Source organism: Peromyscus maniculatus, chromosome 18, assembly GCF_049852395.1.
Source record: "Peromyscus maniculatus bairdii isolate BWxNUB_F1_BW_parent chromosome 18, HU_Pman_BW_mat_3.1, whole genome shotgun sequence".
Classification (NCBI taxonomy): domain Eukaryota; kingdom Metazoa; phylum Chordata; class Mammalia; order Rodentia; family Cricetidae; genus Peromyscus; species Peromyscus maniculatus.
The window spans coordinates 52793520-52936915 of NC_134869.1; the positions used below are offsets into that span (position 1 = coordinate 52793520).

The 143396-nt window shown below is 45.3% G+C and overlaps 2 protein-coding genes and 2 pseudogenes across 15 annotated transcripts; 2 read left to right on the top strand and 2 right to left on the bottom strand.

The window, feature by feature from the left end:
* The first annotated feature begins 10247 nt into the window (after positions 1 to 10247).
* Mdm2 (MDM2 proto-oncogene) lies at positions 10248 to 33985 on the top strand. 12 transcript variants are annotated; one of them, XM_076554199.1, is made up of 12 exons: positions 10248 to 10263; positions 11246 to 11327; positions 11508 to 11592; positions 15942 to 16016; positions 19423 to 19556; positions 19927 to 19976; positions 22198 to 22265; positions 22573 to 22669; positions 23989 to 24137; positions 30607 to 30762; positions 31498 to 31575; positions 32985 to 33985. In XM_076554199.1, the coding sequence occupies exons 3-12, from the start codon at positions 11512 to 11514 to the stop codon at positions 33552 to 33554; spliced, it is 1458 nt and encodes a 485-aa protein (XP_076410314.1). In that variant the 5' UTR covers positions 10248 to 10263; positions 11246 to 11327; positions 11508 to 11511; the 3' UTR covers positions 33555 to 33985. The 12 variants fall into 12 exon arrangements, with proteins under 12 accessions (XP_076410314.1, XP_076410316.1, XP_076410317.1 ...); XM_076554201.1 differs by lacking the exon at positions 10248 to 10263 and adding an exon at positions 10626 to 10763 and having other exon boundaries at positions 33009 to 33985; XM_076554198.1 differs by lacking the exon at positions 10248 to 10263 and adding an exon at positions 10706 to 10763.
* Positions 13161 to 13261, top strand: LOC121823856 (U6 spliceosomal RNA; annotated as a pseudogene).
* Positions 33986 to 40322: 6337 nt separating the features above from the next.
* Positions 40323 to 119641, bottom strand: Cpm (carboxypeptidase M). 3 transcript variants are annotated; one of them, XM_076554194.1, is made up of 9 exons: positions 119151 to 119641; positions 102817 to 102983; positions 66574 to 66667; positions 57654 to 57826; positions 55703 to 55887; positions 53900 to 54070; positions 49768 to 49920; positions 45549 to 45697; positions 40323 to 42044 (listed from the first exon to the last, which is right to left on the bottom strand). In XM_076554194.1, exons 1-9 carry the CDS (start codon positions 119436 to 119438, stop codon positions 41802 to 41804), a joined length of 1623 nt encoding a protein of 540 aa, XP_076410309.1. In that variant the 5' UTR covers positions 119439 to 119641; the 3' UTR covers positions 40323 to 41801. The 3 variants fall into 3 exon arrangements, with proteins under 3 accessions (XP_076410309.1, XP_076410310.1, XP_076410311.1); XM_076554195.1 differs by lacking the exon at positions 119151 to 119641 and adding an exon at positions 103204 to 104058; XM_076554196.1 differs by lacking the exon at positions 119151 to 119641 and adding an exon at positions 103089 to 103195.
* An 18281-nt stretch (positions 119642 to 137922) lies between these two features.
* Positions 137923 to 138338, bottom strand: LOC102928875 (NADH dehydrogenase [ubiquinone] 1 alpha subcomplex assembly factor 3 pseudogene; annotated as a pseudogene).
* Positions 138339 to 143396: the final 5058 nt, after the last annotated feature.

Here is a 143396-nt window from a genome sequence, read left to right on the forward strand (position 1 = left end):
AGAAACCATATAATATCATTTATGTACATAAAAAGAAAACCAACTTACACACATTTTGTAAGGACCACCATTCTGAAATGGCAGTGTGCCAAAAAGACGCGTAATGGGAAATGTATTATTAGACTTTCTGCTTCATGACCCGGAGTAGTTAAAATCCTCAGAAATCCCAGAGTGCTGGAAGTGTCTTCCCCAGTCATAATGAGCCCTCTTTGATCACACTTGATTTTTTTTTTTTTTTTTTTTGCAAGATTTCTCTATGTAACAGCCCTAACTATCCTGGAACTAGCTCTGTAGACCAGGCTGGCCTCAAACTCACAGAGATCCACTGCATCCCAAGTGCTGGGATTAAAGACGTTTGCCACCACCGCCTGGCACACTTTTGAGTTCATGGTAACAAAGGGACATAGCTTGGGACCCCAAAATAGCTCAGGATGGGTCCTGTCTCTTGAAAGACAAATAAATTAGAGATTAGAGTTCAGCCCCAGCCTCCAGGAAAGGGAATCAGGAGATTAAGCTCTACAACACTTCAGCAGGAGTGGGTCATACACCTCAGATTGTAGAGTGTTGGCATGCACAAGGCCCTGGGTTCAATTCTCAATCCCAACGAAACAAAATCCTTCTGAAAGTAAGATTTGAGGAGCTTCTATCCTGGGACTGTGGATCACCCAAAGAGAGCATGGAAGTCTACCCACAAATCCTGCCATCTGGCTACTCTCCTATGCCCTTTATCATATCGTTACAGTAGAACAGAAAGCATAAATTGTTTCCCTGAGTTCTCTGGTCATCCTAGAAAATGATTAAGCCCAACAGAGAGCACTGTGGGAACTCCAGTTTACAGGTAGCTGATGGGAAGCAAGGTCTGAGTGATCTGGGATCTCTGGTGAGCTTTTGAAGTCCTCAGGAACAGCCTTTGGGATCTGATTCTAATTCAGGTGGGCTTTTTTTCTTTACACACATTTTGTAAGGACCACATGCAAATGTGTGAGAGCAGGGAGGAGAGCCAGCTTAGTTGGTAAACCTGTGTTGCTTCCGGAATGACCAGAGATAGTGATTTGAATAGTGTGAAAGGGCTTTTATCCTTATCCACGGTACTCTCCTGTTTTTGTTTTTATTTCAAAGCATTACTTATTAGTTGTTTATATTTTATTTAAAGATTTTAAATAATCTTTTTTCTGGTCAAATATACATACACCCCATAAACAAATAGAACTGTCATATAAACCAAATAGATAATTGTCATATATGTAGAGACAGAGGGACAACACAATTTGAAATCAAGAGAGATACTTTCAGGTTGGGAATTTAGCTCAGTGGTAGAGCACTTGCCTAGCAAGCACAAGGCCCTGGGTTCAATCCTCAGCTCAGAAAAAAGGGGAAGAAAAAAAGAGAGATACTTTCTTTTATATGCAAAATGAAAAAGAGAGGTCTAAAGTCTAAATAATGAGGATGTCTGAAGCTATGAGTCTCCAGAGCAAGCAATCTGAGAGGAGACCTCCTTCCTGGGGATAAGGTTGGGACCTCTAGGCTTGTAGCATCAGAAGCTATCAGGATGTGGAAAGCCGTGATTATGAGCCCCATAGCAGAGCATATGGCTAGAATTCCTATCAGCCAGCCCCCTTGTCCTGAAGATTAAACCTAGGCCCTCACACATGCTAGACAACAGTTCTGCTACTGAGCTATAACCTCGGCTCACTTTATCCTTTTTTTGCTTTGAGGTATAGGCTCACTAAATTGTTAAGGCTGGCTTTGAACTTATGAACCATGTTCCTCAGGCTCCTCACTAACTGGGATTATAGGTCTGTGCTATTAGGCAGGGCTATGGTTAGAGATTTCTAAATCTCTTAGCAATCAGCCACTGGCTTTGAGCCTAATGCTCTCTAGGGAAGAAATTCTAGACACGCACTGAGCATGGCCAGAAGTATTTCAAACTCGCCTTGGGAGGAGAACTTTTATGTAACCCAAGGTTGCCAGGCAGTCCCGAGAGGCAGTGCTGCTTTTGAGAGATTTTAATTTAAAGCCCATGCAAACCTATCTTTCAAAAATACTGTAATTGAGGCTGGGCGGTGGTGGCGCATGCCTTTAATTGAAGCACTCGGGAGGCAGAGGCAAGTGGATCTCTGTGAATTCGAGGCCAGTGAGAGTTACACAGAGAAACCCTGTCTGTCTTTAAAAAAACAAAACAAAACAATACAAAGCAAAACAAAAATGCTATAAGTGCCTAGACTGTCAGACGTTCTAAGTTTTGGGTTGTGCTATCTCTAATTCCCTCAATGAAAAATAGCGTCAGGCCAAATAGACAGGTCAGCAGTTAACAGCACTTGTTACTCTTGCAAAGGACCTGGATTCAGTTCCCAGGAGTCACATGGTGGTTCATAACCATCTGCAAACTCCAGTTCCAGGGGATTCAGTACCCTCTTCTCTGAGAACACCAAACATGCATGTGGTGCACATCCATACATGCAGACAAAATACCCATAAAATAAAATGAATAGGGCTGGAGAGATGGCTCAGTGGTTAAGAGCACTGGCTGCTCTTCCAGAGGACCCAGGTTCAATTCCTAGCTGCCCACTTGGCAGCTCACAACTGTCTGTAACTCTAGTTCCAAGGCATCTGACACCCTCATACCAATGTACATAAAATAAAATAATTTAAAAAAGAATATAAGATGAATAAATCTAAACAAGAAGCAAAAGTAAAAGAAACATTGTATCAGTCATGATCCTTAGTTGTAAGCCGCAGAAAAGCAGCACTAACCTTGAGTGATGCAGGAGAGAAAATATGTTTAAAAAATTAACTCAATGAATCATGGATTCATCCAAGAAATAGTTTGGGAAATGAGCAGGTTGAAAAAAGTCAGGGATGGCCAGAACCCCATCCAAAGGCATGACCCAAACCGTCCCAGAGAGAACATCCTACTGTCCGGGGGACACTGGCCAGTAGCCTGTGCTGCTCCAGAATCTCTTGTGAGATCTTGGCTTTTCCATTCTTAGCACCTGATCTGGGTCTAGGTAACTTGCGCTTCCTTGTCTAGCTGCCCTGGAGCTGGGAAAGCAAGTATGTGGACTTAGCGGTGGGAGGAGACAGTGCTACCTCCCACCGATACATGGAAAGAGAATGCTTTAAGCACAGAGAAGAGGGTTAGAGGTTGAGCAGTCTAAATAATGAACGTCCACGCCAAAGTACATTTGCAATTGCTACCCTTGTTCACACAGCTGCTAGAAACACAATATCTGGGCCAGAATTCTGAGCTGCCCTGGAACTCCTAGGGTCAAGTAATCCTCTGCCTTCATGCCGTGTTACCTTTCTCTAGGGAGATGAGTGACCAGATGGGGTACCAGGTGACAGACCAAAGCACAATTCCACCGATTAGGATTTAGGCCTGCACCTTTAGGCCAGACCCCATAACCTGAATTAGGCCACACTTCCCTGCGGCTCCCCCTGGGACAGAAGGTTAAGAAGCTGTCTGGGCTGTGTTCTAAGAGCAGACCCTGATTTATGGTCCTAACCAGCACCAGGCTTCCTCAGGCTCTTTGTCATATCCGCAGTGTTGAACTAAATCATGTGATGTGAAACCTCCTGCCATCCCTAAAAGGTTATGAAAAATCAGATCTTGCCCTTGTCCTGGGGATGGGGCTGAGACTCCTGGGTGGGGGTGGGGGCTGCTGGAGAGGTTCTTGCTCTCTCTTTCTCCCTTCCCCCCCACTCTGAATGAACATCCTCTCCAAGCTTTAAAGGGAAACCTCTCAGTCTCTTTTTCTTTTTCAGGCTCTATCATATTTAGATCTCCAAATATTGTATTGTCTCTGTCTAACGTGTTCCACTCTTAGAGGCCCAATCATGACCTTGAGGTCCTTCTAATAAACCTCATTGAAGAGAAATGGACCAGCTTCCTTTCAGAACCAGCAGACTGCAGCTTTTACCTCTTTATATTTAAAACCACAACATCCAACTTTGTAGCTGGAGGGCTTCTCTCCAGGTTCCCCAAGCCCCGCAGTCCCACAATCCACTTATAAAATAATCACTCAGACGCTTATATCACTTATAAACTGTATGGCCGTGGCAGGCTTCTTGCTAACTGTTCTTTTATCTTAAATTAACCCATTTTTATAAATCTATACCTTGCCACGTGGCTGGTGGCTTCCCAGCGTCTTCACAAGCTGCTTCTCCTCGCGGTGGCTGCAGTGTCTCTCCCCTCAGCCTTCCACTTCCCAGAATTCTCCTCTCTCCTTGTCCCACCTACTTCCTGCCTCGTCACTGGCCACCAGTGTTTTATTTATATAGAACAATATCCACAGCACTTGCCCTTTTTTCTTTTTTTTTTTTTTTAAAAGGAAGGTTTTAACTTTAACATGGTAAAATTATATATAACAAAACAATTACCGAGGAAGAATTATAGTTACAATATTAAAGAAGATGTCCTATCTATCTTATATTTGTGAGTTTAAGGTTTTATATCTAACTTATCTTTTATCATAACTGAGGAAATTACAACTATCTAGTTTTCAACCACATCAAAGACCTGATCTTCATAAAAAGGAGTTATAATATATATCTATCTATAAAGGTTAGCACGTACAGGCATTCATCACTGCCTGCTTCCTGACTGGATGCAGTTGACCAGTAGCCTCATGCTCCGGCTGCCATGCCTTCTCCTCCATGATGGACCTTCTTCAAATGCAAGCTAAAATAAACCTTTCTTTCCTTAAATTGCTTTAGACAGATACTTTGTTGCAGCAATGAGAAAACTAATAAAGACATACAGTGGAATTTTATTCAGCCATGAAAAAGAAGGAAATCAAGACTCCTGTACCTGCTGCTAGTCCTGATGACCTGATGTGGGTCCAGGACCCACGAATTAGAGGCAGAAAGCTGACCTGTGACCTCCACATGTAAACCACATTGTCCCTCTCCTCCCCACAGTGCCCATGTTCCTATACAAAAATAAATTTTGATATTTTCTTTCCTTTAAAAAAAAAAAAAAAAAAAAAAAAAAAAAAAGCCCCACGTTGGGCGCCAGATATTGGGGAAAATTATAAAGGCCACTCCACGTAGTTAAAAGTAAGATTTATTTAGTGGATGACTCACAAATGAAAGAATAGATAGGTCGCGGGGGTCTGGGGAAGGCGTATAGCAATCCAGCGGTGTTCTCTGGAGCTCTGCACAATCAATCTCCACCGTCCAGGGTCCAGGCGCAGAGAGCGAGCCCCGAGCGAGCGCTTGCCCATCCAGCTCTCAGGTTTCCAGCACCTCCCCTTGCCCCGCCTCGTAGGCGTGACAGTTGCCAGAGTCTCAATGGGGGTTGGAGCTTCCAGATCCAAGCTGGAATGACTACCCACTACACAACTTGGCCACACAATGAGTTTATTGGGTTCGCTTACAGAACTTGGGTGAGGGGTTATTATAGGAGAATGAGTGCCCCCCCCCAAACAGCTGCATTTTGTACAGCCTCACCTCATCATGGATAATGACCTGGTAAAATTGCATCATGGAGTTCTCTTAGTTAACCTACCTCTTTGTATATGCTGAATAGGATTCTTATATCTATTATATTCTATATCTATTATCTAATATATATATGTGTGTGTGTGTGTGTGTGTGTGTGTGTGTGTGTGTATGTATATATATTCTAGTCTCTCACCAAATCACTTGCAAGTTGAGGGGGGGGGTAATGGTTGGAACCCAAGGTGAAGATCTTAAGACCCTTCTGTCTGTCTGTCCTTCTACTAAGGAGTGCTGATAGGTTCACTGGCATCCTTATAGACCTCACTGCTTCTGTACTGTTCCGTTTAATTAGTTACCATGGTTACCAGGCCACGGTGACCTCTAGTCCAAGATGGTGATTGGATGAGCATGTTATTTCTGGAGGAAAAATGCCATACGGCAACACTCAGTCTCCCTAGCAACTGGGACTACAGGTGTATGCACCAAGCCCAGTAGAAAAATCACATTTTTCTGTATTCAACCACCTTCTTCTCCAGGGCCTGCTTGGCCTAGGGGAAACTCCAATAGCTTCTCCATCTCAGGAGTGAGGATGGTGCCCACCTTCAGCAGACTTCTGCTCCTTCAGCTTCTTTCTCTTGAGATCTGCTCTCAAGGCTTGGATTTTATGGGGCATACAGGAGATTATCAGTGTTGTTCCTCTAAAAGATGACTTCTGTTATCCCTGTTCCTCTCTGTGGTGATTTGAATGAGAATGGCCCCACAGGCTCACATATTTAGTGTTTGGTCTCCAGTTAGCGAGTAGATCTCAACCTTCCTAAAGCTGTGACCCTTTGATACAGTTCCTCATGTTGTGATGACTCCCAACCATCAAATTATTTTGTTGCTACTTCATGACTGTGAGTTTGCTGCTGTTAGGAATCGTAATGTAAACACCTGTGTTTTCAGATGGTCTTTCACCCCTGTGAAAAAGCTGTTTGACCCCTCAAAGGGGTTGCGACCCATGGATTGAAAACCATTGAGTTAGTGGGACTGTTTAGAAAGGATTAGGAGGTGAGCTTGTTGGAGAAGGTGTGTCACTGGGGGTGGGCTTTGAGGTTTCAAAAGCCCATGCCAGACCCAGACTCTCTCTCTGCCTCCAAATTATAGACAAGGATGTAAATTCCCAGCTACTGCTCTGGTGCCATGCCTGCCTGCCTGCCTGCCTGCCGCCACGCTCCCCACAAAACTGCTCATGCTTTTACCCTCTGAGAGCGTCAGCAAGCCCCAGTGAGATGCTTTCTTTTATAAGTTGCCTTGGTCATAGTGTCTCTTGACAGCAATAAAAGGTAACTAAGACACCTCCTTAAGTTAGTTACTATGGAAAATGCTATCAAATGAATTTGTATTGCTCCCACAATCCAGAATCTCAGGCCAAAAATTGGGCCTTAGGGCCCTGAATGTAGGTCAGTGCTAATACACACACACACACACACACACACACACACACACACACACACACACACACACACCACGCACACACTGTAAAGACACTCAAATTATCTTTATCTCTCAGTAGGGATGTGGCACTAAGGACGACGTTACTATCCAGGTGTGTCACTCCCAGAGGTAGGTGGAGCTTTCTGAGTTCGAGGCCAGCTTGGTTTACATAGTGAAATCCTTTCTCAAATAAGCCAAAACCTCCAAACCAAAAGAACAACATTTTAAAAATAAGCATCAACTTGTCCCCAGAAAAGTCTCAAGCTAAGTGGCAAAGGTAACCCTGGGTGGTAGGCAAACAGCAGCCGTGGGCCTGCTTCCCTCCATCTTCCTTTGCGTGCCTGGAGACTGAACCCAGGTGAAATGAAATGTTTACCTGGGTTTGGGGTGCAAGTGGGGGGACACTGGCAGATTTCCTTTTGGGTAAGAGATTTATTAATGCACCGGGCAGGCAGATAGAATGGCTAGGGATGGAGGTGATTTCTGATGAGAGTTTGGACCCACAAGACACAGTAGAGGGGTCCCTTTTTGTAAACCTCAGAGGAAGGGAAAGGTTTCACATGGTCAGGCTGTCTGATTCTCCTGTGGGTGGCAGGAGAACGGGAAGGAGGGTCTTGCCAGGGAGGAATGTGTGACTTCAAGGGTAAGGGGGGAAACTGAGGAAAAGGAGCGGGCACACCCGGCTGAAGTGTTCCTATTATACAGGTTAGGGGGATGTGTTACCACCCGTAGTCCTCGGGTGTCCTGGAGTCCGGTAGTGGAGCCTGCAAACTTGGTTGGGGAAGTGAGAATGGCCTCTGACCTCTTCTATAATCCGCTGCACCCTAGAAGTCTGTTAAATAGGGGATTAGAGATCCACAGACAGGGAGTTTAGCATTTCCTCCTCCACAGCAGCCGGAAGAAAGAGGCTGCGGCAGGTGGGCGTGGCCTGCGACGCAGTCTGGTCTGGAGTCATGGCCCTGCTCAGACCAGGCACGCTCTGTCTCCAGTTCTGTAGCAATTGCTTTAGAGAGAGCAGATCTGGTTTGATTTCTCATTCGTCAGGGTCCTTCACCTGGGCAGTATTGATCCTGTGACTCTCTGGCTGGCCCCATGTGGGTTGGCTTCCTAACTGTGCCTCTTAGTTCTTCTTTTGCTGTTTGAAGCGCCGCCTCCAATTCCAGCTTCACTCCCAGGTTCTCTACTCCTGAGTGTTCGGGATGTTTTCCCCCTCCACACTTAACAACTCAACTTCTTGCTCCTTCTAGTCTTACCGATGTCAAGAGTGTCATCATTTTCTTTGGCTGGAAAGAGAGTTTGGCCGGGATCCATTACAGCAAGGGCTATGCGTCTTTGATCACTACTCAGCCTACGGTACTGGTACTTGGTACTTTGGTGTGTGGCAGTTCTGGGGAGTTAAATGTTTTTTCCTCTTTGAAGATTCAGCAAATGGTGGGCAGACCGGAATCTGAAGTGGCAAATCAATGTCTTGTGTGTGTAAGCATGGGAACCTCACAGAATATAAGATTCAAAGGGCCCAGGAACTTGTGGAATATCCTGAACTCCAGAGAGTTGGGGCTTCTAGAAGCAGGTGGCCAACGGGGGAGGGGGGAGGGAGAGAAGCACAGTTAAAAGGTTGTTTATGCTGTGCAGACTCTGGAATGTTAGCACTGCCCTCCGAAGAGTGGTGACAGCCTGTGGCAATCTAAATGACCTCATGTGGATTGTCTTTAGGCCGACATGTCTCAGCAAATGCCCCTGCCTGTTGCCTGCCGTACACTAATGGAGATAGATGGACATTTGTTACAAGGGGGATGGTTTTCAGAGGGATACTTGTGTCTGCCCTTCCTGTAAGAAGCCATCTCAAAATAGGACATGAAGCCTATTTTGGGGAGGCACGTATTGGTATGTTCTTGTACACACCATAAACATCGAGTACTAAATCCTTGAAAGACTGAAGATTAAACCCAGGGATGTGAACATGCTAAAGGAGCGCTCTCACCATAACTGGTTATTACCAGCAGGCCTTTGACGGGGATTAACCGCCCCCCTCCCAGTCTTTTGTTTTGGGATGTAATTTTGATTACATAGCCCAGGCCAGTCTTTGTTCTTTATTCAGCCTGAGCTGACTCTGAACTTTATATCCTCTTACCTCAGTCTCTTGAATGCTGGGATTACAAGTGTGTACTAATATATATATATATATATATATATATATATATATATACACACACATATATATATATATGTGTGTGTGTGTGTGTATAATTTATGCTTATATATTTATTTTCTATTACTTGAGGTTTCCTTCTTATTCTCTCTTCCTCCCTCCCATCCATCATTTATTAAATAACCTGGGATGGCCTCATAAAACTCCTCTCTCAGACTCCTGAGTGCTGACATTACAGGCATGTGCCACCACACCCAGCTTGAGGTTTTCTTTCTTTTCTTTTCTTTTTCTTTTTTCTTTTCTTTCTTTCTTTCTTTCTTTCTTTTTTTTTTTTTTTTTTTTTTTTTTTTTTGAGACAGGTTTTCTCTGTGTAGTCCTGGCTGTCCTGGAACTCTATATAAACTAGGCCGGCCTTGAATTTAAGAAATCCACCTGCCTCTTCCTCCCAAGTGCTGGGTTTAAAGACATGCGCCACCACCGCCCGGCTACACCCTACATTCTTAAATGTATCTTAAAAGCAGATCCAGCCGGGCGGTGGTGGCGCACGCCTTTAATCCCAGCACTCGGGAGGCAGAGGCAGGCGGATCTCTGTGAGTTCGAGGCCAGCCTGGGCTACCAAGTGAGTTCCAGGAAAGGTGCAAAAAAGCTACACAGAGAAACCCTGTCTTGAAAAAAACCAAAAAAAAAAAAAAAAAAAAAAAAAAAAGCAGATCCAGCCAGCCGTGTTGCTCCCGGTCTGGGATTACAAACACCTAGTTTCAGCCTCAAGGCCCAATCCCTTCTACAACTTGAGCCCCCACGATAACCACCAACCAGGAAGTTTGTAAACACTGGAGTGTACGTCTATGGCTTTTTTTTTTTCATTTAAATTTTAATTATGTATATGTGTCTGTGCACGGAGTGCAGTTGCCGGTGGAGACCAGAAGGTTGACGGGAGCTGCAGTTACGGGTTTGTGCGGCGTGGGTGAGGAGAACCGGAAAAGGAGCAGGATGCACTCTTTTCACCACTGAGCCGACTAACTCCCCAGCCCGATTTTTATTTTCAAGACTGAAAATAAACTCACTGGAGTCTACAACTCCAGCTGCTGGCGGGGGCGGGTTTAAAATATCACACAGCTGTTATTTTTGCTTCCGTTTTGGTAGCAGCAGCAGCAGCACCTGGATACGAATCTGCCACGTTACCATTGCGGCCAGAGGTATGTAAACAAATCAACAACAACCACAACCGGAAAACAACTCATTAAAAGGACTGCGCGCCTGCGACCGGGACCTCCCCCCTCCCCTGCGCGTGCGCGCACTGCGCGGCCGCCGAGCCCCGCCCAGGCCCGCCTCCTATTGGTCCAGGAGGCGTGCGCGTGCGTACGCGCTCGCTCGTTCGCTCAGGTGCCCGGATGGGCCGTGGCTTCCGGCGCTCTACCCGCGGACGGTAGGGGGCGCGCGCGCCGCCGGGCTCCAGCTCCGGCGCCAGCTCCGCTTTGTCGCGGCGGCGGAGGAGAGGCGGGGTGGGGCCCTCCGCGGCCCCCGGAGGGAAGCCGAGGGACGGCCGCGCTCTGAGTCAAGGGCCGCCGTCGCTCGAGCTCCGGAGCGAAATGGTCGCCCGGGCCCAGGCCCAGGTCCAGGCCGCGGGGCCGCCGCGTGTCCCGTGAAGGGTCGGGCCGGGCCGGGCGGGAGCCACGCGGGGGAGAAGCAGCAGCAGGTACGCGCCGGAAGCGAGGCTCCGTCCCGGGCTGGGCGGCGGAGTGTGTCCGTGTCCGTGTGTCCGGGTCCCCACCGCTCCAGCGTCCTCCGTGGCCTGTTCTCAGCCCGGCCGCGGCCGCGGCGCCCCGGGGCCCCGGGTGTCCTCGGGCCCGGTGGGAGGGCGGGGTCTGGACGGCGCGCGGCGGGGTGGGGGCGGGGGAAGGGGGAGGAGACGAGCCGGGGTCCACCCGGCGGTGGTAGCGGGGGGTCTCCGGGGTCGCTGCTCTCTGCACCCTGCAGGGGTCCGTCCGGTCCCTAACAGGTGCCGGTCGCCTGGCCCTCTGGGCAGGGCGAGCCCCCCACCCGGGGCCGCCCCCGGGGGTTGACTCAGCGTTTCCTGCTGGGCCGGTCAAGTTGGGACACGTTCGGCGGCGCCCGTTGGAGGAGCTAAGTCCTGACTTGCCTCCAGCAGGGGTTATTTAAACCCGGTCCTCTCCGCAGCTGGGGTGCCGGCGAGCCGGAGACGGGGACACCTGTGGCCTCTCCCACCCTGACGACGGCCCCTCTCCGGTCTGCAATCCAGGTAAGGAACAGCTCGCCTCGGGTCGTTTTTTTTTTTTTTTTTTTTTGATTTTCGAAAGCCACTGTGAAAGACGTTTTCTGTCCTCTTTTTTAAAAAAAAAAAGTGTCTTTTTATTTTCGCAGATATTTTACCATTTCAAGTTTTTATCGTATGTGTGTTTTTTTTTCTTCCTACTTGTAGGCCAATGTGCAATACCAACATGTCTGTGTCTACTGACGGTGCTGTAAGCACCTCACAGATTCCAGCTTCGGAACAAGAGACTCTGGTTGGTATTTTTGTCTTGAGTGTGTAGAAATAACTTATTTTACCAGGTAAACCCAAACTATAGCAAAGCCCTTAAAATTAACTGTGCGTTTTAACTAAAGACTGTTTCTCAGTTGTAATTGTATTAGAGAATTAACAGCAAGAATCCGTATTTTCATAGCCTTACACCTGATACAGGCTTTAGAAATGAGTTCTATTACGTCAAGGGTGGATGCTGACGCTTATGACATGCATTTTCTAGTTTGTTCTACCACTGTTTAACTTTTTCAATGATAATCTAAAAGTCACAGAAGTAATGCAGGCTTTTTGTGAAGGTTTTAGTCAGTACAGAAATGCATAAAATAAAAATGGAAAGTTCCAGTCTTTGCTCTGTCTTTTAAATTTCCTATTCTATATTCACGTCAGGAAACTACAGAAGTACTTTTAATGGCAGCATAGTAGTTGATCACATGAGTCCACCATTTCAACATTTTCCTTAAGTCTGCATAGCTTTTTTTGTTTGCTTTGGTGTTAGGGATTGACCCCAGCCTTTGGGGTGTGGGTGCATAAGTACTCTCCCACTGAGCTGAGCTACATTCTTAACCCTATGACCTACTGGTAGATGTAAAAGTTGCCTCCTGTTCTTGAGTAAAATACGTGATTTTTCTTTAAGAACGATAGGGAAATAGAAATCCTAAGACTGAGTAAACAGCTGACTGCCGACTGGTTCAGCAAAGGGGACAACTGTCTTCACTTCTGCCCGCTCTCTTTCCCTTTTCCCTTTGATGTAATCTTGTACATGTTTGTGAAGAACAGTGTGATGATTTGGTGTATGCGTGTAAATCAAGGTGATTAGCTTTTCATTCCCTTCATTTCTCATTTCTTTGTTGGAAATCTCCGAACTCCTCCTGTAGTTCTTTATAGAATGTGTCATGTTACTGTGCGCCAGTTACCATTGCTGGACTGTTGTTTCAGTATACATGCCCCAGATCTCCGGTGAGGCAACTCAGCTTTTCATGTGTTAAGTAACTTGTTTATCCTGAGCTTTGCCCAGTCTCCACCTCTCTTTAACCCCTCTTCCTAGCCTCTCCCTTTCCCCTCTTCCCCTCAGTTCCTTTTGCATTTTCTTAGTGGTTTGCATAATTCTGTAGTTCTGCGCAGTTTGAGTATAGTTAATTTCTTAATAGTACCGTGTGCAACTTGATGCTGTCTTTCCCACTGAGAATATTTTTATAAAGTCAGATTTGTCTGTTTGGATGGCTTTTGAGTATGTATGTATGTATTTATGATTTTTCAAGATAGGGTTTCTCTGTGTAGTTTAGTGTCTGTCCTGGATCTCGCTCTGTAGACCAGGCTGGCCTCGAACTCAGAGATCCGCCTGGCTCTGCCTCCTCCCGAGTGCTGGGATTAAGGTGTGTGCCCCCACTGCCTGGCGAGTTTTCTTTTATTCTTAAGTATAAGATTATGAAGAATGTTATCTTTTATAGTAGTTTGTTTTGAAGTCAGCTCTTACCTTGTAAGCCTTAATAAGAAACTGGCTTTCCATTGTAGAGTTTTGATTTAATTTAATATGTCAAAAACTTAGGAGGTGTTTGCTTGGGCAGTACATATGCTAAAACTGACACACTACAGAGAAGATTAACATGACTTCTGCATAAGTGACTGAGCATTAAGGATTAAAAAGTAATTTTCAAATTTTACTAAGTGAAAAAATTTTTTTTCAAGTTTTGGAGACGGTTTCTCTGTGAAACAGACTTGGCTGTCCTGGAACTTGCTCTGTAGATCAGACTAGCCTTGAACCCACAGAGATCTGCCAGGCTTTGCCTTCTGAATGCTGGGATTAAAGGCATGCGCCACCGTACCCAGCTGGTTCCCATTTCATTTTTAAAGCTTTTTCTTTGTTTTTGAGATTATAATTATACCATTTCTGCCTACTTTTTCCATCCTTCAATATACTTCCAATATACTTTATCTGATTCATGACCTTTTTTTCATTAATTTTTGTTACATGCATACACACATCTTGGTCTGTGTGACTAATGCCATTTCTATGTATGTTTTCAGGGCTGACCATTTGGTATTTGATAACCTATTTGTGTGCTCTTCAGGAATAAATGCACTTTTAAAAGAGCATTTTAAAACTCTGCTAAAAAGTCTTTAAAACAAAAAGTGAGGCTGGAGAGAGGGCTCAGCAGTTAAGTGCACTTGCTGCTCTTCCAAAGGACCTAGGTTGGATTCCCAGCACCAACCCTCTTGAATGTAATTCTGGTTCCAGAGGATCTACTGGCTCTTTTGGCCTCCAGGGGCACTGTATGCACATGGTGTACAGAAATACATCAGTACATATAAAATACAAATAAATAAAAGTCTTTAAAAAAATACCAGAAATAAATAAGCAAAGATAATGGTCTGTGTGGCAGTGTCAAATAAAAAGTTGAGTTTTGCAGATAAAAAGCATCATCACGTTCCATGCCTTCTCCATCCCGGTTTTTCAAACTTTGTTTCAACTTTAGTTGACTCAGTGTACTTACTATCCTAGAAGCATTTAACGGTATTTAAAAAGAGATTAAATACTGTCTAAAGGTAGTATACAACATGAGGTTGCATTCTAGGCCATGTAGACCAGGAGGGCCAGCACAGTGTGATCTGCAACAGTGGAGCCAGGCCAAAAAATAGCTGTCTTGTTAGAGAAAGACAGCTAAGTGGCAAGGGGTACTGGCTGCTACTCAGTGGACCTGGCCGCTATTCCCAGCACCCAGGTGATGGCTCACAGCCATCTGTAACTCCAGTTCTAGGGGCTTGGACACTTTTCTGGCCTCCCTGGGGACCAAGAGCACAAGTGGTGCACAGAAGTACATGCAGATAAGACATCCAATGCATGAAACGGAATGAAAGAGAAGGCTGTCCTTATTGGCACCCAGCAGTTCCAGACCACAAGCTGAGAGGAACCATGACCACTAAAGCTGTGAAGGACAGGAACATCTTCAGAGTAGTGCATGACTGGTGGTGAGAAACTGAGTTCAGTGCCACTCTATCATGGTGCTCCTTGCTGGTGCTCCACTGGTGGGTGCTGGCTGCCAGGCTGGGCTCATGAGCAGCTCTGTGGCTCACAGCTTGCTAGTCAGGTGGTAGTTGTCGTTTTTTTAAGGATTTTTATTTTATGTGTTTGATGTTTTTTGCCTGCATTTGTGTCTGTGTACCATGTGGATGCCTGGTGCCCACAGAAGCCAGAAGAGGGTGTCAGATCCTTACAACTCAAGTAACAGATAGTAACTTGATCTATCATGTGGGTGTTGGGAACCAAGCCCAAGGCCTCTGTAAGAGCAGCAAGTGCTCTTAACCTCTAAGCTATCTCTTTAGCTCCACCAATTATCATCTTACCACTGGGAAAGCTAGATTAAAGATGGACAAACTGTAGCTTCTGGTAAAATTTGACCTGTCTTTGTAAATAAAGTTTATTATATATTCACTCCTGTAGTTCATATAGTACTTTGCTTTAAATTGGCTAGGTATGGAGAAAAATTCCTTATGGCTCTTCTGGTCTTATTGGCATGCTCTTTAAATAAAGGTCATATGTCTTTTTTGGTGTCAATGTCTAGCCTTTTTGAGTGCATTGTAAAAGATTGTAAGTGGGTGCTTGAGGTATAAACCACATAGGAAGAAAATACTGAGCTGTAGTTGAGGGACGTGAATTGTAGTCTCTGAATTGCTCCTTACCTCTTTGACTTGCATTTGTTGTATAGCAGTCAGGAATCTGGTGTGTAATAGGTTGGTGATGGGTTTAGTCCTAGAGATGTAGTCTCTTCTCCTTCATTCTGTACGTTTCCTTACAGCAGACCTTTGGGTTCGTACAGTACACTAGGCATACTGGATCTCCACTAGATTTTGTGGTAGTAAACATGATAGAGCTAGAGAAGAAAATAGCATCACACTCTTGTGTATGTGCAGGCCCTGCAGAAGCCAGCAGAAGATGTGATCACCTGGAACGAACTGGAGTTTAGACAGTTGTGAGGTGCCTGATAATGGGTGCTAGGAACTGACCTTGGATCCTCTGCAAAAACAGCCAATGCCTTTAATCTCTGATCCTCTTGATACTGTTTTTTGATCACAACTAATAGTATTTAATGATTTCATGATCATTGCATAATAGCTTTTTCCAAAGCATTTTTCCTCCTTTTTGGTGATGTGTGCTATTCTGTTTATGAAGTCTATTGCACTTGTTGTAAAACCCAACTTTTTGAGGTCTAACTTTGTACCAATTTTCAAACACAGTATTTGCTGCCTTTATTGAGCTTCTTTCTGGACAGACTTGCAGGACTTATGCTGTAGACTGCTTTCATGGGTGTTAACAGCAGCTCATTTCTTTCACAGGTGAGACCGAAACCATTGCTTTTGAAGTTGTTACAGTCTGTCGGTGCCCAAAAGGATATTTATACTATGAAAGAGGTAAGCAGAGCTGAGAGATGGAGAACTGGTGTGGTAATAACCTTCAGCGCTTTTCAAGTTCATTGAAAGAAGAAAGATTTTGTAATAAGCAGGAACATTGTTTTGTGGCCATTTGAACTATGTTTTGAAGCTAAAAATACTTATTTGTGGACTTTCTTTTTTAGAGACAAAGTCTCTCTATGTAGCTCTTGATTGTCCTGGAAATTGCTATGTAGACCAGACTGGCCTCGAACTCCCAGAGATCCGCCTGCCTCTGCCTCTGCGTGCTGGGATTAAAGGTGTGTGTCACCACACTCAGCGGTGTGTTTCATTTTTTAAGTAGAAACCCAAACTGAAAGAGGTACTATAGAATTCTTGGCATTTTTGTGCTGTGAACTCATTTGGCAAACTGGTTAAAGTCTCAGATCTGTAACTTCTCAGAATTATTTAAATACATATTAGTAAGCAAATTTGTGATGATATACTTTTTACTTAGTTTTGAAATTTTTTTGGTTTTTCAAGACAGGGTTTCTCTGGAGTTTTGGTGCTTTTCCTGGATCTCGCTCTGTAGACCAGGCTGGCCTCAAACTCACAGAGATCCGCCTGCCTCTGCCTCCTGAGTGCTGGGGTTAAAGGCGTGCGCCACCACCGCCCGGCTAGTTTTGAATTCTTAAAGCTGCATTTATTTTGTGTGTATGCCTGGTGGAGATTAAAGGATGTTGTGAGGGAATCACTTCTCTCCTGCCCTGCCAGTCCTGTGTAATGAAACAAGGGTCATCTGACTTGGTACCTGCCCAGTGTAATGCCTTCTAGATTAATAAAACACTGGTAGGAAGTTTAATAAATTTGATTTTAATGTAATGAGGAATAAAAGAATACATTGATGGGTACAAAAGCATTTTGATGTTTATTGGTGACAAGAATCACTTAGAAATATTATAACTTGTTGCCTATATTCAAATGGAGGGGAAACCTAAATTTCAGTTCAAATTTAGTGAAAATGAAGATCTCCCCACATGCTGCATCCAAATTGTTGGATTCTTTAAATTTTTATCCAAGGACTTTTTGGGCATCCCTGGATCCCAGATTGGAACTTGTACTCTAAAGATACATGAGTACAGCATATTGTACTGAAATTCTTAGGTGAGCTGAATCATGAAGCTGTGTTCTGTTTTATGGATACAACATTGTATTGTTCTTTAGTTTGAAGTTTGTTCATAAAAGTATGGTCTTCAGTTGAGTGGCTGGGCAGTTGTAGACAGAATTTCAGTGTGAGTGACATACAAGTATTTCTTACCTTGTTTACTTAAAAGACTGAAGTTCTGTTCTTGTGACAGGCTAGTGGGACAGGAAGAGACTCCCAAATTTGTCTTCAGCTATACTGTTAGAAATGTGTCAGGGGATACTTTGTAGAAGGAACCTATTCTTTTTGTCCCACTGCCTATCAGCAGTGCTCGTGACCCATGGACATGGAGGAACATTCCTTTAAGATTGATTGACTCCTGCTTCACTAAGTCTCTTAAGTGTTAAGTGATGTTTTTAGGGACATTAACTTTGGATTGACCTTTATAAAATTAGTTAAGGAAACAAACAAAGTATGGCTTTAGTAGCAGATAGACTAGAAAATAGATCAAGGCCATCAGAAAGATGTAGGGTGCTTGTACTGAGCTGTATGCCACGGCTCAGTGGTCTTCCTCTGCTCTGCGCAGGGCATTGGCTTTAGGACCCTGCCTTCCAAGTCCCTTACTTAAAAAATGAAACTTACTGGGCGGTGGTGTTGCACACCTATAATCCCAGCACTTGGGAGGCAGAAGCAGGTAGATCCTCGTGAGTTGAGGCCATCTTGGTCTACAAAGTGAGTTCCAGGACAGCCATGGCAGTTACATAGAGAAATGTCTCCAGAAACTTTAAAAACTAAACTTTTTTTTGTTTTGTTTTTCGAGACAGGGTTTCTCTGTGTAGTTTTGGTGCTTGTCCTGGATCTTGCTCTGTAGACCAGGCTGGCCTCAAACTCACAGAGATCCCGCCTGGCTCTGCCTCCTGAGTGCTGGGATTAAAGGTGTGCACCACCACCGCCCGGGTACGAAAAGAAACTTTTTATGTAATGTATGCACAGCCTCCCTTATACTTTAAGTTGTCTCTAGATTACCTATAACACATGATAATACAAAGTTATTAATACTGTATTATTTGAGGAGTATTGACAAGAAAAAGCATTTCCATGTTTAGGACAGACCCCTGGAGTATTTTAGACCCAGACTTGGATGGACTATGGAGGTGGGACTTAGGGCTGTTTATATTGTCTGTACCAGTTTTCAGTTTCAAGCTCTTTATCCTGGGGCTCTTGAAAAAGTAGTGGACACCTGTATGGGATAGTCGAAAGTGCACTGGAGTAGGTGTTCGTCCCAGGTGGTTTCCTCAGGTGTCAGACCAAGGGGCACCCTCTTGGTTTCCGTACAGTGCTCTCAGTTCTGTGGGGTGTCAGGATGACGAGACTGCTGGCAGAACTCGCTGTGCCCCGCAGGACGCTCACAGATGTTGTGACGGGCTGCTTTATGGTAACAAAGTGTGTGGCTGGAGCTGACTTAATGGCACACGTGGAATATAACTTAATAGTAATGGTTGGGGCCATGGACTGTGAGAAAGATTCATAACGTTGAGAATACTCCATTGGGAGATGTCATTGAGGATTTTCCTGATCCTCTTGATGACTTTAGAGCTGTTGAAGAATATATTTGTGACATTTGTCATTGCTCTAATTCACCGCTGTGTGTTTTAGTTGATTTTTTTTTGCCTTCAATTTTTTTTTTTTTTTTGCCTCTTTTTCCTTTCTTTCCTAGTATGTTAGTATCTAGATTTCTGGGAAGAATTAAAGTTTATGAAAAAAAAGAAAAGAAAAGCAAGAAACACATTCAAGTAATGCGGAGAAACAGTTACTTCTATTTTCATCAACTTAAAGGAAAAGTGTTTTGGTTTTTTGAGACAGGGTTTCTCTGTGTAATTTTGGAGCCTGTCCTGGATCTCGATCTATAGACCAAGCTGGCCTCGAACTCACAGAGATCGGCCTGGATCTGCCTCCTGAGTGCTAGTATCATAGGAGTGTGCAACCACCACCCGGCAAAAGGAAAGTGTTTTAAACGGGGTGGTGGCACATGCTTTTAATCCCAGCTCTTAAGAGGCAGAGGCAGGCGGATCTCCATGAGTTTGAAGCCAGCCTGGACTACAAAGAGAGATACAGGACAGTCAGGACTACACAGAGAAACCCTGTCTCAAAACAAAAAAGTGTTTAAAAGAGGTTCTAAATACAAAATGTTGGTCTTATACATGATTGTGGATATGGTGGTTGTTTGGATAAATGGGGTATTACTCAATGTATGTAAAACTGATATTTAGTTTTAATACTTAGAAACTGTTATTTCTATTTCAGATTATATTTTATCTTGGCCAGTATATTATGACTAAACGATTATATGATGAGAAGCAGCAACATATTGTGTATTGTTCAAATGATCTTCTAGGAGATTTGTTTGGAGTGCCGAGCTTCTCTGTGAAAGAGCACAGGTAAATCATTCCGTAAAGCTGCAGCTCCTCTCCATCTCTGCCCCTCTGTCAGACAAACTGTATGTAGCGTGCATTCAAAATGCTCTGCTGTGGTAACACTCCTGGCCCTGACCTTTGTTTTTTGGTGGGGCCGGGTATATTGTTTGGGAACCTGAACTCTGGAATCTTAAAAACTTGTTTGTTTTTTAATTGTGCATGTGCCACTCACTGTGATTGGGGGGTTCCAGAGACAGCATTGAGGAGTCAAACTCGGGTCACCAGGTCTGACTTATTTTTGAGACCAGTCCAGTCAAGTTGTGTGGGTGTATAAGTGGATCTAACTTTTTCCAGCCATAGGTTCTCTATTTATAATTTTTCTTTTTCTTACAAGGAAAATATATACAATGATCTACAGAAACTTGGTGGTTGTAAGTCAGCAAGGTAAGTTAATGAAAATACTGTAATTTTAAAGACAATTCTCTTTGATTCAGGGTCTCGTGTATCCTAGCCTAACCTCAAACTCACTATGTAGCTGAGAACCCTGGAGCTTTTAAATGTGTGTATTTGTGCTGTGTGTCTGGGGTGGGACACAGGAGTTCTCTTTATGTGGATTTTAGAGATCCAGCTCATATCTTGAGGCTTCCATGCACGCCCTTTGACCTTGTGAACCGCCTTGCCAGTTCTTACAGCAGTTGGAGGACTTGAGGTACACTTAGTGATAGAGTGCTTTGCTGGCCTGTGTGCGGTTCTAGCTCCAGTCCTTAGCACTGTAAAGTAAAGATGCAAAGCAAAACATCAGAGACAGTGTTACTGTGTATGTGGATTTTGTGTTTCGTGTTTCTGGTTCTCTGATTTCTTTAGTCAGCTCTTTCAGTGCCCACTAATTTTTTTTGTAAATTATTGCTTATTTTCATGTGTGTAAGTGTTTTGTATGTCTGTGTACCATCTGTGTGCAGTGTCTCTGAGGACAGAAGGAACCATCAGATCTCCTGGAACTGGATTAGATATGGTTGTGAGCTGCTGTGTCAGTGCTGGGAATTGGATCCAGATTCTCTGGAATAGTAGCCAGTGCTCTTAACCAGAGCCATATTTCCAGCCTCTATTTACTTTTTTGTTTTGAGATTGGATTTCCCTGTAAATTATCCAGGCTGGTTTGGAACTCAGTCTTCCTGCTTCCCTCCAAATAGCTGGGATTACAGCCCCTATGGCATTCATTTATTTATTCAGCACTGCTGGGAACTGAACGCAGGGACTCATCTGTGCTTGGAAAGTGTTGTACTAGTTAGCTGCCTCAGCAGCCCTGTGGTTCATTCTCATTCTTTTTTAAAAAATTAAAAACACGCTGGGCAGTCATGGCACCTGTCTTTAATCTCAGCACTTGGGAGGCAGAGGCAGGTGGATCTCTTGTGAGTTCATGGCCAGCCTGGTCTGCAGAGTGAGATCCAGGACAGCCAGAGCTGTTACACAGAGAAACCCTCTCTTGAAAAAACCAAAACCAAACAAGTAAATTGAAAATGGCTCTTTGCATGTTAGTGTGGGGTGTTTTCATGTTATGTGTAGGGTGTTTTGCCTGTGTGTATGTCTGTGCGTCCCTTGTGTGCAGTGCCCAGAGGCCAGAAGAAGGGCATTGATCTCCTAGGACTGGAGTTAGACTATTGTGAATGAGCTGCTACCTCCTGGGAGAGCGTCCAGTGCTCTTAACCTCCAGAGCCATCACTCCAACCCTCTTTTGAAAAAAATTTAATTATGGAGCCTGGTATGGTGACTCATACCTTCAATCTCAGCACTTGGGAGGCAGAGGCAGATGGACCTGTCCAGCCAAGTCTACATAATGAGAACCTATCTCAAGAGAAAAAAAAAAAAAAAGAAAGAAAAATTATGTGTGTGTCCTTGTATGTGCTTATGTGCCCATAAGTGCAGGTGTCCACAGAGGCCAGAGGTGTTAGATTCCACGTGACGTGAGTGCTGAGCAAGCGAACTTAGGTCTGCTCCAGAGCCATCTCTCCAGTCCCATGACAATAACTGCTCAGAAGAAGGACATCTTGTGCTGTTTGGAGGAGCACACATGGCTCTTTGCACAATGACCCTGCTTCCGTTCCAATAAAAACGAATTAGTTTTTAATTTTGTGCCACAGAACTGTTTGTGTGTCTGGATTCCTTTCCACATAGTACTTTTTCTGTCTGGAATGTCTTATATACACTAGCTTCAGCACAGGCTATTAAAAATCTGTCCTGATAGTTCTTTAGTCTCTTTCCCCCACATCTATCAAACAATGCTTTGTTTCCTCTGCTAGTTCAGCCTCCCCTCACCCTTCCCCAAGACAGGGTTTCAGTGTATAGCCCTGGCTGTCCTGGAACTCACTCTGTAGATCAGGCTGGCCTCCAACTCAGATCTGCCTACCTCTGCTTACCCCTGCCTCCCAAGTGCTGGGATAAAGGTGCGTGCTACCATGCCCAGCATCTGCTAGTATATTTTAAAAATGTGCTCATTTTACTTTATGATTCTTGTTTTAAAGTTTCATCTCCAGGTTTTAGCATGCAAATGACACTCGGGACATACATGGTTAATGTTTGTTGAAAGGTTAAATTTTGTACAGGCTGTGTTAGACTGGTGATGTTGAACTCTTGTTCTTGTGTTGAGTCAGTTTTTACTTTCTCTTAGAGCCTGCAGACTCCGGCACATCCATGAGTGAGAGCAGGTGTCAACCTGAAGGTGGCAGTGATCGGAAGGTAATGGTTAATTAAATAAGTTTCCTTTTTAAAATTTCTGTTTGTGTGTATTGTCTGTGAGTGTGGGAGCGTGCGTGCGTGCGTGCCCTCGGGCCAGAGGAGGATGTCAGGTCACCTGGAGCTGCCCCAGACATGAGTGGTGGAAACCGAAAGTCATCCAGGCAAGAGCAGCCCAGGTCTCAATCTCTGAGCCGTCTTTCCTCTTCGTGACAAGCAGTTGTTGACAACTGGAGGGTTGTATCAAACAGGACTTGGATCAGCCTGGGCTGTGTGTTTACTTCATGTTCTGTGTTTCCCTGTGTGTTAGGACCCTGTGCAGGAGCCACCAGAAGAGAAGCCTTCCTCTTCAGATCCAGTTTCCAGACCGTCTACCTCATCCAGAAGGAGAGCAGTTAGTGAGACAGGTATAGATGGGGAATGTTGGACATATTTAACAGTTGTTGGGGGTGTGTGTGTGTGTGTGTGTCTGTCTGTCTTCCTCCAATGCAGTGCTTTTCAACCTATGGGTCGAGACCCCCTGGGGGGGGGTCAGACGACCCTTTCACAGTCATCTAAGACCATCGGAAAACACAGATGTGTACATGATGATTCCTAACGGTAGTAAAATTATGGTTATGAAGTAGCTACAAAAATAATTTTATGGTTGGGGGTCAGCACAGCATGAGGAAACATGTTAAAGGGTCGCAGCATCAGGAAGGTGAGAACTGCTGCTCTAGACCCCTAATTTTGGTTCTTTTAATAAAAAAGGAGATGAAGTCTTATTTTCTATTTACTTTAATTATTTTTGGGAACAGCATCTCTGTATAGACCAGGTTGGCCTCAAACTCAGATTCACCTGCCTCTGCCTCCCAGGTGTTAGAATTAAAGGCATGTGCCACCATACCTATCATAGTCATATTTTTAAAGCTTAGTGTTGACAGAAAAAGCTCTAGATGGATTAAATTTATTGTAACTTGTGAAGGTAAAGTTCAGAAAAAAAGATTGGAAGCTTTTTTTTAGATTTATTTATTTATTATGTATACAGTGTTCTGTCTGCATGTATGCTTTTAGGCCAGAAGAGGGCACCAGATCTCATTACAGATGGCTATGAGCCACCCAGTGGTTGCTGGGAATTGAACTCAGGACCTCTGGAAGAATAGCCAATGCTCTTAACCTCTGAGCCATCTCTCCAGCCTGCCTTTTTTTTTTTTTTTTTTTTTTTTTTTTAACTTTATTGGTGTTTTGCCTGTATGTATGACTGTGTGAAGATGTTGGATCTTACAGTTACAGGCAGTTGTGAGCTGCCATGTGGGTGTTGGGGATTGAACCCAGGTTCTCTGGAAGAGCAGTCAGTGCTCTCAACCACTGAGCCATCTCTCCAGCCCCAAAGATTTGAAGCTTTGAAGTGTACTTAGTTGGACAGATCCAGTGGAACATTTGACTTTTGGAATATAAATGGTTGACTTTCTGTTTAAATTAACTGAAATTAAATTTTGTAGCCAGGCGGCAGTGGCGCATGCCTTTAATCCCAGCACTCGGGAGGCAGAGCCAGGTGGATCTTTGTGAGTTTGAGGCCATCCTGGTCTACAGAGTGAGATCCAATACAGGCACCAAAGCTACACAGAGAAACCCTGTCTTGAAAAAACAAGCAAATGTTACAAATAGGTAAATAGGTACTGAAGACATTTCAGTTTCTAAATCAGCACAGTGCAAGGATTTAACTACCCATTTTCCCTTAACATAGAAGAAAACGCAGATGAACTACCTGGTGAGCGACAGAGGAAGCGCCACAGGTCCCTCTCCTTTGATGAAAGCCTGGCTCTGTGTGTGTTACGGGAGATATGCTGTGAAAGAAGCAGCAGCAGTGAGTCCACAGAGACCCCCTCAAACCAGGTAGGCCTCTGGTGCTGATGATTTAGAATTTATCTCATTTGTTTTATTTATTTACTTATGTATGTATGTTTTTGGGAGACAGTTTCTCTGCAACAGCTCTGGCTGTCCTGGAACTTGGTTTGTAGAGCAGGCTGGCCTTGAACTTAGAGATCTGCCTGTCTCTGCTTCCCAAGTGCTGGGGTTAAGGCGTGCACCACCACCACCACCACCAGGCTTATTTTTTTTATGTAAGGGTTTTGTCAGCCAGAATGTTTCATGTGCATGCAGTGTCCTGAAGGCCAGAAGAGGGTGTTGAATTCCCTGGACTGTTGTATGGATGGTTGTGAGCCTGTCTGGGTGCAGGGAATGGAACCTGGGTCATCTGCAAGAGCAACGAATGCCCTAAACCCCTGAGTCATCTCTCCAGTCCTGTGTTTTGGTTTTATTTTATTTTATTTTTAGACTTATTTATTTATTATGTACACAGAAGAGGGTGCCATATCTCATTACAGATGGTTGTGAGGCACCATGTGGTTGCTGGGAATTGAACTCAGGACCTCTGGAAGAGCAGTCAGTGTTCTTAACCTCTGAGCCATCTCTCCAGCCCCGTGTTTTGGTTTTAAATTAGGGGAAAAAAAAGGTTTTTTAAAAATGTAGTCCTTAAAGTCCTAATAAGCTTATAAATAGAATGCCTGTTGCAGGAATTTTGTCACTGGTCCACTAGCAAGTTGAGAAGAGCTTTTTGGTCCAAGCAGCGAGTTATTCATTGGGGATGGATGTGACCGAGAGAGGAGGCAGAGCAGAGGGATGCTCATCCTTGTTGAGCCAGGTAGCGGTGGTGATGGGGCTTTTTCAGCAATAGCTTGCCATCCACTTCAGGTTTTTATCTTATAGTTGTTCTTTAGTTTTATAATAAATAAACATATATCAATAACAAATGCCCGTGTTTGATATGAGATTGTTGCTGAACACAGTGGTAAATTGTAATTTTAAAGCTATGTGGAGCTCCCTGCTTGTAGCTCTAGGTTTGGAGATAAAGGTGGGAGATTTGAGTAGCCCTGCTCCTGGAAAAATGAACACAGATTCCATCATTACTGATGTCATCTCTATGTGAGAGAACCTTTGTGGACCCCTGTACTAGTAGTCAGCTCAAGTGTGCTGGAGTATACAGTCATCTGAACATTTAGAAGTGACTTTTTAAATACAAGAAGGAGCCCGGAAATTCAGCTCAGTCATGTACTGTAGACATCTAAGGCAAGTTTGCTTTCCTTGCCAAGGATCAAACACACAGCACACGCTAGGCAAGCACTGTACCATTGTATACCCCCAACCCATCTCGAATATTTAAAGACAGGGATTCACTGTAACCCTGGCTGGCCTGGAAATTGCTGTGGAAACTTCATGTGCCCCACTAAAGACGGCTTTCCAAGTTGGGAAGTTTAGCTTAGTTGGAGCTCTGTACCAGTAAAGGCAGTGCCGGTACTCACTGTCCATGTGTAAACCTATGTTTCACAGAGCTGATTAATAAATAGGCCTCTGATTTCTAGATCTGTGTATGACAGAAATTAAACTCAGACCATGTTGATTTATTTGTTCAAAGTTGAGCTGCAGTAAAAGTCGTGTTCCCCCCCCAAAAGGGGTGGGGAGAGGTGGAGACTGGAGAGATAATCAATAGTGAAGAGCACTTGCTGCTCTTCCAGAGGACCTAAGTTCAGTTTCCAGCATCCATGGCTAACAGTCATCTGTAACCCCATTTCCAGAGGATCAGATGACCTTGTCTGACTTCTGCAGGCACCGAGCATACACATGGCGCATGCACATACGTGCAGTCAACACACCCATACATACACAAAAAATAACAAGACAAATTTTTAAAAGAGTTGTTTGTTTGTTTTTAAAATGTAGTCTTGGACATTGAACCATGCACCCAACCCAGGGCCTTCCACATGCTGGGCAAACCTCTATTTAGCTGTAAGGATGCTTAACCTTTAAAAAAAATTTTTTTTTTAAAGTGCATCCTTGGTGTATTAGTTTCTTTTTTGTTGCTGTGATAAAGTATCATGACTAAGGCAACTTACCCAAGAAGGAGCTTATTTTGGCTTACCATTCCAGAGGGGTAAGGATCCATCATGGTGGGGAGGTGAGGCAGGAGGTAGGCATGGTTTTTGGAGGAAGAAGTTGAGAATTTGCATCCTTAACAACAAGCATGAAGCAGGAAGACTAAACTGGAAATTGGCAAGGCTTTTTAAATCTCAAAGCTCTCCCTCAGTGACATACTTGCAGTAAGGCTGCACCTCCTCAGTCTTCCCAAACAGTGCCACCCACTGGGTACCAAGTAATCAAATGCCCAAGACTGTTGGAGACATCTCATCCAAACCACCACACTAGTTAATATGGCAGCGTCTCTTGGTCACTGTTTTTAATTCTGTGTGTGAGTGTAGGCACAAGTGAGTGCAGGTGCCCTCGAGTCCAGAAGAGGATGCCAGATCCCCCTGGCGTAGTTGAAAGCGACTAAAGTGGGTGATGGGAACTGAACTGCAAGACTGGTGTGTGTTCGTGTTCTTTTAACAGCTGAGCTATCCTCCAGCTCCTTTTTAAAAAATTTTTTATTTAATACTTTTAATTCTTTGAGAGTTTTCGTATGTGTATGCAGTGTTTTTAATTGTATTTACCTCCACCCATCCCCGTATCTCTGCCCACATGCTTTGGATACAACTTGTTTAGCCATATGCACATAGGTAGTGGGTCTTCCATTGGAGCACACTCCTGAAGACAGTTAATTACCCTCTTGCTCTTTCCCCAGAAGCCATCGGCTGCTAGTAGTTCCTCAGTGAGGTGTTAGGCCCTGTAAGCGCCCACCCCATCCATGCTGGATTGTTGACCAGCTTCACTTTTGACAGGCAGCCACAGTCTTCAATATGTGGTGCATAGACTGTGTCAAGTCCAGAGGCACTGTTCCCAGCTCTTCCCCCAACCTTTGACTCTCAGAGTCTTTCTACCCTACTTCCTGTATGTTCTTCAATCTCAGAGTCTCTGTCTCTGTCTCTCTCTCTCTCTCTCTCTGTGTGTGTGTGTGCGCGCGCGCGCGCTAGCTAATTTAATAGAGTCTGTTTGCTTACAACATGGCCTATTCTCAAAATAGAAGTTTTTTTTTCTGTAGGGGTGTGTGTGTGTGTGTGTTTGTTTGTTTGTATTCTTATAAAAATCAAGTTAAAAATTTAATTAAGCTTAAATTTCTTGTGTGTGTATTCTTATAAAAATCAAGTTAAAATTTGATTAAGCTTAAATTTCTTAAATGAGAATGCTTTTAATAGGACTATTTTTTCCTTTGTTTTAACTTCCCTTATATTCAAATGTTAATCTCAGCAGTCTCACCCTCCATTTACAGGAAAAACTATTGTTAAATAATTTGTTAAAGGTTCCTACAACTAAACACATTTGAAATAAGACAAATAAAACATTTAAAAAATTTTTTTATTTTATGTGCATTGGTGTTTTACTTGAATGTACGTCTGTGTGAGGGTGTCAAATCTTAGAGTTACAGACAGTTGTGAGCTGCCGTGTGGGTGCTGGAAATTGAACCTGGGTCCTATGGAAGAGCAGCCAGTGCTCTTCACAGCTGAGCCATCTCTCCAGCTCTGACAAAACATATTTCTGTGATGCCTTTTTACTTATGTGTTGCCCCTTAGCTCACACTTTTCAAAACAACTTGGTTTTTTGGGGTGGGGTGGGGTGAGGGAAGGGTTGGATTTGAGACAGGGTTTCTCTGTGTAGCCCTGACTGTCCTAGAACTCTCTTTGTAGACCAGGCTGGCCTCAAACTCAGAGATCCACCTGCTTCTGTCTCCCAAGTACCTGGCTTCAAAATGGCTTTCGACATTGCATTTGAAAAAAACACATTTGTGTATGTGTGTGGGTGTTTCTGTCTGCCACAGTGCATTTGTGAGAGTGTAAGGAGGACAGAGGACAGCTTGAGGAAATCCATTTCCTCCTTTCACCATGTAGGTTCCAGGGATAGAGAACTCAGCACCTCAGTCTTGGCATCGTCACCCATGAGAGCTGTCTCTGGCTCCCAGCAGTGTTGCAGTTTTCATGATACTGTAGAACCAAAGGGTTGTCAACTACCATAGAGTTAACCTTCTAGTTCTGGTCTGCTTTGGTCCGTTAGGTCGTCTTTTTTGTTTTGTTTTTGAAGGTGTTTGGTCTGCATCTATGCCTACAGGCCAGGAGAGGGCACCAGATATTACAGATGGTTGTGAGCCACCGTGTGATGCTGGGAATTTAACTTAGGATCTCTGGAAGAACAGCCAGTGCTCTTAACCTCTGAGCCATCTCTCCAGCCCCCTGTTAGGTCTTCTTTATTTTATTTATTTTTTTGTTTTGTTTTTCGAGACAGGGTTTCTCTGTAGTTTTGGTGCCTGTCCTGGATCTTGCTCTGTAGCCCAGGCTGGCCTCAAACTCAGAGATCCTGCCTGGCTCTGCCTCCCAAGTGCTGGGATTAAAGGCGTGCGCCACCACTGCCTGGCCTGTTAGGTCTTGTTAATGTGGAAAAGCAACCATAGATCTGTAGCACACACAGGCATGGCTTTGTTCAGGAGAGAGTCATTTATAAAGATGCACTGGTGTTCTGATAGAGCTTGCAGAGCACTGCTGCAGAAGGTAGGTCTGATTCCAGAGAGTTGAGTGAAGGAACACTGTTGGGTCACTAGAGATGGGACTGACTGTCCTAACCTGTGTCAGTGGAATTTCCCTAGGAATTAGAGCTAGTTTGTTTTTTTTCTTTTTAAAGATTTATTTATTCATTATGTATACAGAGGAGGGCGCCAGATCTCATTACAGATGGTTGTGAGCCACCATGTGGGTGCTGGGAATTGAACTCAGGACCTCTGGAAGAGCAGTCGGTGCTCTTAACCTCCTAGCCATCTCTCCAGCCCAAGAGCTAGTTCTTGATGAGTTGCTTTTTCTTTTTTTCTTTCTTTCTTTCCTTTTTTTTTTTTTTTTTTTTCTGAGACAGGGTTTCTCTGTGTAGCTTTGCGCCTTTCCTGGAACTTACTTGGTAGCCCAGGCTGGCCTCGAACTCACAGAGATCCACCTGCCTCTGCCTCCCGAGTGCTGGGATTAAAGGCGTGCGCCACCGCCACCCGGCAATGAGTTGCTTTTTCTACTGTTTTATCAACATCACTTTAAGTCTTCACTTAGAAATTTATAAAATAATATACTTTATTTTTGTGGATTATATTAATTCAGACTCCTTTCATATTTCAAGGGACTGTATTCTCTAGAAGTTAAATGATGTGTCTGAAGTTCAACAGCTTTTGGCATCACATTGAGAATGCCTGTATTCTGACTCTTAGAGTCATGCATTTTTCTCAGTTATAGATTAGGATCCAGTTTCTGATCAATTTACTGTAGAATTTGAAGTTGAATCTCTTTTTTATGTTGTTTTGAGACTGGGTCTCTCTATTTAGTTCTGGCTCTTGGCTGTCCTCTGTAGACCAGGCTGGTCTTGAACTCACAGAGATCTTCTTGCCTCTTCCTCTGCTGGAAGTGCTGGGATTAAAGGTGTGTGCCACCATACCTGGCCTTGAAGTTGATCTCTTGATTCAGCACATTGTAGCCTTGGTATGTGTATGCTTCGTACCCTTAGCATAGACAGACATTAGGTTCTGAAGCTGTGAGTTACTAAATCCTAAAATGAGAGGCTAGTTGAAAATACATAGAATTTTTTTTTTAATTTAAAAATTTATCTTGAAGCTTTTCAAATCAAGTTATTCTCAAAGTTTTTTTCAAAACAAATATACCATTGCTGGGTTGATAGCACAGTCTTTTCATCCCAGCATTCAGGAAGCAGAAACAGGCAGAGCTCTCTGAGTTAACAACCAAGTATGGTCTACATATCAAGTTCTAGGCCATCCAGGGCTACATAGGAAGATCATGTCTCAAAAAACCCAAATACCAGATTTGTATTTGTGTCGTAACTAGCATTCTGGCATGCTAACAGTGTGATTAAGGTAAACCTTAGCTGTCTTGTATTTAATAGGAGAAGCTTGCAGTTATGCTTCTTATAATTAATAGGTGTGTATATAATCAATAATCGTATAAGTAGGAAAGGTCATTAAACGTGGTATTGTCAGAACCGTAGCCAGAGAATTAGGAACTCATATTATCTTAGGGAGGGAAAGTTAGTGTAGGATGGATTATTAGGGAACTCGGTCTGGGTGGAGTGGGGGTGAGGAGGATAGAAGGTGTGTTTAGCTGGGGCATTTCAAAATGGTAACTTCAGTGCTAAGGGCCTTTGACCTTTTTCCTTCATGTAGCAGAATTTTGAGCAGGGAAGATTCAATATTAATGTAATAACCTTGAACCTTAACCTTGAGCCAGTCTGTGCATCATGAACAGGAGGAGGAAATAGTGGCACAGGATGAATTTAGGAAGCTCTTACTGAGGCCCAGAGGCAATGTATTTAAGTTCACTTTATTCTTTCTCCATAGGACCTTGATGATGGTGTAAGTGAACATTCAGGTGATTGGTTGGATCAGGATTCGGGTTCCGATCAATTTAGTGTAGAATTTGAAGTTGAGTCTCTTGACTCAGAAGATTACAGCCTGAGTGAAGAAGGGCATGAGCTCTCAGATGAGGATGATGAGGTGGGTGTCTGTGTTCATTAGCTTTTTACTAAGATTGAAGATGTGATACGTTCAGATTCACTTGAAATTCTTGCTTTTTGATTTGTGGATTTAAGGTGAAAGTTTATAGTTTCTTATTGCATGGTTTATTATAGTCTCATATTACTATAAACTTAGGCTTTGGTGGACAATCTTGTAATGGTCTGCCCACAAACTTCTCCATTTGATTCTCTTATTCATTCATTCATTCATTCATTCATTCATTCATTCATTCATTCGAGACAGAGAATCACCATGTAGCCCTAGCTGACCATGAAGCCCTGGCCGTGTAGACCAGACTGGCTTAGAACTCACAGTGATCCACCTGTCTCTGCCAGCCTCCAGAGTGCTGGGATCAAAGGCGTGTGTCACCACTTCTGTCCCTCCCTTTTCAATATTAGTTTTTCACAAATATCAAACATGCAACAAACAGTTGTGGGAGTAACTATACCTTTAACATTTCTAGTTGTTTCTGGTTAATAACTGAATTTATAAAATAGGTTTTCTTGAATATTTTGTTTGGTTTAAGTATTTAACAACTCTTGCCATGGTGAGTGAAGAGTTTTCTGTCCTGCTTGACTGGAACTGTGTTTGACTTTGCCTTTGGAACTCCTCATGGACAGTTTGTGGCTCAGGTTGTTTGTTTAGGACTTACTGAGAATTCAGCCTCTTCGGTTGAAATGTGGTAAATGGATACTGATGACTTTGTCTTATTAGGTCTATCGAGTCACGGTGTATCAGACAGGAGAAAGTGATGCAGACTCCTTTGAGGGAGATCCTGAAATTTCTTTAGCTGTAAGTATCCAGATACTTCACAGAAATAAAAACACAGTGCTGAGGCCAGAATTGGGAAACTGCTTAATTTACTTCTTAAAGTGAGGTGATTTGTACAGTTAAAACATTTAAACTCTTAGGCCTTAGAGCATTTTTCTTCTTTGTAATGGGGTCTGTTGCTCTGTTTGTTTGGTTTTATGGGGTGGAATTTAAACTTGAATATATTGGACCCCTTGAAACATCCATCCCTGCCTTGTAAGGCCTTTGTGTTTGGTTTTGGGGATGAGTGGAAGCCACACTTAGGAATCAGAGAATCAGTATGGGAGGGTCTGTAAACTCTACCCCATTGCTTCTGTATTAGGCTGCTTGTCGGGCAACGTAAACTGGATCTGTTTATTCAGGGTACACTAGGAAGTGTCCTCAGGGAAAAGTCATCCTTCAGTTTATGCAAGGATATAGGGTATGTTCAGTGATGACTCAGGGATGTGGAGAGTTGGCCTTCCAGTTGTGTAGAGAGAAGTTGCCATACGGAGGACACACTGAGCAGTTAGAATACAGGAGGTCTGACGAGGATGGGCGTAGAGTTTGGATTATGGTGAGAGCGGCAGATTGTAGCTCCAGTAGTTGACAAGAACTTCTCTTAGGCATGAAAACGGGGTGTTCAGCTGAACTGGCCATTAGAGCATGTCTTAAGGAATCCTAGTGACTGGTGGGTTGGAAGTGTTTCTCTAGGAAAAGCAGGTTTCAACTGGATTTATCATGTAATGTCTAGGCAGTGTTCCAGATTGAGCTTTGGAGGAAGTGGGAACAGACTTAAAAACATAGGGAAAATGCTGTGCCGGTTACTTCAACTAAGTGGGTAAGCTATGCTTGTCCCGGCCAGTTTAGACTTGATAGGTACACGAACCACACTGAGGGTTTGTAACATTGGGATTTCCAGTATGGAACTCAGTCATGCATTGAAGAGACTTTCCTCAGTGCTGAGCATGGAGCCAGGCCCTTGTGCATAATCAGCAAGTAGTCTGCCCGTGGACTGGTGCCCAGCCTAGCTGGTTCTGTTTCTAAAACCTTTCAAAAAGTAACCGATTTGGGGGGAGTGGCGGGGTGGGGGAGTTATAACTTTTTTAGTTTTTAGTGTTTTTTTTTTTTTTTTTTTTTTTTAATCAGTGCTAGGGATTGATCCCAGGCCTATAGTCAAAGAAACTAACATCTGTTATTTTACGTAGTTCTCCTTTTTTGTGTGTGTACATGTGGGGAAAGTACCTAAAATCTACTCTCTTAGCTAATTTCTGTTATACAGCATTAACTATATTCCTCATGTTCTTTTTGCCTGTCTTATGTAAAACATGAAATGCTGAAAATTGAACTATGTGATATACTTTTCCTCAGTATATTGAAGCTACTAGTCTCGCTATGACTAATAACGAAAGGGTTCATGTCTTCTTTTATTGAAGGACTATTGGAAATGCACCTCCTGCGGTGAAATGAATCCCCCGCTTCCACCCCACTGCAACAGATGTTGGACCCTTCGTGAGAATTGGCTTCCCGAAGGGAAAGGGAAAGATAACAGAGAGATCACCGAAAAAGAAGGCTTAGATGTGCCTGATGGAAAAAAAACTACAGTGAGTGACTCTCAGGAGCCGTGCCTTGAGGAAAGTGATGATAAAGAAGGACATGCCTTCCAGTCACAGGACAGTGAGGACTGCTCCCAGCCATCCACTTCCAGCAGCATTGTGTACGGCAGCCAAGAAGATGTCAAAGAGTTGGAGAAGGAGGAGACACAGAACAGAGGAGAAAGCATGGAATCCGGCTTCTCTCTCAATGCCACTGAACCATGTGTGATTTGCCAAGGGCGGCCTAAAAACGGCTGCATCGTTCATGGCAAAACCGGACATCTCATGTCATGTTTCACATGTGCAAAGAAGCTAAAAAAAAGAAATAAGCCCTGCCCAGTGTGCAGACAACCAATTCAAATGATTGTGCTAACTTATTTCAACTAGCCCTGCCCATAAAAATAGAATTATATATTTCTAACTATATAACCCCCAAATTAGACAACATGCGTCTTATTTTTATTTGCATTTATTTTTATCTACACTAAAGTGAGAAAAGTGTCTTCGTCCACTTAAACTTTGTTGTATAATTGATCTCCTTGAGGGTATGAATAGTGACTGTTTCCTTCTTTCAGGAAAACTTCACTTGATTATATTTACATTTGGGTTTTGATATACTCTGCGTTGGCTGTGTGGCTCCTTTTTTATTTTCCTTATGTTTTAAGTAATTTCCAATTGGAAGGATGGTTGGAAGTGAAATGTGTCCTCTCCAGCTGCAAATGATGATGTGCCCTTTCTGAGGATCGACTGCATTAGAAGCATTTGATTTCCTTTTTTCCCTCTGTTAATAAAGAACATTTAATTTATTTAGTACCTCTCGCGTAAGGAGTTAGAAGCTGTGTGAAGGATTGAATATTTAAGTTTTTGAAATTCTGAAACTCCTTAGTTCTCTAGTGGCTGTGGGCTGGAGAGATGACTCTTGGTAAGGCACTTGCTTGTATAAGCCTGATGATGTAAATTTGATCTCTGGAGCCCCCAAAAAGGGGAAGAAGGGAACCAGTTCCACAAGTTGTCCTCCGATAACCACACGTGCCCCATGTGCACACAATTTTTTTTTAAAGGTACGAGTTGTATCTGGTGGTATGTAAGTAAAAAACATGCACCGTATTTTCAAGTGTGTTGTCATACGGAGTGGAGCAGATGATGCACTGATCTCTCAGGTGGAGAATTCTGAGGCCCTTAGAAGCACCTCCTTGGACTTAGCCCCATGGTTCCCAATGTTGCCTAAGTTTCAGGCTGTACTTAGGCTAGGTGTAGAAACCATTCAGCAGAGAGAGTAATTCAGAACATGGATAAAGAGAACTCATTTTAAAACATGCGTAGTATTTTAAAATGAATTCTCCATGTAGATTAACCTCTTGAATCATAATAAGAATCTTTCCCTTTGCTTGAAGGGCCATGTATAGAAGGGGCTCAAGTATAGGAAAATAAAATCCTCCGGACTATAAGTTTAGAGTAACCAAAGGACAGTTTTGTGCTAACCTTGTTGATGTAAGCATCAAAAACAGAAAACACTCCTTGATGAAGTATCCATCACATAAGTAGGAGAATGGCAGGAGCGACGGCTGCTGTTTTGGCTCCTGTGACTCAGTGAAGCTTCTCTCTACAATTTGTAATTCAGAAATGATATCCTTGGGAATTACCAGTTTGCAAATGTTTATTTAGGTGTGGTATACATACATTATTTATTTGCAAATAAATGATTTATTAAATATTTAAAGAATTGTTTCAAGAGCTTCATTGTCTTATATATTTTTCATAACAGTCTACATGGCTAACAAATCTTGATGTCTCTGTGTACCTGTGTATGTTGGCTGTACCTTCCCACTTTGCCCAGGGAGCTGGATGCTGTCTGGAGCCAGCAGGACACTGAGTAAGAAGTAATGCTGCAGTTTATCAGGGCAAGAATGAATGCTCTTGGGTCATCAAGGGGCAGGCTGGCTCAAGTAGTGTTTCGCTTGGTTGTAGCGAATGGTATAGCCTTGTAATTGCTTTTTTTCTTTGAAACTAATCCCAGGAAGCCAGGAAAGTCTTGTCACAGTTTTATTGGTGTTCAACAGGAATTGACTGGATAGGGCTGGTGATTGAGCTCAGTGCACACATGAATTCCTCAATTCAGTTTTTTAGCACTGGAGGGAAAGTAACTTTGGTTTGTCTTGGGACTTGGGTTTGGAGACTAGCCACACAATAGCAGCTTGATGTGTAGCAGAGGTTGGCCTTGAACTTCTGATCTTACTGCCTTCCCACATGCTAAAAGTACAGGTATGTGCCATCATGCCTGGTTCCAAAGTCTGGTTGGTTAGTTTTTTATGCTAGTCTCATGTAACCCAGATGGCCTTGACCTGTATGTAGCCAAAGATGGCTTTGACTGACTGATCCTTCTACCTCCACCTCTGTTTGAGATCACAGTGTGCCATCAAGCCCAGGACTCTACATTCTGGGCATGCTGCCAACTGAACTACATCCTCTGGAGTCCTCTGAAATGGTTGCTTTTCACATTCTAAAACTAATTATGGTGGTATTCTATTTGTACTGAAATGTGATTTTAATTGTACGTTAATAAATAAAGTTCCCCGGGGGTCAGAGCTATTAGAGCCATAGAGCGGTTGGTTACATCTACAACTAATATTCATAAGCTTCCTTTAGTGGGAGATCAAAATCAAGATCACAGATAGGCTACTCCTTTGGTGAGCTCTGACTCAGGTTAAGTGTAGAGACTAGGAGAGGCATGGCACAGCCAGCCTTAACAGACCTCAGCTTAACTGAATTCATGCATGACTAGCCACTTCCAGAACCCAGCTAGGTATCCCAGATCCCATCTGTTCAGACACATGGTCACAGGTAATGTGGTCACGGGTCCCTTTGTATTTTCTCTCCCTGGGAAGATGGTTGCTTCCTTTTGTGCCCTTCCTCAAGCTATCATTAAAATCATTTAAAAGGGGCCGGGCGGTGGTGGCGCACGCCTTTAATCCCAGCACTTGGGAGGCAGAGCCAGGCGGATCTCTGTGAGTTCGAGGCCAGCCTGGGCTACCAAGTGAGTCCCAGGAAAGGCGCAAAACTACACAGAGAAACCCTGTCTCGAAAAACCAAAAAAAAAAAAAAAAAAAAAAAAAATCATTTAAAAGGCATTGTATAGACAGCTGGGCATTCAGGATGTTGACAGGCAATGAAAATAGCTCCGCACGTTAGATTTTTTTCCTAATGTCAAAGAAGACAACTTCTTAAAATGTGAAAAAAATACTGTTGGTATAAAAATTGTCCCTCCCTAAAAAGTTCTATGATGAAGACTGGTCTTTAAGACTCAGGTCAGAATTGTAATATAGAAAGAATTCCCCAAACCCCTTATATAATTTTATGTATTCCCAATTCCCATTTCCAGACATTTTCTTTTTATAGAAACAGATTTCCAGAGTGAGCATGAACTGTGACTTGGAAGCGACCTGTCGGGAGGACTGCGCTTAAGCACCCATTAGCGGGAGACTCCTAACTACTACGAGAATAGCTCAAGAAGAAAAGTTGCTGGTCAACAGAACAAAGAATTCGAGACCAATTTCATTTTAAAAACACCATGCATACAAAATATGAGGCTTTATTGTTGGACAGAGGCCTTGGTTAGTCCTTTTGTTTTGTTTGGACATAGCTAACCAGTTGCCTCTTTTCCCCATTATAAAAGCAACATGGGAAACTTGGAGCTGGGGTTTGAGCTGTGGAGAGAATTCAGCCCTCTCACACGCATGAAAGAAATGGGGGGAGAAAACTTCTGTGCTCTGGAATAATCCATGGACATACATGTAGACAAAACACCCATACACATAGATAATCCCAGTTGTGAGCAGTTTTGGCGATAGACGTGCACTCAGATCAACATGTCCTCGACTAGAAGGCACAATAACAAGCTTTTTATTGATGAGGACCCTTAAGTTTCCCAGCTCCTTCTGGAAGCAAATTCTTTGTTTACAACTCTGCTGTATGTTTCAACAAAAGGGAGCCAATAAAATGTGTTACTCAGGACAAATGTGGTTTTTTTTTTTTTTTTTTTTGGTCAGGGTTCCTCAAAATGTGTTTGGAAATCTAAGATTATACAAGGCTGATGATTTAAGAAATGGTTCCATGGCTAAATGTACTTCGGAAGCCGGCTTCTCTTCTGCATGACTTCTCAGATCCTTTACTATGTTAATGTGAATATTCCAAAAGCATTTTGCTTCTGTGGTGTTGAGACTGAATCCAGGCCCTGTGCAAGCTTGGTAAGCACTTCCACATTGAGCTGCATCCTTTGCCCCAGACTGTTTTTTGATCAGAAGACACCCTTGCTCATAATCTTGTCCATGGAACACACAGCCACATAATTCAAATTAACTAAGAATATGTCACAGATAGCATACATGGTCCTGGAAGGACCATCTGGACATTATTGAAACATTCTTGTCTAAGACCTTAAATTTGGTCTCTCCTAGAGTATGTTTGATGGTAATCTTTTCTAGTTTGTAGATTTTGTTATGTTTGCAAACAAGTAATGGAAAGAGACGGCATTCACTAAATGAATATTTTTATTGATAAACAGATAAATTTAATAAGCTCAGAGGTAGTCATGGTCCCTCCACAGCAAATGTTACAGTCTTAGACAATTTGAGCATACTTTTTATTTTCTTTTTTTTGAGACATATTTTCTCTGTATAGCCCTGGCTGTCCTGGAACTCACTCTGTAGACTGGGCTGGCCTCGAACTGCCTGGCTCAATCTGAGCATCTTGCTTACCGGTCTTTTAATGATAAGAATCACTGAGAAGCTTATAATAAAAAAAATCAGCAAGAAGCCACTTGCGCGAAGGGCCGTGGGGTGGCTTGTGTACTAAAATATGATAAAATAGCCCGTGAGTAACAGTAGTGTCTGCCTATTAGTGATGTAAGTTCCAGAACAAATCCGGGAGTGTGAAGTCTGTTGTAGGCATCCAGAACAGTGTTTTTACCTCATCTAGCCATCACCCGCCCCCTCACCCCACCCACAAGATCACGAGGAAGGCAAAAGTAACCTCACAAACATCCCCTAGATTGTTGCCTCACAGAATAGAGCCAAACTTCTGCTGCAGGAGAATACCCACGCTATGCAGATTTATACACATTTCCTAGAAATAGATACTTCTCCACCCAGAGTCCATTCATACATTGGAAAGTAGAGCTAGCGTACACCATTTTGAGACAAATGACACATGCAGATTTGCTGAATCTTGAAAAACACTGAGAATTGAGTAGAGGAGGCCAAACATTTCTAACTTGCTCAGCAGTTTATTGGGTGAAAAAAATGAAGCACCAACTTAGCGTCTCTCTAAACATCCGCCCCCATTCATTTAGCTGGGTATTTTATTTTATTTTTTATTTTTTGAGACAGGTCTCTATTATGTAGCTCTGACAATCCTGGGACTCACTCTGTAGACCAGGCTGGCCTTAAACTCAAGAGATCTACCTGCCTCTGCCTCCTGAGTGCTGGGACTTCAACCATCCCAGTTCGAATAGGCACACAAGTGAGCTAGGTCACTTTGTGAACGTTTCCTTGGAAATGACATGATTCTTGCTAACCAGTCTTTTCGTTTCCAGCTCACCTTTAAGACGGTGAGCTGCCTTCAAAGGAGTTGCTCACCCAAGTATTCATTGTGCTTTCTCTACCTGAAGGAGCACCAAAACGTGGTCTGTACCTCCGCTGCGGCTGCCCGACAGGACCACTGTGAGCCTGGCTCTTCATCCAGCGTGCATTGTTCTCTCTGCAAGGGTTACCCCTGAATTTGGAACCTCAGGCTTTTGAGGACCCAGACATAGAATAATTTCATGGTCATGGTTTGTCTTGAGAGTGGGGGTAGTTAGTGGAGATTGAACCCAAGACTGCGCATGCTAAGCACATTATCATCGAGCCATACCTCCTCTCTCTGTTTAATTGAGTTTACCTTGGGTTTTGATACAGACTTCTGATTTAAGTAATGTTATTTTAAGAAGGACATAGTCCAGACCATAATAGCTGCTCCGGAGGCTAAGGCAGGCAGACTCAAAGCCAGCATGGAGTTTCATGTCCAGCCCACACAAGTTAGTGAGACCTTGTGTCAAAACAAAAAGTAACAAAACAAAAGAGAAGCTGGGCCTCCATGGCAGAGCTCTCTTCCTGTGTGTGCAAAGCCCTGGGCCTCTCCAGGAAGATACATCCACGTGCAAGTTGTTTTAGTAACACGTTTTCTGTTAGGTCCAGGAGCCAATTCAGAAAAAAGCCCATTTTCTTTAAAAACGACCCTAGAAAAGGGCAGGTCAGAATTTAGACCATCCAGCTGATGGCAAACCAAGTTCGCTCTTAACAAATTTTACTGTTTTTCTAAGATGGGTCTCACTTATAGTCCAGGCTGGTCTTGAACTTGTATCGATATTCCTGCCTCAGCCTCCCAAGAGCTGGGATTACAGGCGCTAGCCGCCACCCCTGGCTTAATCTTATGTACTTTAAATGTAAATGTACCCAAATCACTTTCTGAGCTATGATTAATGTACACTTTCCAAGATATCAGATAAGGCTTACTTAAATACAGTGATCAAGATATTCATGCTATTTTCAAATTTAGAAGTGGTTAAAAAAAAAAACTACACATACTATCGGTTAAAATATAGAGTAAGTTTGGCACCAACAGAGGGCATCAAGGGGCCCATGTATCCCTTCATTCCTTTAGAGTCTCAAAGCTTCACCATGTGCCAGGCCCTGCCTGGTTTCACAGCCATCCAAGGCTTGTGTTTGAAGAACCAGGTGACTCAATTCCCATGGAAAACTCACAGCGCGCGGGAACCAGAGTTGCTATTGACTTTCCTGTTTGCTCTTTATCCTTATTTATTTACCTATCTGTTTTTGAGAGTGTCTTGCTGTGTAGACCAGGCTGGCCTAGAATTCAGAGACCCAGCTGCCTCTGCCTCCTGAGTGCTGGGATTAAAGGCGCATGCCACCACACCTGGCCTCCTCTTAATTCTTGCGGTGAGTTAGAATAAATTTACTTTCACAGAAGGACACTTCTACTTCCAACTGATTGTAAGATTTTTTTTTTTTTCTGGTCTAGAAGGTAGTGCATAGTGCGGCTAACAGCTAGCAAACGCCCTATATCACTTTGAATTGTTTTTCTTGATGTATCCATGAAAAGTCTCTCTCTCTCTCTCTCTCTCTCTCTCTCTCTCTCTCTCTCTCTCTCTCTCTCTCTCTCCACCAGTGAGCTGGATGTTGCCAAATATAAAACTTACTTCCCTAAAACTGCTCAAATCTCTACCGTTCTGGGAAGGTCTGTAGCAGGTTGCTGAGACACTTCCCCCAACTATTTCTTTCCTATTTTGTGCTAGGCTCTGAGGACGCAGGAGTGAGCTTTTCCAACAAGTAGATCCTGGCCTGGAAGAGCCCATGCTGTACCAGAGAAAGCCAGCACGAAGTAGATAGCACCGTTGTGCTGGAAACTAGTAACCAAGACAACCAGCTCATTTGAAGGGTCTAAGAGGACTGGCCTTGACCCAGGTCATTTGGAATTTCACGGGAGAGGAAAGTCAAGGCTGGTTGAAGATGATGCTTGGAGTGGAGTTTTTTACTGAGTGGGAAACAAGATGCGGTACAATCAGAATGACATCCAGATCTGGGACTTCGAGCACTGTGTTGCATTTAGGGAGCGGAAGGGCTTTTGGGCAGCCCCCTTCCTCCAGGGCTGTGTGGAAGATGGACCTGGCAAAGAGATATACCTGGGAGGGAGAGACAGTGGAGCTGGGTTAGCAGTGAGGGGAGCTAACTATCATGGAGAGGATGGGCTGAATCAATATAGCCGCTTTCAGTGACTGACTGGATCCATGTAATGAAGAAAGGACCAAGGACACACGGAGCAGGATCAGCCCTCACACGGCGGTGGGCGGTGTCTCAACCGTCAACAGGATGTGGTGAAGTTCGTATAGGTCTAATCCAGGTGGGTGTGTCTAGTGAGCAGATTGCCCTGCATCAGGGTCTCAGGCAAGAGACCAGGATTACCTACGAGGGGGGCATCTTAACAGGACCATGGCATCAGGTGCGGGGAGGCAAGGGCACTGGCACCAGAGGCCACTTCGTCTGTTGCGTTCTGTACACACGTCGGGCATGTTTGTCCATTTCCTCTCATTTCTCCTTAGAACGCTGGAAAAGTAAATGTTCTTAGTCCTGTTAACTAGAAATTTCTTCCTGTAGGGGGAACCACTTGTACGTAGTAGTATTAGCTCTTTACAAGCACTCATGGCAAGGTTGTACATAGAATGTGATCAGGAACTGTCCATCATTGCTGCTTGGATCCATGTGGATTTCTGTATACAAAAATTATTATTTTTTCTTCTTCTAGGGATGTCTGTTTTGCTTCTCAAGTTTCTTTCAAATTTCCGGGACTACCTCAGGATGGAGCGTATGTGGGCGGCACTTGCTAGGCAGTGACCTCCATTCATCCAGACTGAGGATCTCTTTTATCGTGGTACTGCTGGGTTTGGAAACATCCAGTGTTCCTCTTGGGGAAAGCAGTGGAGTTTATCCCGGTTGCCGTCTCCCAAGAGGGACAGTTTCCGTAACCTGGAGTGACCAATCCCTGATTCCAGGTGATGATGGGGCTAGAGTTTCACATTCTACTTTATTTGAAAAATATGTGCAAAAGAGCCACGAAGAACACGAACAAACTGGGCGTTGTCGCAGCCGAGTGGTTTGGCCGTAGTTTGTACAGAGGGATCATTGGGCACGAAGGATCTGATACAAGGATGGAATCCAGCGGCCCTCGCAACGGGAGGTGAAAATCCTTTTTAAGAGCACTGAAGGTCTGGGACTTCTGTGGGATCGTCAGCTTGGTGAGGTATGGGTCATGTCCCGGGACTGTAACCTGAGGAGGAGCAAGAAACAGTTGCATGAGTGATTTCAGATGCGTGGTGGGGACCAGGCTGAAGACGCCATCCCCGCCACGAGGAGGCAGCCTTTGCACCTTGAGTGACAGCCTGCCAGGCCGGGGAGTAGGGGGGTGGGGAGGATGGGGGGCGGGGGCGGGGCTCGTGCCCGCTGAGTTTGCCCAGTGTCTGTCTGCTGATGCCAAGAATTACAAAAGGAAGCTTGGTCAGGGACAGGTTCAGCATCTGATGATGTGAGTTAGGAGAAAGGGGGAAGCAGCGGGCTAATTCTACCGCAGTCATTTTCACAGCGTGCCGCGGTAAGGATGGTTTCCTTTGTAGCGATCCTATACTCAGTATCCGTACTGGATATCAAGATTGTAAGTACTCTTCCCCCCACCCCAATTTGCTATCATTCTCTTTGCCATTGATCTAAGTGTACAATTCTACTCCTTTTTTTAAAAAAAAAAAATTTTTTTTAGGGCTGGAGAGATGGCTCAAAGGTTAAGAGCACTGACTGCTCTTCCAGAGGTCCTGAGTTCAATTCCCAGCAACCACATGGTGGCTCACAACCATCTGTAATGAGATCTGGCGCCCTCTTCTGGTCTGCAGACAAACATGCTGTATACATAATAAATAAATAAGTAAATCTTAAATTTTTTTTTAAAAAATATATGCATCCCCCCTCCCGTATCTATGTACCACTTGCATGCAGTGCTCACAGAGACCAGAAGAGGGCATCAGACCTCTGAGAATTGGAGTTACAGATGGTTGTGAACTGCCATGTGGGTTCTGGGACTCCAGCCCGGGTCTTCTTAACTGCTGAGCCCTTCCACGGATTTTTTAAAAAATAACAAACAAACAAACAAACAAAAAACAACTTGGGTTTTTCTAGCTTTGTTCCTATGCATCTTCAGCTAGATTGAGCTTGCTTTGTGTCTTGAGGTCCTGGCTGGCCTAGAACTCACTGTGTAGTCCAGGTTGGCCATGGACTCAAGAGAATCCATGTCTAAGGCTGTCTAATGCTTCCTTTTGAGTCCCTTATGCATCCTAGAAACCAGCCTCTTTTCTCTCAGTTCTGAAGACTGTCCTTGAATTTGCTGATTGGCTCCTTTGCCATGATTCTTAATTTGTTTATCTCCTTGTCTATCTTAACTTTTGTACCTTTGGGGCCCGATCTAAAAAAATTCATCGTTTACACGATGTCTTGAGGTGTTTCCCTTGTTTTCAAGTTTAATATTTGGGCCTTTGGTCCATTTTTAGTTAACTCTTGTGTATATTAAGAGTTAAAGATTATGTTTGATTCTTATACAAATGTCCATCACTATTTATTATTAAGATTATCTTTTCTTCACTGTATGTTCTTGGTGTTTTCCTCTAAGATCTGCTGGCCATATGAACACAGAATAACTTCTGTGTTCCCTATTCTGTTCTGCTGGCCTACATGTCTGTTTCTATGCATGTGCATGCTGCTTTAATTACTGTAGCTTTGTAGTATCTTTTACAGGTAAGTATTGTGATGCTTCTAGTATTGCCTTCTCCCTCCGCCTCCAACAGGATTGCTTGGCTCTTCTGGGTCTTTCATGGTTTCATATGAATTTGGTGTGTGTGTGTGTGTGTGTGTGTGTGTGTGTGTGTGTGTGTGTGTTTCCCCCTATTTCTGTGAAGTCATTGCTTTTTTTGATGGGAACTGCATTGATTCTAGATCACTTTGGGTGGTATGGTATTCTGATGATGTTGACACTTCTGGTCCATAAATGGGGTATTTTTGTGTGTTCTCTAATAATTGCTTTTATTAGTGGTTTGCAGTTTTCTTTTCTCAAGACAGGGTCTCATGGCTGCCCTGGAGCTCTGCCTCTCTAGTGATGGGGTTAAAGGCATGTAACCACCATATCGTGCTTATAATTTATATAGTATGGATCTTTTGGTTAAATTTATTTTTAAATATCTCATTTGTTTTTGTAGCTATTGTGAAAGAAATTGCTGTCTTAATTTCTTTTTCACCAAGTTTATTACTGATACATATACATGCTACTGTTTTTTTTTTTTTAATATTGATTCTTTCATCCTGTAACTCCTCGGAATTAATTTGTAAAGCTCAGCTGCTCTTTGATGGAAGTTAGGTTTTCCTAAGCATAAAACCATGACGTCTGTAAATATAATTAACTTTTTACTTTCCAATTTTGATAACCATTTTTTTTTCTTGCCTAATTGCACTTGCTAAGACCTCCTGTATTTGCCTTGTTCCTGACCTGAGAGTGCATGTTTTAGGCTTTTCCCCATTCCGTATGGTACTGCCTTTCACAGACAGGCTTTGGTAGGTACCTTCTACCTAAGGGAAGCTGAGACGGTTTTGCATCTGCAGCTGTGGTCCCAAGGCTGTGGCTGGGGAGGAACCAGGTGAGTGGTTGGTCTGAAGCCCCATGGTAGCTCTGTCGCTGGAGCTGTGGGGCTCAGCGGGCACCTGTCTAAGCTCCTGATCGACACAGGTGTAGTGAAGCTGTGGGTGAGGCGTTGGCTCGCTGCAGTGCCAAGGCTGTGGCTGGCAGAGCCGTCCCTAGAACTTGCAGGGCAGAGGAGATGGCACCTGGGCTTGGGCTACGGTAGCGGCTGGGCTCTGAGGGGTCTGTTTTCTGTCAGAGTCCAGGGTGGGGCTACCAGCTCCTACGCCAAGACCGCGCGGTTGTGGATTGGCAAGAAGAGTTTGAAGTGACAGCCTTCGGTGGAGCGGGAGAGCCACTTTTCAGATCAGCTCCCCGGACTGGGTCTAAAGCTTGACTTTTCATTCATGGTCACGCTGGAGCTTGCTGGCATTCCCCCGCCTTCCTGACTGTCAGTTCTCCCGCAGGCCCCTCCCCCGGGGGGCGGGGACAGGCAGGGCTGAAAGTTTCCAGGCGTTTCCTTCCTTCTTTTCTATGGGTTCCTTCCCAACCATCCTGTCACTACTCCTCTGCTCGTCTTCCGAGTTCCCCCTCATTCATCCCGACAATGCAGCGTCTCCTTTTGCTGCCCTGGCCTCTCTCGGCCAGGGGGCCGTGCAAGGCACCTTGGCTCACCGCGGCTTGCTCCTGATCTAAATAATGGGGTTGCACGTGTTTATTAGAACAGCCCCCTCTCAGCGCTTGCCTTGCAAGCCCGACAACCTCAGTTTAATCTGAGTTTGCTGGAGGGACAAACTGACGCCCCGCCCCCCCCACGCCCCGCCTTCTGACTTCTGCACGTGTGCCATAGCACACGTACACGTACATGGAAAAATTGAAAGAAAAAAAAGTGCTTGGCTTCTATTAAGAATTATCTGCCAGTGAGGAAAACACATGATTTTTCTTCCTGGTTTGTTCCCATCATTCCCACCTTCTCCACTCCTTTCCTATCGCCGGTCGGATTTCTCTTTTCTTTCTCCCTTGCTGTCCCCACAGTTAAGATTCCCCCCGCCCCTTACTTTGGGCCGTCCAAGGTGAGCACTGTGCATTCTGTGTTCACGCTAGCTGGCCTTGCACACTTACATTGATCACGTAGGACCCCGGCAAGAGAAGCAGGTAGTACTCTCCAAGCTTGTTGGTTCGAAACGGGCAGATGTGTTCTCTGTCTTGGACTTCCACGATGACATTCGGCAATGGATTTCCACTCTGATCGAACACTTGACCCTTTACACCTGCAAGACAAAGAGGAAATTAAATATAAGTATCAGATTTTTGGGGTCAGTGAGATGGCTCCGCGTGTAAAAGTGCCTGATGGGCAAGCCTTGGAACCCACAGTGGAAAGAGAGAAGAGACTCCCTAAAAAGCTGCCCACTGACCTCCACATGTATCCTGTCTGGCACAATAATAATAAAAATTGAAGAATTTAAAAGTAAATAAAACCTTTTTTGGAACGTGGAAGAAATTTCCTCTTTAATGACTTAGATATATTCTTAGTATTCATCTGTCTTAACAGTGTTGAAGAAAAGGGGGTAATTTTGACGCCTGTAAATCACAGCCGAGCTACAAGCCTGGTTTATAGCCTAAACTGGCTGGTTATTGGCTATTCAGTTTTTAGCACACATTATCAAAACGGAAGATCAGAAACAAGAATACCCATTCCTGTCATTTCCAAGTTGATTATTCATTCACCACACTGCATTGACACATGATGGTGGTGAATGCTCTAAAGTCCCCAACAAAAACTACTCACTCACAAGATCGTTGTCAACATTTAAGGACTTCAAAGGCTTGTTTTCACACCAGGCAAACTAAGTGGGAAGCAAAATTATAACCACAATGTTGCTTGAACCAAGGAAGTGACTGATGGGGTCTCCTTTTTAGTAAAAGCAGCCCACATTTAATGCGCAATCACTGTGTTCCAGGCTACGGGTGCATGTTCTCAACGACTCTTCACATCAGCTCTACAAGATGACAAGGCTGTTAGCAGATTTTTACAGGGCCAAGGGAGTAACTAAGTGGTAAAATTCTTGTCTAGGAGGAAGCGTGATAAGCAATGGCCACAAAGCATGGTAAGCAATCGCCAAGACTGCAAAGCAAAACAAAATACTGCAAATGTGAAGAATAAGGCTTTGAGTAATTAAAATAACTTTCGTCTTTTTTGGGGGGGGGGGTTCAAGGGATCAAATCCATGCCCTAAACAACCTCCTTAGTCTTTTTTTTTTTTTAAAGATTTATTTATTACATATACAGTGTTCCGCCTGCATATATGTCTGTAGGGCAGAAGAGGTCACCAGATCTCATACAGATGGCTGTGAGCCACCATGTGTGTGCTGGGAATTGAACTCAGGTCCTCTGGAAGAGCAACCAGTGCTCTTAACCCCTGAGCCATCTCTTCAGCCTCATACTTAGTCTTATGGTCACCTAAGTGGCAAAGCTGGACCCGAGATGCCGGTCTCTGGAATCCACACTAAACCCATTCTATTAGACTTGTCCCACTTCAAGACTTCAATGCCCCCCATGCTGGGGATCGAACCTAGGGCCTCCTGCATCCCAGGAAACTCTCCCCTGAACCACACCGGCCACTTATTCCAGTTTGTCCCTCCAATGACAAGCCAGGGTATCTTAAAGTGAAGTCATTTATGCCTAATGACATCCAAGAAAAGGCCACCACCATGATAACAAGACCTTGGGCTATCTGCAAATAGCTACACTCAGCCATTACTTGCCATGGAAGAAAACCAATGGGCACACATTCAACAGTGTCCTCTAGAAAAGATTGAGGGCAAAGGTGAAGGTCTTGACATTTAGCCACCAAGTCCTTATCTCGACCATGAAGCAAACCTCTGACCCAGATGGCCTGCTGAGGCCTTTCTGTTCAGTTCCTGGCTCATTCCCCAGCGAATGGGTCATTGAAGGCCACGTTTCCTCTCCACGGTGTCTGTGGAGGTCAGCTCCGCAAACCCATCTTCATGTGGCTTTTCCTGTTTATATTTGTTCTTACTATTTACTCAGGGTACTGAAGTTGAAGACTGAAAAGAGACCAGTAAGACCCAAAGGTTCAGAAAGACCTACGATGGCAAGAGAGAGGAAAGCCAACCGGTTGAAAAAAAAAAAAAAAAAAAACAAAAAAAACAAAAACACCAGCCCTGTTGTCAAACGTGAAGATGCCCGGAGGAGCTTCCCTGGGAGACACACATGCACAGCCTCCTGAGTTCTCCATGGTAGAATCTGGAATCTGGTCACCATTCAGAGTGGGAGCCAGACAGTCCCCAGAAAAGTGCTTCTTCAAGCCTGCTGATCATGCGGCACCCTGTTCTGGATCCGATGAAAGATCCATCTCTTGGGCCAACATGGTTCTGGAGCTCAGTACCTATCCAATTTCTCAGAGCCAGGTTGCTTAGTTATTGCAGGGTGGCGGGGGATGGTGGGGGGTGGGTTAAGCCATTCCTCAGCCTCTAGGTCCAGGTCTGCCTTAGAGTGCAGGGGAGGGCCAGGGCAGTGGCTGGTCACACTGTACTCTGCCTCCCAGGGCAGGACATCGCATGCCCAGAATTCAGACTTATTGTCTGAGCGACCTCAGGTGTTAACATCTCTAGATATCTTTCCCAGGCCACATCAAGAGCACCCTCTAACACAGCCACACGGAACCACGGAGCCCAGGTTCAGACTGAGGTCTCCTGTGAGTCCCAGCAGCCCCTCCGAAGCCGCAGAACAGGCTGGCGCGAAGCAGGGAGGATGTCTTGTTCCAAACTCTCAGCCGACCACACCCAAGCCTAGTGCTTTCTCGAGCTTTCAAAGAGGCCACGTGACCAAACCGTGTGGCGTCTACACTGGCTTTTGTCCTCCAGGCCAGGCCCCTGTGCTACATACAGCGGAGGCTTTTCCATCCCAGATAGGGAAGGTAGAGACTTCCAGATGGGTCACCATCTCAGACTCTGAAGCCTCCTAGTACGCGGTGAACTGAATCAGTGGATGAATACGGTGTGACAAAGATCAGGGAGTACTGATAAAGGGGCACTTGCCTTCATGACCTACAAATAAAAGTGCCCCTTGACTTCAGGCAGGGCACTAATATGGACCGAGGCTTTCTATTAAGTAGTAACAACCACGCATCAGTAATTTGAAAGTTTCATTTTTTTTTTTTTTTAATCAGAAAAAAAATTCCTGTCTCAAACCACTAGGGGGCAGGGTTGATATGCTAATAAACATACTGTTAGGTGAGTTCCCAGCTGATTACAGGGACAGGCAGACAGACAAATATTCTCGATACAACACGATTAAATGGGCTTGTATTATTACTTCTGCATTGATACTAACACTACTTACGCTACAACTTGTGTGGTAACTTTCAGGCTGTACAGCTCCTTCACAGTCCTATCCTATCAACATGGCGAGCAAGCCCGCCCTGACTCGGCACTCGAGTCATCTGCACAGCTAGATTAGAAGTCAACAGGGAAAGCGGTGAGGGGCAGAGACATAGCATGTCTGTCACACTTCCCCAACAACACCGACAAAGGGTGAGTTTCAGAAAAGAATTCAGAGTAACACAATGAAGGATCGCTATTGGGAGGAGAACTCCGGTGGACCGGTGAAATTATTCCAGGACTCATGGGGACTCAGTGAAAGCTGAAATGTCGGAGTGACAGCTGAGGAAACGACAGAGCGATTATACAAGAGGGAGGGGGGAAGAGACAATGAATAGGTCTGCAGTGTTCTGCAGACGCTGGGAAGATTTGGCTTTGCGTAAAAATTTTCACATTGATTTATTTATTGGGGGTTGGAGGCACACGCGTGCTATGGCATACGTGTGTGTGTGTGTGTGTGTGTGTGTGTGTGTGTGTGTGTGTGTGTGTGTGTGTGGTCAGAGGAAGAGGAGTCAAGTCTCTCCTTCCACCCTGTGGGCTCCCAGGCTAACCTCAGGTCATCAGGCGTGGTGCAGACACCTTCACCTGCGGAGCCACCTAGGGGGCTCAGACTAGGCTTCTAATTGGAGATGCTGCAAAAGCCTATCATCAGGTCTTCCTGGCCTTTTGCCGGATTTATGTATCATTCAATATGTAAAGTAGGGGCACCCTGGGCTTTCGCACCCTCAAATCAAGTGAACACGAACCGTCCTGTCTTATGAACAGCCAGGCACGGCACCTCTCACACGCTGCGGATAAAATATACGTAGGGAATCCAAACGCTTAGTCCCGGTACTGAAAATGAGGTCCTGCCCCAAGCTCCCAAGAGGTTTTGTACATCCTTAACCCAAAGGTTCTAGGCATGCTGTGTGTGTTAACAGGAATTATTAGACACAGACCTAGGTGCACCTGTTTTATATATTCAATCAAAGAGGCCTTGTTATCATCCCAAAACATCGGCAGCTTCTCTTCTCGAGGATATTTACAGCAGGACAGCTCCAGCGTAATTTCAAAACACTGGGCCCAGATGTAGTTGTAATCTTGCATTCCACCTGAAAACAAGCACATTTCATTTTTGTTGAGGTCTAACGCTGGAGGAGCCAAGTATTGCATGCCTAGGAAATGTGTGAGCGAGAGTCACAAGGAAGGGCTTAGACATGGAAAAAGAGGCCTCGGCTGTATTAACTAACTTGTCACATCAGGGCTTCACAGCTTTATCACCACGTGACCAGACGGACACAAAGAATCCCATGAGGTAACTGGGTTGGCGCTGACCGAAGCTGAGCTATGCACCAAAATTAAGTGAGAGGTGCAGAAAGATCCCTTTTTGGTTTTTGAAACCCTACATTTCAAACAGTTTTTCCTTAAATTGCATTTTAAGTGGAAAGTACTAGGGATATGCCTGAGAGGCAGAAGTTATATCTTATATGGATACAAGCTAGAATAGGAATTCTTTCTTTCTTTCTTTCTTTCTTTCTTTCTTTCTTTCTTTCTTTCTTTCTTTCTTTCTTTCTTTCTTTCTTTCTTTCTTTTGTTCTTTTGAGACAGAGTTTCTCTGTGTAGCTTTGCGCCTTTGCTGGATCTCGCTCTGTAGACCAGGCTGGCCTCGAACTCACAAAGATCCGACTGCCTGGGATTAAAGTGCTGGGATTAAAGGCGTGTGCTACCACCGCCCGGCTCTTTTTTTTTTTTTTTTTTTAAGAGTAACTTATTTGGGAGAGGGAGGAGAGGGGATGATGTAAATCCAGTACTCATGTCCTCAGAAACATTTTCAATTAAAAGCATCACGCAAAAAGAAAAAAAGAACCGTTTATTGACTCTGCCACGAAAGGGCAGAGGGGTAAGTAGTCATATTGCCTGCAGTATAGGTCAAGGGGCTGCTCAGGACAGCGGAATAAGATTGATTCTTCTTAAAAACATTTCTGTAGAGCTGGAGAGAACACAGAGCAGTTAAGAGTACTTGGTACTGTTCCAGAAAACCCAAGTTCGGCTCCCGGCACCCACATCACGTGGCTAAAACCAGCCATAACTCCAGCTCCAAGGGTCTGACCCTCCTGGTCTCCTCAGACACCTGCACACATGTGGCATACACTACACACACACACACACACACACACACACACACACACACACAGAATAAAAAAAATTCTTTAAAAAAATATCTCTGTAAGCTATAAAATCCATGAACTCAATCCAAGAACACTAGTTTTAGAGGAAATAATAATGTCTAATATTTACTGAATATTCAGTGTTTTCGGTACTTTCCAAAGACCTCTCTATCACCTCATCCAATCGGGACGGCAGTCCCTTCTTCAGGGCAGCAGCCATGGGTATTAAGTCACGCAGGTCCAGGGACTCTTGCCTGTGGGTGGCAGAGACCAGGGTGTAACCATTTTGCAGGACCCCTGTGGCTTTGGCCCTCGTTATGACAAAATGTTTCTGAGGCTCAGAGAAAGGACCCTGTTGGGCTCAGACTCAGGTCCCTGTGGCTTCCAGCTGTTACCACTCATGTTCCCTTTTCAAGTTTTTGACATTAGGAGACCCTCCTTTCAAAAGGTTATAATTAGAGCGTATTTTGTTTGGCGTGAAGCTTCATACGTGACATCTCTAAATTTATGTGCTTAAAGTTTATACCTGAAAAACCTGTATTTAACTGAGGAGATTTCTAGAATCGTCTTCCCTGGTGGCATGTTGTATTTTATAGGAATGGGCATCTTAGATTTGATGAAATGCAGCACATTTTCTTTTTCTTCTCTTTCTCCTGTACTGTACTGAAGTCTCATCATCCTGGTTAAGTGGCCCACCACTGAGCCACATCACCAGCCCTCTAGTAGCTTTGAAGGAAGTGGATTTTACCTTCTTACACCTGATACCTGGTCTGGTTTGAATATGAAATGTCCTCCTGCAGGGTCATGTTTGGTCCTGGCAGAGACAGGGTGGCATCTGTCCCGGGGTCTGGCTAGTGGCCTCTGCTTCCTGATCTGCCAACAGTACCCCCCACCCCCGGCCCCAACCCATCATGCCAGTGTGAGGTGAAGGAAAGCCTCCTTCCTCTAGGATGCACCTGCCATTGTCAGTGATGATAAAAACAATTACTACAGTATCTGCCGGAGAAAATGCAAAAGGGCCTTCTCAGTTCCGCCAGGTATCGGAGAAGTTCAGTTTCAACAAAATGGTCAAGGGGTGGAGAGATGGCTGTGGTGTGTGTGTGTGTGTGTGTGTGATAAGAGTACTGTCTGCAATTACAGAGGACCCAGGTTTGGGTCCCAGCGCCTACCCCGCAGCTCACAGCCCTCTGTAACTCCAGCTCCTGGGGAGCTGACACCCTCTTCTGGCCTCTGCGGCACAGCACACACGTGGTTCCCAGACACGCATGCAGGGGAAAACACTCGCATACATAAAATGAATACATAAATACATCTTTTTTAAAAACTCAAAACGAAAATGTCAAAATGTCAAGTAATCTATACAGACGCAGATTCTACTGACAGAATTCCTCTGTCCTTTCAATTTTCTTTTTTTTAATCTTAAGGATTTTTTATTCCTCTCTGAATCCATTTACACACACACACACACACACACACACACACACACACACACTTGCAAATAACTCGCAACCGCTTTGGGAATTTCCACACATCTGGATTTTCGTCTTGGCAGTCACAGTGGCCATGAAGGACAGTTGTGCCACGGAACAGAAGGTCCTTTGTCGAGACGAAGAGGGAGGTCCAGGACTCTGCTGGTGACCTGAGGTGGGTGGGAGCAGATCTGGAGCAGCGGGATGAATTTTAGGGTGCCTCCGTGTCTGGCGGAGCCCACTGCCTGAACACCAACAATTCTGGTCTATGCTTATTTACTTCGTCTGGAAAATTGGCAGCGGGCCACCAGACACAAAAGTACCAGTTTGTGCTAGATTACCAGACAGCCCATGCACCCGAAGTGACAGCCGGGGAAGGCGCCTGTGGAAACGGCCTGTGTGCAGGCATGCAGGCTTCAGCTTGCTGTCGGTGGACCAGGCCGGCTAGTCGGGGAGGAAAGTCTGCTCCTCTCTAGCATGAGGAAGCTCCTCCTGCCCTCTCTCCTTACATCCCTCCTCGAGTTTTTCAATATCTAGACTAGTCCCGGTTTCTACACACCCCTGGGCTTCTGTGTGGACATCACTCTTTCTGATAAGTGTGAGCCACGCCTTAGGGTACTGCGGGCCGTAAATTCCAGCTGCTTGGGAGGCCGAGGCAGGGGATTTGAAAGTTCAAAGCCAGCCTGGGCAATTTAGTAAGCCCCTGTCTCCAAAGAGAAGTAAAAAGCGGGCTGGGAACTAGTTCAACGACAGAGCACTTCAAATCTGCACTTGGACGTGCAAAGCCCTGGCTTCACTGCCCAGTACTGCCAAGAAGACAATAAAGGACAAAACAAAAGAGGAATGGCCTTCCTCTGAATCCCTCACTCCTCCATCACCACCCCTCCTTTGGCCATCTTTGGAAAGAGACTAGCCACATGGGCTCCACTACTGCATGGTCATAGTCAGTGGCAGCCTGGCGGCAGCTGTCCTCATAGGAGGAACTTAAGTACCACTTCCCTCCAAGGTCTGCACTGCCCCCTGTTGGCGTCAGCCGGGTAGTAGACCCCTTCGCAACACCGTACCTTTTTTTTAAAGATTTATTTATTATATATACAGTGTTCTGCTTGCATATATGCCTGTGGGCCAGAAGAGGGCGCCAGATCTCATTACAGATGGTTGTGAGCCACCACGTGGTTGCTGGGAATTGAACTCAGGACCTCTGGAAGAACAGCCAGTGCTCTTAACTGCTGAGCCACAGAGTCAACAAACAAACGTCTGAGTGAGTGAAGGAGGCCCTGAGCAGAGAGGCCCGTGTCTGCTCATCTTCCAGAACTACCGGTCACCTCCACTGCTCCTGTGCTATTATGGGATGGAGACCGACTGAGGGACTGCCTTGTGCCTTAAAGATCTTTTGACACTAGCTGGTACTTCCAGCCGAAGGCAACAGGCTAGTATAGGGAAGAGGAGCCCACCTTGCAGCGGATACCAGGAGTACCCGTTAGTGATTCCATTGGGGAAGTTCCTTTTGTTTTTACATTGGTCTCCCTTTGTCATATTGGGGTTCCGGGAAGCATAGGTGTACGCGAGGTGCTGAAAGACGTCGTCATCTGGAGTGAGGCTTCGGGACAACAGCGTCCCTGTGGCTGCGTTAGAAAGACAAAGGGGCACGTACAACACACATCAGCTGACAAGATCACAGACACAATCACAGCAGGTGCAGACAGCCTCGGTCCCGCTTCTGCACACCTACCCCCTGGGGTGGTTTGAATGTAACTGGCCTCCATAAGCTCATGGGGAGTGGCGCTATTAGGAGGCGTGGCCTTGTTGGAGGAAGTGTGCCACTGTGGGGGCGGGCTTTGAGGTTTCTTTTGCTCAAGCTATGTGCTTAGTGTGACACTCAGTTCACTTCCTGTGGGTCAAGATGTTGGACTCTCAGCTCCTTCTCCAGCACCGTGTCTGCCTGTATGCCGCCATGCTTCCCGCTATGAGGATAATAGACTGAACCTCTGAAACTGTAAGCCAGCCACAATGAAATGTTTGCCTTTGTAAGAGTTGCTGTGGTCATGGTGTCTCTTTATAGCAGTAGGAACCCTAACTGAGATATGCCATCCCCCTCTCTTCTTCTTTCTACTTTTTAACCAACAAGGGTGTCATCTCACAAAAGAGTCTAAAATGAAGTCACCTCTTCATCATACCCATCATTTCTGGAGTTCAGCAACTCCCCTTAGGTGTTGCTAGGGGTTCATGGATGCTGCTGTCACATTTTCAATTCTTTTTAGTTGTTTGTTTTTTGAGATAGGTCTCTCTATGTAATCCTGGCTGTCCTGGAACTCGCTATGTACACAGGCTGGCCTCGAACTCACAGAGATCCGCCTGCCTCTGCCTCCCGAGTACTGGGATTAAAGGCGTGTAACACCATGCCTGGCCCTTATACTTAAAACACATCTCATTCAACAGACTCTAAGGCCGGGTTCCCAACCTCCCTGATGCTGCGACCCTTTGATACAGGTCCTCATGCTGTGCTGACCCCCAACCATAAAATTATGTTTGTTGCTACTTCATAACTGTAATTTTGCTACTGTTTTGAATCATAATGTGAATATTTGTTAGGCAGGGGATCTAATATGCAACCGCGTGAAAAGGTCGTTGGACCTGCAAAGGGGTCGCCACCCACAGATTGAGAACCACTAGAGTCAACACTGTTCAAGAGATTAAAAAAAAAAAGAGGTAAACCATTCTGGTTTTATTTTCTTTTAACCACTTGACCTACGTCTGTGAAACAATCTACATCTGGCTGTGGGATTTCACCCACGGGTATCTTGTTCCTGGCTGTCATTTCAAGCCACACTGCCCATCCACTATTGAAGAATTATAGGACAAGCTGGCCGCGTCATTCAGGCTCCACGGTGCTTGCCTAACATGCACAAAGCCCTGGGTTTGAGCCCCGGTATTTCATAAATCAGGCCTGGTGGTGCATGCCTGTGAGGGTCAGAAGTTCAAGGCCACTCTCAGCCACATAGTCTGTCTGTTTCAGGCGCCCTGGTTGGTACACATGAGATTCATTCTTACTCCTTTTCTCCCACCAATAAACAAACAAACAACCACAAAAACCCAATGACAGGACAGGTTGCTCAGGGTTGGGGACAGCAAGGCTCTTTTTTCCGGCCAGAAAAAGTAAAGCAAGGGTTGCAGGGTTCATTCTGCTCAGGGGGGGGTGGAGTGCTTGCAGCTCAGGTCTGCCAGAGCGAGGTGGGGGGGCGGGGGACATCACCCACCTTGCACGCCATTGTCGAAAGGGTAGCTGGCCACCAGGGCACCCCCATGGAGATTCGCCGAGAGGACAAACGTCTCCGTTTTCAGCCACTTCATGACGGCCAGTGTCTCAGGCTGCTTTGACGCGTTATTGTTTTCAAAGGCATCGGGGAAGTTTCTGTTCAGGTCGTAATTGTTGTAATTTTCCCTTTAAAAGAAAGGGATTTTGTTTATTGGGGTGCGTGGGTGTGGGGGAGTGGGGTCTTGCTGCGCACAGACCTGAGACTTGGGTCCCAGGTGTTTCCCAGATGTGCATGCAAGCGCGCAGCGGATGATTGATGTGGGGACCTCTCACGAATCTACCTAAAGTTCCCGTCCCCTACGGTGCTGTGATTTGCTTTCCCGATGGGATGTGAGCTACTGTGTCGCCAGCAGAAGGCTGGACAATTGTCTGCATTCTGGGACTTTTTGTTCTTGGAACACTGCCTTTTAGACACCGAGGCACCACGGGTAGCCACATGTGGGCTGTGCAGAACAATGAGGAACACAGGTGACAGCCAGAATTCGAGGATGACGCCAGACACACAGCCCCAGGGTAACTGTCTCAGACCTGAGCTGAGGCCCCAGATGAAGCAGGGACTGACATCCATCCAGCTCTGCCCCTCTTAAATTCGGGACTTCTGGAACCAACAGTCCATAAAAAGGCTCCGGTCACCACGCTTGGCAGTGGCTCCTTACCCCGCACCCGAGGGCAGAGACTGGTCACTTTATATAAACACACCTCAGAACGCTGGCATGACCATGCTTAGCTGTGCTAGGGAAGTTCAAGATGAAAGGACTCCAGTAGTGAGAGTTTACTTATTTATTTTTGGGGAACCCAACAAATTTATAAACCGTGCAAATACATGTTGTCTATGAAGCACAGAGAAACTCTAAACTCCCTGAGGCACTTTGAAACAAAATACACTATTAGACCGCACCATAACACCCACACTTCTTAGGGTATTGGATTAATAAACCAATGGGTCATTTGGGAGGGTCTGTGTATGATGCTTAGGCATTGGTTCTCAACCCCGTGGGCCACGACACACTTGGGGAGATCAATCTTTTCACAGGGGCCGCATATCGGATATCCTGAATATCAGATATTTACATTATGATTCATAACAGTAGCAAAATTACAGTTATGAAGTCGCAACTAAATAATTTTATGGTTGGGGGTCACCACAGCATGAGGAGCTGGATTAAGGGGCTGCAGCATTAGGAAGGTTGAGAACCATTGTGCGAGGCCAATGCCGAGCTAACGATGAGAAACACAATGATAAACTGCCCTTAGTAACTTGCAGGTTCGTGGAGAGCAAGATATTAAAGAAGAAATTAGACTTTAGGGGCCCGTGAGATGGGTTAACCGGTAAAGTGCCCGATGCCAATCAAGCCCGGTGGCCTGAATTTGCTCCCCAGGACCCACCCACATGGTGAAAAGAAGAATCATCTCCCATAAGTTATTCTCTGATCTCCCCATGCCCAGCGTGGCAGGCCCTCGATCATGCCCCACAAATAAATAAATAAACATAATAAAAATTGTACCATGAAGGTATAGTGTCAGAGGGTCGGAAGGCACACAGGAGACTGAATACACGCTACCTACACGTGTGGGGAAAGAGTCTTTGTGGGAATGCTATTCGGGCAGTTGATGGGGGTGAAGAATGGAAATGAATGGACACAGGACCTGAGCTGAGAAAGCACCCGAGAGAGTTCCAGGAGAAAGAGAGAGGCCGCACGAAGCAGGGAGGGTGAGGAGTGGTCAGGAGAGGTCGAGGGACTAGGCAGGCACCATGTATCATCCTCCAGGATGGAGGCCTGAAGAGACTCAGGGCACCTGTGGCAAGCACTGGCTCTGGGGTGCTTTATTGGGGGGTGACTCCCTCTGGGCAGGGCTGGTGGGTGCCTGATGGGAGAGCAAGCCCTCTTTACCTCCCGTTACTGTAGTAACAGTCGGGCTTCTTGACGGCTTCAAACCCATCGGGGTTCATGGACGGCATGATGTGGATCCGGGTGCTGTTGATTAGGTGTGTGATTTCGGCGTCTTTCCCGTGACTGGTCACCAGATAGTCGATCAGGTGGAGCAGCAACTCCCGCCCCACGGTCTGTGTGCAAAAGAGGCATGGGGCTAAGGTTATTAAGTCAGAAGTAACGAGGAAAGAGTTCCCCCAAAGTACAGCTCCTCCTGTAGGGGGTCTCCACATTTGCTATCTTAGGTCAAAATTCATTTGTGAGATCATTGGTTTTCTTTTCTGCCTGGCTCTGCCTCCCGAGTGCTGGGATTAAAGGCGCGCGCCACCGCCACCTGGACACTGGGTTTTAATGTGGTTAATTTCATTAAGTGATCTCAGGGTTGAAGCGGCTTTCAGAGTTCCATAGTCTGCTTTGGCAGCCTCTGCTTTTGTACATCTGTGCTATTTTTCTGTATATTTCTGATTTTTGCATTCTCATGGCCATGGCAAATAATAACTTTATTGTTTGCTTATGATCCACATACCATTCAGTTTTTGCCATCTGAATGTGTATATGCTGTTATTTCCATTTTCTTCAAATACGCTTACTTTTTTGTTTACATGGAAAGTAAAACTTCTGGCTGGAGAGAGGGATCTGTAGTTAAGAGCACTGGGCTGCTCTTCCAGGGGACCCGGGTTCGATTCCCACATGGCAGCTCATAACTCCAGTGCCAGGGTCCAGGGCCCTCTTTTGGCCTCTGTCGGCACCAAGCACTAATGTGGTGCACATACATGCAGGCAAAAGACCCAGACATAAAATAAAACTAATAACCAAAAATTAAAAATTAAAGCAAAACCAACTGATTGCAGCAGGTTGTCCTCTGACCTCCACATGTAAGCCCGTGACACGTGTATGCCCAAACACTTGCACACATGTACACACACACATGCACATACACATACCCCTTCTCTCTCAAGTACACCCAATAAATAACACGTAATATAGAAACTAAAAAAAAAAAATCCAGAATATTAAGCTTTCCATCCAGTTTTTTTTTAAGATTTATTTTATTTATTATGTATACAGTATTCTGCCTGCATGTGTCCCTGCCGGCCAGAAGAGGGCACCAGATCTCATTACAAATGGTTGTGAGCCACCGTGTGGTTGCTGGGAATTGAACTCTGGACCTCTGGAAGAGCAGTCAGTGTTCTTAACCATTGAACCATCTCTCCAGCTCCTCCCCATCCAGTTTTACTTCAGTTTTGTTCCCTGGTTAATACATTAAATTTGACTAAATTTCATGCATTTTACATACCGAATACGCCACACATTTTATTCTAGATTTTTAAACTTTTTGTTTAACTTTAAAATTTTTTTAGCATGTGGGGCCAGAGAAGGGCATCAGGTCCCTGGAACTGGACTTGGGTGCTGGGAACTGAACCCGGGTCCTCTTGAAGAGCGGCCAGTGCTCTTAATTGCTGAGCCATCTCTCCAGCCTCCTCCCACCTCCCCTGCCAGATTATTTTAATTTCTCCTGAAAGATATGAATTTCTAGAAAGATTTTGAAAATATTAACAACGGCCATTCTGGGTGATAGTTCCTGGATTGCTTCTCAATGCTTATTTTTCTAGTATCACGTTTGAAACTGGAGAAAACCCACGTTGTCTTCATAAAATAATAAAACGTTTCTTTTAGAGGAAATCTGTCTGTAACCAGAGAAGTGTCTGTCTTAATATTCCAAAATAAATCCCTAATGCTTAACTACAGAAGGTTAAAAAAAAAGTCTCACGAATATGAAGAAACAACCAGGCACCAGTTAGTTTAAAAGGCTGAGGCAAACACACATGATGTCTCAGAGGGAGTTAAACAGAATCCTCTTGTTATTTTCTTTATGGGGCCCTATTTGCTGCCCCTGTGATTTATGACAAATATTATTCAAATGTATTCTTCCCAGCCTGAGTATAAATGCCTCAAATACTCATTCATGTTTTATGTATAAACCTCCCTTTCTTCCTTAAGTTTAAGGCTTGGAGTTTGAAACCTCGGGCGCTCAAATGTGAAGACAGGATGTGGTGAAGTGGCCCCTCAGCTTAACCAGCTTTTCTCCCCACGGACTTGCTAGAGACTGCAGACGGCTCATGAGGGTCCCCAAGAAAGATGGCAGGCCCGAGACACACGCCAGCTCCTGGGACACCCCCCCTTAACCTCCCCCTTCTCTACTCAACTCAGAGAGCAGAAAACAAATTCCTGATCAGTTTAGTTCAACGCAGCCAAGTGGAAGCTGGCCAGACAGGTAAAAACGAGTCCGAGTCTCATTCTACAAAGAATGCTTAGAAGTAGTGGAAAATTTTGAAAGAATCTCTCCGGTACCAGTGAGAGAGCAAGCGGAAAGGAGGAGGGAGAGAGAGCAGGAGAGAGAGAGAGAGAGAGAGAGAGAGAGAGAGAGAGAGAGAGAGAGAGAGAGAGAGAGAGAGAAAGGAAGGGAGGAGAAAACTGGAACCAGGGGGAGTTGTTTTTAAACTGCTCCCTGGGTATGGCAGCACCTGTCTTTAATCCCAGCATTCCCGAGGTAGAGGCAGGCAGTCTGTGAGTTCAAGGCCAACCTGGTCTACAGAATGAGTTCTACACCAGACAGGACAGCATAGTGAGGCTGTATCTCAAAACAAACAAACAAACAAACAAACCAAAACAAAACAATCAAAAACTATGCTGTAAGGCAGCTGGAGGTGGTGGCAGCAGCGATAAGTCTGTTCATTTGGGTTGTTGCAGGGTTAATCCATTTGTCTGATTGTGTGGTCCTCCTTGCTCAAATGTTGGCCTAACTATTACATTATCTAGCGTGCTTTCTCTTGTCTCCACGTCCGGGCTGCGGCCCCATTACATTGGACATCTCTGTTACTAAAACAGGCTATGGTCTCGGAACTAACCACCCCTGCCCATTCCGCTGAAGCCTTCAGGAGGGATCCCGACTGTTCTCCTCTTGACCCTCGGGTCCTCTGGACTGTCTTACCTAGCTTCAGGCATAGCAGGGCATCCAATAAACAACTGCTAATAAATTACCATTGCCAAACACGTTACAAGATCAGGACTATTCTAAGGAAGAAGCAAGAGGCCCTCAGGGAGAGATGTGCACGTGATAAATTTAGCCAAAGACTCTCAGTGTTGAGCAGGTTTTGCAGAGTGAGAGCTGATAGTCCTGCTATGGCAAGAACTCGGGATATCTGGTCACATTAGGTCAAAGGGAGACAGAGACCAGGCTGATCATATGAGCAGTCTAACTAACACATACTTCAAATCAGATACTTCACCTGGAATACTCATTAGTTCTGCCTAAATCCCCAAACGAAGAGTTGAATTATCCGAAGCCACACTGCCTACATGAGAACGCAGAGCAGTAATAGGAAGAAAAAAAAAATCTGGGAAGTGACATTTGGAAGGGCAAATTTTACTGTTGGGTTTTGTTTTTATAAATGTGGAACCCTGACCATTGAACTACACGCCTTCCAGGCTGTCTTAGTTTATTTTCTATTGTTGTGATAGACTCTATGACCAAAAGCAACTTGGGGAAGAAAGGTTTGAACTCATCTTACAGCTTGTAGTCCACTAGGAAGGAAGCCAGGGCAGGAGCCTGGAGGCAAGAACCGAGGCAGAGGCCATGGACGAGTGCGGCTTACTGGCCTGCTTATACACAACCCAGGTCCACCTGACACCATCACAGTGCGCTGGACCCTCCCAAATTGATCATTGATAACATCCATAATGCTACGACATGTGATGGAGTTTTCAAAGTCTATAGCAAATAAACAACCAGAGTAAAAAACAATTCATTGCTATAAATTATGGGAAAGTATGATACAAACCTTTAGGGAAAAAAAAAATCCCCTAAAATCCCTAGCGCCCCACCACTATAAAACAAAACAAAACAAAACAAAACAAAAAAACCAGAATTGCAATTCAGTTAAACTTAACAACTATTCACTGAGTATTTATTTCTACGGTAATCAGGACGCAGGCCCTGAGGTCAAGGGAACCTGAGCTAGCGCGCCTGGGCTCCGACCTCCTCTTTGTTGCTGGGTTAGCTGAAGGCTTGGCCGCTGGCTTCTTCAGCACAGCTGTGACCTGCCTAAGTACCTCCTCCTAAGAACAAGAGGAGATGGTTTATGAAACTGGGGATTGCGTGTGTCAATTTTTTTTTTCTACAAAAATTTAAAAAGCACGGTCCAAAACAGTGGGAAGAGCTCGTGGGAGAACAGGGGTCCCTCCCCATGCTTCTCTCTGGCAATCACACGGAAGCTGAGGATGTTAAACATCCCGGTGTCAGGGTGTGGCCGTGGCTTTCAGTCAAGCTCGATTTTAATTGGCTATATTTTTCTCCAAAGAAAGCCAGAAGCGGAAGGAAGTGCGCATGCGTGCGTGTGTGCATGGTAATGGTGGTCAAAAAAGTCCCACCCCTGACATGCCATGCATGCACCTCATGCCATGTGCGTGCCTGCGTGCGTGTGTGCATGCGTGCGTGGTAATGGTGGCAAAAGCAGTCCCATTTCTGACAGTCTCAAGGTGCCAGCTAGGAGAGTAGAGACTGGAGGAAGCTATCTCAAGATTAACATCTGGAAGACGCCAGTTGGCAGGAAAAAAACCCAGGAAGTCCTTCCCCATCTGGGCTTCATAAAAGAAACAGAACAAAACCCCACCCTCTGCAGAGGCAACCAGAGATCTCAGCGTGGCCCGTGCCCAGGAAGCATTGGCTACTGCTCTGCCTTTGAGAGCTAACTGGTTAGAGCAGCACACTGAGCTGATGTCACAGAAAAGACGCCAGACAAGGCCACCGAAGACAAGCGAGACACCCTCGCTCGGGGCTCATCTGGAGTACCTCCATCCGAACTCGGTAAGGAGAGTCGTGGAAGTGTACAAAACAAGAATGGGTTTTATGAAAGTCTCACTTATGTAGCCACACTTGCCTGCAAATGGCCATTTTAAGTTTGTTTTTGCCCCCTACAGTTTGTTTTTTATAGTCTCGAGTGCGAGCTAGCTCGGCCCAGCATCAACCGATTTAGCCCTGAAGAGTTCCCAAGATGTGCATTAGCCAAAACGTAGGTGAAATACCTACATCGGCAAACACTTGGGTTTTACTTCCATTTCATTGCTCTGATAAAACACCCCAACAAGAAGCAACTCAGGGGAGACGGGGTTCAGTAGGCCTACAATTCCAGGCTGCAGTCCATCATTTTGGAGGAGACAAAGCAAAGGACCCAAGGAGGCTCCTCACATCACATCCACAGTCAGGAGCAGAAAGCAGGCATGTATACACGCCCACTCGCTTGCTTGCTTGTGCTTAACTTAGTCCCTTCCCACTTTTGAGACGGGGGTCTCACTCTGTAGTCCTAGGCTGGGCTGGAACTCAGAGATCAGAGATCTGCCTCCTGAGTGCTGGGGTTAAAGGTGTGAGCCACCAGGCCAGAGATTTCTCCATTCTTAACATAGTTCAAGACTCCCTGCCTAGGGAATAGTGCCACCCACAGTGGACACGGTCTTCCCTTATTAACTTAACACAATCCTTAAAGACATGTCCACAGGCCAAATACAATGAATCTAATCCTTCGTTGAGACTCTTTCCAGGTGGCTCTGGGTTGTGACAAGTTGACAATTAAAGCTAACCATTACACCTTGTTTCTTACTTCTAGAATCACGTAACCAGGTGACAAGGGCCACAGTTGTACTGTAAGGGAGCAATCCCAGAATGTGGGTTCTGCAGTAGGAGACCACTGAGCTGTCCTCTTCTGTAAGCCTAGTATCATAAAAAGATTCTTCAAGTGCTATTTGGAAGAAGAATGAAGGGCATGCCACCAAGACGTGATTCATGGTTCTGGACTGGATCCTGATTTGGACAATTTTGAAGACAACCTGAGACTCTCTAGAAGGTAGGAGTAAGGTAAAGATAGGACAAACATTTATTGATATGAAAGGGTCCTAAAATGTTGTAAAGGGTGAAAGAGTGTGGTAAAAGCACACACTCTACACATCTATCTGAAAGGATAAAAATGAGAAGGAATTAAAATTCTTGTGTTTGGAATGTCAATCTACAATGTTTCTTTCTTTCTTTTCTTTTTCTTTTTCTTTTTTTTTTTTTTTTTCAAGACAGGGTTTCTCAGTGTAGCTTTGTGCCTTTCCTGGAACTCGCTTTGTAGACCTGGAGAGAAGCCCTCCAGCAACAAGTGTGGGTGCTGGAGATTGAACCTTAGGGCTTTAGGAATGGTAAGGAAATATTCTACCTACTGAGCGACACCCCAGCCAGGCAGTACTTGCATCTGTTGAAGAAAAGCTAACATTATTATTATTATTTTAAATGTACATTTACTTAATTTGTATGTGTGTGTCTGTCTATCTGTCTGTCTATCTGTCTATTTGTGTAGGTGTGGTACATTTGGTCTGCCACGCCACTCAGTGTGTATGTGTCCTACAGGAATTCACTATAAGGTCCTAAACTTCCAGAAGGGCTAAAGATCCGGGGGTCAGAGGTTCAACTTTATATCAGGAAAGCAAGAAATACCTCTAACGAAGGGATAAAGCCACTGCCCAAGATGTTAGCTACGCTGATTTTTAGGAGGACTGAAATCATCAAGAATTGAAGACACTTTCAGTTCCAAAAGATCTAAGAGGAACATGGTGGGGCTCAGATTTTATGCCCAGAGTAATTCCTCTGCTTCCAGGTAGGTCATCCCTGTCTCCAGCTCCTGGAGGCACCAGTAAGGGGGCAGAATAACACATTTAATAGGCCCGTGGAGCCCACAGCCACAGCCATGCGCTGGGACATAGAAGGCATTCATTCACAATCCTTCAGATCCCCACTCAGAACACACGAAGGCTTTCTCCGCCATCCCACCACCCCAAATCTGTTCTCAACGTTTCTTAAAGACTGGGGGTGATGTGGGGAGCCTGGGTTTGAAGGGACATAGTGATGCATCAGAGAGAGAGGACCAAGAGTTTGTGAAAGAACACAGAAAGGACAAGCAACCATAGCTAGGCAGGGAGAGCAGAGACCACGCTCCTCTCTGGAAGTTTCAGTTCTGAGGATTAATTTCTGAGCAGCAGCCTGTGACCTCTGAATCCCTGGGAAGTCAATAAATAACTTCCTGAAGACAATGGGTGCCACCTGTCTCATATTAAAAATGGACTCCAGGGACCCTTGATCAATGGACTAGATAGGAAAAGGAAGTCTGGGCTGCTGTGTGGAACAGACAGCCGTTCATTAAAAGCAATTTTGGGCAGACTCCCAGCAACATAAAGTCTTTTGAAGAAACAGTCCATTAGGATTAGGATTAAAAAACAAAAAACAAAAAACAAAAAAACAGTTGCATTGTTCTTTACCCACCCCAAATCAGGTTCCTTTCTTGCAAGCATGTATTTGCATTTTAACTCTGGCTGCAAGAAACATCCTCTCATCAGGACGGGTTGGGTGACATGCTTGTTGAGGGTTGGCCGTGTGTGTCATAGAGGGTGGAGCCCAGGTCCTAGGGAACCAGAGCTTGAGGAGGTTAAATCGGGTCACAAGGTTCAGCATTGATGAGAGCATCCCACTCCAGCTATTGCAAACTGAGAATGATTTGGTAACCAGCAGGCTGTGCTTCCCACTGACTCTGAAATTCCTAAAGGCTAAATATGCACTTTATATAGGGTCCCTCATACACCCCCTATCAATTTCCCTTACTGTGGTAACTGGGTGCTACCATTTCTTCCTCAGTTGTGTGGAGTCTGCTACACAGAAAACATTGAAAGTATCCAGAGGAAGCAAGGTGGGAAAAACCAACACCTGGTTAGTTTTCTGTCAACTTGATTCAAGCTAGGGTCATGTGGGAAGAGGGAACCTGAGTTGAGCAAAGGCCTCCATTAGACTAGCCCGTAGGTGGTGTTTTCGTGAGTAATGAATGATGTGGGAGGGCCCAGCCCACTGTGGGCGGTGCTAACCCCTAGGCAGGTGGTCTTGGGACATATGAGAAAGAAAGCTGACTGTGAGCTAGGGAAAGAGGCTGTAAGCAGCTTTTCCTTCAGGATCTCTGCTTCAGTTCCCGTCCTGAGCTCCTGCCCTGATTTCCCTCAATGACCTGGAATAAACCTTTTTTTCCCCCACCCTAAGTTGCTTTTGGTCATGGTCTTCATCTCTGCAGAAGAGAGCAAACTGGGGCGCCAGCCATTCTTGCAAGAGTGGTAAAAAGGTATTCTGTGGAGCAAAATAAAAACAGTGTTCATCTCCTCTCATTTGGAAAAAAACGTACTAAAGAGTCTAAGTGTCATGATGGAATGGTGGCTGGAAGGAACGCCGTGTGCATCTAAACTTGCACCCTGAAGGCACGCACCGGAGCTGTGATGGACAGCTCCGATCGCCATGATCGTCATGTTCGTGAGCTGGAGGAGCAGCTCGGGAACGAAGTACTTGCCTAGAAAGCATGAGACCTGGTTTCAACCCCCAGCACCATAAATGAATAAAAAAAGATTAAAATGAAAAATGAAAAACTAAAAATGCCAGGTGCTGGGAGTCTGGAGGGCTGTTTGGTGTCTCCTCATGGCTCTGAGTTCAAGTACAACAGAATCCCTGGGCTGGGTTTCCTAAACATCGACAGGAGATAGGAAACCAACCCAGAAGGGAGCCGCTGGACAGGGCTGGAGGCAGCTCAGAGAGTCAACACAAAAGCAGCTCTGGTTACCCTCTCAAGGGACCAAATGTACAGCCACATTGTCTGATGCTCCCTGGGCTGGCCCCCTCAATTTCCTCCCAGGCCTCCCAGGGAAGACCTCTCGGGCCCTGGCTGCTTGACTGAGATGCGTGATCCTCATCCAGGCTTTCTCGTCTGTGTTGACACAAGACCACGAGAAACCTGAGGGAAATTTCACCCAGGGTACATACCTCATCCCCGTGCATATTAGCCACATATTTGAATTCTGGAATTCCGACTCTGTGTTCCTTTGGAGACTTCCCCACGACGAGAACCCACAGGTTTCTACCTTCACAGGGAAGAAGGAGGAAGAGAAAAATAAGTTATCTCGTAAAATGACAACTGAACTCTGAGAGAATGGGAAGGGAGGCACGCTTCTCCCTCCTGGAGACTTTACAATGTCATGGTGACTTATGTTCATGGGACGAACGTTTCCATGCTTCAAATGCTCATTATTTACCATCAGAGTGAAAAGAAACTCGGCTTAATAAAAACATTTATTATCCTAGAATGTAATTTAAAAGAGCAGTATATTAGGTTACGTTGATCTTATTTTTCCAAATGTTTACATACTGTGTTCTGGGATCCCGGAGCCTTGTAGCAGCAATCTTGCTGAAACACACAATTATACAGTGAAATCACAGTTGATGGTTGACTGGAAGAGTGCCATAGCTTATAAGCAAGAAAGTAAAACTTATAATTCAGGAGGGAGATTTTTTTTAAAGTAAGGAAGGTCTTGGATTCTTGTCTCATACTGTAGGCCTTGTATTCGAGTGCTGATGTGGCCTTGACTGTACCTTTGTACCTTTTGTGTTGTGTTTTGTTCTTTCCAGTGGTGGGAAATCCAAAGCTCAGCACACCAGCAAGGCATGTGCTTGCCCACTGATGAACATCCTCTCTCACCCTCTCCTTGTTTTTTTTTAAAGGCTTTGTTTATCTTTATTTTATGTCTATGAGTGTTTGCTTGTATGCTTGTATGTCTACACATTGCATGCATGTGTGTATACCTCTTGTATGTCTACACATTGCATGCATGTATGTATACCTCATGTATGTATACACATGTATACATGTATGTATACCTCTTTTATGACTATACATTGCCTGCATGTATGTATACCTCTTGCATGTATGCAGTTGCATGCATGTATGTATACCTTTTGTATGTATACACATGCATGCATTGTATGTATACCTCTATGTGCCTGGTGCCTAGGAAATCAGAAGAGGGTGTTGGATCCCTGGGAACTGGAGTTACAGATGGCTGTGAGCTGCCATGTGGGTGCCAGGAGTTGAACCCTGGTCTTCTGGAAGAGCAACCAGTGCTCTTAACTGCTAAGCCATCTCTCTAGCCTCCCTCTTTGGTGTTTTTGAGACCAGGCTGGCCTCCAACTAACAAGTCTCCTTCGTAGCTCTCCCAAGTGCCAGGGTGACAGGCATGAGTTGCCATGCCTGGCTTTGTCTGTGCATTTGAGTCTATTGAGTTCCGTCAAGTAAGCCAGAAACCACAGCCCGAGCTAAGAGTGCCAAGGAAAAGCTTGCAAGTCCCCTTTTGGCTGCAGACTGCGATTCAGGCAAGCAAGGGCAGAAACAGGGTCACCGAGGCTGTGTGTGTGGCAGGCCGTACAGCTGGCGCTCTGCCCCAAGTAATCATAAATGCTTTCTTGTCGTGAACCACTGAGCGGGACTGCTGATCAAGCTTCACACCTGAGAAGCTATTATGCAGACTGCTATGATCACACATTAAGAGACTATGACTTGATCCCCAGAGTGAAGAACTGAATCCTTGACTTCAATTCTAATACTCCTCCTACCAACCAACAAGACTCCTCTTCAAGGGGCTAAATTTCCAAGCTGGTAACACAATTAAGAAGTCAAACCAGGCATGGCGGTGCATGCCTGTAATCCCAGCACTCAGGAGGCTGAGGTAGGAGGATTGCCATGAGTTCAAGGTAAGCCATGGCCATATAGCAAAACACTGCCTTAACCCCCTCTCTTACCAATAAGCCTAGATTAAGAAGTCTCTTTTGATTTTAAAATTGTCTAGATCTTTTAGTATAGTTTCAGAGATTTATATAAATATATAAACATATATATAAAATTATAAAATAGATATATCATGCATATATACATCAATACAAATACATATATACACACACAGAATCCATGTATCTGTGATAACTGTGCTATATGTGGAATTTAAGAGCCTAGGAAAGGAGCAAAACAGCAACAAATGGGCTAATGCTGAGCAGGCGTCGGCAGGGTTTCAGCTCTAGCTCCTTCAGTCAGGGACACCTAGGGGCTGAGGAAGGCTCAGTGTCCCGAGGGACCAAGGGGAAGCACACACTGGGCTCATCTTTTTCAGCATGTATCCATAATGAATTGGAATAAAACTTTAGGGAACTCTGCCATGACAGAGCGATGCTTTAAACTCAGCAAAACTACAAGAACTCTTAGACAATGCCCAGAATGTGGTTTAGTTGATTCATAGTTCCTGCCCTATGCAGAGTTCTTGTTCATTCATTCATTCATTCATTCATTCATTCATTCATTCATTCATTCACTCATCAGCTTATTGAAGATCACTATGTCCAGTCATCCATCTACCCTAATTCAGAGTGTACAAATAAGTCATGCTCTACATCTTTTACGAGGGTACCGGGACTTGAGTCCAACATGCTAAACCCGTGTTCTCCCACTTCGTTATGCCTGCAGCCCCTAAATTTCTGATTTAGTGAAGCAAAGCAATATGCAAACATAATCACACCAGTGTGGCATATATAACAATAGAGGCCCCTGTAGGGAGCCGTTCTGTGTGCAGAATGAAAGAAGAGATGGTTACCCTTCTCCCAGCAGGAAACTGTAACGCACTCTACAGGGCTCAAAACACGATGCTGCTTCTGAACAGGATTCCAGAGAGACTCTGGCTTTGCCATGTGGGGAGGGACACACTCCACCCCATCATTTCCCCACCTGAAGTTAGTTACCCAGAATGCCTCCATTCCCCACTGCCGGGAGCTCTCTGGTCATCTGGAACTTCAGTCCTACAGGGTTAACATTTTTACAGGAAACAAAGTTGTATTTGTTTGTTTGTTTTAATGAGGCAGCTGTTAATCATGGTTCTTTGAGTTTGTTCTGAGAAACACTTTTTTTTTTTTTTTTTGGTAATTATTAGTGCTTCCAAGGATAGGTCATCACAGGTTTGTATTGAGTATAGTCTTGCTCCTCGTAGTCGAGGGGAAAATTCGGTACCATCGCAACAACAGCTGCTGTTCATAATTCAAAGTCTGCAGTCACTGGCTTGTCCCATACATGGCAGTGAATGACAACAAAACTCTACTTGAAATGGATACCCAATATTATTTAGTATAAAGGAAATCAAATCAATCAAATGTAAGTGGGAAAAAAAATCCTTCAGGGGGAAACTCTATCCCACTTTCAGTGTGGACGACCTCTACGTGAACTGCAAGACAAGAAACTGACCTTGAGTGACCTCAATGGCTCCAAGTCTGAGAAGGAGGTGCAATCAAGTCACCTGAAAAATGCAGAATCCTCTTGGCATGAGGACCCTCATCAAGGGCTTTAACCACCCTCTCTACCAACACTGGGCCCTCTAGCTTGGACTCAAGTACACAAACAAAAGACAAACCACTTGCTTTTAACCCTATAGTTGCCAAAGTAAAATTTAAGCAAGTTCCCCCCCCCCCCCCCCAGTAAGGTTGAAAATACTTGATTTCCCAAAGTTGTAGCAAATAACAGGGATGCTCAAGAGATCTGAGTTAGGTGGGGAAAAAAAGCTCAGCAAGTAAAACAGCTTGCTGGGTAAGCCTGAGCCGAAGTCCTGGTGGAAGGTAAGAACCAGCTTTCTCCTTACCACTGAGCAAATGAAACTCGGATTCAGGATATATCAGTATCTGATTTACTGATATGGGTTTGACAGAAATCCTGGGCTTGTCACATGGGTGCTCAACTGGGTTTGTATGGGGGATCAGGAAAGGATGTATAGTTTAGAAGCATTCACTGAAATGTAGAAGATGGGCTCAGTAGGTAAAAGTGTCTGCCACCAACCTGGTGACCTGAGTTTAGTCCCCAGAACCCACAATGGAAGGAGAGAACTGAGTCCTAAAAGTTACCCTCTAACTTCTACACGGGTTCCAGGGCACACGTGTGCCCATGCATATTCAGATCACATACGCATGTGTACACATAATAATAATGGGTACTTTCTAGATTTAGTTATATAATTATGTTATGTGTATGTGAGTTTCGCCTGCACCTATGCATATGCATTACGTATATGCCTGGAGGTCAGAAGAGGGTGTCAGCTAAAACAGCGACCTGCATGTGCAATAGTGGCGTAAACGTTATTCATGTAACCAACAACTTTAAAAAATTAGATTTAAGGACCACTCAGTGTGGAAACCCAGACCTTCCACTGCTAAAATAGCCAAGAACCTGAGACTGGATAAGTCATGGGCCTAGAGGAAAACTCACTACTCTTATTCTGCTAAAGGAACGTGGCCATAAATTGACTCCTGGTGACATATGGCTATACCTATAGATCAGTGCCTCACTCAATCCTCATCAGAGAAGCTTCATCTCCCGGTAGATGGGAGTTAACAGAGTCACAGCTAGACAATGTGCATAGTGAGAGACTTTGAATGCTGTCCTAAATGGGATGTCTTCTTCAAACTCTTCCTCTCAAGGCTCGGGGATCTATGTGGAAGACGAATCAGAAAGATTGTAAGAGAGGGGCTGGATGACGACCAAGGACACAGTGTCTTCCAGACACGACAGGCCTGATGCCCACATGAACTCAGAGACTGTGGCAGCATGCCCAGGACCCACACAGGCTCAAGCCTGCAGACATCATCCCAGCACTGAGAGGAAATGGACACAGAGTCCCACCCCTAACCAGGAAGCTATTTGCAATTGATACTTGTTGGGAAAAGAAAATCAGTTTTCTATAATGGAATGTCACTGGGTATAATCAACTGCACTCCAGGGCAGACCCCAGGCCCAGGAGTAGTCGGCCAACACGAAATGAACTCCATGTTTTTTTTTTTTTTTTTTTTTTTTTTTTTGAGACAGGGTTTCTCTGTGTAGCCCTGGCTATCCCAGAACTCACTCTGTAGACCAGGCTGGCCTCAAACTCACAGAGACACACCTGCCTCTGCCTCCCAAGTACTGGGATTAAAGGTGTGCACCACCATGCCCTGTCATTTTGATTTTTTTTTTAAGATGGGCTTTTTGTTTCATTTTGTTTTGATAATTTTTGTCTTAATGGCTTTTTGTTTGTTTTGATTTTTATTTCTGTGTTGAGAGAGAGAAATATACTACCTTAATCTGTAAATTAAGCTTTAAATTAAATAATGGAGGCATCGAGAAAGGAGCTAAGTGGTAAGGAGAGAAAACTAAATAGTTTATTTTCACATTTTGAATTTCCCAATTTTTAATTAATCAGCACACGAAGATAGCGTTTGTTAAGCACAGCTATTATATGTCAGGGTCTATGTCAGGTTCACACTTCATGCTGTTTGATCCCCATAACCTCCGTGAGGTGGGCGAGGGCCACAATTTATAGCCAAGGAAACTGAGTTCAAATCCAGTCCCTTCTGATTCCCAGACTTTTTTGACAACACCAGACTGCTCCAGTCTCCAAGTGCATCCTGGGAAAAGGCCCCAGGCAAGCAGTGCCACGTCCTGTGGTTTACCCTGGAGCGGATTCTGCTCGCTGCCTGGCAGTGACTGAACTGGAGGCTGTGTTCTAGGAACATTCCAGAGTGGGTGTGGATGTAACAATCTGAGGGTCCCAGTGGACACGTCCAGGGAGGAGCAGGGACCTTGAATGGCCCTGTCATTGGAGCAGAGAGCCGCAGATGCAGTTTGTCATGAGTCTGTCAAATGTACGATCTGGCACTCAGACTACTAAATCAGTTTCCGGTTTCCCAGACTTCCACGTGTCTCTCTGTGACCTTACAAGTGCCCTTTGACCTAAGTCAAAGCTTGTGAGCACTCCCCCTGTGTACCAGGTTTCAGTTTCCTCAAAGATCAGAAGGAGTAATCAGCCCACCGGAAAGCTGCTACAAGGGTGCCCAGGAACAAGTTATTATTGATTGTTTTGAGTTCCTTTAACTCTTCCTGAAGATGATCTTGGATCTGACAGCAACCCTTAAGGGCATTCCCCTACGTACAATCCCATTACCATGCACACAAGAGGCTTATTACGTGCAACATGCAAATAATGGCTAGTCCACTGAGGAGTTGAGTGCCACATGCTCTCTAGGTTGGTATAACCCCAATCTTCAAATCAAATCTGTCTCCAAAGTTCACACGTCCTCTGCATGTGAAGTGGAGGAAAAGAAGTTATTACAAAACCAAAGCAAGCAAGCGCAAGGCCTGGGTTCGATCCTCAGCTCAAACAAAACAAAAACAAAAAAACAAAAACCAAAGCAAGATTAACACACACACACACACACACACACACACACACACACACACACACACACACAAACAAAACAAAACAAAACAAAACAAAAAAAACAACCAAGCGGATGGTAACAAAAGAAAGGCAAAAGGTATGTACAAAATGTCTGGGACTGCTTAGTGTCATTCCCAGCTTAAAAAAAAAATCTCACTTTCATTCATTTAGCACTAACAGCCACCAGCAGTAGGCATTAGTAGTAGCCTTCCACACCCAGGCCTCAGAAGGCTGGGATTCTCAAAGCACAGACCCAGGGCAGCACCCATGTGCCCTGCACTGGTTAGAAACATTCATTCATCTCTGGGTCCCACCAATATCTGATGGGAACTCTGGGCTCCGGGGTGTTCCTTGTTCCTCAAGACAGGGTTTCTCTGTGTAACCCTGGCTGTTCTGGAACTCTCGCTGTAGACCAGGCTCCTCATACTCACTGAGATCCACCTGCCTCTGCCTCCTGAGTGCTGGGATTAAAGGTGTGCACCACCACCGCCAGGCTTCTGGGATGTTTCGGCAAGCTCTCCAGGTACCTCCAGGCACACGCAGGGCAAAGGACCACTTCCAGCAGAAGCTGGTGTGTCTGTCCAGCATCCCTGTTGTTCTGCTGTGCTCCAATCTGCTGCTCAACAAGATGGAAAACACACACACACACATACACTCTCTCTCTCTCTCTCTCTCTCTCTCTCTCTCTCTCTCTCTCTCTCTCTCTCTCTCTCTCTCAAAAGAGCATGGCAATAACAACAAAAACACCCACAAACACAAAGGTCTGAGTTAAGCTCGTTGTGTACCCAACTTCATATGGGGGAGACTTTCAGCTTCCCACCCTGAGGAGAACAGGAGAGGGAAGGAGAAGGGGAGGGGGTCTGTGGAAGGGGTTTGTGAGGTTGCAGATGCTGCCCGGCTTTTTCTGTCTGTTTTTCACCGGGCTCTGCTGCGTTTGCTCTTGTCTGCCCAGCTTCCTCTTTCTTTGGGGCTCCAGGCAAGCGTAGTGACTGTGTGCTCGCTCCAAAGCTGTGGGATCTGGTCTGGTTGTGTTTACAGGGTCTGGTCGACCTTATTTTCACTTGTGTTGTGCTCAGTATAATAGGGCAACCACTGGAGTGCCTCTTTCCAAGTACTGTGAGTTCCACAACAAAGAATTCTAAGAAATCTCCTCCAAATAATTAGCTCACAGACATCACACCTCAGATACCAGTTTACACACACATGAACATACCCATTCTCTCTCTTCCTCTCTCATGCACACAGACATACAGACACACAGACACACAGACACAGACACACAGACACACACAGACACACACACACACACACACACACACACACACACACAGAGGAACTAGACAGTCAACTAGACTACCTATTGGCCAAACTACAAATATGAGACTAAATTGCAATCAGTGGCCTTGACAAAGTCAATGAAGCCGTCAGGGGAAAAATGACCCACTTATAAATCCTGACATGAACATGAATAAAATGAGACATGTGTTCATCACGCAAACAACCACCCTGTACACAGATTCACTTTTTGTTGTTGTTGTTGGTTTTCTGAGACAGGGTTTCTCTGTGTAGCCCTGGCTGTCCTGGAACTCGCTCTGTAGACCAGGCTGGCCTCGAACTCAGGGATCCACCTGCCTCTACCTCTCCAGTGCTGGAACTAAAGGTGTGTCCCACCACCGCCGGGTCTCTACTTCCATTTTTTATTCACTCAACAAATGTTTACAGATGTCTGTCGAACCCGGCATCTGGCCAGCTGAAACAAATGCAAATCACTAACTATTTCATCCGTCAGTGAAGAAAAGGATCCAGAGCGGGGTTCTAGTCCCCGAGACTGGAGCCACTTGCTTTATCTGCTATGGTTCCTGTGGCATCCACAGAGAGCCCGTGTCCTTCAGCAGCACACTGGGGCTCACAGGGTTCTGTCCATCCTGCCTTGAGTAACCCCCTCAGTGCCGCAGGACAGGCTCTAGCCTGCCTTCATCATGTGTTGCCCCCTAAAGAGCCAACATGCGTGAATAGTGTGACCGCAGTGGCCAGCTTCCACTCACTCAAGAAAAACTCCTTTTCCATCTACCCTCCTCCTCTTCTCCTCTTCCTCCCCGGTCGCTATTCCTTTCCTTTCTCTCCATCTCCTCCCCTCCCACCTTGTACATTTTTGAAACAGGCTCTTCCTCTGTAGCCCTGGCCAGCCTAGAACTCGCTTTGTGGACCGAGCTGATGGTGAATTGGCAATAGTCATCCTGCCTCTGCCTTACTCTGAGTGCCGAGGCTAGAGGCGTAGGCCACTTGGCCTCCAACATCTTTTTTATTCTCCTCCGACATATTCCCACCTCCCGCCAGGCTGGGCTGGATGCTCCTCCCGCAGCTCTCCACACTTACTGGGACCACGGGCTATATGCGGGCCAGGAGCCATGATTCTCTGTGCATTTAGTACGGTCCTGGCACATAATACCATAGAGGATCAATTCAGGGACGCTGAATAAACAGACGAGCAGCTAAATGAACAGGCAAATCAGAGGAGGTCAGTTGGAGCTGAGGTCACCCCTGGCCCAGAGATTAGTTGGACGTTTTTGGTTTTTCCAGCATTGATGGAAACATCTGTGACCTGCCAACCGAGTGCCTTCTGGGGTGGGCTCTGGAAAGGAGTCAGTTTTCTAGTTAGTTCCAGAATAGCTGGACCTGCTTGCAGCACTTCCATATAAGTGAGTCCTGAGGTTCAAAGCAAACATCTGGTTCTGGGTTAGACTCTGCCAGTACACACTGAAGGATGGGGTTTCATCTGCTCACACATCTGTCCCCCTGGATGGAAGCTTCGAAGCTAGGCTTCATTTTATTTCTCAGGTGATGGGGTGGTTTGCGGAGTTTTCATTACTAAATGAAAGGCCTTTCCATTTTTATCTATCTTTTTTTTTTATTAAAAAAGAAAAAAACCAAAGCCTTAAACAATGCCAGGCATCAAACCCAGGATTTGTGTGTGCTCTACCAAGAACACAAGCGCTTAGTGGCAAGCCCTCTACCACTGAGCTTTACCTCCAGCCTGATGGTACGTTTTTAATTGAAAAGGGGAAAGAATGTGTTCTCTTCTTCTGTTTGATTTCAGCATGGTTAAGGCTCCTAGAGAACACAGGAATGCATGTCATCAACGAGCAGCCATCAACCAAACAGAACAGCCAAGGTGAATCCTCATCTTCGTCCCCTGCTACCCTCCACTCTCTAGGTCCACTTCTCTATTTCTTCTCCTTCCCCACACCACAAACTGAAAATTATTCATGTGTAATGAGTTTTCAAAAAAAAAATAGACATAAATCATCATGTCCCAACCATCATAATGTCTGTTTTTTTTCCCCTAGTCTTTTCTTTTTTTTTTTTCACACAGAGACAGGAAATTTGTTTTAAATCCCCAAAGCTGGAAAAAAAACCCTCTAGAGGTCTCATACTATAAAAAGCCCCAGCTTCCCTTATTGGTCCCTTGGGGGAGAGATAGCAACTCAATCTGCCTCTCTTGAAGGGCAGGTCAGTAATCATAATGAGAAGTTGAGCATCCTCTTGAAGTGCAAACAAGTCCTTAAAGAGATGTCTTAGATATCCCTTTAATGTTTTTGGTGTTGGGGTAAACCCAGGGCCTCACACATTTGCTCTGCCATACACACTCTACACCTCCAGTGTCTTGGGTTTTAAAAGATGCGGTCGCCATTGCAAGCTCTACAATGGATTGCCCTTCGGGATTTCTGTTTTATTGACAGAAGCATTCTGGTTCTGGGATGACGTTGGGCAGGTTAGACCCAGGACATACTAACCAACTGGCCTGCAAACATACGACATAAAGGCCAATGGGTGGGTCAACTCGAGACCCCGACACAGCATAAAAGATAACAGTGGTCAGGATAGAACAATAGTAATCGTGGTCACTGCGCCAGCTCAGGCCTCCGAACACAGGAATAAGGATGAGGGGTGATAGTGAACAGTACCTAGATTGGATCAAAGCGACTTTAGAGATCTCTCTCCACCAGAGGAACAAAGGCAAAGGGTTCTTACCCTTCCCTCTAGAGAACTTTGCAACGTTAGGTGGACTTAAGCTCTTTGACATGTTCTTGCATCCTATACATTTACTTATAACAGTCCGAACTCTGGATAACGGGGGATTCTTCTAGAAGATGGCCTGGGAGAGGCACAAGGGAAGGACAAGAGAGAGAAGAAAAATCTAAGCCCCAGTGACTGGTTGACTCAGACCTCTTATTTATTTTTAAAGAGTATTTTTTTTTTTTTTTAAAAATAAACCAACTTTTTTTTTTTTTGGAATTAAAATCAAATTACTGTGGTGATATTTTATTTGTGCTCTTAACAAATAAAGCTAGCTTACCTGGAGATCAGAGGGCAAAGCCAGCCAGTATATTAAACATAGAGGTCAGGCAGTGGTAGCACACACCTTTAACCCTAGCATTCGGGAGGCAGAGATTCATCTGGATCTGTGAGTTCAAGGCCACACTGGGAACAGAGCCAGGCATGGTGGCACACGCCTTTAATCCCAGCACTAGTGAACCATAGAGGTCTGGAGGTCTGTACAGACAGACAAGAAGTGATAGAGCTGGGCGGAAAGAGGAAGTGATGTAGCTGGGCAGAGAGAGGAAGTAAGATGGCAGGGCACAGAAAGGTATATAGGTGTGAGTACACAGGAAGTAGATCTCTTGGGCTGAGGATTTCCTACAATAAGAACGTGGCAGGCTTGTTCTATTCCTCTGATCTTTCAGCTTTCACCCCAATATCTGATTCTGGGTTTTTTATTAATAAGACTGTTTAGCAAATCCTGTTACAAATTACATCATTTTCCTCCTTCCCCTTCTATCCTCTAAGCTCTCCTCTATGTTCCCTCACCCCATCTTCTCTCATGCGTAGCCTCTTTTCTTTGAGTGCTATTATAATCCTATAATAATACTTACATGTCTATCATCCCAAGACTGACCACTGGGGATTGGAAAACCAACAGGGGGCTCCTCCCCAGGGAAGACTACTTCTCCCATCCTCAGCATTATTTGGTTGCCTGTAGTCTGTTGCCCTCCTTGTCTAGGAGGGTGCTTGGTGAGATTTAGCGAGTCTACCAGAGTCATCCTTGCCCAGGTCTTGCTTAGGCAGCCATAGGGTTGAGATTCCACAGGTGTTGCCTCCCCAACATTTCTAAGGGGAAGCAATCTCACGGCAGATTTCCTGGTCCTCTGGCTCTTACAAACTTTCCACCCCATCTTCCACAAGGATCCCCGAGCTCCATGTAGGTGCAGGAGTCGCTTTGTGGATGGATTGGTTGGGGCCGGGCACCACTCGGCCACTGTTCTCTGCATTGTGGTTCGCTGTGGTTTTCTGTAATGGTCTCCATCTGTTGCAAAGGGCAGTCTCTCTGATGATATATCGCTTCCTTGCTTGCTTTAATTAGACGCTCGACTGCTTGATTGGAACACTGCTTGTGTTTTGTTGAATTCTTCTCTTCAGGGAGCACAAGGACCGAGAGACAGCTGTTGAAGTTGGGACCAGAGGAAAAAACCGGGGCCCTCCCCATGACAGTGAGATTGCAGTCCTTCTAGCCTAACTTGTTGTCAATGTCCTCATCATCATTGTCTTTTCTTCTTCTTCTTCTTCTTCTTCTTCTTCTTCTTCTTCTTCTTCTTCTTCTTCTTCTTCTTCTTCTTCTTCTTCTTCTTCTTTTCTTCTCCTTCTCCTTCTCCTTCTCCTTCTCCTTCTCCTTCTCCTTCTCCTTCTCCTCCTCCTCCTCCTCCTCCTCCTCCTCCTCCTCCTCCTTCTCCTCCTTCTCCTTCTTCTTCTCCTCTTCTTCCTCCTCCCTTCTTCTTCCTCCTTCCTCTTTCTCTTCTTCCTCCCCTCCATCTCTCCCTCTCCCTCCCCCCATTTCTATAGTGAGGGGTAGAGACTTGCATACCATAGTGCATGTGCAGAGCTCAGAGGATATCTTCGTGGAGTTGGTTCTCCCCTTTTCCCTTTACACGGGTCCACAGATTACACTCTGGCTGCCAGGCTCTCACAGCAAGACCTTTTCCCTGCGGGGCCATCTCGCCAGCTGCAAAGTGGTGTTCTTACGTCATACTGTGTCTATAGATGCATACTTCTGTAATTTATGACTGGGTTAATTTTGAGCCACTGACTCCTCCCCCAAAAGGTGTGTATTTGTAGCCTGCTTATCCTTATCGTTATTTCCCTCTATTAGGAGAACTCATCTTTTGGTGACAGGGAATAAAGGTCATTAATTTGCTAGTTTTCCCGGAAGCTATTCTGGAGAAGAGAGACTAATTTTGGGCAGGCTCTTCCACCCTGAGTCTGAGCCAGAAAGTCTTTCACTCTAATGGCAAGCAAGCCAGGGCCTTGAATGAAGGATGGCACACTCCCAGAACCAGCAAAGAGTCTAAAGTCACCCACATGAAATTCCTTCAGGGACCAGCCTAGGACATTTGATGGATTTGGTGGACAAAGATGGACTGTTCTTACTATTGTTATTTTTCTGGATCTCATTTGCAGTGCTGGGGTGGGGTGGGTGGAACCAGGGTCTTGGGCACGTTAGGCTTGTTACTCTATCACTGAGCTACCTCCCCATCCTTATTGGTTTTTGAGACATGGTCTCATTATGCAGCCCAGACTGGCCTGGAGCTTGGGATCCTCATACCCATCCTTCCTCAGTGCTGACACTGAGCCACCATCATGTCTAGCACCGTTCTGACATTTAAATCTCCAAATGGATCACTTGCTTGGTAAGGAGAGCAAACCTGTATTTGAGCGGCATGCTGCCTGCCTCCCAAACAGCGTCTTTCATCTCTTAGATACTGTGCACACGGCATGGTACTCACTGGTTCTAAAAGTGAAGCGCCAGCCTTTAGATCCTGCCCTGTCACTCGCTAGCCATGTGACATGGGACAAGATGCTTCATCTCTTCCAGGGGATCACTTTTCTCATCTATGTCATGGGATTAAGAGTACTGATTCTTTATGGGATTGTGCCCTATCACTTAATCCTCCCAATCCTTAGAACACTGCCAGTGAGCTGAGGAGGTAGCTCAGTGGTATAACACTTCCCTAGCCTGCTCGAGGCTGTGGGTTCGAGCCCATGCACCACAAAACACAAACAACTACAAAAGGACATGTTTGTTAAAGGACAAACCTCAGGTCCTTCCGGATAGCGCTTCATTAGAGCAATTAAAGCAGCATTTCAAAACATAAAGAGTGCCCAAAACACGTGATGGAGTACTTGGCCAGCAGTCAGCAGAGGCGCATGCTCCAGGAAATCTGCCATTCAGTTTGAATAGAGCAATACTCAGTGATGTACACAGAAGGGAAAATGGAGTACGGCTTCAGAAGACACGCTCTACCGAAGGCCTTAGCAAAACACGTGCCACGGAGGCTCACGCCATCAGGCATCGACTGAATTTACATTTTAAACTCATTCATAATTCCCAGGGCATGATGCCAGAGGACAGTGCCCAGCCTGGAAGTGGCATGCACACACCACCGTGAGGGCAGGGCCGGAAGATAAGTCACCTTTGCTGGCTGTGTTGGATCATTAAGCACAAACATCTTACACAACGTTTTCTCACATGGCCTGTTTCTGAAGGCATTGAGGTCACCATGCAGATTTTAACCATCTCCGTGCTAATGAGGCTGGAAGCCATGTGAAGAATCTCTAGCTTGGCTCCTCTAGAGAGACTACAAGGCACCATCAAAGGAGGGTAAGCTGAGGGCTTGTAGATGGGAGTTGGCTCATTAGGAATCAATCTACTACAGAAAGTTTGCTCAGTATGACTGGTTGATGTGAACAAAGGGCAAAGGGATTGTCCCACATTATAAGGCTGGACAGATGGCCCAGGGGGTGAGAGCACTCACTGGCTGCTCTTTTAAAGGACTTCCATTCTCAAGACCCACATGGCAACTCATGACTGTCTGTAACTCCAATTCCAATTCCAGGGTATCCAACACCCTTTTTCCGACCTCCATAGGCATCAGGCATACACACAGCACACAGACATACATATATACAGAATAGCCATACACATAAAATTAAAAAAAAATTCTGAGAGAAAAAAGTTACAGAAGGCATTGCTGGAGCCATAGAGAACTTTAATAATGAAGTATGTCGCTTGATATTATTGAACTATTATGTTTCTTAGTTTAAAGATAGTATGTTGTGACTAGGTGGAAGTTATATTTGGGAGACCCATGAGGGGATATGGCACACTATTTACTATTTCTAATGGTTCAGTAAAATCAATAGAATTTAGCCAAGCAGTGGTGGCACATGCCTTTAATCCCAACACTTGGGAGCCAGAGACAGGTGGCTCTTTGAATTTGAGGCCAGCTTGATGTACAGAGTAAGTTCCAGGACAGGAAAACTCTAGTTACACATTTTCTTGATGGATGTTTGATGTGGGAGGTCCCCGACAACTGTGGTTCATGCTGCCATGGGCATGTGGTCCTGGGTTGTATAAGAAAACTCGAGCTACAGATGCTCTCTTTTCTTAGGACAGAGAACTTGAGGCATCCAACTCTGGAAACAGAGTAAGAGCATTACCTCTCCCATCCCTCTTTCCATCCCACAACAGCAAAGGCTGATGTCCTGGTGATGAGGTCAGACTCATCCCTAAGCCACTGCTTCCTGGGGAGCCATTGGTTTGTTTTCTCTAGTGTCTGTGAGAGCGTGGACACCGGCTTACAGTTGAGAGTCAGCGCCAGCCCTAAGGTCGGCCCAGACATGCTAGGCAAGACCCACAGCTTACTCTGGAAATCGCCAGATCTCAAGTCTTCCCCAAGCTGGAGACTGGAATGTCAGTGACGTCAGCATCTACCCGCCATTACAACTTTTGCTCAGGTATGTTGCACGCTAAGGCCTTGAACTATTCATTGGCTGGAAGATCCAAGATAACGTGGACCACCTCCACTGAGGCTTGAAGGCCCAATTTGGGTAGCTTCATCCAACTATAATTAGCTTGTATCTCAGATCGGCTTCTGCCTTCCAAAGCGTTGAGAAACGCCACCTCTCAGAAGGAACGTGATGCAGGCAGTCTCTCCAGTCAGCAGCTGAGCCTTCCCACCCACTCAAGTGTGTCTTATCTTCATCTCAGCTTGTACTCATTTAATTAACAATTCACACCCAACAATTTCACCAAGGACAGGAGGCAGCTTGGTCATATGGCACATGGCTTGCTGGCAAGCCATTCTCAAGAAAGAGTGGGCCAATATCCAGAGGCCTGCTATGGACTTAATGAACATGTGTGCATGGTTGGTACAAGCCAGGTCTCTGAAATGATACAGAAAACCTTGGTAGAAAGACCCACAAATCACAAGGGACTTTCCAAAGACACTCTTAACCACATTAGATTTTTTTTCATAGTGGGCTCAGGGAGTCCTGGTTTACGTCAAATTCACTGGCATAATCAGAACTTTTGTGTGATTTTTGAGACAAGGTCTCACTATGTAGCTTAGCCAGGCCACAGATTCACGGTGCAGACCAAGCTGGTCTTGAATTCATGATTCTCCTGACTCTGCCTCCTGAGGTCACAGGTGTGTGCCACCAGGCCTGGCTCGAAGTCACAACTTTGCCTTGTCCCTTGCAGTGCTTGGTGGCCGGCCTTGATCCTCTGACAGCGTATCTTGCCTCAGTGAAGTGGAAGAAATCTGCGGACCCGAGTCACAATGAGGCTGTCATCACCTTTGACCTACCCCACCGCCCAGCCAAACGGTGGCCTGAACGGATGAGGCAGATTCTTGGGGAGAGGATTTGTTAAGGTTTTCTCCTTGCTCTCCAAGTTAACATTGGCTAGCAAGAGAATCACTAATAGGGCAATGCCCAGCCACCACGCAGAAAGAGGCCAGGTGGATCTCTGTGAGTTCGAGGCCAGCCTGGGCTACCAAGTGAGTTCCAGGAAAGGTGCAAAGCTACACAGAGAAACCCTGTCTCTAAAAAACAAAAAACAAACAAACAAAAAAACCAGGGGTAAGATGTTCAAGTCACCATCTCATCAAACATGCTTATAAGTGGGCATGAGCGGCATGAAGAGGTCCGGAGGGAAGGCGGGGAAACAGTTTTAACCACAGCTTTGGCATTTACATGGAATGTGAGGGAGATGAAACGGAGGAAGAATCATATGATAGGTATACACGGGTGACTCCCCCTGATGGAGATACAATCTGATAGAATACAGTCAGGGCTGGCATTTATTTTTCTTGCACTTAAAAGATGGGAAGGGTCTTAAAACATCCCTCGTGGTAGGCATGAGGAGGAGACCAAGAAACCTGCTTGCAGGCATTTCATGTCGGACTTCTGCATTATTGTGCAATTTTCTTTCAAATCGTGAGTAAAAGGATACATGAACAGACATCCTGTAATGTGAGTTTAGTCTTTCTTGGATAATTCTTTGCTTACAGAGCCCTGTGTATGGCCAGGGGCAAGCAGATCAGTGATAGTGTTAATCAGCAGCAGGCCTGTGTGGATTATTTTATTTTATTAAGTTGGTGGTGGGAGGGGAGGGTATGTTGAAGGTACTCTGGGGGAGGGGGGAGTTGTGTGTGGGGGGATGGGAAGTGATCATATTTCATGTTTGAAATTCAAGTTAAAAACTGAAAGTTCAAAAACTATTACTATGGAGAAATGAAGGTTGTAATTTACCTTTGAGAGGAAGAATTAGTGTAACACGTCAAGATCTGAAAAATGACATTTTGCCTATTTAATGCACACAAGCATCGGTTTAAGAAAAATAAATATAACTTGCAGGTTAAGAAAAAGAAGAGAAGGAGCCAAGGATCCAAAGGCTCTTAGAGCAGATGTGTGGGGTCAGTCCACTGGTGCCTCTAAACTCAGCGTCACAGACACTAAGGGTCACAGGGTCCAAAGCCCAAGGAGGAAAGGAATGGTGGTAGTTTGGGCAGGTGAGCCTAGAGTTTGACTCCGCCATCTTTAAATAGGTATCCACCCAATCCCGTCCATTAAGTATCCATTCTTCTGCTACAGAGCATTATTGTTCTAGAATCTAAAGAGAGTGTTAATTAACACCTTTAAACACTTTCACAGTCCACCACCTTTCCGAGGCAGAAGGAATGGAAATAATCAACAGTTAATCCAGGGCTGGGGTCTCCTTTGGGACAGGGTATTATCTCAAGCTTGGTTTTGTCTCAGATGATGGCCTGAAAGGTTCTATTACAACCCTGATTCCTTCTGACTTGTCATCTGGCTCCTGTAAAGCTGTGACATTTCTTTAGGCTTCCTGTGTTTCTTGAGGTACCTTAGCTCCCGGGACACAAAATAAGCCCGGGTTGCTCTTCTGGTCTCTTGTTCCCATGTGGACCCATTCCAACCTCAGTCTTCTCCTTAGGCTACGACCCTATTCCTCATCCCTTCTCCTTTCCTCTCCTAGACACCATTCCTTGAATTTCTTTTCAAACTTCTCATGGTTATTTCTGTTTATGGAAAGTTACTGATCCTTGAGAATGTGAACATTCAATAAATATACATTATGGGATGTGAGATTCCAGATGAACTTAGGTCCTAAAATGAAACTATAAAAATGCTAGACTACTATGTTTATGACCTTTGGGTAAAGGTGACTTTTTAAAATGATGCATGGAACGTAATGGCTTAAAGAGAAAGCCTGATGAATAGGAGCTTGTAAGAATTAAAAAACTTACACAGGGCAAAAAATATTGAAAACAAAATCCAGTAGATGAGCCATAGAATAGATGAAAATGTCTGCTATATTTATAACAGGATGCCAAAGAAAGTCTACAAGTTAGTAGACAAATTGGAAAGAAGCATGAGAAACATGCTTTCCACGGGCAACAGACTGAAGGTCAGGCCCCCAAGGGCAGCAACTGGGCACCTTCCCTGGTGTCCCCCAGCACTTCCTTATTGCTAGATAATAAGAAAACTCACTCAATCTCAATTTCAGTCCTAAGATAGGAAAAGTAAGGTTCAGGTATTTGCTGTGGATATTACTCTATGTAAATAAAACACTGATGGCCAGTGACCAGACAGGAAGTATAGGCGGGACAAAGAGAGAGGAGAATTGGGGAAACAGGAAGAAGGAGGGAGAGACACTGCAGCCACCGCCAGGACAAGCAGCATGTAGACTCTGGTAAGCCACCAGCCACGTGGCAAGGTATAGATTTATGGAAATGGATTAATTTAAGATAAAAGAACAGTTAGCAAGAAGCCTGCCACGGCCATACAGTTTATAAGTGATATAAGCGTCTGAGTGATTATTTTATAAGTGGATTGTGGGACTGCGGGGCTTGGGGAACCTGGAGAGAAGCCCTCCAGCTACAAATGGCGCCCAACGGCTCGAGTTTCCACCTTAAACCAATATGTATATTTTAAAGGTAACTTGACTTCAAAATTTAGATTTAAGGATATGTTACTTTGGAAAAGAGGTTTTGCTTTTGTTTCCACAGAAAGCCAGAGACTGTGGATTTGTTCCAGATTAAGATACATCAGGTTTCACCAGCCAAGACCCCCTGAAAGGTCTCCGGTGACACCATGGCCCAGATGATCCAACATCCAGAGCGGTTTCAAGGCAACTGGTTCACACAATACAGCCTCACGGACTACCCCATAGGCCTAAAAATTTTCTTTGCATCCCCATAAGATACAGCGCCCCCCTCCAACAGGAAGTAGTAAGAGATGCTACGCCCAAATTCCCAAATATACCAAGCTGGCTTTAGAGGTGGAATTGGCTCACTCCCCCTCTAAACCCAGACATATTGCTTAAAAAAAAAAAAAAATTGGTTAAGAGATTCTTGTGTCCCAAATCATAAGAGCCCTCTGGTGTGGGACAGAGAAAAACCAATATTTTTATTTAAAACAGGTTGATTATAAATGTGATCTCTTTCTAAAAAAGAAAAGGGGATATGATATAGATATATAGGAGAATGTGGAGATGATGAGATAAAAGGGTAGATTAATGAACCTGCTTTTAAAGAAAACTTGTTTGAAATGTCTTACATTGGTATAGATTTTAGTTCATGTTTAAAATGTTTTACATTGGTATAAATTTTAGTTTATTGATACAAACTTTAAGTTAATTTTGTTATACTATATATATGTTTCTATTCTTGTTTGAGGTATTATGTTTATGTAACTCATTTAAAATTGTAATGGATAATTAAAAATAGATTAATAATTAGTCATCTATGATAATCATATTTGTAGCCATGTTAGTTAAGTCTTCTAGGTATACATAGATATATTTCAGATAGATAGGTAATCTTCAAACACTTCATAGACCTGGAGAATATGGCATTTAAATAACTTAGAATTCTGTTGACGCGAGACACAATTGCTCCTGGCTGCACCAATTTGATCCCGAGAGAATGTTGGGCTTCTAAGACATTTCCATTGGGAAGTTTGTCTTCTTGGCACAAAATGGCCTACTGGGCAAAGAACTGCCCTTGCCTTGATGGCTGACAGTACAAATGCAATGCTGTCCTTTCTGGACAAGCGGGACACAAGGAAAGCGACCACTGTACTCTGCCAAGACAGGGTAAGATGGTCTTTCAGAAATCCTGCTTCTGAAAATGGTCTGTCAGATACTCTAGGCCTATAGCCAATTTGAATGCACCAATAATGCTGAGAAACATTAGGTGACTGTCCAGGCTGCCAGCTGTCTTGGTCTAATCTTGCAAGATTCCCGAAAGTTGCTTGCATCCATCTACCATTTCTCAGGTACCATTATCTTCCTTCTCAGGTCTTTGATGTGGTTGAAAACTAGATAGTTGTAATTTCCTCAATTATGATAAAAGATAAGTTAGATATAAAACCTTAAACTCACAAATATAAGATAGATAGGACAACTTCTTTAATATTGTAACTGTAATTCTTGCTCGATAATTGTTTTGTTATATGTAATTTTACTATGTTAAAGTTAAAACCTTCCTTTTTAAAAAAAGAAGAAAAGGGGAAGTGCTGTGGATATTACTCTATGTAAATAAAACACTGATGGCCAGTGACCAGACAGGAAGTATAGGCGGGACAAAGAGAGAGGAGAATTGGGGAAACAGGAAGAAGGAGGGAGAGACACTGCAGCCACCGCCAGGACAAGCAGCATGTAGACTCTGGTAAGCCACCAGCCACGTGGCAAGGTATAGATTTATGGAAATGGATTAATTTAAGATAAAAGAACAGTTAGCAAGAAGCCTGCCACGGCCATACAGTTTATAAGTGATATAAGCGTCTGAGTGATTATTTTATAAGTGGATTGTGGGACTGCGGGGCTTGGGGAACCTGGAGAGAAGCCCTCCAGCTACAGGTATTGGTTAGGAGTGTGGGACAAATGTACATGCTTCATGTGGAGATCAGAGCACAGACAGTGTGTCTTCGAGTGAAGGGTAGGGGTCAGGATCTACCAAGAAGAGCACAGATGCATGTGTGGAGTTTTTGATTTAGCAGTGCCCGCCCTGGGAAATGATTGAGCACCTGCGCTTGTTCAAAGGCCCTTATCACAGCATTTGTCTGGAATATCTAAAAGGTGCAAACAACCAGAATGCTCACCAGTGTGGGATAATGAGATAGATCATGATTCAAAAAAAGCATAGCACAGAGTAATTACGAAGCAGTTTAAAAGGATGAGGTCAGACCCGGGCGGTGGTGGCACATGCCTTTGATCCCAGCCAGGCAGATCTCTGTGAGTTCAAGGCCAGCCTGGTCTGTATGGCGAGATCCAGGACAGGCACCAAAACTACACAGAGAAACCCTGTCTCAAAAAACAAACAAACAAACAAACAAAAAAAGAAAAGAAAAAAGGATGAGGTCGGTACCTGCCGACCAACACCAGGCGAGAAGGGCAGTTATTGTAAGGGTGATGCTCATAGACAAGAACTGTAGGAGAACAGAAACACATTTGTGCCTGAGCGCTTTTTACCTCACATGTTCTGGGCATCACGCCAGGTCTAAACAATAAGTCTACTCTATCCTTTTTATAAAAGTTGTATACTATTCCATTGATGGGGTTTGCTATATGCTTACCAATTTTCTGTTTTCTTAAAATAAAAAAATCTTTATTAAGATGCAATTCATACATCACACAATTTACTAACTTAAAAATGTAACAATTCAATGGTGTGTGGTGTATTAGATTCTTAATTTTTAAGAATCAGTGTGAGATATTAAATATGACTAGTCACTGAATACATGTGTCACACTAACCCATTTAGAAAAAGTGATTTAAGGAATCGTTTTTAGTTGGGAGGCAGAGACAAGTGGATCTCTGTGAGTTCCAGGCCAGCCTGGTCTACATAGCAAGTTCAAGGCCAAGTAGAGATATGAACTGAGACCATGTCTCAAAAATAAAAATATATGTTGGGTGGTGGTGGTACCAGCAGTCAGGAGGCAGAGACAGGCAGATCTCTGAGTTCGAGGCCAGTCTGGACTACAAAGTGAGTTCCAGGACAGACAGACCGTTACACAGAGAAATACTGTCTCAAAAAAAAAAAAAAAAACAAGCAAACAAACAAAAATACTAACCCCCCCAAAAAAAGAAGAAGAAGAAATGAAAAAGGACAGCTGTGGCATACCCCAGCCTGACCATGGTGAGGATTAGATCCTGTCCACAATCTTCCTCATCTGCCCCATGTAACAGAAGACTGAATCTGAAATTTGCACAAGTAACTAAATTAGAAGGATTTATAATAAACTGAAACAGACGTTCCTATAAGAACATTTGAAAACAAACATGATACCCGACTTCTCAGATTGCTTTTTTATAACCTTGTAAAGTAGGTTCTTAAAACAATTACTGAGAAAAAAAAAACCACTCAAAAAACAAGACAATGATAATTGTGCCACACCATGTAACAACATTTGTCACATTAGCCGTTTTGGGTTGTTTTAACCAGAGGGCTGCATTTTTGCTTTTAACTGTTGTGATCCAGGTAGCAAAAATCCGTCCCTTTTTGTAGTCTGTGCAAAGGTTTCCTGAGGATAGAAAGCCTCTGATGAGGGACAGGGGGGAAGACAAAGGGTGGCTGAGAAAAATGGGTTTGTCCTTCCCTAAGACTGCTGCGTTATTCCAGAATGTGATTTTAAGCATTTGAACGAGATAGGAAACGTTAAAGTCCGGAGAAAATTAACCACCCCCCAAAAGCTAATTTTGATCCCTGTCAAGTGCATAGTCATACAGCTTGTGACAGAGGAGGATGGTCTGCTACTCGGAAGTGTACATAAGGAAGCCGGCATCTGGACCTATTTTTATTTTATGGGTGTGAGTGCTTGTCTGCATGTCTGCATGTGCATTACATGCATGGCTGGTGTTCACGGAGGCCAGAAGAGAGATCCGGGTCCCCTCGAACTGGATTTGGAGGTAGTTATGAGCTGCCATGTAGGTTTTGGGTCTTTGCAAGAGCAACAGGGCTCTTAACTACTGAGCTACCTCTCCCACCTCCCTGAGGTTTTTGTTTGTTTTGTTTTTCCTTTTCTTCCCCACACATCCACAAGCAGCTGGGCCCCACCTAAACCTACCTAAAGACACAGCTTTGGGGGCTGGAGAGATGGCTCAGAGGTTAAGAGCACTGACTGCTCTTCCAGAGGTCCTGAGTTCAATTCCCAGCAACCACATGGTGGCTCACAACCATCTGTAATGAGATCTGGTGCCCTCTTCTGACCTGCAGTCATACATGCTGCATACATAATAAATAAATAAATCTTAAAAAAAAAAAAAAAAGACACAGCTTTGGTATGAGGTCTAGTTTCCTAATCCACACATCATAACTTCTTCACTGGTACCCGCCTTCACCCTGTGCCCCCAGGATCCTATTGAACAGGAGAGGAGCCTGTTCAGGATGTTGTAACACGTGTGGCCCAGGTCCCGGGGTGTGCTGGTATTAGACAGTAGGAACAAGGTCAGCCTAAAACCGGTCAGCAACAGAGAGCCAAATTCTGCCGATGTGGTGCCCCAGGCCCCAAACGGTTAGGAACTCCCTAGTGGCTCAGGGCACCCTGGCTCGGTCTGTAAAGCTGTATTTGCCTCTAAGGGTGCTGAGAAGAAGGTTCAAGGAGATGAAGCGGGGGCCACTGCCTGGCCTTGTGCCTGACACCAAAAAACGTGTCCTTGGTGAACCCTGAGGTCCAAGTCAGTGTCATACTCCAGAGCTGCCGAATAGCACAGTCCACGGAACAGCAACACCAGTGCACACGTCCTCCGTGTCCACGTGTGGCTTGTCCTCTGTGCACCTGACATCAGCTTGTTTAGCCCTCTCAACCGTGTATGAGGCAGGGACCATTATACGCACTTTGTGAAGGAGGCCACAGACACAGAGAGTGGGAAAGACACCAGGACAAGATCACAGCCACTCAGCCGCAGAGCCAGGATTTGAACCCAGCCCGTTTGTAAGGTCTGTAGTCTAAGCTACTACTAACAGCCTTATTCTCTACACGTACCTGTGTGTTTGGGGTAAACACACGAATCGGTGTTTTCCTCTTATTTTGATAGTACCCCAGTTCCTATAACTGATAGGGAGTTATAACTGTCTTAAGTTTTCAAAAACCAAGATGTCAGTCTGGGGACAAAGCTCAGTGGTACAGAGCCGGCCTTGCATACACAAAGCCTGATGCCCCGTTAGCAAATAGACGAATTTGCCAGTTTATTTCCACACTCCCACCTAGTTCAGGAACCTTTCCTTCCTTCTGAGGACCCAGGGACTTGTTTCCCTGTCTGTCTACCCCAGGCTGGCCCCAATTTTGACCTCAGGGGACCTCTGTTTTAGTGTTTTAGTTTCCTAAGAACCTGGAACTCCAAGCACCACCATGCCCAGTCCCTAGAAACCCATCTCCTCCCTCCCTCCTCCCTCCCTCCTTCCCTCCCTCCCTCCCTCCCTCCCTCCTTCCCTCCCTCCCTCCCTCTTTCTCTCCCTCCCTCCTTCCCTCCCTCCCTCCCTCCCTCCCTCTTTCTCTCCCTTCCTCCCTCCCTCCCTCCCTCCCTCCCTCCCTCCCTCCCTCCATCTCTCTCTCTCTCCCTCTCTCCCTCCTTTTCTTTGTTTGGTTTTTTTGAGACAGGGTTCTCTGTGTAGCCCTGGCTATCCTGAAACTTGATCTGTAGCCCAGGCTGGCCTCAAATTCACAGATTAAAGGGTTAAAGGGGTGCACCACCACCACCACCTGGCCTCATCGTTTTTTCAATAACTACCAGTCGATTACTTGTTATTAGGGTGATGTCAAAATAAGAAGTATAAGAAAAGCCATTATAAAAGTTCTCATTGGTCATTTGTGACCACCGAGATCACACCATGACCTGTGAGCCTAATGTGGTTTTGGACTCAAATGCTGGGCAAGTTGCCTTTGGTTCTGTGACCTCTTCCGCTCCACCAGCTCGCTCTGTTCCCCTAGCTTCCACCTCCACACCGGAACAGTTTCTCACAAGATCACACGCACCTTTACAGCCGCTTGTAATGTAATTCCTTAGAGGAAATGCTGACGGAGCACGCCTCAGTGTTTTGTCAGCCACGGGTTATTTTGTGTTCTTCTCTCAACTCACTCCTGTCTCCACTTGTAGTGAGTGCACGGGGAAAGGCTTTCTCCCTCCAGCTGACGCCACCCCCACAGTGGCGAGGACATAACGACCTGTCAGCAGCTGAGGAGCGGCTCCCCGCAGCCCAGGACTGCACTGGCATCTTCTCCCAGACTGGGAAGGTGTTGAGTAGAGACTGTCCATTTGCTGACTTCAGCACTCTTTTGCCCCAGGGGACCAGCATTCTTAGTACCTATAGTGTCTGGGATGCCACTTGTCCCTGAGGATTCTTTCTCTCTTTTTAAAAGATTTACTTATTATGTATACAGTGTTCTTTTGACCTGAAGAGGGCGCCAGATCACATTACAGATGGTTGTGAGCCACCATGTGGATGCTGGGAATTGAACTCAGGACCTCTGGAAGAGCAGACAGTGCTCTTAACCTCTGAGCCTTCTCTCCAGCCCCGGATCTTTCTCTTTCTTATTCCATCTTGTCCCTCTACATAATTTGTCTAAATAGGAAACTCGGTTGTGAGCAGAGAGACTCCTGAGCGCGGGTAACTCGAGAGAAGAGGTAAAGCGTACCTTATTTGGCCTAATATAGGGATCCATTCATCTTAACCATCTTGTTTCGATTAAGTTCAGAAGGCTCCAGACCTTTGTAAAGTGTCCCATGTGCATGTTTCAACTAGAAGGCTGCACCCCAGAGCACAGGGACTCATACCACTTGCAAACCCTCCAGAGCGTCTCTACCCATTAACCTGCTGATGGCGCATGCTCAGTTTGCTCCTGATAGCGCATGCTCAGTTTGCTTCTGGAAAGATTCCCAAGTCAACGCAGGGTTTTTCACGATACTCACTACTAGGAATAGAGCCTAGATGTCAGTAAGATCTCACATGGAAACCCAATGTAGAAAGAAGTCCAAGCTGTGCTGCTCTGGCTTGGGGTGAGGAGCCCTAAGTGTTCCTGTCTCCTCATTTAGGAAGGAGCCCAGCTAAACTCCATGGAAGCCACCAGGTCCTAGAGACCTATTGGAAAACTGGGACTGGAGCTCTGAATCCTGACGAAACTCCATTCCTTACTGGCTAAGTCTCCTTCCCTGGGCCTCGGTAGCTCATCTGCAAAGTGAGCATGGCAGTGTCTCATTCCCGAGGGTGAGGATTTAAGGGCTAGTGCTAAGCGTTCAGTGAAGGAGACCGGCTGCATTGCTCACCATCACATACCCCGTTTATTTCTAGGGACATAGTTTCCCAAGGGCAAAGAACAGAATGTCCAGTGGAAACATTTCCCCCGGGACCGCAAATACTGCCTGACAGTTTTAGTGAGAAGTTTCGGGAGTCAAAGATCTTTTCCGGGCTCAACCACTGTTCTTTGGACATTCTGTTTTCAAAAATAAAGCACACAATGACCAAAACATCCCAGGCTGTCTTTTTCGGCGAGTGTGGGTTAAGATGGTGTGGATGCTAAGACACACAGGAACAAACCGTCATCCTGGACCATTCATAGGAGGTAGGTCACAATTCTTCCGCACACACAAGGTGGGGGCTGCCCTTTGTACTGTCCTTCAGGCCAGTATGTAGCACTGACCGGCTATGTGAGCAAGTGAGGTTGCCTCTCCATATCACCTGGAATTCCTCTTCCCTGCAAGCCTGCCTACGAGCATCGGAATCACTGGCCAAGTATCAGCTTCTCTTATGAGCTTTTTTTCAGCTTTACCAAGCATCCCAGGGGCCAGACCTGGGAATCATGGTCCTTCAACAATGTTTTTCCCCATCACAGCCACAGGGTTTCAGCTCCCTCAGCTCTAGTGCTGAAAGGAAGAAAGCCTGGGTTCTGTTCTTTATATCCTCTTGGAAGGGTTCAAGGATCAAGTATATGTTAAATGCACTTATAAATGAATTACTAAAAGGTGGCAGATTTGGGTTAATGAACCAAATCTGTCAGTAACTAAGATCTAAACTGGAGTCGTTGATTCGTTTGTTTGTTTCTGTGTTTGTTTGCTCACACTCGTAGGTAACATATATATATATATATATATATATTTCATAATATATATTTATATATAATATATATTCATTCTTGTAAAAGGCCAACAAACTGAGTTTGGTCCCTAGGACCCATATGGTGGAAAGGAAGAATGAACCCTCAAAAGTTGACCTCTGATCTCCACACTAACACTGTGATACACACAGAGAGAGGGGAGAGATAAATATAAATTAAAGAAAAAAATAATCTATCCAATTATAAAATCGCTAGAAATTTTTCGATCAAGAACATGAACCTGGGGCTGGAGAGATGGCTCAGCAGTTAAGAGCACTGGCTGTTGTTCTTCCAGAGGTCCTGAGTTCAATTCCCAGCAACCACATGGTGGCTCATAGCCATCTGTAATGAGATCTGGTGCCCTCTTATGGCCTGCAGGGGTGCGTGTAGACAGAACACTGTATACGTAATAAATAAATAAATCTTAAAAAAAAAAAAAAAGAAAGAAAAGAAAATGAACCTGTTGCCTTCCTACCAGGCATCCACCCCCAGGATGGTTATGCTCCTTAGATGAAGCAAAAAGGCTTTCACTGGGCATTTAAGACCCTCAGTCTGCCTTCCTGCCTCCTTTCTCCTCTCAGCCACAACAGCTTCTTCTGTATCTCTAAGTCAACGGGCTCCTTCAGCCCAGGCCCCTACTGTCTGTCTGTCCTGCCTTTTCCTTCCTACCTGGCTGACTATCATCCTTCAGCCTGGCCACGCTGCCCTCTCTGCCCGCCACCCCAGGACTCATCATGTCTATATTTTCCGGCTGTCTTGCTTTCTCCCTGCTCATGCCAACTCTTTCAGGCTGGGGGGTCATGTCTAACTTCTTTACCTCCATATTCCTAGGCCAGCCCAGGCCACCAACTAGTTCAGGCACTGAACAACTGCTAAAGCAAATAAACCTGTCTACAGAAAAATGGAATTTCATTAACTATAGTTTGGATCATATTACTCAAGTTTATGGCTCTCAGGTTTGACTTCCAGCCACATTTAATATTAACCGTGACCTTGACAGGGAATGGTTAACACAGACCGATCTCCTTTTTTCAGTTCTTGCTTATCTCTGGGAACACCTGCGGTTCTGGCAGTGACCTTGAACCAAACCGAGCACTAAAGTCCTGAAATGCTCACTGGTTATGCTATTTTTGAGTCCCACAGCAGTGGGGGAGAATAAAAGCATTGTCAAAATGGTGTGACGTGCAGCTGGCACCCAGAGGTCTGTAATCCTGCTGCTCGGTCACACAGCTATGAAGAACTCTGAACTCCGAGGCTGGAGTGGGCTTCCCTGGATGCGGGGATTTTGCATGTGTCCCTACAGTTTACAGCTGGGAAGAAACGTGCAACGTGTGAACTGGCTCCTGGGGGGAGGGGGAGGACAGAACCTCCGTGGCCCTCTCCAGCTCTTGCCATGACAGACTCAGCCTACAGGTTTCTGTATTCTTGCTGCAATCTCAGCCTTGAGTGTGAGTTTACCTCGACTTATAAGAGTCATTCCAAAACAAAAACAAAAAACAACTCCAACCAACCAAACAAAAAGAGTCCTTCCAGCAAATCCCTAGTGGATAGTCATGGGACCCCAGGTACCTCCTCCTTCCTGGGGCTCTACTCTTGGCTTTCATCTGTCTCAGTATTGATTTCATTTCTCCTTCCTTTGTCGGCCTGGCTCTCCCAGTCTGTAAATGTTGGTCTCTGCCCTGCAGCTCTGCTCCAGCCTTCCATTTGTCTCAAACTCCTGTCGGGTTATTTGGTTACATTCACTGCTGTCAATATCATCAGGAGCAGGATGATTCCTAACTTCATTTTCACGGCCAAACTTCTCCTGAGTTCCATTTCCCTAAACATCCACTGAAGTCCTGCCTGGAGATCTCCTGAGGATTTGAAGATTAAGAAAAGGGTTTAAATCAGAGGCATGTTTTGTCTTGAGCCAGGGTCTCACTGTGTAAGCCTGGCTGGCCTGGAACTCGCTATGTGGATGAGCCTGGCCTTGAATTCAGAGATCCTCCTTTTGCTTCATAATCCAAGATGGTGGGCACTTGAGCTAAGAGAGTGGGCTAACTATACCAAAAGATGGAATTCAAAGTACTTGGATGCAACTATGAGTACCAAAAAGGGCTCAAAGAATTCCACTGGGGATCACTCTGCCCGTGAAGAGCGTTTAATAACCTTGTCAACTCCTAGAATCATAGGGTCCAGGGGCAAGTGAGGACAGATAGAAGGGCAGGGCAGGGACAAGAACAGAGAAAAAGATAGCTGGGAGAACCATATAGCCAAAAGGCTGCAGATTCAGCTCTTGGCCAAGGTAGGTTTTGATCTTAGTTAAGCCAAGAATGGATATGTTATTTAATCCCAATTCTTATTTGTAAAAGATTTATTTTAGTGTGTGTGTGTGTGTGTGTGTGTGTGTGTGTGTGTGTGTGTGTGTAATGGATATGTTATTTAATCCCAATTCTTATTTGTAAAAGATTTATTTTAGTGTGTGTGTGTGTGTGTGTGTGTGTGTGTGTGTGTGTGTAATGGATATGTTATTTAATCCCAATTCTTATTTGTAAAAGATTTATTTTAGTGTGTATGTGTGTGTGTGTGTGTGTGTGTGTGTGTGTGTGTGTGTGTGTGTGTAGGTACCCTCAGAAGCCTGAAGAGAGCATCGTATCCTTTAGAGCTGGAGTTACAGGCAGTTGTGAACCACAGGATGTGAGTGCTGGACTCCAGTCCTCTAGGAGAGCAGCAAGTGCTCTAAACACAGCCATCTCTCCATCTCCAGTTCTTTACACATAAATCAAGGTGGTGATAATAGTGTTGTACATCACTGTCAGAGTGATTAGCGCTCTCTCTCTCTCTCTCTCTCTCTCTCTCTCTCTCTCACACACACACACACACACACACACACACACACACACACACACACACTGCCAGGAAAACATAAGTTACTTGATGCAGGCTATCATTATTACATTTTAAAGGCCCTAAAGTATTTCTGTTTAGATGTATTTGAGATTTGTAATGCACAGCTATAAATGAAGCAGAGTAAAATGCTAGCTTACTCTTTGGATATTCTCTGTCTCAATTTCCACTTAAAATATCATACTAAAAATGCAGAGGATATATAACACACTTCCTTACATTTGAAAAAATGTAGTATATACTTAAGATGCCTGAATACTTATAAAATAAGGCTTTATTTGTTAAAAAGGAAATGTGCTTGCTGAGTGCATCTGACTAAATCACACACACACACGGACAGTGAGAGCTGAAATTCCAAGGTTTTTAGTGTTTGTCTTGGGGTTTAGCGTGGATAGGTCAATTATGTTCATTGTTTTACTCAGGAGCTCAAGCAAATTGGTTTTGGGGCGTGTGTTTGGAAAGTGAGCAGAAAGTGACGAAAACCAACTGTTGTGCCCACATTTTGTATACGGGACTCATTCTCCCTCCAGGATAAACCACTGCCTGTAACCTGTCCAGTCAGAGCAGGAGAGCATGAGAGTGGCCACATGTAAGCTCAGTCTTTTCCCTGCAGTGGAAGAATCTAGGCCAATTCTGGAGAGACTTCTGAACAGCTGAGATGGTGCACAGGTGCTAATCAACTTGTGGAAGTGAGATCCCCAAGAAAGAAGTGAGAAGAAGAAATGCCTCCTTATGCTTCAATGGTCACGATGGAAAAGTCACTGCAGTGATTTTCCAACCAATCATAGGAGGTATTATAAACAGTGTAAGTTTGGGAAGATTTTCCCCCAATATACATTTCTTGAGAGACTATAAATCAATATAATAGTTAATTTTTTTTTTCGAGATAGGGTTTCTCTTTGGTGTTTTGGTGCCTGTTCTGGATCTTGCTTTGTAGACCAGGCTGGCCTCGAACTCAGAGATCCGCCTGGCTCTGCCTTCCAGTGCTGGGATTAAAGGCGTGCACAACCACCACCCGGCTTTTTTAAATTACTTTTAAAGTTTGAGTGTGTGTGTGTGTGTGTGTGTGTGTGTGTGTTGCATGTGTGCCTCAGCACATGTGTGGAAGTCAAAGGACACCTTGTGGAAGGTGGTTCTTCCAGGGAGCAAACTCAGGCCGGGTCAGGCTTGGTAGCAAGTGCCTTTACCAGCTGAGCCGTCTCACCGGCCCAATAAATTAATTTAAAAAGGCACTTGCTTGTTATTTGTACAAAATTATTTGGCCATGCATATTCAATATGTATCAAGTTCTAATTATTTTGTTGTATGATGTGTGGATGCGGGTGCATGCATGCCCCAGTGAGGTGTGGAGGCAGGAGGACACCTAGCTGGAGTCAGTTATCTCCTTCCACCCTGTGGGTTCCAGGGATCAAAGCCTGGTCTGGCTTGGAGACAAGCACCCTTACCCACTCAGTTATCTCACCAGCCCAATATAGATCAGGTTCTTAAAACTGCTTTAGACTCAGTAATTTCTTTTTAGAAACATATCCACAATGACATTATTATTCACCGATATCAGCTCTTACATACATAGCATTTACTTTGGGTCAGGTCCAGGACTCACAGCTGCAACATTAAGGATCTAAAAGTTGAACTTGGGTACCAGGGTTCCAAAGCCTGAGTGCGCTCAAACCATGTTGTCTTAGCTCTGAAGATGCTTACCACAGCGCTGCACACAACAGGAGAAGTTTAGGAATCAACTAAAGACCTTGTAGCCATTTCCATCTGTGGCAAGGCGTATCTCTAAAGAGAAAGGAGATGTGCTTGGAAGATTAGCAGATGAGTTTGAATCGTGGCTTACGAGTGTGTCCATGCCTGTGTGGAGAGGCGCGAGGGGACAGTGAGCATCTTTCTTTATTGCTTTCCCACCTTATGGTTGAGACGGAGTGTTTCACTGAAGTTGGAGCTCACCTGATTTGGCAAGACTAGGCAAGCCCTGATTTGGAATCCTCCTGTGCCCAGATGGGGTTCCATGTGCAAAGGACCACATACAGCCTTTTATATACATGTGTGCTGGGTATCTGAACTCAGGTCCTTGGGCTTGTATAGCAAGGACTTCATGGAATAAACCATCTCCCCAGCCCTGAGTTTGAATCTTCTAATGATGTTACCCATGTAAGTTCTCCATGACCCACTCAACATATTCTGCAGGATAATGCCAATGAGTCAATGATAGTGAACTATTATATTCAAACACTCAGTAAATGGAAGGTAGTTGGTAACAGAAATTCCTGTCTACCCCTTTGCCTTGCAACACTGCTTGTTCAGATAAAATGCAGCTTAGATTTGGTCATAGGCAAGGGCAGATTCTCAACTCAGATCCTGAATAACTCATTTCAAACGCTACTTTGGGATTTTATATGTAAGAAACGGCTCTTTTGCTGTACTCCATTGGAAGTCAGCCTTTGCTGGGCACGGTGGCACGTGCTTACAATTCCAAAACTACAATAGCTGAAGAGGAGGGCCATTGTTAGGGGCACAGAGGTCCTTGAGTCCACAGATCTCCAGAGTAACCAGGAATGTTAAGCACACAGGATTGTCTCTCCAATGGGAAAGATGAAAAACCTGTTCTTCCATCCAGAAAGCTGCACATTGGATAAAGTGGTTAATAGCCCAGTGATCTGCGTTATCTGCTGAGCCAGGCCGTATCAAGCTCTTACAATCAGGACTGGAGGTGGCTAGTTATCTAAATGACCCTTAGAGGCTCCCACAACCCAGACAACCGGGACGGGGAGTGGATAACAGCCCAAATGACCTCTACAGTGACAGAGATCGGGCCAGCCCTTAGGCCCTTAAGCTAGTACAGGTATCATATCTTTAGAACCCATCTTCTTAGAAGAAATGACACGTACCCCGAGTTGACTTTCAATGTAATTACGCTTTCTGGGCAATGGGGATTGTATTACATCAGGAAACACTCTCCCAAAATATGCTGGGCTTAAATACATCGGGAATCAACCCCCTATTATTAGACTTCCCTGAAGTCTGATCCAGGTTGACAAGTAAGTCCGCACTGCTTTTCGTTTTTGTTTTTTTGTTTTTTCGAGACAGGGTTTCTCTGTGTAGCTTTGTGCCTTTCCTGGAACTCACTTTGTAGCCCAGGCTGGCCTCGAACTCAGAGAGATCCACCTGCCTCTGCCTCCCGAGTGCTGGGATTAAAGGCGAGCGCTACCACCACCCGGCTTCCGCACTGCTTTTCATTCTTATCTCTTTGAGCGATTTGCTTCCCTGTATGACACCTGCAGGGGCCCCTCAGACCACGTGATTAGGCAAGCCTGTACTCTACAGTGAGCTAAGGCCAACCAAGCTACATTTAAAACTGCTTCAAGATGGCATGGTGGAGCCGGGCAGCGGTGGCACGCATGCCTTTTATCCCAGCACTCAGGAGGCAGAGGCTAGCGGATCTCTGAGTTTGATTGAGGCCAGCCTGGCCTGTAGAGCGAGTTCCAGGACAGGCACCAAAACTACACAGAGAAACCCTGTCTTGAAAAACAAAAACAAAACAAAAAGATGGCATGGTGGTACAGGCCTTTAATTCTAGCACTCAGGAGGCAGCCTGATCTACAGAGTGAGTTCTGTTCCAGGACAGCCAGAGCTATATAGTGAGACCCTGTCTCAATAAACAAACAAACAAACAATCAAACAAACAAGAAAACCCAAAACCTTTTTCAGAGAAAAAAAAAAAAAACCCAGAGCAAGCAATAGTCCTAAACTGATTTGGTGAGGTGTAAACAGCTAAGCCTGAGAAATTAATAATAAATATATGTATATCTGAAAGAGGATACCTGAAGGCAAGCAGCACATGGGACACATCTTTGTTTGCTCAACAAATATACAGTTCATCACACACACACACACACACACACACACACACACACACACACTACAGATAGTGGATATTGTGCCCTCTAAAACTATCCCAACTTGGCCATCAGGTTTGAGCTGCTTCTCTTGTTTGAACCTAAGATTTTTCTACAGTGTGTCAATAGGTCGTAAGAATTCCTTCAAAGCCTCAAGTTGAATGTGGTTCATCGACCATGCCTGAATCTAGGTTAAAAAGTAAATCTGTGATCAGCTATTGTGCGGGTTTTAATTTTTTTAAAAAATAAAGGTTCGTGGCTGGAAAGATGGTTCACTGGTTAAGAGCACTGGCTGCTTCTCCAGAGGACTGGAGTTCGATTCCCAGCACCCACATGGAGGCTCACAACAGTGAGAGCTCCACTTCCAGGGGACACGATGCTCTCTGTGGATGATGTGGACACTGCAGGCATGTCAGTGAAACATGCAAGCAAAACACACATACACATGGAATAAAATTAAATCATCTTAAAAATCTCAGTTATACTAGAAGTATATAAGATATGTATCAATAGATTTATATCATCATTTATAACAGAAATAACCAGGAAGTATTCCAGTGTCCCAAGGAGGCAAAAAAATTACTAAGAAATACACATAACCAGAGTATAAAATCAAAAAAATTCAAATCAGTAGTCCAAATCATATTTACTAAAAATAAATAATAAAGCAGCATGAAATAGGAAAAAAGTTGAATTCATAATTGCAGCAATGGAAATGGGGTGGATATTTACAAAACCCAAGACACATTTGGCCAATTTTGCATTATGCTCTCTTCTGGGTGAGGTTGCCCATATTGACCACAGAGAAAGAAAATCTAGAGTAATCCTGTTTGCTGAGTACACATATCCATCCCACAGTAGAGGGCAAAATGTCCAGGGAAAATTTCTTAGCTGGTGGAGAAAAGCACCATGCTTCAGTTATTACACCAAAAGGCAGGACTACCTTGGCAACAGGCTCCTGATCACAGGTAGTACACTTTAGCCTACTGCCTGGAACCCAATTGCAGATTCGAGATTGTTTTCTAATCTAAGTAACTGCTTAGAGATGCACACTCAACACAAACATTTGATGCTGGTGTTTATTTACCCACAAAAGTGCACACGAGGCTAAAGTCAGAGTCGAGTCCTACTGGCTGTCACTGTGGTTCAGTTTCAGGTGGGACAGATCAGAGTGGCTGATTCATGTCACATTCAGAGAGTCCCAGCCATCTTTCACAAGCACCTTGTGTTTGGAAACGTAAAAACGCACGAGTCATTTTGTCCTTGTATTTACAGCATCCCACAATCTTGTAGTTTCAAAATGATTGAACAATGGCATCAAGTTAGTTGGGTTGTACATTTCTTTTATTAATATATTTAGCATTCTTAAACCCTTCATTAAAATTGATTTACTCCAGCTCTTGGGATAAATTGTTTCAAGGGGTTCGATATAGACGCTGATTCAAGATATAATTTTTCCCATAACTAACCTCTGTAGTGTGGCCTTGTGGAGCCCAACTTACTTCATACTATTTCTGGCACCAACTCCTTGGCAATGTCGTTTGGAAGTAAAGCTTCTGTCACACAGCCCAAGATTTTTTTTTTTTTATTGTACTTCAATGTTTTGCTATAAGAACCATGATATTAACCATTAGGAAAAGTGACTGCTTAGTAATATGGTTATGAGACTCTCAAGTGAGTCAAAAGACCAGAGCTAAAACTTCAGGCAAAATCTGAACACAACTTCCAAAGCCGAGATCCAAACCACACGAAATTTTATGAATCTTTGACGTCAAGCATTAAGTTTTCCAGTAACCACGTTTTGGGAGGAATCAACGTAGTAACAGAAAATGAAGGAATAATGATACCTACTAAATTTGTCCCACCCGAAATGATCGGGTGCCAGTCCTGGCTAAAAATTCACCATCTGTGCCTGGGGGTGGGGGAGGAGGCAGTGATGGAGTGCCTGCCTAACGCGCATGAGGCCGTGGGTTCGATCTCCAGGAGTGAAATAAATAAATAAACAAATACAAATAATGAATAAAATCGCCATCTAGGTGACTTGACCAAAATACTTAATTTCTATGATTCACATCTGCTTCCTCCACCAAGAATATATAGTTTCTAAATTAAAGCAAAGTAAGTGATAAACACGAGGCTGCTAAAACTATCATTCGTCGCTGCTTATTACCTAGCAGGCGTGTCCTTTAAGTGGATATATTTGAAAGCAGCCTTTAACCATAGAACCGCTTTTTCTCATAATTTTAAGCCATAGGGTTAAATACACACTCATAGAACTCAGCAAAACTATGGCACTGTCCAGTTTAAAAGCAACTCGAGGAAACAGTAGCGAACAGTCCCAAATAAGTATGCAAGGAAGCCAACCACAAGGGAAACTGAGTTAGATTAAACAGACTTTTTAGGGAGATGTTTACCCTGAAAGGGAACGAAAACACACCCCTCAGATAAACAATGTCCTCCTCTTATTACTCCCCTGTTCTAACAAAATTGAACAAAACCACAAACAGAGCACAAAACCACCGATCGGGCCAGGTTACGCTTTACCTGTGGAGCGCGTGCCCGGAGCTTCACCGACCGGGCACCAGACGCTGCCATTCAATGAACTTTTTTTTTTGAACGGGAGCGCTGAGGGTTGGGGACGTGCGCGGGAGGCGACCTACCTACCTCTCACAGACTTCCCGATGCTGTGCAAGTGCGTGATCGAACTGTAGTCCTGGGCAACGCTCTTGAGGAACGCCTCCATCCCTTCCTGGTGGTGGTATCGGAAATCCAGGGCGGTCACCACGGGCAGCAGAAGCCCCAGCCACAGGCGCGCGAGGTCCATGTCCTAGAGATGGAGGAGAAGGAAAAGAGCTGCTGGGGACCGCCGAGGGGGAAGCGCGGGCACCTCCAGCCGGGACTCCTCCCGGCCCCGAGGACACCCGGCGGGCACCTGAGCTCCACGCTCCCTCTTCCGAGGTGGAAGAGGAGGGTGGCCCCTTGCAATCCGGAGCCCCGCAGCTCGCCCCAGTCCCGGCAGCAGCACCCTCCCGCACGCCCCGTCTCACCACTGCCAGGCGCGCGTCTCCGCCCGCCGGCGGCCGCCGGGCGCTCCGGGGAGTTATAGCCCGGCCAGAGGGGCGGGGCCAGGTCCTTCCCCGCCCACCGACACGCCCACTCGGCGCCTTGCCCGCCCCTTGGGGCGGGGTCACTGTCGCTCCAGGGACTGCGAGCCCCGCGGGGTTTTTGAGCAGCTGGTGGGCGGTGTGGAGCGCGACCCGTCCCGGCTCCTGTTGGACGTGCCGCCTGCCCTCGGCCACGCGGCCCGGAGACACTGCCCAGAAGCCGCCTACGGCCTCCGCTGTGCCGGCCGTGGTGGTGGTGGTGGTGGTGGACACGGTGCCCGCGGTAGGGCGGTGGGCGGTGCAGGGTCACCTGGCTTCCAGGCCTGCGCTGCCGTGGGTGAAGCTGGGGCTGGGCTGGGCTGGGCTGGGCTGGGCTGGGGTGGGGTGGGGTGGGGTAGGGGCTTTTAAGAAAGAACGTGTTGTGTGAGCTCTAAGTGCCAAGTTGTGCAGTTCGGGAGCATGTCCAACAAAAGTCTACGGCAGACGAGATTTGACCAAATCCGAGTTAAGTTTGCGACCAAGTCGCAGGACAGAAGTAGAGCCGCTGTTGCTGCTCGGATTCCTCAGGCCAGTTCCGGCGCTTCTTCCTAAAATGCTGCTTTCTGGGAGGATGGGGTGGGCTGTGTTTGCACTAAACAGAACACAGGTCAGGACTGATGATGAGAAGTGCATCGGGACACTGGCCATCCCGCTGAATACAGACCGTGACTAATGAGCAGTAGTTCGCGACACAGACTATCATGCTCTACAGGATACCACATGCGCTGTCCCGCTGTCCCACTGTCCGGTGGATTTGCGGAACCCTGTTAGAGAAATACCGACTCCTGCAAGGGTCTGATGAAAACAAACTTCAAAAGCTACTGATTAGTTATCACACTCGTGAACAGGTTTTTAAAGCAGTGACGACAGGGGCCGGCCATCCCAATCTGATGGGGTGGAATCTCCTTCCCGGAGCACAAAAGGAGGGGGTTATTCTTAAAAGGGCCCTTGAGGGTGGGAGAGATGATTCAGAGGGTAAAGATTGGTTGCAAAACTGGCCACTGGGTTTGAGTCTCAGAACCCATGTAAAGTGAGAAGGAGAGACCAGACTTCACCAAGTTGTCCCTGACCTCCACAGGTGCAATGTGATCCTTGCTGCCCCCCCCCCCCATGCACATACGTAATAACAAAAGAATTAATGGTTTAAAGCAGCAGTTCTCAACATGTGGGGCATGACCCCTTGGGGTCGCACATCAGATAGCCTGTGTATCAGATATTTACATTATGATTCATAACGAAATCACAGTCATGAGGTAGCAACGAAAATAATTTTATGGTTGGGGGTCAGCACAGCATGAGGAACTGGATTAAAGGGTCGCAGCGTTAGGGAGGTCGAGAACCCCTGCTGTGGTGGCTCTGTGGCTGCAGACTGGGAGGGGGTGGCTTCATCAGTACTGATATGGATTGCCCTCCCAATTCCAGGAAAATGAAGAGGTGAGAAAAAGTTGCAGTCGCTGCCCTGGAGGTTCACGCCAGATAAGAAGGACCGGTCAGAGGATGGGGGAGAGGAATCAGAGGCCTGAGATCCTGAAGATTTAGCACTTAGTGACCCTGCATGTGGTCTTAAGGACATTGATGTCACCTGGAGCATGCCGAAAATTCTGGATCTCTCATCCCATTGCAAGCGTTAACAGAGCTCAGAGATACATCCTGCATTCTGGTTTGAGAAACACTGCTCTAGAGGAAGAAAGAGAGGAAAAGAGAAAAAGAAAAGGTTCAGTGTCAGACTATGAAAGCTGTGGAAAAAGAAAAATTTAAGCTAATAGAGAAAAAAACCCCTCAGGTTTATGGTTTCAGAGGTGATCTTCCTTATCATGGAATGATTTAAAGCAAAACCGTAGTGTAACAGCTGATAATTTGGCGATACAAAAGCATATGGTTTCTGTATAGGTAAACCCGGCACAAAGCTTACAAAATAAATAAATTAAATTAAATAAAAAAAAGACAAAACCGGATGTCATGGTTTGCATAGGAATGTCCGCCACAGGCTCCTGTGTTGAAGGCTGAGTCATGATTGGATCGTGGAGGCTGACTTCATCAGTGGATCTATCCACTGGTGTGTACATAATTGATGGCATTATTTCAAGATGATGAAAACTAAGAGATAGGGCCTGGTTAGAGGAAGTAGGTCACTGGGCGCATGCCTTTCGAGGACATGCCTTGTTTCTGGCCTGTTCTGCTCACTCTCTGCTTCCTGCGTCCAAAGAGCTGAGTGGCTTTGCTCTGTCCTATGTTCCTACTGTGACCTGCCTCAGGACAACCAAGAGTCTATGTGCTGAACCCTGTGAACCTTTGAACCCAAATAAATCTTTCTTCCTGTATGTTGTTTTGCCATAGCAGCAAAGGCTGATTGACATACCAGAAGGCAGAATTAACAGCTCTTACAAAATCAAGAATGGGCAACGGACAATGGGCAGGTCCTTAAGCAGCAATATAAAGAGCCAATAAACACAGGAAATGTTACCACCTGGCTAGCAATCAAAGAATCACATATCAAAAGGGGAAGATAATATTTGGTTTTGCTAATCACTAGATATGATTTTTAAAAGACTGACAATACCAGGAAATGGTATTTATGTTCTTTCAATTGTGTTATAAGCAGTTACACTTGCTGGGAAAAGACAGCAACATTTCATGGGTGCGATTTCTTCTTCTAAGGTCATTTTAAAATGTGTTGTGTTGAACGTGAAGGTTAGAGCTTCAGAGTCAGGGTTGCTTTCAAATCCTGACAAAGTAAATAAAACCTAAAGGTCTAACCTAAGCAGGCCGCTTCCAACAGTGATTCTCTCTGGGGCAATATTTCCCAAAGAGTCCCTTGACAATACCTGGAGCTTTTTTTTTGGGGGGGGGGGGGTTCCAAGACAGGGTTTCTCTGTGTAGCTTTGTGCCTTTCCTGGAACTCACTTGGTAGCCCAGGCTGGCCTTGAACTCACAGAGATCCGCCTGGCTCTGCCTCCCAAGTGCTGGGATTAAAGGCGTGTGCCACCACCGCCCAGCCAATACCTCGAGCTATTTTTGATGGTTATGACTTGGGGGAAAGTTTTCACCCTAGTCCTGAGGCAGTGGGTGGGGAGGGATTGCTATCAAGACTCCATAGCAGGGGTTCTCAACCTTCCTAACACTGTGACCCTTTAATACAATTCCTCATGTTGTGGTGACCTCCAACCATAAAATTATTTTTGTTGCTACTCTATAACTGTAGTTTTGCTATTGTTATTAATCATAATGTAAATATCTGTGTTTTCTGATGGTCTTAGGCAACCCTTGTGTAAAGGTCATTCAATCCCAAAGGGAGTCACGACCCACAGGTTGAGAACCGCTGCTCTATAGTGTATTAGCACTGCCTGCCTCAGCAAAGACCCATCCAAGCAGAAGTGTCAATCATACTGGGGGGTGAGGCGTCTTAAGTCGGCTGAAGAATAATAGCACAACAACTCTGCAAGTTATTTCTCAGTCATAACAATGAGGATACAGTTACGGCTTATCACTTTGGGAAGACAGATCATTTAGTGGAAAAAGGGCAGATCAAAGTTAAAAAGTAGGAACTTTGGAGGTACAACGGATAAAAAAACCATTTCTGGCAAAATGCTGAACAGTTTTCAAGCGGGCTGACTGGCAATCCTCGGGCAGCAGTGTTTTAACTTTCCTTTCTTTAAAAAAACAACAAAACCGCTTATTTCTTTGTGTATGGGTGTGTGTGTGTGTGCGTGCCCATGTCATCACACTGGTGGGGACCGAAGGACAGACACCCGGCAGGGAATCTGCCGTCTTACCACCATATGGAGCCAGTTTAGGATTGAACTGAGGTCAACACTGGCCTTGGCAGCAAGTGCCTCTTCCCACTGAGCCCCCTCATTGGGCTATTTTTTCTTCTTCTTTCAAATGATGTATTTTCTGAACAACTTTTTTCCTTACTTCTTTTCATTGAAAATGGGCATTTCATATGAAATCAAAGCTGAGCAGAAAGCACAGAAGCATTAGCGACGAACGGTTCCGAAGGAAGACGACATCTAAATGTCACTGGGATGAGTCACAGGACCGGAGAGGAAGTAAAAGGTCACTGGAAAAGTGGGACAGTAAGGAACTGAAGAGCTAAGGTGTTGGAGAGTTCATGCGGAGGACATCGAGTCCCCCGAAATAGTAGCAGGAATTGGAGCAGAGGGAAAAACTACAGCCAGCGGTTCAACACCCCAGCAGATGCTGACCAGAACCGGAAGAACAGTGTCACTAGACTTTGGGACCTCCCCCCTCCATCCCTCCCTCCCTGCAGTTCACACTCAATGAATTACACGTTTTGTGTGTGAAGGTGCGCACACTCAGAGCCCAGAGGACAACTTGCAGGAGTTAGCTCTCTCCTCGAGTGGGGCCTGGAGATCAAATCCAGGTGGCTGCTGAGACACCTCACTGGTGACCTTTTCCAGCTTTTTGAAAGGTCACAAGAAAATATGACTCAAAGTAAATAGGGATGCTCAGAAAAGTTTTCACCCGCTTTGAAACAACCATTCTCGAGCACATGTAGACACTACTCAGCAATCAACATGGACACGTCCTCCTGGGATTTCATCCTCACACACAGCATAGCAATTGATATTCTTGGGGCAAACTCTTCGAGCACATCTTTATTTCCTTAGGATGAATTCTTAAATGTGGATTTTCTAGCTACAGGAGCACATGTATTTTAAAGATGTAAAATATTAGGTCCGAATTTCATTCCTATAAAATATCAAACTTATTTTCAAACTGTGAAATGCTGGGGCTGGACAGAACACTGACTGCTCTGCCTTATTTGGATCTCAGCACCCACACTGGGTGGCTTACAAATGCCTGTGGATCCAGCTCCAGGGGATCTGATGCCCACCCTGGCCTCTGCAAACACCTGAACAGACACAGACACAAAACAAACACACATGAATACGATAAATCTTTAAAAATAAAACTATTAATACTTCTCAGAAAAGCACAGAGTAAGCATGGGCCAAGCTTTTATTTTATTTTATTTTATTTTGGTTTTTTGAGACAGGGTTTCTCTGTGTAGCTTTGTGCCTTTCCTGGGACTCACTTGGTAGCCCAGGCTGGCCTCAAACTCACAAAGATCCACCTGGCTCTGCCTCCCGAGTGCTGGGATTAAAGGCGTGCGCCACCACCGCCCGGCCAAGCTTTTATTTTGATTGGTTAGTGAAGAAACCACAAGGATGTGGAGGGGTGGATGCAAGACTTAGGGGTTGAAGGGAGTATAAAGGGGCCAAGAGCCGGTTCACCCAAAGCACTGACTGAATAAGTCTGGTGACCCATGAGCTCTGCATGCCAAGTAAAAGCCAGACGCAGTGGTGTTCCTCTGTGATGTCAGCTCCTGTGGACAGACAAGAGGCAAAGAGAACTACTGGGAAGCTCGTGTGGCCAGCCGGCCCGGAGTGCCCAGCACAGCAGCAGAGGTGTCAGGGATGAGCAGGCATCTGATAAAGGTGTCCTTGGGTCTCTACATGTGCTCCATGATATGTGTGTTCCCACTGAACACACACACACACACACACACACACACACACACACACACACACACACACACACACACAGGTGTCAGGGACGAACAGACATCTGATAAAGGTGTCCTTGGGTCTCTACATGTGCTCCATGATATGTGTGTGTGTTCCCACTGAACACACACACACACACACACACACACACACAAATTTTTTAAAAGAAATTTTGCTTAAAATAGTTTATTCATATCTTTTGTTCATCCCCCTCCCAATTTTTCACGTTTAGTATTCTTCTGTTTAAAAAATTGAGTTGCTTTCTTATTTTATCTATTTGTGTGTGTGTGTGTGTGTGTGGGTGGGTGGGTGTGGGTGTGGGTGTGGGTGCGGCATGGCACAGTGTGGAGGTGAGAGGAGAACTTGTGAGGGTTGATTTTTTTTCCTTCCACCATGTGCGATCCTGGGGATGGAACTCAGGGTGGTCAGGCAAGAGCCTTTTCCCACCGAGCACCCCTCAGACTGTATTGTTCTTCTTGAGAAAGCTTTCTTACCAATTCAACATTTTTCTTAGTTACTAATTTGTATTTTCCTCTAGTTTTTTTTTTTTACTTTTTTTCCCCACTGCATTGGTCTCATTTAAACAAGTTAACTGAATTTTTTAGAGCAATTTCAGGTTTGCAGAAAAATTGAGTGGAAAGTACATAGAATTCCCACATACCCAGAATTCCCACACACCCCTTTCTTCCACCCCATCCCACCCCTGCCAGGTTTCCTGCTATTGGCATTGTGGGCATGGGGGCTGGGTGAGCAGGTGTTGAAATGTAGCCTAGACTGGCCTCAAACTTTAGATCCTCCTGCCTCAGCTTCCTGAGTGCTGACTTTCCAGGTGTGTACTGCCACACAGCTCTTTATACTTTTGTTTTGTTGAGATGGAGTGTGTGCATGTGTGTGTGGGGGTATCGTCTTGCTATGTAGCCCAGGCTAGCCTCATGTTCATAAGCATCCTTCTTTGGCTTCCCAAGCATTTGGATCACAGGTGCGTGCCATCAAGCCTGGCTCTCCTCGTGGTTTTGATTAGATTTCCCAGTGCCTAGTGATGATGTTTCTCTTTGTACGCTTGTGGGCCGTTTGGGTGTGTTCTCTAGAGAACTGTCTAGTCATGCCTTTTGCTTATGATTTAGTCAGCCGTCGTCTGTCCTCTGTAGCAGACGATTGCCAGCGCCCTCACTGTTCACATAGGCTGCCTTTCTCGCTCTGGGCGCTGTCTCCCCTGCTGCACACAGGTTCTTTTTCATTGTTTTCCATCTAGTCATTGATTTTTGTGTTAGTGTGCATACGTGTGCATGGGTGTGCACGTGCCGCAGTGTACACGTGGAGGTGTGTGTGTGTGTGTGTGTGTGTGTGTGTGTGTGTGTGTGTGCATTCTATGCACTGAGCCATCTCACCCCTGCTTCTACATACGTGTTCTTCAGTGCCATTCTGTCCCCGGTGCCCATTTTTTGCTTGTGTTATCTGTGCTTTCAGTGTCCTTTCCGAGAAATCCTTTCCAAACCTGATCGTTCCCTGCTTTCTTCTACGTTTACGGTTTTAGGTCCTAAGTTTGGTAGTCAACTGCTTTGAGTAAAATTTTGCACACGGTGTACAGTATGGGTCTAAATTAATTCCTTTTGGATGTGGAGATATGGTTTTCCCAGCATCATTGTGGAAGGGGCTGTCTTCTCCCCCAACACCATGTCACTTTTGTTCCCTTGTCACAGATAATTTGACTGCGTTGATGAGGGTTTCTGTGTGAACTCTCTCTTGTGTTCTGCTGAACTTCGTGTCTTGTGTTTATGTCTCTACCGTGCTGTTTTGATGACGATAGCTTGGTAATATGTTTTGAAGCCAGCAAGTCTACAGCTTTGTTTTCCTTTATCAATTTCATTTTTTGAGTATTTGGATTTTAGAATGATTTCCTTTCTATTTATTTATTAGGACTTTAATAGAGATTGTACTGTGTATATAGGTGGCTTTGGCTATTGTAATATGAAAGCGACTTTTAATGACTACTATGGGAGTTGATGGTTGATCTTTGTAAGCTTGTCTTCTATTGCTGTGATAAACACCATGACCCAACACAACTTGGGGAGGAAATGGCTTATTTCTGTTTACAACTTATAGTCCATCTTAAAGGGAAGCCAGGGCAGGAACTCCAGGCAGGAACCTGGAGGCCGGAACTGAAGCAGAGGCCATGGAGGAACACTACTCACCGGCTTGCTCTCCATTGCTCGCTCAGCCTGCTTTCTTATACAGGCCAGGACCACACACCCATGGCAGCATGAACCACAGTTGTCTGTTCCCTCCCACACCAACCATCAATCAAGAAAATGTCCCCACATACTTGCCTAAAAGCCAATCTTATGGAAGTATTTTCTCAAATAGGAATCCCTCTTCCCAAACGACTCTAGCTTGTGTCATATTGACATAAAACTAGCCAACATATCTCATATTTAGTAAAATGGTAGCAAACCCTATGTTTGTTTCCCATTTGCTGGCCTGAATTGGTGAGGCGGGAATTCTGCATGACTATTACACGCCAATGTCAGGGACATAGTAGACTATAGAAGGAAGCAGAGTTACCTAACGCTGTCAGGTGGCCAAACAAACTAGATCCTCAGTGCACACTAAAGAAAAGTAAGGAGAAAGAGCACCCGCATCCAAAGTTATAACCTTTTTTCTAAGCTCAAAGCTCAGTCTCTTTCATCTAGTCATAGCAACAAATACAGTCTAACGTCTTTATTTATAGACAAAGGTCAAATCCTGATTTCGTTATTGTTTAACCCCGGGGAATACAACTCCCTTGAGTGCCTTAGTCTTTTTGTTTTTCCTTCTGTGTAACAAGGAAAATTGTAGCTTTGGTTTAGGTTTTTCTTTCGTGCTGGAGGGTTGAACCCAGGACTTTCACTAAGCTGCATGGCTGACTCAGCACACGGCTACTACATGAAAAAGTGCATGCAAGGACATTTACACAGTGACTTATGGAGTGAAATCTCGGTAATTGTCACCCAGTAGGAGTATGCTGGTGTTGCACCCCCACGACAACTCACTAACATGAAACAGCACCTGCTCCCAATCATCTGCTGTTCCCATTAGCAGTCACACCTTTTCTTACTCACGTTTGTGAGTGGCATTGCTAACTTACTTGAAGCGTTCTCATTTCCAGGATTCTCATTTCCAGCGTTCTCATTTTAGTATGTATTACCCCCATTTGATCCCTGCAGCCATATGAGTCATATGCGCTTATTCTCCCTGCTTCTTGGATGAAAACTGTTACTACAGAAAGTTCCCCCATAAGCCCGGAGTGCTCCTGCATGTCCCTGCTGAGTGTGCCAAGAACTCAACCCTAAAAGCTGTTCCTTGGCGTTGTGTTTGTCAGCTGCAGCATTGAGATGAACTAATGCCTTCTTTTTCTAGGACAACGAACTATGTGGTCTCTGCTTCTTATAAAGCAGAGAAAAGTAAGGAGGGGGTTGGCCAGGTGGCTCAGCAGGTAAAGGTGCTTGCAGCCAAGCCTGAAGACCTGAGTTCAATCCCCAGGATTCAGGTGGTGGAAGGAGAGGAGCGACAGGTTGTCCTCTGGCCACCACAGGTATTCCATGGTGTCTGCAAGGCTAATAGGCACGAGTTTCTAAGCTCAGCACTCTGGGGTGTTATATAAATCCCCTATACCTGCACCTGCACCAGGGTTCAACCCCTGCCCCTGGGTCCGCCCCCTGGGTCCACTCCCTGCACCTGGGTCCGCTCTGTGGTGATATTGTGCTCCCCAAAATATTGTGCACCCTAATAAACGTATCTGGGGGTCAGAGAACAGAACAGCCATATTAAACATAGAGGTTAGGCAGTGGTAGCGCATGCCTTTAATCCTAGCATTCCAGAGGCAGAGATCTGTCTGGATCTCTGTGAGTTCAAAGCCACACCAGAAACAGCTAGGCATGGTGACTCATGCCTTTAATCCCAGGAAGTGATGGCAGAAAGCAGAAAGGTATATAAGGACCAGGAACTAGCCTGGTTAAGCTTTTAGACTTTTGAGCAGCAGTTCAGCTGAGATCCATTTGGATGAGGACTCAGAGGCTTCCAGTCTGAGGAAACAGGATCAGCTGAGGAACTGGCGAGGTGAGGAAGCTGTGGCTTGTTCTGCTTCTCTGATCTTCCAGCACTCACCTTAATACCTGGCTCTGGGTTTGTTTTTATTAATAAGGCCTTTTAAGATTTGTGTAACACCGCCCCCCCTGCACCTGGGTCCACCCCCCTGCAGGACTCTGTGGCTAAGCAAATAGCTCAGGAAAGGAATGCCAGCATTCTCTCTCTTTCATCCAGGAATCTCACACCTTCTGTGAACTCTGGAGAAGCAGTAGTAGCTGGCTAACTTATTAACTTCAACAAAGTCTCAAGAGTCAGACAAGGAAGTAGTGTGGTCACGCGTGTGCCAGTGTTTCTGTGGGATTGAGTCCTGTGAATAGCTGGTCACATGGTTGTGTGTGTATGGGAGAGGCCGGGGGGGGGGGGGGGGACGACACAAAGCAGATGCAGAGCGAGCCCTTACCCAGTCCTTGTTGGATAAATGTTTCAGATGATTAGTGATGTAATTTACCTAACTCACAGAGATCCACCTGCTTTGCACGCCACCACTGCCAGGCCATCACTTACATATGTAAGTACACAAGTTATACATATGTATAATTTACACACATGTCTCACAAGACCCTTCCAAAGTGCTTAGAAGGTGGAGGGCATTATTTCTATTTTTACAAATGAGAATGCAGAGCTCTGAGTGATTAAATAATGCGTACATGGTCACTCAGCCAGCAAATGGCACAGTCAAGACTGAATCCCCCACTGACCAAAAAAAAAAAAAATCCATTCTTCATGAATAACTCACCCAACATGACAAGGAAAATTTAATTTATATATATTTAATATATAACTTAGAGTTAAATATAACAAACTTATAAAATACCTGTTATGTATTACAATACAACACAATTATATTATATTATATGTTTATATATATTAAGACCAGTTTTATTGAAGTTCTATACATACAAGTACAGAGCCTTTTTATCTTTAGTTATGCGTGTGTATGTGTGTGTGTGTGTCTGTGTGAGTGTATGCCACGTGGGTGCTGGTGCTCCCGGAAGCAAGAAGAAGGGGGTATTGGGATCCTCTGGAGCTGGAGTCACATGTGGTTGTGAGCTGTATCATGTGGCTGCTGGGAATTGAACCCTGGTCCTCTAGAAAAGCAAGCCAGACTGAGCCCCTCAGCCATCCCTTCAGCCCCTCCATGATTCTAATACTTACTACTTCCGAGGTCTTTTCGGGCTTTTGGGCATTGATCTTAAGCCCGCTTCTCATGGTCACTCTTATTATTGTCTTTTTTTCTTTCAAGTGAGGGCCCCAAATCAGATCTCAACTTCCATCAAAACCAAATCTGTTAGTTCTCAAGAGAAAGGAAAGAAGAATGTGTCTTTATGATGCTCTAGGACGGAACGCTGGCGATTTTCGGTCAGAGAGAAAGTTGTTAGTGAAAAGTAGTCAGTTCTCATCAAGACCAAGTGGCTGTCTTGGCCCTGACTTCCACAGCATTGTCTGGAAATACTGTGAAGCAGATGTTCGAAGAACATAGTTTAACTCAAGCCCTCTCTATTTAAGACGAGAGCTCTATTGTTTCTGTCATAGGACTATAAAAAGTTGTTCCTTTATTTTTTTATTGTCTTTATTTATTTATTTATTTTTGGTTTTTTCAAGACAGGGTTTCTTTGTGTAGCTTTGCGCCTTTTCTGGAACTCACTTGCTAGCCCAGGCTGGCCTCGAACTCACAGAGATCCGCCTGCCTCTGCCTCCCGATGCTGGGATTAAAGGCGTGTGCCACCAACGCCTGGCGTCTTTATTTATTTATTTATTTATTTTTTGCTGTGTGTCTTTCAGAAGGATTTCTGTAAGAACTGTGACTGTGTTTTCTGTTTGCTATACAACTTGTCTGTCAAAAATCAAACAGAGCTGTTCTGTTTTGGGTGAGCAACTGTTGGTACAGTAGCATTCTGGGGCATTCCGACAGCACTTGTGTTCTGATGGACTTCTGGATTTTTTTTTTTTTTGATGGTCCACAGGAAGAAGTAAATGGATTAAAAGTACTGTCTAAGTCATTAAAAAATGTCACTCTTAGTTGTGAAGGAAAATAATAACAGTGGCAGTAATAATAATGATGATGGACAGCAGTGGTTGGGAAAGCATCCATTGTCATCATTCTGTCTATCATTTCCCTTCAGCATTACGTCACTGTGGGAGTATACCTATTTCTGCTCCCCTGGCTCTCTTATACTCATGCACCCACTAATTATTTATTACTTACTCTGTGCCCAGTATTTTACTAGGTCCTAGGAAGCACAACAGGCCGAATCCCTGCCTCCGAGCAGCTCACAGTCTACAAGAGCCAAGGTCTGCTTTACACAACTTCGTCCACTTTAGGAAATCGGAAATCGGTGGGCCTTCGTGGGTTAGTGTGTTGACCTGACATTACCGTTTCTGCCTCTACATCTACCCTCATTGCTTTGTGCTGCATTTGATGCTGCATGGGGTGACTTAGATGCAACATTGTATCTACTGGCAGTGGAGCAAAGTTCAAGTTCAGATGCTGTTTGATCTGCCCATCAGCTGAAAGAAACTCTAATTTAGTTCCGGAGGGGGCCTGAGTAAAGCCCGGGCGGCTGAGTTGCTTTGTTTCTTACATAGCCTCTGTCAGAGGTCAGTGTATACCTGGGGGCCGATAACTGCTACTTGAGAAAGGACACAGAATTATACTTAGTAACCAAATGGTGCATTGTTAAAACTTTGCATAGTTACACATATTATACATAGTAACTGTGGTAGTTTGAATGTAACTGGCTCCCATAATCCCAAATAGAAGAGCACTATCAGGAGGTGTGGCCTTGTTGAAGTAGGTGTGGCCTCGTTGGAGGAAGTGCGTCACTGTGGGGGAGGGCTTTTGCTCAAGCTTCTCTCAGTTTGACAGACAGACCACTTCCTGTTGCCTGCAAGATGTAGGATGCCCACCTCCTTCTCCAGCACCGTGTCTGCCTGCATGCAGCCATGTCTCACTCTGATGATAGTGGACTGAGCCTCTGAACTGTAAGCCAGCCAATTAAATGTTTTCCTTCAATTGAGTTTAACAGAGTTGCCGTGGTCATGGTGTCTCTTCACATGAGTAGAAACCCTAACTAAGACAGCCTTTAGGTCATTGTTAAAAGCCAAACCAATGGAAGTATGCTGCTATAGGCAAGACCTCAGCTCTGTTTCTAACTGCCTGGCTTTGAATAAGTCATTTAATTTCTATGTTCTTCCAGGTATTTATCTATAGGATGGAGTGAATTGTGATACTGATTTTATAGGACTTAGGAATCATACAGTATTGCAGGTATTAAATAAGTTAATGTAAAGAGTTTAGGAGGCTCAGTCTGACATATCGTAACCATCACACAGTTCCCAAACTGTTATTGTTGTAAACTGGCACCCCGCCATTCTGCCCTTCAGTGACTTGGTGGTGGCAGCGGCAGCCGTAGGTTACATCATCACCCACCATGGCCAGGTGCAGGGCATCTCCACTGCTGCTGTGAGTTGTGTAGAGTTGCAGATGGAAACACGCCCCCTTTAAAGGTCCTGGCTCTGACTTAGTCTATGGATTAATCGTGGCATGGATTTATAATACTATCCTAGTTTTTTCTCCTGTTGCTGTGATGAAACACCCTGCCAAAGACAACTACCAGACAAAAGGTTTATTCTGGCCCACAGTTGCAGGTTACAGTTGGTCATGGCGAGGAAGTTACAGGACAGGGGCTTGAAGAAGCTGGCCACATTGTATCCACAGTTAAGATGAAGCAGAGAACCCTAAATGCTTGTTATTGCTCAGCTCACTTACTCTATTTCATACAGTCCAGGATCCCCTGACCAGGAAACATCCTCATTCACAAATAAGATGGGCCTTCCTATCTCAATTAACATTATGCTGGGCAAGATAATGCAAAGGTTTCTCCATCTTGTATTCTTGCTGAGGCCATTAGGTTTAATTACAATTTGATCTCCTTTATTGTAAGTCCTGTCAAAAATTACCCAACTCTATTCTAGGATTCCAAGGTCAAGATGTCCCAGATAACTTATCTTAGCTTTTGTTAAAATGCCTGCTTGTGCAGAACACACCCTCCTCCAACTAACTGCTTATCTTAGCTTGCATTTAACTGCTTGCTTGCACAACCTTCCCACCCCACCACCCCCTGTAGCTGCCAAGAGAGATATCAAGATGTTGTTTTTGCCTTCAAGAATTCCTTACTCTAAATGCTCGGCGATTCTGTCAAATTGACAATACTGACCACCACAAATACGGCGGTATTGTTGAGATAGTGAAAAGTGGATGGGGCTGAACTGGAGGGTGTAGGTACCTAGGGGCTTGACAGTACCTTGGCTCCTTCCTATATTACTTAGTTCTGCCTCTTGTCCTTCATGATGGGGGTTGTTCCACCTCCTTCTCCCCACCATGGTAGAAGGAAGGTTCTGAAGTTGTGAGCAGAGGAAATTCTTTCTCCCTTAAGTTGGTTCTGTCAGATATTGGTCTCAGTGATGATAGGCTAAGGTAGTAGTTGTCTGTGGGCACACACATCCCTCTAGCAACTGGTCAGGCACAAAAGGCAGGAAACAGGCTTATTAATCACCGTATCCTCCATCTGGCTAACACATTATTTTGCACATAATGGAAGCCACTCTGGTTTTGAGAACAGGTTGTAGAGTTAAATAGATAAGGATTCAAAACACGAGAGCTGGACATGACCATGGGTTTGGTGTGCAGAGCTGTAATTATGTATCACCAGTTAGCATATATCTAAGCTTGTAATGTCTTGTTTTCAGGTGATTGACAGCATCTATATCATACGGATGCTGGGGGGGCGGTTAAATGCATTTGTCATGTAAAGCATTTAACAATATGCTCCGCCATCAGGAAATGTTATTAGTTGGGGTTGGGCAGCAGGTGCTTTGAGAAGTGTGTTAAGTTGTGGGATTATTCACATGCTGCGGGTGCTCAGGTAAGAGAACATGGGTAAACACAGCAACTGTGCAGTCTAATGGGAAGCTGACTTCGGGATGAGCCTTTGGGAGGGGTGGGGATGGGGTACTCAGCTTGCATTGGCTCCATTCTCAGCCAGGCTGACCTAGGCTCAAGCCTCAGGAGTGCTCACTTTCCTCAAATCAAAGTTCCAGAAGAAGCCTCACTGGCTTGGATGGGACTGCCAAGTACCCTGTACCCGTGTCCACCCCACCGTGGGTACCGTGGACTCGCTGGATCAGGTGGGGCTGTGGAGGGCCCATCGCCGTGGCCGTGGGTACTATGTATGTACTCTCTGGCTTGGGACTTGCTAACTTCTGGACCAGAAAGGGAGATAGCTTTTAAACCAAAAGGACCATAATTGGAGGAAGATCTGGTGCCGCCAAAAGAAACTGAGGCGTGTGTTTCCAGAAGGTCAATGAATGCCTTGTATGCAGGAAAAAAACAAATTGGTGTCTGTCACATTCTCTTACATCCCTCCGAATTGTCGACATTCCAGATTCTCAATTCAGTGCTCTTTGTGGAAATCCCAGCTCTGGAGAATTCCAGGGACTTCTTTGGTTCAGACTATTCAGCTGAATCAAACTGCAGCGACAGTTTCCTGGGTGGTCCCAGAAAAAGCAAACCTAAGAAAAACTGACGAAGGTCCAAACCTGCCCCCTTCAGAGTTATGGGAAGCAGCTGGTCATGGATTTAGTTATTGAGAAGATTAATGTATTATATAGCATTCTATCAATGATCTAAAATTGGGTATCAGGGAGAGGAAATCTTGTTTTAATTTGTAATAGTAAAGAAACTAGGAAGGGGAAGGTGGGGATGAAGTGCACACCTTTAATCCCGGCACTCGAAGGAGAGGTAGGTGGGTCTCTGTGAGTTCAAGGTCAGCCTGGTCTAGCTTGCACATTCCTGACTATCTAAGGCCACAAAGTTAGACCATGTCTCAAATATCACACACACGCACGCACACACGCACGCACGCACGCACGCACGCACGCACGCATGTACTCATGCACCCCAAAGACAAAACAAAAACCTAGAAAAGAGAATGAAGTAGGTTTGTACTGCATCTCTTTAGTTAACAGGAACTAGGGTTTCCAGAACTCTCTTTTCTATAGAGTTGTGTGTTGTTTGCTTCACAAAAAAAACCCACTGTGCCTGTGGTTTGGGAAGTGGGGGTGCTGTGTCAACTCTTTTTATTACCAGGGTCAGTGCAGGGTGTTGGGGCTGGGGCGGCTGGACCACTGCCTTACCTGGTTGGTGTGGGGTGGCAGCCGTGCAGATCCTACCGGACTTCCTTCAGCATCTGGGACCCTGGGCTGAGGTGTGTGTGCTCTCGACAAAGTGGCCTTGTAGCTCCTGGAAGCTACATCCAGATGGAGGTTGGAGATGGACAGAGGCCAACATGGTTTCCGGCCCATGGAGAGTCCTAGCCACTCATCCCTGTGACTTGGGTTTCTCTTTATGTTTGTTTCATGCCCAGCTCTCTTTGCCAGGCTGACTGGGAGCAGACAAAGAAGCAACAGGCTTGTGTGGAGCATTTAAGGAGTTCCTGCTATGGCACCAAGTCCAGTCTTTAAAGACAAATCACTTGGAATCATCCCTGGTGGTTTTGCCTCTCAGATGGAAGCCCGGATGGAGCAGGGCGTTAAGCATGCGGAAATGGAAAGCTGATCATCTGGATGCATCCTTTCCCACTGTGGGACCTTAGGCAGCCTCTCTGAACGCTAGAACATGCTTCTTCTAGGAATATTGTGATACAACAAAGGGAAATCACTCAACAATGGCTGGTCTCCAAGAGTAGAATTACCTCTCCGCTCTGGCTTGCCAGGTTTGGGGAAGTCAGCAGAGAACCAGGCAAGAAGGTTCCCATGCTGATCTGACACAGGCGTTAGTGGGGGATACCAGCAGGTTAACAGGAGCGCAGTCAATGCGCTCTGGGTCACATGGCCAGAAGACAGAAACAGTGGCTTTGTCTTGGTGCTGAGTGGGGGGTGTGGGGGGGGAGGATAGCGCATGGAGGGGGCATTTTCTTAGTTTGAATCTGAAATGGTCTTCCCATGTGGTAAGCACCTGCTCCTCAGGTGGTGGTGCAATTTTGGAGAACTTGGGGAGCTTTTAAGAGGCAGGGATGCTGGGGGACTCTGATACTTTGTCCCCAACTCCTGCAGCTCTCTGCTTCCTGGTTCTTGCATTACCAGGCTCCTGCTGCCACAGACTGAGAGGCTGCACCGTATCTTTCTGAAACAGTGAGCGGAGACAAACCTCCCCCACACTGGATTATTTCCGTCAGATAGTTGGTTCACAGTGGCACAACATTAAGTATTAACAATACAGAGTCCCAGAGGCCATGTCAACCACACTGAGATCTGAGACCAGGCAAGCAGGGTGCTTCCAGATCTGTACAAGAAAGGACCATGTGCGTGTGCAAACCCAGGAGGTTGGACAGAACCCGGCGGTTCTCATCGTTGTTGCAGTTCGGATCCCATCGGCCAAGTGCTGGCCACATTCCTGACACTGGTGGATCTTGCGTCCAAAGTGGGGAGTAGGGGTGGAGACCTGGAGAAGGCCAGAGTCCAGGCAAGCAGAGAAGTGCACGCAAGGAGAAGGTTGAATCCGAAGCCAACGGGACTCCCAAGACAGTCGGGGCTGGAGTGGAAAGGAAGTGCTGTGTTCCAGCAAGGGGGAAGGGTGGAGACAAAGAGCAGACACTTCTGTGTTGTTAGGTGTGTGCCTGTGACAGCCTGGGAGGAGCCCTGTGAAGGGAGAGGAGACTGTGGCCATGGTGGGCTTCTGTGGCACTGGCGCTCTATCTCTGCCCTGTAGTGCGTGCATTGCCCTCCAGCGCTTCGAAGCTTGAAGGAGCTCGGAGGGCCGAAAGGTCTTTCTAGCCCGGGGATAACTAGACAGTGTCTTCAGGAGCCATCCGCATTACTTGAAGACTGCTTTGGGGCAGCGGTGGTACCACTCTTGTACAAAATGTCCAGGTGACCTGGTCCTGTCTGTTCCTTCGGAAGAAGACAATGTCAGTCAGAGGAGAAAGAAAATAGAGCTCCTCCCACCCCACCCCCCTTCCCCCTCCATACTTCTACCCTTCCCCCCCTGCAGACCAAGCTGGGCATACATACACACTGTGCCTACAGAACACTTGATTCAGTGGTAAGACATGAACCCAAGAGAGTATGGGCTATGGGTGAAAAGGACACCCTTGTGCACAGAGGGATTTTTTTTTTTTCAAGAACCCAAGGACCCTTCTCATTAAACACCTTATGGAAGCCCTGTCCTCTCATTTCTGTGACCAGTGTATTTTTCCATCTCCTTCTACCTGCTGAAAGTCTATCTAACAAGCCTTCAAGGCCACGATTTTTCAGTAATTTTTTTTTTGGACAGTATTCACCTAATGACCCTTTGCTCATATTTTCCTATTTATCCCAACGTATTCTAAAATGTCTGTTTACTAACGTATTTGTTTATTTAGCTGTGTGCTCAATATGCTCATTACGTTCCTTTTGACTCTACCCACACATCCCTGACACTGACCGCCTTCAACCGCCGTGTGTAGATGACTTCAGCCCCAACAGAAGGAGTCCCTGTCCTTAATGCTGTAGCAGCCAGCCTGGTGGCAGAAAGGTTTCTTGCCAGCTTCTGAAGGCATGGATTGCTTGTGACTCATCTCTGTCTCCTTCAGCAGCAAAGTCAGTCCTTCCTATCTGCTCACTTAAAAACATTTGTGGAATGAAATGGAACACACGATACAAGTTCGGTAGCCACTTGTGGACAAGTCCCATAAAAGTGGGCTACAGTTCTTGACAAGTGTTTTGCAAGTTATGGGGTTTGTTATACTAGGAATTTGGTAACCACAGACGTCATCGCCCTGTGTTTATGGTTGTTTCCGTAGCATTACAACATAAGATATTCACCAGGCATGATTTATTCCCAGCCAGTTTTTCTATTTTTGTTCAGCTTTTTACAATTGCTTTTATTAGTTATTCTTTCAGGATGTCTTGGAGAGCTGCCCCATAAAATTATTAATGCCGGTCATTCAGGAGCTCCTTCATGGCTCTTCACAGTTTATGAGATGCGTGGGTGGCAATGAAATTTTTACAGCGTCTTTTTGTTGTTGTGTATCTGTTCTATATGTGCCATTCTGTTTTGGAAAAAAAAAAAGACGAACTTCTAAGAACATCACTCATTTCAGCACTGGGGCGTGAGGCATCACCCCATTTGGCGGAGGGTGATCTAACCGCTCCTTCAGCTCCCTCACCCTGTTTCCTTTGCTGTCCAACAGCTCCAGTCACAGAGACCTCCAAGGTCACACATCTGTCTGCCTCTGGCGTCGCTCTCATCGGTCCTGGGCTCAGTTTTCCCTCCATGACTTGTAAGTACTACCTCTTCTGTCTTCTGAGACATGCACACACCCAGTCCGGATTTCCATCCAACTCAGTAGTGGCGAGTCCTTGTTGACTTCTTGGCTAGGGAATGCTGCCTTCAGTTCTTCCCCTTTTCCTCCGTCTCTAGACGATGACTGGAGCCAGGACACTTACATGTGCACATTCTGCTTCTGACTCTCTGTGCCCCAGACTCACACACTCACAGGTGCACAGGACAGTTTGACTCAGATATCTGCAAAGCACCTCAGGGGCAATATTTTTTCAAAAACATCAATTCTAAGTTTTTGCTCTCCAAATCTGTTCTAATTTCCCCAATCTTGTCTTGAGAAACACCACCACCCTGTACTCAGTTACTCAACCCCAAACCTAAGAGCTAAGATTGATTTTGTGCCCCTTCCCGTTGAGACCTGGGCTAGTCCAAGGCTTTCCCTGAGGCCCGGATGTGTAGAGAAGACACATAGCTCCTTCTCTAAAATCTGGAACATGCTGAGCAGGGTCAGTCGTGGCCTGGGGTCTTGGAGAGCTATGGCTTCTGATGGTAGGAATCCTTCTCTATCTCCACTGGGGGCTCTGGTCCCAAGACCACCATGTACACTGTCTGCAAGGTTCCTGAGATGCAGCCAACATGATTAGCTGCCCACTGACTGCCTCCCACGAGAGTTTCTTCTGACCTTGTCCCATTTCTTCCCTGGAAATAGCATATAAGAGCTGTACTTCTTAATCAGCTCAGTTGGCATGAGACGCAGCTTGTGCAAGACCTCCTGAGCTTACCTGGTCTGTCATCTTTAGCTCTGATCCCCTGGTCCTTCCTCCCCAGGACCCTGTCGCTGCTCTGCCTGGAACTGGTGCCTGGGTATGGAAGAAAGAGTAAGCATGGCTGGAGTGTATAGACGAACGAGAAAAACCAAGCAGGAGAAAGAATCGGGAGTCAAACGTGGGGCAGCTGGAGTCTTTTCATTCATTCATTCATTATTCATTTATTTATATTTATTATTTATTTATTTTACATTCCGACTGCAGCCTCCTCCCCTCTGCTGCCCCCTCCAACCCGCCCCTCCTCCGTAATCGCTCAGGAAGGGGCGGGCCTCCCATGTTTGGCCGTGGGTCTCTGAATCTGCCTCCATCAGTCACTGGATGAAGGCTCTCTGATGATGACAACTGACAACCCGGTGAGTCACCAATCCGATCCCAGGGGATGGCCAGTTCAGGCTTTGCAGCCACTGCTGCTGGGGGTCTTAGCTGGGGCCATCCTTGTAGACTTGTGGAAGTTTCCCTTGCATCAGGCTTCTACCCGACTCCATAAAGCCTCCCTTCCAGTCTTCTTTCTTAGCACTGTGCCCCTCCACTCACCTCCCAGCCTGATCCCTCAAGTTCTCATGTCTACCTGCTCCCAGTCCAATCAGAGCTCTATTTCCCCTTCCCAGGGGGATCCATGTGCCCCACCCCTTGGGCCCTCCTTGTTACCTAGCTTCTCTGGGTCTGTGGATTGTAGCATGGTTGTCCTTTACTTACAGCTAATATCCACTTATGAGTGAGTACATACCATGTTTGTCTTTGTGGGGCTGGGTTACGTCACTCAGGATGATTCTAAAGAACATCTTTCTCCCTTAGATGTTTCCCTTGCTTCTGCTTTCTCAATCTTGCTAAAGTGCTTAGAAAAATTGCTTACTTTCATTAAGAAAACCTATGTTTCCAAAATCCGGTTCTAAAAAAAAAGGTTCTGTCAATTTCAAAACATAGAGAAGTATAGATAAACGTTTAAAGACAAAAATATCACCTACTAGGGCCAAGTGGTTTCCTGTTGATGGGTTTGCACTGTGAAACTGGATTAGAGATCGTTTCGATCCACAGCGTGAAGTTGATTCAATTGTGAGTCAACAGCCCTGTAAATCTGGTCAGGCTACTCCAAAACAGACTCGGGGATCAAAGACAAAAATAAAAAGGAGAGAGATTGAGAGAGAGAGAGAGAGAGAGAGAGAGAGAGAGAGAGAGAGAGAGAGAGAGAGAGAGAGAGAGAGAGAGAGAGAAGGCCCTGGCCATGAAAACGTGGCATCAGTTCTTAAATTACTTTCACTTCATGAGAACGAGGAAAAAGATCCCCTTTTTAGTGGTTCAATTTGTAAAATCACCAACAACGGCTTCTACCCATTCAGCAGAGCTCTGTGCCCCTGTTGCTACAGGAGATTTTACAGAAAAATGGAGTAAGAGAAAGAACACAGTCAGAGAGCAGCAGTGGCCATGTAGCTCTGGCTGGCAGCTGGAGTAATAAGCGCGGGTGTGTGTGTGTGTGTGTGTGTGTGTGTGTATGTGTGTGTGTGTGTGTGTGTGTGTGTGTGTATGTGTGTGTGTGTGTGTGTGTGTGTGTGTGTGGTTTTAAAGATGGCCAGAGCCGCCGCCGCCGCCGCCGCCGCCGCTGCCGCCGCCGCCGCCGCCGCCGCCGCCCCGCGGGCAGAGAGGACTGGAGAGGCTCTGCCAGACCCAGGAAACTTCCTGATGACGAGAGGTCGAACGTGTTTCCCACCTTCAAGCCTCTTTTCTGTTTTCGCGCCTGTCCATCATTTTGACACATCAGGTTTTACAAGCTTAAGCTTCTAAACCTAATTTCTAAATCATCTCTGACATGCTAATAGCGTAACGAACTCCCTCTCTCAGTTCAAACGGTGCAGCCATTGCCGCTGAATTGTCCCGTGCTGTATAACTCAAAAGGCTGATTCTAGAACATGGGATTTGGCCCTCCCAGACGAGACTCAGGATGTCCTGGGTCAGATGGTCCCTCTGCCTGTGTGACAGGAAAAAGGAGACCAAAACAGCCTAAGATATAAATACAAAAGGTAAAAGCTAAAATGAAGCCGGTGACATTCCCTAGAGAGACGTAAAGGGCTACCCTGGTCTTCTCCCGACACCCTCTCCGCTTCCTTGAGCTGAGAAGATGTTTTACGTTATGATTTTAATGTTTTGTTTTGTTTTAATTTTGAGACAGTTTCTAACACACACACACACACACACACACACACACACACACACACACACACACACGGTTAACATTTGAAGATTGACACATTTCAACAACAACTCAAGGGACAATTAGAGCTGCTGCCAGCAGGGAGCTGTGGAAATCGGCTCTGTTGAGTTTTACTTTCTCAAGAGATGACTGTTTTTTGTTTTTTGTTTTTGTTTTTTTAAAGACAGGGTTTCTCTGTGTAGTCTTGGTGCCTGTCCTGGGCCTCACTCTGTAGACCAGGCTGGCCTCGAACTCACAGAGATCCGCCTGGCTCTGCTGGGCGGTGGTGGCACACGCCTTTAATCCCAGCACTCGGGAGGCAGAGGCAGGCGGATCTCTGTGAGTTCGAGGCCAGCCTGGGCTACCAAGTGAGTCCCAGGAAAGGCGCAAAGCTACACAGAGAAACCCTGTCTCGAAAAACCAAAAAAAAAAAAAAAAAAAAGATATTCAAGTTTCTAAGGTCTAGGATTAGCAATTACAAAAAGACCAGCTGAATGTACACCAAATCAAGGTTTACTTTAAAGTATCGGGCTATTAAAACATTACATAATAGCTATACGTATCAGACTGAGCTTCTGGATGCTTCCCACGTGGAGCCTGGACTACCCTCACTATCCTGAGATATTGCCACTCCTTTCCTGTTTGTCATTGGTGGGTGTCTTAGTGAGGGTGTCTACTGCTGCGATGAAACACCATGACCAAAAGCCAGTTTTGGGGGGAAGAGTTTATTTGACCTACACTCCACATCACAGTTCATCACTGAAGGAAGTCAGGGCAGGATCCTGGAGGTGGGAGCTGATGCAGAGGCCAAGGAGGGGTGTTGCTTACTGGTTTACTCCCCATGGCTTGCTCAGTCTGCTTTCTTATAGAACCCAGGACCTCCAGCGCAGAGACGGCACCACTCACCATGGACTGGGCCCTCCCTGTCAATCACTAATTAAGAAAACGCCCTACAGGCTTGCCTACAGCCAGATCATAATGGAGGCCTTTTCTCAATTGCCGTTCCTTCCTCTCGGAGGACTTTAGCTTGTGCCAAGTTGACATAAAACTCTCCAGTGTCCCCAACACACACACACACACACACACACACACACACACACACACACACACACTCCACCACACATAACCTCATGCTCATACACATGATCATGTACACATAAACACATACAGCACACACATATACACATAAAATAAAAACTTTTTTGTGTATGGTTCAAATTCTAGGTAAGCACTCTACCATGAAACTACATCCCCAGACCCTAAACTCTTGCCTATGATTTGTCTGTGCATCTCATTTCAAGCACTAGAATGTATGCTGTACTGGAGCAGGGTCCTGAGGGAGCAAGAGAGATGGTGGTTAAGAGCACTGGCACTCTTCCAAAGGACCCGGGTTTGATCTGTGGCTCACAACTGTCCACAGTTGAACTCCAGTTCCAGGGGATCCAGTGCCCTATTTTGGCCTCTGCAAGTACCAAGCAAGCACATGGGAAACAGACTTACATGCAGACAAAACACTCATATATACATTAAAAAAAAAAAAAAAGAAGACGACAAATAGGGACTGTGTCATCGTGTGGAATGTTGTGTCTTGGGCTGGAGAGATGACTCAGTGGTTAAGAGCACTGGCTGCTTTTCCAGAGGACCTGGGTTCAATTCCCAGCATCCACATGGCTCCTCACAACAGTCTGTAATCCCAGTTCCAGGGGACCCGACACCCATGGCAAAACACCAATGCACATAAAATAAAAATAAATAAGTTATTATTATTATTTTTTTAAAATGTTGTATCTCTTTGATGTAGCAAGGAGTCCCCATCACAAAGCAAGTCCTCAATGCATGTTCAAGGATTGAGTAAGGGAACAGAAGAATGCCTTTTAGAAAAAAGCCAGTCCTGTCTACACCTTCATAAAGCGACTCAGTGTTTCAGAGCTGGTGAGACAGAGTCTTAGTTACTTTTCTATTACCATGACCAAGCCAACTTATAAAAGAAAACATTTCATTTAGGGGCTCATGGTTCATTAGTCCATGGCCATTATGGTGGGAGCCTAGCAATAGGTAGGCAGGCAAGCATGGCCCCAAAGCAATGGCTAAGAGCTGACATCTGATTCAAAAGCGGGAGGGAGGGAGGGAGGGAGGGAGGGAGGGAGGGAGGGAGGGAGGGAGAGACAGAGAGAATTGGGGATGGTGTGAGCTTTTGAAACCTCAAAGCTCTCTCCGAGTAATACACCTCCTCCGACAAGGCTGCGCCTCCTGATCCTTCCCAAACAGTTCTACCAAGTGGAGACCAAACCGACAAACATCTGAGCTTATGGGGGCCGTTGTCACTTAAACCATCACAGAGAGCTTGGTAGGTAACGGCATTTGCTGCCACGCCTGATGATCTGAGTTAAATCCCTGGGATTCATATGGAAGAAGGGGAGATCTGGCTCACTCAAGTTATCCTATGACCTCCACATGTGTGTCACCATGTCTCTTCCCCAATCTAAATAAATAAATAAATAAATAAATAAATAAATAAATAAATAAATAAATAAATGGAATAATGAAGAAAAGGATTTCAAACTCTGTTGCCCAGTCGGAAATTCCAACTGTCATACTCACCCCATTGGCCACTGTGTGAAAATATTGCTATTGGATGAGATATCTTCGGGTGAAAGAGAGTTGATGAGTCCCTCCCCACACTAGTGTTTGATCAGAGCCTGGATGAGAAGGTGAAGCTCAAAGCTGGGCTCTGAGAAGCTGAGAAAATGGACTCTGGTGACGCCAGTGAGATCAAAGGTGGTTGAGGAACGAGGCACCAACATTTCAGCTCTGCTGTATCCTTTCCTTCCTAATATTAGCTTATTTCTCTACAAGCAAAGGTCTGTTCACGTCTGGGTTTATGAAATTCTGCAAAATAAACAACTGTAAAGGCAAATGTTACCTTACTGATTTGGAATGGACTCTGGCAGGCGTTCCCGGATAAAGACACAAATGAGTCCTTTGTCCGTCCCGTGAGCAGCCATTGGGCTGCCTTGAGAGCCACTCGGAATCTGCCAAAGTCAGAATTTCTGTTTCTGATAGGTTTGGCTTTGCCAAACTGGAAGAAAAGACCCATATTTTCTATAACCTATGAATGCACAAGTGATTCGTTCTTCAGCTCAGGATGGAAACATTTCTTTTTGGCCTTCTTGGTTCTTTCTGCATTAGCTTTATGAATTTTGCCCAGTTGGAGGTAGATGTTGGCTGGATTTAACTCACAAGAAACACCAAGATAATTGGAGTAACATGTCCATCTATGAACGTCCCTGTCCCCTGTCCTCACTGAATGATACCCTCTCTCCATCTCCTTTTTATTTTTTTCCCTCACTTTCACCTGTTGCCATACAGACCTGTAGAAAGGAAGCCCTCAGCTCCAATAGAACTAGAAGAATTCTAATGAAGGGGAGGTCAAAACTGAACAGCAAATTCATCTCAAGAGAGGCATAAAACGCGACAAAGAAACAGGAAGAATGTGACACAATTAACTGCCAGTCACAAGCTGTTGTCAACTGCCCAGCTCATCTATAAATGGAATCGGAAGCCACAGAGATGATGGAAGAGTTGAGAAAGAAGTCCGAGTTTTGGGTGGTTTTTGGTGTTTGGTTTTGTTTTTCTTTTTGAGACAAGACCTTACTGTGTAGCCCTGCCCTGCCTTTGGTCTCTACTCAGAATAATTGTCAGGCCAAAGTGGCAAAATTTGGGTGTTACAGTCCTCATACCTTTACCAGATTTTGTTAATTTACTTAACCACGCATGGACACCTGGGTTGCTAGTCTTTCTTTGTAAGTACTTCTGAAGAGGTCCATTGAGACTTCCCTCCATCCAAAAGAAGCACAGTGGTGTCTCCAAAGGAATCCTTCCGAGTTTGCCCATTGTTACCATCAGAATATTACTAGGCTTTGAAAGCAAAATAAGCTTTTTTTCGTCAATGGGCCAATGGCTATTCAATGAGAAAGGTGCCTAAATGCAGCTGAGCAGTGATCTTGACCTGCCTTCAGTTCCAGCATGCTAACTTGGAACCAGTGCTGTTAATGAGAGCTTTGGCAAACAAATATTTGATTTTGAAAAACTATTTTCTTTCTTCTTTTAATTAAAGATTTATTTTCCCTCTGTGTGTGTGTGTGTGTGTGTGTGTGTGTATGTGTGTATGTGTAGGTGAGTGTATGCCATGTGTATGCAGTACCTGCAGAGTCCAGAAGAGGGCATCAGATTCCCCCAGACTGCAGTTACAGGCCTTTGTGACCCACTGGACATGTGCTGGGAATTGAACTTAAGGCCATAACTGCTAAGCCATCTTTGCCCACCCCCAGTCTTCTCATTAATACATTGTTAATTCTTCTTGGAATTCATGGGGTTTGATGAAGTTCAGATGGCGTCTTTATGTCTGGGTGATTGAGGCAACGTGAGATTCAGGAGCACCTTGTTCTGTGGACCACCTGGCCTCTCTGTCAGTTCTTTGCTTTCCTTTCCTTCACATAACCCACTTTGGTTAGAAATATGTGAGACTGTAGTTCTTATGTGAAGCCTCTGTTTGTGTAGGGGAAATAAGTAAATCCTGTCCTAATAAAGAAGAGAGATGTGACTCATTGGGAATAAAATGACAACGAGAAAGACTTGTTGGAGATTGGAGTGGAACGCTTTGTAGATATAAGGGGAGTGAGCAGACGCACAATGTACTTATGATTTATAGCAGAGAGTGGTAGACTGTTGAAAGGAAGAGGCAGAACTTGGAAGCAGAGATCAACGGAGTTCATTTGAATGTGTTTGTGCCCTTACCACAAAGCAATGCAGAAAGTCCCTAATAGACGCATGGGATGCTAATGAGTAGTAATCAGAGCTGTGCTGCTTTGCTGGGGATATACAGAATGGGGAAGGTGAAGTGCCAGGCAATGTCAGGGGTGGGTCCCCTCTCATGGCATGGGTCTCAAGTTGGTCTTCGTGTGGGACTCCTAACAGTGGGAGCAGGGGCTGTCTCTGACTCTTTTGCCTGCTTTTGGGACCCTTTTCCTTATACTGGGTTGCCTTGCCCAGCCTTAATATGAGGGGAGATGCTTAGTCTTACTGCAACTTGATATGCCATGTTTGGTTGATATCCATGGGAGACCTGCCTATTTCTGAAGAGAAACAGAGGAGTGGAGAGTGGGGCAGAGGGGAGGTAGGGGGACGGGCTGGGAGGAGAGGAGGGAGGGAAACTGCAGTCAGGATATAAATAATAATAATAATAATAATAATAATAATAATAATAATAGGCACTTGGACGAGGACTCAGAGAAGATAAGCCTGTATAGAACCACGTCTTTGAATGTTAAGTGGATGGGCATCTTTTTAGTCCTTCATCATCCCATGGAACGTCTAAGTTGGTAGGAATGACAGCATGCCCCTCTGAAACTCACAGATAGTTTCCTAAACACGGATAGTATAGAACTTTCCGAGTGCCGTCAGACACGTAATCACTGTAATTATCAAGGTGCTGTGGAATGCTGTACAAACCTGAGACGTTCAACTTTTAAACTAAAGTCCTTCTCCCCCCTCTGTGAGCATGCGCTCAGGCTCCTGTGAAATGCTCAGCTTAGCATTTACTGTCTCGCGACAGGCCTCTTATTTGGTGTGCCCTAAAGAGCACATCAAAAAGACGAATGTTTACGTGGGCATTCCTTAATGGATGGCAAAGCAATGGGCTTCCATGCTTTCATAGGCTGAGCAGACGTGCCAGAGTGTGTAGGGTGTGCATTAATAATTCAAGATAGAGATACGTCTGAAACTCATTTCCTGCTGGGTCAGATTCATTAATGGTGTGTGTTGGGGGGGTGATTTCTTTTTTCCTTCACCCTCCCCGGGGGTTGGGGTCATTTCTGGAATTATGAACTCTGACCATCCTTTGCTCCACTCCTGGCCACTGGGTGTTTGAGGCCATGGAACCCTGAAGACTGGAGGTGTCTCCTCCCAGAAGACAAAGCAGAATTAAGAGCTGGGAGACTGAAGGAATGGTACTCCGAGGTACAGGACCTGCTTGCACACTGCCCCCAATGATGCGGTAGCTATAACCCCCTTTTTTTCTCCAGCCTCCGCCATCTGACAGTTTGTTGGACCCCATCCTCCAGGCAAGAGCTTAGAAGATTTCCCCCCTCAGAAACTTCTGATCAGATGAAGGGGAAATAGTCTAAGATTCTAATATGGAGTTCTGGATGGAGAAAGGGTGAGCAGGGTCCACCCTGGATTGAGAGTGAAGATTAAAATTTATATGCCACACTGGGCATAGTGACTCACACCTTTAATCCCAGCAACTAGAGAGGCAGAGGCAGGTGGAGCTCTGAGTTCGAGGCCAGCCTGGTGTACTTACTGGAGGCCTAGGACAGCCAGGGTTACATAGAGAGATCCTGTCTTTAAAAACAAAACAAAACAAAAAACAAAAAACAAAACAAAACAAAACAAAAAACCAAAAACAAATAAAACAAATCTCTATATCTGTGGTGGTTTGAATAAGAATGGCCCCCATAGACTTATATAGTTGAATGCTTAGTCATCAGGGAATGGAACTCTTTGAAAGGATTAGAAGGATTAGGAGGTGTGGCCTCGTTGGAGGAAGCATGTCACTGAGGGTAGGCTTTGAGGTTTTAAAAGCCCATGCCAGGCCCCCTCTCAATCTTTCTGCCTTTGAACCAGGATGTAGTGAGGTGTGATCCTAATTAGTCTTAACAATAAAAACCTGGAGTCAGATATCAAAGGTGAAAGCTGAAAGATCAGAGAAGCAGAGCAGCCAGCCACTGGAGTTCTTACCTCTGTGAAATCTCAGACCAAATGGAGAGAGATCCTGTCTCTAGGAATTCTCAGACTGAATGGGGACCCGAGATCCTGTCTCCAACCCCTTATATTCCTGTCTCCACCTCCCTAGTGTTGGGATTAAAGGTGTGCACCATCACCTTCCCAATGTTTCTCTTTTAGACTGGGTCAATCTCATGTAGCCCAGGGTGGTCTTGAACTCCTTATCTTCCTGCTTCCTCCTCCCAAGTGCTGGGATTAAAGGTGTGCGCCACCACTACCTGGCCTCTATGGTTAACTCGTGACTAGCTCCACCCTCTGCTCTCCAGGCAAGCTTTATTTGTCAGAACACAAACAAAATATCACACAACAATGCAGCTCTCAGCTACTTCTCCAGCACCATGCCCGCCATGCCTGCCGCCATGTTTCCCACCATGATGACAGTGGACTAAACCTCTAAAACTGTAAGCAAGTCCCCAATTAAATGCTTTCTTTTGTAAGAGTTGCCTTGGTCACAGTGTCTCTTCACAGCAATAGAACAGTGGCTAAGACAATGATGAACAGTGATGTGGAAATGTAGGCCCAATAACCCGCCCCCCAAGTTGCCTTGGCAATGGCGCAGTAACAACCCTAACTAAGACAAGTCCTATCTCTGACATTCCAATCAATTTTTAACTTGCCCTTAGTAGGGAGCACTAGTAGGGAAAATAGAATTATCATGCTTTGCGAGCTTACAGTTCAACAGAAGTCTAAATAAAATACATAAAGTACACAGTGTGTTAAAGAATTACCAACGCTTTCCATAAAAGTTGGGTCTCGGTTATGAAATGGCGATGGTGCTGATACAGCGGGAGGATCTAGAGGATGCGGGGTCCCAGGCTTAGTAGGCTCGGAGGATTCCTCCCTCCCCCCCCAGGAGGATTTGGCAGGGGTCTTGGGGCCACAGTTGTGGTCAAGGCCATGGCTGTGGAGGTGAAACTGAAGACAAGGAGTAGATCCCTGTCACCAAGCTGGACTGCCTGGTCAAGGACATGAAGATTAAGTTCCTGGAGTTCTACCTGTTCTTCCTACCTGTTAAAGAATCGGGATTATTGACTTTCTCCTGGGAGCATCCCTAAAGGATGAGGTTTAAAGACCATGCCAATGTAGAAGTTGGCTGGCCAGCCGACCAGGTTCAAGGCATGGGTCGTTATTGGGGACTACAATGGTCATGCTGGTCTTGGTGGTAAGTCCTCCAAGGAGGCAGCCACTGCCCTCCAAGGGGCCATCATCTTGGCCAAGCTGTCCATCATCCCTGTGGACTGACAAGCCCCACACTGTTCCATTCGAGGTGACAGGCCACTTGGTTCTGTGTTGGTGCGTTTCATCCCTGTCCCCAGGGGTACTGGTATGGTCTCTGCTTCTGTGCCCAAGAAGCTATTGATGATGGCCGGTGTTGATACCTGCTACACATCAGAGGATCTGCACTGCCACCCTGGACAACTTTGCCAGAGCCACCCTTGACGCTGTCTCCAAGACTACAGCTACCTGACCCCCGACCTCTGGTGGGAGATGGTGTTCACCAAGTCTCCTTATCAGGAGTTCACTGACCACCTTGTGAAACCCATACCAAAGTCTCTGTTCAGATGACCCAGGTCACTCCAGTTGTAGGGACCACATAAAGGTTTTTATGCAAGAAATAGGAGTGAATTAAGTCTGGGGGAGAGAGAGGGAGACAGAGAGACAGAGAGAGACACAGAGAGAGAGAGAGAGAGAGAGAGAGAGAAATTGAGAGATTCTAAAAATGAATGAGTCCGGAAGGAAGTGGCTACTTTATACATTACTATCAGAGATGAAAATTGCTACAACCCTTTAGAAAATAATTTTTCAGTGTGGCCTTAAAATGTTTATAATGGTTATTCCACTCTGGGAGTTGTCTAAGGGAATCATCTGAAATGTGGAATTTTTTTTCACATGTAGTGATCATAATATTATCAGCAGCAAAAATTTGGAAATAGGGTTTATATAATAATTATATAAGTCACAACTTGGAATATTAGGCTGCTGTTAAGATGAGATTTACCACATACAATGTTACCATCGTAAATGAGGAAACAACCCACACTATCTATGAGAACTGGCCCATCACGTTATTAAACTTCCCACATGCCGGGCAATGTGCTCACAAATGCTCCGATTCTATTTAAAATAACCTCACTAGGTCTTTCAACTCACAGATGTCTAAAAATTTGTTTTCCAGTAGAATGCTGGATACACTGAAACTGTAACATTTCTTATTATAAGGGTCTTGAAGAAGAGATATAATCTTTGAAATTTACTCAAGGATCATTTTTTTTTTTTCACCCTTGTCTAAATTCTGTCAAAGCTGACTCACTGGCAGGCTGGTGTCCGGAACACATGCAAAAGGTCAAATTCAGGGCAGCACCGAGAAAGGGAGAAACTGAAGACTTAGGCAAGCAGAGCAGCCCCAGAGGAAGGTGTGAGCTGAAGTCTGCAAGCTTGAACTCTTACCAGTCTTCCTCTCCCAGCACGAACACACGCATTCAGCTGTCTGCTTGTGACTTTTGTTCTTTGAGATCTCCTGGGTGTACTTGTCCCCTGTTCAAAGTCATCATGAGTAGCTGCCTTATTCTGCTGCCCTGGCATAAATAAATCCTGAATTCTCCCAGCTGGGTCAGGGCCAGGCCTAAGCCTGGACCATCAGGCCCAGAAGGTTGTACCGCAAGATGCACAGTGGCGTGTCCTAGCAACCGGGGCAACTGGACTCCAGTGTCCACACAAAGCATGGGTTTAAAAGACCCTACTGTCCCCATTAAATAGCCGAGCAGCTGTATTATTCTTGGAGAAGTCTGTGGCAGGAATTGGAAAAAGCGTTTCCAGTTTTGTAACAAAAATATAATTATTTTGGTTTGTGGGTTGTCAAACTGCTGCAAATTTAATGTTAAAGAGAATCCAACCAAATTGATTTAATTACTTTTTCGATGAAGGCTTATCTTTGATAGAGGATCATGATAAATATTAACTATGCATTAAAGGCCAGATCTGCATTTTTTTTTTCCCTGAGAATGAGGCTGAAAATAAGAATAAATGGAATCCATGTGTTATGGCCACTCTAAAATGTTGGAAATTTGTATTTTAATTACTAATACATATTCATCATGGATGAGTAAAAAGATCTGACTCACACAGAAGCTCAGCACCTGCAGCCAAGTAGATTGTAGCTATTATTAATATATTGGCACGAAACTCTTCATGTTTTTTTCCCTCCTTATATGTACACATGTACGACCCTTTGTTCTTCCCAAAGGGCTATATTCTAGCAACTATAAGAGTTACTGTCTTCATTATTTTCCTAATGCTGTGATAAGACACCATGACCAAGGCAACTTCTGGAAAAAAAGAGTTCGTTTGAGGCTTTCAGTTTCAGGGGGTTGGAGTCTGTGACCATCATGGCAGGGAGCACAGCACCGGCAGGCATGGCCCCGAAGCAGTAGTTGAGAGCTCACCTTTTGATCCACAGGTAGCAAGCTAACTGGGAATGGTGTGGGCTTTTGAAACCTCAAAGCCCACCCAAAGGCACACCTCCTCCAACAAGGCCACGCCTCCTTATCCTTCCCAAACAGTTCCACCCACAGGGGACCAACGTATTCAAATATATGAGCCTATGGGGGCCACTGTCATTCGAACCACCACACTAACATATCGTTAACATCTTTCTGTGGCGATAACGATATAGTTCTGACACATTGTTTTTGTAATAGCTGTACATATTTATCTCCAACATGGTCTATTTGGGATATTTATAAACTAATGTTTCACAAACCTCATGACCCTTAGCAAATTATATAATAAACTGAATTACATTATGACTAGTAATCTTATTTATTATACTTTGTTACAGTTTTATAATTTGCCTTGTTAGGTAGCTGATGACAAGTTTACCCTTAACTTTGCTTTTCTGACTTCAAAAAAGTGGTATAATTTGCTCTTTATAAGTTCAAGCTTTTGGATGATGGTAATAATTATTCTGAATAGGTCCAAATATGGTGTGAGGATTTTTTTTTTTTGAGACAGGGTTTCTCTGTGTAGTTTTGGTGCCTGTCCTGGATCTCACTCTGTAGATCAGGCTGGCCTCGAACTCACAGAGATCTGTCTGGCTCTGCCTCCTGAGTGCTGGGATTAAAGGCGTGCAGCACTACCGCCCAGCTGATGTGGGGATTTTTTTTAAATTAAATTTATAAATTGATTTGGGAATTGATGCCTTTGCATTAATGCCTTTTTTTTCCATCCAGAAATAAAGAGTATCTTTCATCCAGTTGTTTTCTTTTGTCTTTAAGTCAAGTGGCAGAGGACTCTTCCTCTACACCTACATCTTCCTTCTTGAATTGATTCGCTGTTGTCTAATATTTAGTTGCGTTATTGTGTAAATACTGTTGTTGTTGCTGTTTCCAAGGGAACACAGCCCTGTGTAGACATCCACGGCTCTGTACTTGTTTTGTAATTAAGTATACCCGCTTCCAAAAATAGTTTCCCACCCAAGTTGTGTAGATCACAAGTGAAGGAGAGCTACGGGAGCGTAGATGGAAAGTTTGGCTGCCTGCCCTCTGCCTCAGTCTTATATTAGCCGAGTCATTTTCACTTCATTGAGTGTGAATGGCCATTTCATGAAAGCAGAATGCGTGCGCGAGGCCTTAGGATGTCTGTCTGACCCATCACCTCCATGATGAACAGGGTGCGTTTCTGAGTCACAGGACTGAACCCCACACAACAGGACCCACTTGTAGCAGCCTCTTCCCTTGTCCTTGTGAGCAGCTAGTCGCACACTCCTAACCCATGCTCTCCAGAAACAGGAAGAGCATAAAGGCTGGCTAGGTCTGCTGTGCACTGATGCTAGCTAGCTGCTTTCTGTGAAGACTTTGTGTTGAGTGCATCGAATATTGTCATTTTACAGCTGAAAAAAAATGAGGGTGGGAGAGATTAAACACGTCATCTACTCATTCACTCCCCATTCATTCATTCATTCATTCTTTCATCTAGGATAATGGTTCTCAGCCTTCCTGATGCCGTGACCCTCTAATGCCGCGACGCCTCATGTTGTGGCGACCCCAACTATAAAATTATTTTTGTTGCTACTTCATAACTTCAATTTTGTTACTTTTATGAGTCGTAATGTAAATCTCTTGTGTTTTCCCGATGATCTTTGGCGACCCCAAAAGGGTCATGATCCACATGTTAAGAACCCCTGAGAATACGTACTGAGAATCTAGTATGTATGGGGAACCTACCAAGCACACAGCTTTCTCTTATATCCACGAACAAAAAGTCCTTGTCCTCATGCGGTATTTTTTTTAAAGAAAAGTAATAATAAGTATAATAAATTACTACACTGCGTAAGCATGGCCCGTGTTGAAAGTGGCAAAAAGCAGAGTTGTAGTAAAAACATCGGGAGTCCCTGAACTCTGCAAAGCGCCAGTGCCTTCCTTGACAGTCCCTGAACTCTGCAAAGCGCCAGTGCCTTCCTTGACAGTTCCTGAAACTCTGCAAAGCGCCAGTGCCTTCCTTGACAGTTCCTGAAACTCTGCAAAGCGCCAGTGCCTTCCTTGACAGTCCCTGAACTCTGCAAAGCGCCAGTGCCTTCCTTGACAGTCCCTGGACTCTGCAAAGCGCCAGTGCCTTCCTTGACAGTTCCTGAAACTCTGCAAAGCGCCAGTGCCTTCCTTGACAGTCCCTGAACTCTGCAAAGCGCCAGTGCCTTCCTTGACAGTTCCTGGACTCTGCAAAGCACCAGTGCCTTCCTTGACAGTCCCTGAACTCTGCAAAGCGCCAGTGCCTTCCTTGACAGTTCCTGGCGTTTCATTCTGCAGCTTGACCCAAAGAGGTGAGCATAGTCTCTCCAGGAGGGGAATGAGGGCAGCTCCTGTCACTTGACCTTCACGACACCGGAAGCTGAAAGAGGCACAAGCATAGGGCGTGTCCTGCCCTTCCACAGCCATGCCTGCTGCCTAACGGGATTGCAGCTGCTCTGTCTTGTTTCCGGTGCCGATGGTCCTAGGTTCCAGCATCCGGAAAGCGGAGCCGCTCTCTTTAGTGATATCCTAATGGGATCCCACGTTCCACTGGGCCACCGTCGGTGGGAGGAGTGTTCGTGGACCAAAGATGTGGTTTCCTTTGATCACGAAGCCTCTGCTGTTGTAGAGGTTGATGTAGAAGGCCAGATACCGGATGCTTGCTTTGCGGCAGAGAGATGCGCGACCGTGGGTACTGTTCATCATCCATTGGGCGCACAGACCTGAAGGTCCTTGAGCCCACAGAGGTCCAGAGAAACCAGGAATGCTAAGCACACAGGATTCTCTTTCCAATGGGAAAGACAAAAAACCTGTTCCTCCATCTTGAAAGCTGAGAATTGGAAGTGGTTAACAGCCTGGTGATCTGTGTTATCAAGCTCTTACAACCAGGACTGGAGGTGACTAGTAATCTAAATGACCCGTATAGTCAGAGGCTCCCCCAAGCTCCCACAGCCAGGACTAGAGGTGGCTAATAGCCCAGATGACCTTTACAGTATCTATATGACAGAGACCAGGCCAGGCCCTTAAGCTAGTACAGGCAGCCTATCTCTAGAACCCATCTTCTAGAAGGAAATGACACGTACCCAGAGTTGAGTTTCAATGTAATTACGCTTCCTTGTGCAATGGGGATTGCATTACACCAGAAACTTCCCCCCCCCCAAATTATACTGAGCTTAAATACATTGGGAATCAACCCTCTGTCATTAGACTCCCCGAAGTCAGATCCAAGTTGATGAAGTCGATCTGCACTGGGTTTTCATTCTTATCTCTTTATGGGGTTCGTTTCCCTGTATGGCACCTGTAGGGACCTCCTGAAACATCCTCCAGAGAGAGCTAGAGCCCTTACTGCGGGGTCCTCCATAGTAAATCCACGTGCCTGGCTCCAGCTGAGCTCTGTACATGCAGCCAAAGCGGTGACCGTGGCTACACCATGGGCAGTGCCTGGGTCGCAAGAGGTGATGGGATTACAGTATCGTCTACAAATTGTATTTTAACAGGGCATGTATAAACAACAACAACAACAAATGTACCAAAGCTCTGGCCAAGGTTTGGACACCATTATGCCACAGGCAGAGACCTTAAAGAAAGTAATCTCTCACTCCTTGGAAAGCATTCCAGGGTGGCTTGCCGTGTGAGAGCTGATCACAGGAAGGGCATGTGAACCACCCTGTTCTGTGTGTTTCTCCCAGGGGCACAGCAGCTCTTTCTTAGGAGTTGTGCTTTCGCTGCTGGTTTTAAGTGTTCATCCTGTGCCCCACATCTACCTCTTTCCTCGTAAAACTGGGAGTTGAGCCTAAGACATCAAGGATGAGGCAAATTCAAGAAAGAAGTGGCTGCTGGGATTTTATTTTGTGAAATAGACAGGTGGTTTAGTCTGATTAGGCAAAAACTTCCAATATCATCTCAAATGATGCTTAAAAACAGGGCTGTTGGCTAGAGGGCTGCCCGGGTTGACTTTGACATAATAAAGTTATATCATAAAGCTTTGTTACTCTCCCATTAATGAAAACAGCGCTTTTCTTGTATTGCTCACGAGTGCTCGATACACACAGAACTTTCTAGAAGATCTAGAAGGAACTTTAATTTTCTATTTACTTATTTGGATTTTCATTTTTAAGAAAATATTTTTGTTACTTATTTCTTATAAAATATTTGGAGTTGAGGAGGCTCACTTTCAGACCAGAGAACTCTGAAGATGGTCAGGGGTTCGAGTTGCCTTTACACAGTTGATAGCTTAAATACAAGGGAAATGTTTCTTTGATATTTACTCAGCCAGATGTTAGATTTCATTAGTAGCTTGGACATCAGTTTGAAATGTTCAGCTTTAGTATAAAATTAAGTGTGTGTATGTGTGTATATTTGTGTGTGTGTGTGTATTTGTGTGTGTGTGTATTTGTGTGTGTGTGTGTGTGTGTTTTAACCTGTGAAAACCAAAGAAAAGGAGAAACCCAGAACTTAAAACAAAACAAAAAACAAAAAAACAAAAACAAACCACAGAGGTCCCTCGTTCCTTCTGCCACCCCTTCGATGATGAGGTTCAGGTCGACCTGTTCACTGCATCACGTGAAGTCCTTATGAACACAGGGACTTTTACAGACACAGTTGACAAAGGGAACAGTGGTCCTGTGATCCAGGACAAGCGACTGTCTTGTCTTTTCAACTAATAAGGAAGGCAATCGGCTCCATATTTGGGTGCAGAATGGCCAGAATGAAAACTCTGTAGTGTCCATTATGGCTTCTTCATCTTATTTACTTTCTACAACACTGTGAAAATTATTTCTATAAACTTGAGTGTATTTTCTGCACGTGACCTAAAATGCAAAACTACTCAGGGAGAAGCCCTGTTATTTTAGCAAATTAAATAAGGCAGTAACTTGCCTGTCCTTGGGAATTCGAGGAGCAAGGAGAAGAAAAAAAATGGTTAAGAGGATTTTTTTTCTTTCTGTCACGTGTTATATTATTCATCTTGCAGCCTTCTGTGTACTGAGCTGGGTGCTAGGCTCTGAGTGGAAAATATTGGTAGTTCAGCCGCTCATTTCACAAATGAGATAGACAAGCAAACAAATCATTACGAGCCTGGGAGACCCAGACTCTAATAGGAAGCACCTGGCGGGTAGGAGTGACTCCCTTACCCTAAGACCCCCAAGGCAGTCCAGTGAGAACAGATATGCATCACAACCAAAAGTGCCAGATTTCCACTTTAATTGATTCCAACCGATGCTGCATAGATACCCAGTAACTGTTCATCGCCCGTACACATGGGTGGCCAAAGGCCCTAAGTTGGGTAACTTCGGGAGGGTCTCAAACACAGCCTGTCTCTATTCAGAGGCCTTCCTAGGGGGAAAGGCTATATTTCTGTCTTTTATAAGTTGGTCTGAGTCTCAGGATGGAGCCAGTGGCCTCTGCCTTCAAAGACTGCAGTGGATTTACAACGTGTCTCCAACTCACAGTAACTTACTGCGTGTAACACAGATGCTCCCAGCTCGTATATCACTCCTTCCGGAGCCTCTGCCTGGCAGAGGGGGATTTAACTGAAGCCAGTGAAATTTACATTGTGGAGCTTCTCACTTATATGTATCCTTTTTTTTTTGAGTCTTGGAGGAGCGGGCAGTCATCAAATTCCATGCCTGTGTTTTTGTGAGTGCAGTAATAGGGAAATATTTTAACCACAATAAGCTAAAACCCATAGCCACTTCCTCTGAGTATGTGTAGGGTATATGTACATGAGGTGTAATGGGCATGTGTGTGGGTGCATGTACTGCAGAGGCCACAGCAGGGGGCCAGGGTCCTGGTCAATTTCCATCTGCTCCATCTCTCTAACATTGAACCTGGAGCTGAGCTGGCCACCCAGAAGCCCCAACAGTCCCTTACAGTGCTGGGATTACAGACATGCGGCTTTTTAGGTATGTGCTGGGGATTCAAACTCGGATCCTCATCTCTTACACACTCAGCCATCTCTCCAGCCTCTCACCTTCCAGCACGGTGCTGATGGTGCAGTGTCCGGTCCAGAGCCACAGGGGCCAGGTCAGGGCTAGCTAGATCTAGCATAAGGACACTCCAGCTTGTCTTCTCATCTCCACATCTCACTCCCCTCGCCCTGTGCAGGTGTTTCCTGAGAACATCTTCGGTGAATACCCAAGATCGCCATCTCAGCTGTGACATCATGTTTATCATGTGTATGGCCTGTCCTCAAAAGAACCTGAACTTCAGAGAGCAGCAATTGACGCGTGCTTCTCATAGCTGAATTCTGTCTGCCCGCGGCTTGGTATGTAGTTCATTACAAGCAACACGGGATGAATGGAATAATCCCTGATGTCTACACAAATTCTAGTCTCTTTGTATGAGTTTTCTCTATTCCTCATGACACCAGAGAAGCAGATATTGTTTCATCTCCTCTAACAAATGGGGACGGAGATGCAGCACATTTATAAGTGTTTTTGCTGAAGGCGACATTATCCCCAGGCTCCACTGTCCACCCCCAAAGGAAGGGACCAGCATTCCCCTGTGTTATTCTGACCCACATTTTGGTTGGCTCCCTCCCTGACCCGGTTAAGGCTGACGCAGATGGGGAAAAGACACTTAGCATAGAGAATGAGTCAGCACCAAGATGAGGCCCTTTCCTTGGCCTGACCCTTCCCTCCCGCCCCGGTTATCTCCCTGAAGATGAGGGAAGGCGTCCCCTCCTCCAACAGAAGTGGTCCAGGCAACTCCACAACGCCGAGACGCACCAAGTGCCCAGAGCAAAAGCAAAGAAAGCCTCTCTTCGGCAGCCATCCTTATCCTGGACCCTGAAAAATAACCTCTCCCCAGGGTCTCTGACATGATGGTGTTCTCTTCAAGGGACACTCCCCACCCTCATAGGACTGACAAGACACTTGCAATATCTCTTAAGTTACTTTTCCTTTCCCAACAACCAGCCCGTGACCGCCTCCTCCCAGCTCTGTGAGTGGCTGGCGTGGCTTCTTAGAAACACTGTGTGACCTTTAGCAGTGTGTCGTCATCCGTGACCACCACCCCGGGGAAGAGTAAGCTAAAATGTGCACAGTGTAACCGTGGGGATGAGAATAATTCATGGGAGGCAGCCAATGAGCATCACCTAATTTGGTGATGCTGGTAATACTGCAAATTGAACAGGGAGTTCGATTTTGTGCATACGTAGGTGCCTGTATATGTATGTGGTACATGCCTGTGGTCACGTGGAGATGTGCATGGGTATGCACATCTGTGTGCGTGCATGTGGAGGCCAGATGTCAACGCTGGACATCTTCCTCCATCACTCTTCACCTTATTTTTTGAGACAGGGTCTCTCACTGAATCTGAACCTGGCCAATGAGCTCCGGGGTTCCGTCGGTCTCTACTCACGAGCAGTGTGGGCTTACAGATGCATGCTACCGTGCGTGGCTTTTCCATGTGTGCTAGAAATCTGGACTCAGATCTTTGTGCTCGCTCATCGGGCACGTTACAGACTGAGCTGTCGCACCAGATAGCAGTTCTGACACTGCCGTTTGAACTTTTCAAAGGAGTGGGGGACATCAGCTGTTGTTGGCTGGAGTTGTCAGGAAGCCACAGAATTGCACACGGACAGGTCATGAAGATGGGCAAGGAGAAGCCCATGGTGCTCACCCCCTCCTCCCCAACTCCCTGTTCAATTTGCAGTCTTACCAGCATTACCAAATTAGGTAACGCTCAATGGCTGCCTCACATGAACTAATCTCATTCCTGCAGTCACACCTCAAAATACTCATCCTTGGGCTGGAGAGA

What these genes read in the sequence shown, in the direction of transcription:
- Cpm (XM_076554194.1), bottom strand. Translation starts at nt 119,438, where the DNA reads ATGCTCCACACAAGCCTGTTGCTTCTTTGTCTGCTCCCAGTCAGCCTG. An exon ending in CTAATATGCACGGGGATGAG is followed by an intron (nt 57,827 to 66,573) that starts GTATGTACCCTG and finishes TTTTGCACACAG; the next exon opens with ACCGTGGGGCGGGAGTTGCT. An exon ending in TTTCGACAATGGCGTGCAAG is followed by an intron (nt 54,071 to 55,702) that starts GTGGGTGATGTC and finishes TTTCTAACGCAG; the next exon opens with CCACAGGGACGCTGTTGTCC.
- Mdm2 (XM_076554199.1), top strand. Translation starts at nt 11,512, where the DNA reads ATGTGCAATACCAACATGTCTGTGTCTACTGACGGTGCTGTAAGCACC. An exon ending in AAGGTGGCAGTGATCGGAAG is followed by an intron (nt 22,266 to 22,572) that starts GTAATGGTTAAT and finishes CCTGTGTGTTAG; the next exon opens with GACCCTGTGCAGGAGCCACC. An exon ending in CAGAGACCCCCTCAAACCAG is followed by an intron (nt 24,138 to 30,606) that starts GTAGGCCTCTGG and finishes CTTTCTCCATAG; the next exon opens with GACCTTGATGATGGTGTAAG.